A 144179-nucleotide genomic window follows, 5' to 3' on the forward strand; every position below is an offset into this window, starting at 1 on the left:
CCAAACAACCATAAATGAGGCCCTGAATGTTGTGCAACCGGAATTTGGTTGCAAACCATGAATCACTATTTGGAAGGAATGCCCCAAACACACTGGTTCTAAATACTACTTCAGTATGTAGTCGCGACCCCAAATTGCGATATGGTAATGTGTTACCGAATTGCAAATTGGGTTTCATACATACCAAAAGGCTTTCTTGCAGTCACAAACAGCCCTATTCTGCAAATTGGGACATTTGCGACCTAACAAATCAGCTGTACAAAAAGGCTTTGTACATCTTGCCGGTCGTGACAATAGAAGCAGAGTTTTTTTCTTCCTGAAATTGCTTTATCCAGAGTTCATAATTGATTTGGACGAATTGAAAATCCAAAAAACAGTACCACTCTTGTGCAGGGGAGGCTCCTCCATTTGAGTGGTGGAGCGTCGCCCCACAAGCCTCAGAGCTGACAATGAAAATGGCAATAACGTTTATTTATTACCATTTTCTTTTACAGCAACCCGTCCCGAACTAAGTGTCAGGCTGGGGCGGGATCAGTCCTGCCGACTGGGAGCAGCAGGGTGCTGTGCACTTTAAAATACGCATGTCTCTTTGGATGGCCATCTAGGGACATCCAGCCAGACATGTGTGTTCTAATGATTTGGTGTTGACATATCCTAGTAGCTGCTGCTTGGCAATGGCAAGCTTCCTCTACTGGAATTCAGCTTGTTGGAGTTGAGGAGACGGTGAGCGGACGTTGTTGGAGACACAGCTGCTGTGGGTTTACCCTTATCTACTTCAATAAACTACCTTCTTAAAAGTGTCCGAGTAATGCGTTACTCAAAAATGGCGACGGGGATGGGATACAGCTGAAGAAGAAGGAAAGGATTATCTACATCAACTTAAATTTAAGTTTTTGTGAAGTTTGAGCAATTTTGTGGCGATTTTATGAGTACTCAAATTACCCTGAAAACCGAAGACCTCCAGCAGTGCGTGAGGATTACCTCGTTTATAAGAACAGGCGGTTTCGGTGAATTCATGTAAGTAAAGATATATATATATATTACTTACATAGTAACCGTTCCGTTGGAGAGCGCGGCTTAAGAGTGCATGAGCTGTGTGGAACACAAGTTATGGAAGGCGCGAGCTGAGGAAGCGTCATTTGAAGAGTACGCAAATTCTGGAGTGTGTAATTGGAGTGGACCGCATCAGTCCTTTGTCTCTCTCTTTCAGCGTCCTGCTCGTCGCACGTTATCCGACGTGACCTTGTGTTTTGAGGTCACGCAGACGTGCCGCCATCTTGGTTGGCAATTCTAACTTATTATATTATGGTGCACTACCGGCAGCTGCATTTTGTCAACCATGTAATTGAAGAATGAGACGACGAGTTCTGTGAATTTAGCAACGGAGGAAAACGGTGACAAGCACACTGCCTGTCATTAGAAGCTCACTGTTCCTGTAAGGAGTGTTTAAAAATAACCTTATTTTAGCGTATCGAAGTCAGTGTCACATTAAGTGTTGATTTAAGTCGTTTATTAAAAACACTCTACCTGGCTACCCAGAAGTAATCGGTGATAGGCACACCACTATCAACTCAGGTAACATGACCTCCCAGGTTATTGCTCCACCCCCTACATTTCTTCAAGAGCCAGGTTCTCCTTGCATGGCCTGGGAGGACTGGCAGGAGTCTTTTACAACATATTTGGAGGCAATGGGAGGGGACGATTACGTTCACAAAAGGAAATTGGGAATTTTAGAAGTCTGGTGTGAATTATCCGTAGTGGATGGCATTTTGAGAAGGAATGATAAATTGGTAGTTCCTTTTTCCATGAGGTCAAGATTGTTGCAATTTTTGCATGAGGGACATGATGGCATGTCCGCCATGAAGAGGAAGGCCAGAGAAGACTTCTGGCCTGGCATGGATAAGCAGATTGAAAGATTTGTTAGAGATTGTGTAACATGTTGCCGTAGTGACAAAACACATGATATTCAGGAAACTGCTATCCACCATGTAAATTGGCCTAAGCAAGCGTGGGAAAGATTAGCAATTGACATTTTTGGCCCTTTTGAGATTCTGGGTGTTGGGTGTAAATTTGCCATTGAACTAATGGACTATTTTTCCAAATGGCCAGAAGTGACTTTCGTGCGTGAAGTAAAAACTAACAATGTAATTGATTTTTGCGAAGAAATCTTCCGAAGAGAAGGTTGTCCTGCAGATATGTTGACTGATAATGGTCCCCAATTTACGTCCAATGAGTTTGGTGAATTTCGTAAAAATGGGGCATAAAACATTTAAAAACTCCAGTTTATCATCCCTGTGGAAATGGTTTTATAGAACGCTTTAACCGTGTCTTGGGTGAATGTGTACAGATGGCCGTACAAAATGAACCTGAGTGGAAGTGTTTAGTAAAAAAAAATTCGTGGAATTACAGAACCACTCTGCATTCAGTTACGGGCCAAAATCCTTTTTGCTTACTCAAGGGCAGAGTTCCATGTTCCATTGCTGTGCCTGCGTGGATGGGTAGATGTGGTAAAATATCTATTGATGATAGTATCATCAGAACAAAGGTTGAAAATTATCAAAGTTCTTATGAGCGGAGACACAACGATAAGTTGTTCAAAAATCCCAAGAAATTTGTATTGGGTATGTTTGTAAGAGTAAAGTTGGGGACTATCCAATACAAAGGAAGTTCTGATTTTCTGATCCAAAGAAGGTTGTGTCTATTAATGGCGATTTCTTGAAGCTTTCAGAAGGAAAGTGGTGGAATGCTAATCGTGTGGCCATATGCAATGAAACAGAAGTGCGTGAATGGATAAAAGCTGATCATGTCATTTCCAACTCAGTTGTGAACAGTGAGTCTAAAGAGGTTCGTATCAGTGGAGTGAGTACATATCTCAATACTCTGTCTAAGAATAGAGAATCTAGCACTCATGTCAAGAAACTGCCTAAAAAATTACATGATTACATTTGTAATTAGTTTCATAAGAATGTTTTCAGTTGCGAATTTGATTTTGCTGGGGATTTGCTCTTATCTACTTCAATAAACTACCTTCTTAAAAGTATCCGAGTAATGCGTTACTCAAAAATGTGCATTTTAAAGTTCTCTAACCTAGCTGTCTTAGACAGCTGTATTAGAGAAAGCGCAGGCCTTCAGTGCTCTTAGGAGCTCTGAGAGAACCAGCGCTGTCCAATCCTGGCGCTGCCCTCCTGCTGTGCCAGGATTGGGTAGTGCAGTTTCCTGGTCCGGAGCTTCCAGGAGGAGAGAATACACCCGAATGAGGATGACATCACGTGGCAAGTTAGAAAGGTAAGCTGGCCAAGCATTCGTGCTTACTTGGAGTGGGCAAACCACTCCTCCCCAGCCCCGCTCAGAGAGCAGCCCAGCCCCGCCCGCAGAGCTGCCGCAGCAGGGAAGCATAAGATGATAATAGCAACAAGTTAATATCAATTTATGTTTCATTTATTTACACTGCTAAAAAGCAGTTGGGCGACGCACCTCCGCCTTAGCGGAGGAGCCACCACTGATTTTCTCTCTATTATTGTCTGTTTTAATGAACCTATCTTAATTTATTTAGTTATTTACTGTTCATATGTAATCAAATGTATTATTCATTATAATTATCCGCTGTTGCTTGTTTCTAGTCTGTGTTTTATTACGGCTTATATATTATTTTATAGTTGATGTATCTTTGTATAATCATTTGTTAACATTTTTGCATTATTTCAATAAAAACTATTAAATGTATTACCGATAGGCCATGTAGAGGGCAAGTGTGGAACACAAGCGTGGCAGAAGCAGGATCAATGAAGAGGCGATGAATCACATTTCCTCTGGCAGAAAATGATCTTACAGATGAAGAGGTAGAAGATGTGTTCCTCCACCACTGATGAGAGGCTGATGGTGTACTCTTTGTGGAAGAAGGAGGGTGCAAGACTTGTCTCTAGCAGATAAAAATGGAGGATAACTGGCACCATCAGACCAGCTCTCACCCCAACCCAATTTAAAGCTGCCTGCATCACTCATAAAGCTCTGCATTCCACTTTACCCTCATACCTCACAAAAAAAATCTCAGGCGCTGGTCGAGACTTACAAAAGGCTAAATTGCTCCTCCTCGAACTCTCCACCTTCAAGCGCGAGTGATACATGAATCAATCGTTCTCCGGAAGCGCCACAAGAGTCTGGAACTCTCTCCCGCCGAGCTTCCATCTGACCTCACGCCATGTCACCTTCAAAAATGACCTCAAAGCTCTTCTCTCTGAATGACACCTGGCCGAACCCGCTTCAACTCCTCACAATTCCACCAACTGCAGAGGAACATCAACCAGCACGAACGATGTGTGACCATCCGTGGTGCTGCACCACCTTCTTGTCATTGCTTTGTTTTACAATGAATAAGTGTGAAGCACCATACAGGGTGGTGCTCTCTCCACATCTAATGGACATGCATATTTTCTATTTGTTATTGATATGTTCATCTTTATTGGAAAGTGCTCTGATGCTACAGGCCATGTCTGTGCTACATAGAATGAAATGAATAAATAAATAAATAGAATACACTACCTTAAATTCTCTGCACAATCATACACTTCCGACCCGCAAACAAGTCTAACAGGAAAACACTATTTCCCTCCTATGGCCATAAACCTAGTGGCCCGAAGCTAACAGACCACGTGAGGACCCACTGTCAACAGGCATACAGGCACACGCTAACCTGCTGGAGGTATCACTAGTCCCAGAATGCAAACATGTAGAGGTGCGAGGGGTGTCAGTAGACTGAGGAATACAAATACCACCTTAGAGAAACCTACAACTTAAGACCAGGTCACCTACTGTCAAACACACCACGCACACGCACATACTCACATATCTACACACAGGTATGCACAGTAAGAACATGTGACCAATAGTTTCAATAATCCTCACACAGAAAGGGCTGCAAGAAGATGGCAAATCACCATTACTCAGTTGCTGTAAAGCTGGCCAGTGGTAAGTGTCCACCAGCACATTTGTGATAAGTGCTTTGGGTGTTTGTCAGCTGTCTGATGCCGGCAGCTCTAGTCTGCATTTCTGTGTAACCTCCGTATAATTGTTGGGAAACCGACCTTCTGAGCATTAAAATTGGCCGTTCGGGTGCAAAGTACATAACCTCTGAGCACCAGAAGAGCTTGTCATCAGATATGACCACAAGTGTCACAGGCTTGAGTGACCAGAGTATCCATTACAGGCCTCAGTCTTAGTAGCCACAGCTTCCTTCAGCATCTGTCAATCCAGGCCTGTTTGAATTAAGAACTTGTGAGGCCAATGTTCTGAGGCAAAAACTTGACCAATTGAAGGCAGGCTAGAGCTATAATGCCGCCCTTCAGGATTCAGCCAGGATACTGGGAGTTCCCAGAGAAAGCACAGTCAACCAACCAACACAACACTTTGGGAAAAGCCACAAATTCAGAGTGCATTATTCACAGACTGCACACACAGTGGTGTGAGGGCTCCTGTTAGGCCATACGACATCGTGTCTAAAAACACACACATGCACTTACTCCTATACGTAAAGTCTTTGGCACCACTTGAGAGAAACTCACAGCCACAGACAATATGAATGCCGATCTATATACAAATACACCCCAACACAAGCACTTGTGTGGAAATGTCTCTACGGGGCGAGGCAGGGAAGGGAGTCTAGAAAAAGAGATGCCAAGAGAAGGTATTGCCCGCAGTGTGCCCGGGATAAATGTTCTCACACACTCATTCATTCACTCACTAGGGGGCATATTTACAAGGGCATTACGCCACTGGAGTGTCGCTTTTTACGAAGCTCTGGTGGTGCGATGACCTCCATATTTACAATGCAGCACTAAACCACTTTGGGTTACTTAATGCTGCATTGTAAATATGGTCACTTTTGCGCAGTTTTCTGCGTTATAGGGGCGTGCACTGCGTATTGATGTGTGCATTCCACCGCAACACCCATTGCTTTATGACGCTGCCCCAGATTAACAAGTGTCTGTAAATCTGAGGCAGCGCCAAAAACTTACGCCATTGAAAAGCAGTCGTTAGAGTGCCACAATGAGGAGAAGTGCTTCTATTTCTCCTCATGTTTTGCTCTTTCTGTGTGTTCTTTATTCAGCAGCACCCATGGAAGGAGTTAATCGCCTTTAATGATTGTTTACGTGCAGGAAGGTGTCTGCCTGCACATAAGCAATCATACCTGTAACCGAGGCACCCTTGCACCATGTCGCAAGGGTGTTTGCATTGGCGCTAGGCAGCTTTTTTGAGTCAGCACACGGGCAAACACAAGGGTGCGCCGTAATCTTGTGAAAATGGCGCAGCGCAGCAAGATTGCTAGTGGCGCAGCACTATGTCACTTCTGAGTGAAGAGGCCCCTTGGTGGCCTAGCCCATGCATGTCTTTCACTCGCCACATCTGAACCAGGCCTGACTCAAAGCCGTCAGAGGGACATGGCGCTCTGCAGTGACCGAAACACCCAGGTCTGTAGAGAGCTTCATTACAGAAAACTGGAAATAAAGCGCTGGTTTGCTCCAAGCGCAGGCATCATGGCAGCTTTCCTCATCGCTGGCTGGGACGCAGGCTGCTGATTAGAGGCTGATCAACAACTGCCTCTTTACAGCAGAATGTGCGCCGGAGAGAGTGCGCCTTTCATGTCCCTTCTGGAGAGAGTGCACCTTTCTTGTCCGTTCTGTAGAGAGTGCGCCTTTCATGTCCCTTCTGGAGAGAGTGCGCCTTCTGGAGAGAGTGCGCCTTTCATGTACCTTCTGTAGAGAGTGCGCCTTTCATGTCCCTTCTGGAGAGAGTGCGCCTTTCATGTCCCTTCTGGAGAGAGTGCGCCTTTCACGTCCCTTCTGGAGAGATTGCGCCTTTCACGTCCCTTCTGGAGAGAGTGCGTCTTTCTTGTCCGTTCTGTAGAGAGTGCGCCTTTCATGTCCCTTCTGTAGAGAGTGCGCCTTTCATGTCCCTTCTGGAGAGAGTGCGCCTTTCATGTCCCTTCTGGAGAGAGTGCGCCTTTCACGTCCCTTCTGGAGAGATTGCGCCTTTCACGTCCCTTCTGGAGAGAGTGCGTCTTTCTTGTCCGTTCTGTAGAGAGTGCGCCTTTCATGTCCCTTCTGTAGAGAGTGCGCCATTCTTGTCCGTTCTGTAGAGAGTGCGCCTTTCATGTCCCTTCTGTAGAGAGTGCGCCTTTCTTGTCCGTTCTGTAGAGAGTGCGCCTTTCATGTCCCTTCTGTAGAGAGTGCGCCATTCTTGTCCGTTCTGTAGAGAGTGCGCCTTTCATGTCCCTTCTGTAGAGAGTGCGCCTTTCTTGTCCGTTCTGTAGAGAGTGCGCCTTTCAAGTCCCTTCTGGAGAGAGTGCGCCTTTCATGTCCCTTCTGGAGAGAGTGCGCCTTCTGGAGAGAGTACGCCTTTCTTGTCCATTCTGTAGAGAGTGCGCCTTTCATGTCCCTTCTGGAGAGAGTGCGCCTTTCTTGTCCGTTCTGTAGAGAGTGCGCCTTTCATGTCCCTTCTGGAGAGAGTGCGCCTTTCTTGTCCGTTCTGTAGAGAGTGCGCCTATCTTATCCCTTCTTGTCCGTTCTGTAGAGAGTGCGCCTTTCATGTCCCTTCTGTAGAGAGTGCGCCTTTCATGTCCCTTCTGGAGAGAGTGCGCCTTTCATGTCCCTTCTGGAGAGAGTGCGCCTTCTGGAGAGAGTGCGCCTTTCTTGTCCATTCTGTAGAGAGTGCGCCTTTCATGTCCCTTCTGTAGAGAGTGCGCCATTCTTGTCCGTTCTGTAGAGAGTGCGCCTTTCATGTCCCTTCTGTAGAGAGTGCGCCTTTCTTGTCCGTTCTGTAGAGAGTGCGCCTTTCAAGTCCCTTCTGGAGAGAGTGCGCCTTTCATGTCCCTTCTGGAGAGAGTGCGCCTTCTGGAGAGAGTGCGCCTTTCTTGTCCATTCTGTAGAGAGTGCGCCTTTCATGTCCCTTCTGGAGAGAGTGCGCCTTTCTTGTCCGTTCTGTAGAGAGTGCGCCTTTCATGTCCCTTCTGGAGAGAGTGCGCCTTTCTTGTCCGTTCTGTAGAGAGTGCGCCTTTCTTATCCCTTCTTGTCCGTTCTGTAGAGAGTGCGCCTTTCATGTCCCTTCTGTAGAGAGTGCGCCTTTCATGTCCCTTCTGGAGAGAGTGCGCCTTTCATGTCCCTTCTGGAGAGAGTGCGCCTTCTGGAGAGAGTGCGCCTTTCTTGTCCATTCTGTAGAGAGTGCGCCTTTCATGTCCCTTCTGGAGAGAGTGCGCCTTTCTTGTCCATTCTGTAGAGAGTGCGCCTTTCATGTCCCTTCTGGAGAGAGTGCGCCTTTCTTGTCCGTTCTGTAGAGAGTGCGCCTTTCATGTCCCTTCTGGAGAGAGTGCGCCTTTCTTGTCCGTTCTGTAGAGAGTGCGCCTTTCTTATCCCTTCTTGTCCGTTCTGTAGAGAGTGCGCCTTTCATGTCCCTTCTGTAGAGAGTGCGCCTTTCATGTCCCTTCTGGAGAGAGTGCTCCTTTCATGTCCCTTCTGGAGAGAGTGCGCCTTCTGGAGAGAGTACGCCTTTCTTGTCCATTCTGTAGAGAGTGCGCCTTTCATGTCCCTTCTGGAGAGAGTGCGCCTTTCTTGTCCGTTCTGTAGAGAGTGCGCCTTTCATGTCCCTTCTGTTTGCCTGTTGAAATTACATGGGACACAGGCTCCCCTGATTGCGAGGGCCGTAGAGTGCGGGCCGCCTCGCTCGGTTCAGTCGGGGTTTACAGATCCGGGCCTTGGGTTTCAGGGGCCCCCAGTCTTCCCTTTGCTCAGAGACGGCACACTGCAGCCAGATTTATAAATAAACAAATCTGAACGGAGCCGGTGCCCTGTACTTTTACTAAGTGTTTGGTAATGTGGGAAGTCAATTGTTAGGGATAAAACCGCTGGAAGACGTGCCCCACGCGGGGGTGTCTCCACGCCGCAGGGTAATTGGTCCCTGTCAAACTGTCTAAGAGGGGAACTCACCACCAATGCGCTCGGGCACAGACGCAGCGCAGCGCAGTGCAGCAAGGAAAAGTTGCTGCTCTGCACTGCGTGATCGGAAGAGAGCGGAACAGCGTTGTATCTACTCTAAGAGGTGGACAGTTCTGCTCTCCCCCTCTCTCTTTCTCTCAATCTCTCTCTGTGCTGATGCTCCTTATGCAGACATGCCCCAACATAGACACAGTTGAGCCAAAAAGCAAGGGGGTCTCATTTATGGCATCTTGGCATAGTACAGCGCAGCAAGTTCAGCGAGCTGCGCTGCCCTATGCCAAAGTGGCAGGCCAGCAACGCACCGCATTTTTGCAATACAGTGCATTCCTGTCCTTTCTCCCTGTGCTGGCGCCGCTTCGGCAGCCTAGCACCAACATAGGCCCCGTGCATCATGGTGCAAGGGTGCCTCTGTTTCAGGCAGGATTATTTTTGTGCCACAAGGGCCACCTTTCTGCCCAAAAAACAATCCTACGAGGCATTTTCCTGCATGCAGCATACTTGGAAAAGGAAAAATAAGGAGAAATTAACATATTTTTCTTCATTATGTACAGGTTTGATGCTTCCTCGGGTATACATAACTTTGTAAATCTGAGGCAGCTTCCAGTTCCATGGGTTTTGCGTGGGAAAACCCTCCACAACGCCCATAGAACGCCTCCCGGGCGCAGAGTAAGGTGATGCAGCGATTTGCACTGCATCGCCTTACTCATGAATTATGTGGCAAGGGTGGCTGTGCATGGCTTCATTAATATTTATGAGAACCCTGTGTCATGCATGTTCCACTTTACATGGTGCAAAATTGACACAGGGCTCTGAAAAAAAAACCAGGGCGTCTGCGATGTGATAAGCATAGTTTTTGTGCAGGTAAGGGTCTCCTCCTGTTCAAAAATTATACTTTAAATGCCAGCATTTCCCTTTTTCCGCGTGTGCTGTGTAATACAGCACATAGACCAGCAGGAAAAACGGGAGAAATGACAACATTTCTCTTTGCCTGCCTCACAGATGCACAGGGTTTTAGCGCAAATGTCTGTCTACAATTCTTTATAGACAGGGATTTGCTTTCAAACCCAAAGGTGGTTGTACAGGAACTTTTGGACACAATCTAACGCAAATTGCAATTTGGAATATACTGTAAATACAACACAACATTTTGCATCAGATTTGCGTTAAAAAAGTAACACAAACCTGACCCAATGTCTTTGTAAATCCTGTGAAATCTGGGGTGCCAGAAAGACCTTCTATTTCTTATGGGAAACAGCCATTACAACGCAGCCGTTTCCACGCATGACCATAACCACGCATGCACTACAACGCATGCGTGGTTACAACAGGGCAGAGGAAGGAATCACCCTGACTTCGGGGAGAAGAGAGTTCCAGATCCTTGGCACCATACCTGAAAATGATCGATTATAGGTCTTTTTTTCTTGAATTTTTGTGGTTTGAGTCATAGGGTGCTGGCACTTCTAGAGGTTCTTGAACCACACGAGAGCTCCAGTTTCTGAGCGAGGTACATCGGGGTCTTGAGGTAGATGGCTTTGTGTGTCATGCATGCAATTTTCAGCTGTATCCGAGCTTCATAGGGGAGACATTTTTATTGTTTTTTATTTATTTATTTATTTTATTTTGAAAGTTTTATATAGCACGAACATGACCACAGAGGGTATCAGAGCGCTTTACAGATTATGCAGTAGGATGAGTACATGGAAACACAAATAATCGGCATAACAACAGGTACATATATATAGAATGTCCAACATTCTCAAGAACCCAGCATCTCGGGCACAGAACAGCCTCAAATGGTCCAGGAGTCAAGATGGGAAGAAAGACTGAGGCAGATATTTCTTCATCAAGAGCTCTTTAACTTCTGATGTCTCTGTCTAATTGCCAAGCCTGACAAGATTTGTTGAGGGAGGGTATCTTTGTGATGAGAGCCGAGGAGTACAGTTTGGAAATCAGTTTACATGGGCTCTGGGCGCTCAAGAGTAGAGTCAGAGGGGGGATATATAAGGGTTCCTGTAGATCCTCACCCAAACAAAACTTCTCGCAAGGCATGACAAGTTCTAAAAAAATTAAATTTAGTCAGAGCCAAGTGTACGCCAGTAGTGCCCGCCGCTTCCTCCTAGGAGCACAACCGTCCCCCCCGAAAGAGATCCCCCATAGTCTAAATATGAAGCTTGTGAAGAGAGTCCAGGGTCTCCCTGTCTGAACTGGGCACGAACCATTGGCACCATTCAACACGTAGTCGGGGGGAATAGAGCTGTGCGCCATCATACATATCAAGGAGCGCGTTCCATGCATGAGTCACCGAATTGATTGAATCAAGGATGCTGCATTTACGCGAGGGGGATTGTGTGAGAAAACGTAGCAAGGTATGTGGGACAGCAGCAACTCTCTCCACTTGGAGATGGGGTAGATCCTGGGGGCCGTGTACCCAGCTATACGCATGTGAGGCCTGTGCATCCCTATAATAGAGTTCAAGGTTTGGGGCATTTAGCCCCCCAGAGGTGTATGGGAGCATGAGTGTGTCCAATGCCACCCTCGGGGTCTTGCCCGCCCACGCTAGTTTTGTTATGAGTGAGCGGAGGTTGCGAAACAGTTGCTGCGGGAGGACTATGGGTATGTTAACGAAGAGGAAAAGTAGGCGTGGGAGAACAATCATTTTCATCAAGACGACACGGCCGGCCAAAGAGAGGGGGAGACATATCCAGCGGTCGATGTCATCAGTGAGCTTTCCAATCATTGTCCCGTAGTTGGCCCTCAAGATCACGTCCGCGTCAGAGTGGATCTGGATGCCAAGATACCGTACGGGCTCTGTAGTCCACTGCAGCGGGTATTCTAATGGAAATTGCAGCGTAGCAGGCGTCAGGGGGAAGATGAGAGACTTATCCCAATTAATCGATAAGCCAGAGAGGCCTCCAGAGTGAAGGACCTCCCGGATTACCGGGGAAAGGCTCACCTCCGGGTCCCTGACATAGAGAAGAGTATCATCAGCATACGCCGCTGTAATGAGATTGTATCAGGGAAGCGGAGTCCTCTATGACTGTGATATTCACGTAAGGCCTGCAGCAACGGTTCAGCTGCAACCACATACAACAGCGGTGATAACGGACACCCCTGGCGGGTGCCCCGGTTAATTGAAAATCGTGTCGACACCACCTCACCCGCGCAAACCCTAGCCACTGGATCATGACACAGTCCTGAAATCAGCTGTAAGTACACGTCGCCAACACCCATTCGAGACAAAACAGCCTTCATGAATTTCCATTCAATCGAATCAAAGGCGTTTTCGGCATCAAGGAAGACTGCCACAGCCTTGACCTCAGGCCTCACGTGTTGCAGGACGCCAAAGACAGTACGAATATTCTGCGTAAGGGTGCGACCAGGAATAAACCCAGCTTGCTCAGGTCCAATCAGCTGAGGGAGAAGCAGGGATAAACGGTTCGCCAGGATTTTGGCGTATAGTTTGGCGTCAACGTTGAGGAGCAAGAGAGGATGGAAGGACAAGCATTTGTGCGGGTTTTTATTAGGCTTTAATAAGGTGATAATTAGCGCCTCGCGCAAGGAGCGCGGCATAAAGCCATCAGCGGCAATATCGTGAAATAAAGTAATAAGGTGGGGGATGAGGAGGTCGCTGAAGCTTTTATAAAATGCAACTGTTAGGCCATCCGTACCAGGGGCGCTCCCCTCACGCATGGAGCCCAGCGCAAGACGGACCTCCGCCACCTCAATAGGTCTCGTCAAAAATTCTTGGTGCCAGTTTTGCAACCACAGGAGTAAGTAGCCGGCTATATCCTCATCACTAGGGGAGAGTTTGGAACTGTACAGTCTTGGTAGTAAGAGCGGAATCGGGAAATTTTTGCGTTGTTATCTGTTAACAGTGAGCCGTCCTCATCCTCTATCTCGACAATGGCACCGGATCCCATCCGATGGCGTGCCAGAGCCACCAGTACTGAGCCCGGGCGATCAGACTCTCCATAGGCTCTGGCCGTCGCGTATTTGCCCATGTGTTTAACTTCCTCATGGAATTCGGCTAGAGTAGCCTTAATCTGGTCACAGAGGGAAGGGTCATCAATACCGGACCACCACGCCTCGAGGTTCAGCCAAACAGGTCTCCAATAAGGTTAATCGGCCCCGAATGGCTCGAAGGACTCCCGCATGTTTACTAATAGCCACCCCACAGATACACACCTTAAACGCCTCCCACACCATGGCGAAGGAGTCAACCGTGCCCACATTAGTGGTAAAAAACTCAGAGATCGCTTCTTTTAGCTCGGCGTGGAACACAGAGTCTAATAAGGAGAAGGGGAGAAATTGCCATAGAAATGGAGGAGGAGTACGGGGGAGAGCAGCAAGGGAAAACGTGACTGGCGAATGATCCGAGAAGGTGCGAGGAAGGACGGAACAATCCAACACTCTAGAGATCATGTCTCACTGGATTAACCAATAGTCAATGCAGGTATAAACGTCATGGGGTGCAGAGTAGGGTGTATACCCTCCCTGGCCGTGCGATCATCACACATCAGCTAAATTCAACTGCAAGGTGACATCTAGCACCATTTTAGCTGAAGCCGAGAGCGGACGGGAAGGGCCTCTCGAGGGGTCAAGGGCTGTGTTCATATTACAGTTAAAGTCCCCACCACAGAAAATCGGGAGGGAGCCACGACCTCGGAGTAGTTCGAACAAGGAACGATAGAAGTCAGGGTCATCATAGTTAGGGCCGTAGGAGTTAACCACTAGGAATTTCCAGTAAGGGCCATGACAACACGACACTGTGTATCTTCCTGTCGTGTCTGTAATTTAGGGCTCGAGTCGGAGGCCTGAGCTAGGATTAAGCTAAGTTAAGACACCCCTGGAGTGTGAGGTAAAGTAAGCCACATGAGAGGTGCTCGCTATTTTTTTACTTGCAGGGAGAGCACTGCCCAGCTGCAGATGCGTCTCCTGTAATAATGCAACATCTACCTCCTTGCGCCTCAGGTAAGCAAATATCTTACGCACTTTCTGACGATCGTTTAAGCCCCTCACATTCCACGTCTAAAAGGTCAGGCGCCGTGACGCTACCACCCTGGATTGCATGCCTGACATGAGAAGGACTTAGAAGGGGTGTGGTGCGTCCAAACAGAAGCAGGCCCAACCCACCGCCCCCCACAACCTGAAAAGGAAAAAATTTGATTCAAGCAGAAAATATTAGAGCAAAAAAACAAATTGTTCCATAAAAGCGCACCACCCCCCTCCCACGCCCTGCAAACCCCAACACAGCAGAGGCAAGTCCCAACCCACCCAACCCTCACAAAAAAGGAAACTAAGCGCGAGGGATTCCCACCCATCGGCCCCATAAAACACCCAACAACAAAAAGTGAAACAGTGGTTAACACAGTGGGAAAGATGTTACCCAGCTACACAAACTGAGCCAACCCCCTGTACTAACACCGCTTGCTAATACCTATCCTACTGCAGCTTCTCCGTGGGACATTGAGGAACAAGGAACATGCAGAGCAACTCTGCTCAGGGGAGTCAGGATAGCATCAAAAAGGCAAACTCTCCAGTAAATCAATCAATCAATCAAAGTACTTGTAAAGCTCACTACTTACCCATGAGGGTCTCAAGGTGCTGAGGGGAGGGGGGTGCCCCTACTGCTCGAAGAGCCAGGTCTTGAGGAGTCTTCTGAAGGTGAGTAGGTCTTGGGTCTGCCGTAGGTGGGTCGGGAGGGTGTTCCAGGTCTTGGCGGCAAGGTAGGAGAAAGATCTGCCATCGAAGGTCGTTCGTTGGATGCGGGGGACAGCGGCGAGGGCGAGGCTGGCGGAGCGGAGCTGGCGGGTGGATGTGTTGAACCTGAGTCTGCTGTTCAGGTAGGCTGGTCCAGCGTTGTGGAGTGCTTTGTGTGCGTGGGTGAGGAGCTTGAAGGGGATCCTCTTGTCGACTGGGAGCCAGTGTAGGTCTCTCAGGTGGGGGATGATGTGGCTGCGGCGGAGGACGTTGAGGGTCAGTCGGGCGGAGGCGTTTTGGATGCGTTGTAGTCGACGCAGGTGTTTGGCTGGGATTCCTGCGTAGAGTGCGTTGCCGTAGTCCAGCCTGCTGCTGACGAGGGCCTGTGTCACTGTTCTTCTTGTTTTGGTCGGGATCCACTTGTAGATCCTGCGGAGCATGCAGAGGGTGTTGTAGCAGGAGGAGGAGACAGCGCTGACCTGCTTCGACATGGAGAGGGAGGAGTCGAGGACGAATCCTAGGTTGCGTGCGTAGTCGGTGGGTGTCGGTGCTGTTCCCAGCGTGGTCGGCCACCAGGAGTCGTTCCAGGCAGAGGGGGTGGGTCCGAGGATGAGGACCTCCATCTTGTCCGTCTTGTCCGAGTTCAGCTTCAGACGGCTACTCCTCAGCCAGTCGGCGACGGCCTTCATTCCCTCGTGGAGGTTGGTTTTGGTGGTGTTTTGGTCCTTGGTGAGGGAGAGGATGAGCTGGGTGTTGTTGGTGTATCAAAGAGGACCTTGAGTCTTGCGGGATACAACATAGCGTATTCAATGTGCTGGTCCCGCAGTTTACGCTTGATTGGCGTTCCACGAACTGCTTCATGTTTCCTGTTGCAGTGGACTCTGCCAGGCCCGTTATACGCAGGTTACTGCGGTGCGACCGGGCCTCTAGGTCCTCTGCCCTGTCCCGCAAAGCAGAGAGGGCACGCTCCATCTGCTGCCGCGTGTCCCCTGCATCTGTCTGGGCCTCCTCCACCTCGGTGATGCGGCGCTCCGGCATGTCTAGGTGCTCAGAGTGTTTGTCGATGCGCTCAGTGATCCGGTCCATTCTACGAGGGTTCCAGCACTGGCTGAGTCTGCCCAGGGGACACTGAGACTCACAAAGAGCGAGGGCACCAACCGACAGGAGCACCTCAGGCGGGCACTGAATGTGGGCAGAAGTGAGAGAGACACCAATACTGAAGCGAGCCAAGGGGAGACCCCCGCCGCTGATCTCCAAAGTCAATTACTGCCCCAACTTCTCACCAGTCCGGCGCACAAAATGGCCGCTCCTCAGGCAGGGGAAACAGGTCCAGTCAGAAGAGCACCAGCGAGACCGGAGCAGGACACGGGGGCGCCACAGCAGGTATCTGCCTGCTAACTCAGTCCCCCCAAAGTGCGGACTCCGACTCTGCAGCTGCCTCCGCCTCCGATCAAGAAGCCGTCACAGGGGCGCTCGGCGCCGCCTCAGTAAGCGTGGCCCAGGTGGCAGGGGCCTCGGGCAGCGCCAAACTCCAGGCCGGGGATTCAAGGCCTCACCGCGCCTCGGCGCTTGAGCCCCTGCAGTGCTTGGGTATATGGAGGGCAGCTGTGAGAAGACCACGCTCACCGGGAGCTCCGTCGGCCAGGGGATCAGCGCAGGTCGCAGCTATGCTGCAGCAGCAGGATAATGAATGGATTCTGATGATAATAGTGGCGTGATGTGCGGAGCTCTAGCAGATCGCGGCCATCTTTCGGCCGGGAAAGCTCCGCCCCCTATACAATTTTTAATACATATAGCAAATATGATCTAGACATAAAACCACTAGGTATCAGTAAGAAAGTGAATTATTAACTGGATTGGATGGTAGTCCATCAGAGGTAATAAATTTGCTAACCTATGAAGACCTGGCAAAGCTTTCAGTAATTTAAACATGAGATCAATCACTGACAACTACGGCAGAGAGAAGAAAGGCATAAGTTAGAGAAAATGCGTAAAGCATTTAGAAGTTTCAAAATAATTAAAAAGTTAAAAACACAACATTATTAAAAGCTCACCCCTATTCCGAAAAATAAAGGAACCTTTATTAAACAAAATGACACCGAAATAAATAAAAAAACCAATAAGAGGAACTGGAGACTTGAATTTTTATAGATGTAAGAGAAAAAGCAAAGCTCAAATCAGTAATTACTATTCGTGGGTGACGGGGACCTAGGTGGAATTTCAGGCCAACCGACATAGAGCACATGTTGGATACGCCCAGCAGGTTTGACTGAGTCAAAGGGTTTATTTTAGATCTCAGTCTCTCAAATTGAAGTCAAAATCCATCAGCAATGTAGGGTTGCAGACTGTATCCAAAGAAGTCCTCTGGAAGCCGGATAGCCTTTGGATGAGGTCCCGCTGGAGCTACTGGTTTTGGCTGGAATGTACAGAGAGGGAAAGTTCGCACCCAGCTAAGTCCGCACTTCATCGGATACTTTTGGTCCCTTCGCTCAGTCAGTCCTACGTATAGACTTGTTCTCTTTTTGCAGCTCAGAATACTCCAGCAGGACAAGGCTGCAAGTTGTATCTGGAAAAGTCATGCCAACAGTGGGCAGGCTTGCTCTGTGGATCTGCTGAGCATGTTTTTAGAGTTTCCAAAAGCTGTGAGAGCCACACACTTGATTTTTTCCCCGAAGGAGCTCACTCCTTAGGTGGATAGGCTTAGGTGGTTGGTTCCAGTCCTCGCGAGTTTGAGAAATCCTCAGCCTTTCTAAGGCCAAATTTTCAGGCATTTCATAATAATTCTTTCTGGGCACTACTAAAGCTCCTAAGACCTCACGAATGGCACTTAGGGATTAGGACTCTATCAGAAGAGTACAGTCCTCTTCCAGTTGTAACTGATCACTGGTTACTCTAGGAAATAACACTGGCAAAGCTGATTCTATGCAAAAACTATTGGCTTTACTGATGTCATTTAGCCATTTTGTAGACCAGCGCAGCTGTCCTGAGTACTCCCTAACCAGTGGCAGAAAAGGTTCTCAGGGGCACAACTGCCCTCCTTTACAGCATATCCTCTTTGCTTTACTGTAAACTGACTGAGATGAACTATTTGAGTGGTAATCCAAGATGGAACAGTCCTTCTGCCCTCAGAAGCAACTTGTGTGCCAGTCAGAGGTGTATTGAGGAAAATGAGCAATTCTCTCCTCGTAAGATACACCAAACTGGCTCTGGGACCAGCTCCGCTCCCACTGGGATGGTGCACAACTTACTACCTTATGCATAACTAACAAAGGCTTCCTCTTCCTTAGGTCTCCCCTTACACTGAACTTTGAATGGGCAGGCTTCAACTCTCTCCCTTTCAAGTTAATCATGTTCCTACAATGTCCTCAGCTACCTTTCCTGAGCTGATCGGGATCACATGCACTACACCATTCTGGATGCGAGGGTGCATTTTTCACTAATAATGGTAAATAACGGGAGCAAGCTGGGGAAAAATCCTACCCCCAACAGCACATTTTGCAAGCGGGGTGGCTGCTCACTAATTGTATTCTGCTGCATTTAGTGCTTCTTCTTACTGCAGAAAGGCATAATTAAGTCCATTTTGGATGCATGGTGGTATTTTTGCACTAAATACAGAATTACTCTCCTTGCATATTTCTGCATCAACTCGCAGAACCTTTAAGCAATTCCACGTGATTCTACTACATGGAATTATACAAGTTATGCCCACACCTACCTTCGAGAGGTAAAAAGACAACTTTATAAACATTCGTTTTCCAAAATGTTTATTAAAAATCCTACTTCACCATTGAATTGGATTGTTAATAACTAGTAGTTGTACTATTTCTATAGCTTGTTCCAAACCCCAGGCAGCAGAATTAACATTATAATCCATACCATAGTTTTCTCATTGGAGAACCAGAGTCTACAAAAGTGAAAAAATCTTTTGGGGACTTGCCACTGTGTTACATTTCTACATGTCCTATTATTAAATACCATGCACCGCATCTTGTGGGGTACAGAGCCTTATTAATATTGAAAAATAAGCTTTTTTCCCTGTCAAACTGAAGCAGTCAGGCTACTTTGATTTTTACTGAAGCCATGTTTTTTATGTCACACTTGTGGATGCCTCAATAAGTGCTGCAAGCCACAGGTGACATGTAACGTCTTATGCGATGGGTGAAATTTCTATACCATATACTAAGGCCTTACGGAAGAGTTCAATATGCTAATCAGGGACTAGACAATGTTTTCCTGTTTTAGGTGCCAGAGCACAAACACTGGCAGTCCACTCACAAAAAGGCCTTTTATGGACATGGAAATTCCTCCAGCTGACAGTAAAAATAGTTATGTGTATAGTTTCCGACTGAAATTTCGTACAGTACTTTTATGTTTTAGGGTGCTATCGGATAAAATTCAGGTTATCCTGAGTATAATTGTCAAAGTCAGCCTTTGCAGCACCAATATTAATCAACTGGGTCCAAGTGACATCCTCACTGTTGACTTGAGCAGCAATTTAACTTGTATCATCATTGGGCCTGAACATAAGTAAGCATCGCCAAAAAATCCCCAAAGTAGCCTTTATTTGTCTGAGCCATGAAGTATTAGAAGCCACATATTGCATCAGCACATTGATTACTCTATGCCTGTATGGATTAGGGTCTTTTGAGTCCAGTGTTTGGAGCCAAAATTTGACAGAGCGACAGAGGGCTCGAGGTACCATAGCATCAAACCCTGGATGGATTAACAAATGAGTAAAGGGAAGGCGAGTCAAACAAATTAGGATTATGTTTTTAATCTTCTCCAGAACTGAAATGATAACATAACATCCTTAAACTTGTAACCGCGACTCCTGGGAGGTGACTGAAGAAACGTACACATATGCACACAGTGAAGGCCTCACTTCTGGAGAAAGTGTTTGCGGGTCATAGTGCCCACTACTCGAACACACGCTTACTGGCATCTCATTGCTGGTCCAGGCTACTGGCCTGCTCAGTGATTACTATGGCTGAAGGGCCTCTGTATGACTGCTATGACTGCACACTGGACCCACACCTGGTCTAACAGTAGCTGCTCCTTATTGCTGAAGAGACCCTGGAGAAAAAGGCCTCCCTGCCGGCTCTAGGGCATTGACTCCACCGGTACCCTACGCATTGTTCCTGCCGCAATAGCAGTTCTCTCACTGGACCTGGGTAAGCAGTGGTGAAGGAGGCCCCAAGGGGGAGGCACCTCTTTACTGACTGAGTAAGGGTTTTATTAATCATTTCTGCCCTCAAGAAAGACCCCATCAAGGGGCAAGGCCGAACAGGAAAGTAATGTGTTTTTCAACCTTCACAAAAGCCACTGTATTGGTCCTTTTCACTCCAATAGTAATTCAGCTTCTTCAGTTCTGCTTTACCATCCTACCAACGAGAACTGTTTTGTTGAACATTAGACCGTATCAGTATTGTAGCTATAAATGCTTGTTTGAGCTGCTTCAATTTCTATTTTAGGTAAACTTCTTTAAAAGAGGTTCCACATATCTCAGCATTGACTCCACCGAGAAGGTCTGTAGCTTGTGTCTGGAAGAGAGAACCTCTTAGACCCATTAGTGTTTGGAAGAGAGAGTCACCTCTTTTATTACCTTAGAAAGTCCTAAGTACAGGGAGCCACCCCCGGCATGGGAGGCATGGTCTCTAGGTTTAGTCTAAGGTTTAAAAAGTTTAAACCCCGAGTTGGGGCCGTAGTAGTGCACAAAATAACCCATTATAGTGTGGTCTGTTTAAGCAACTGGCCACGTTTCCATATGAGTCCATCACTGCGCTGCCGGATGCCGGCGTTGCGCTCTAGCGGCCCAGCTTTGATTACGCCTCATACTTTTCTTCCACCGCCCTAGACTTCACGTCTCTTTAACTCTCTTTTACTGGTTATGTGTCATCCTTATTTTCTTCCTTTTTACTGCTTTACCACTTTTCTCTTCCTCCTTCTCTTCCACTCTGTCTTTCTCTTTCTCAGAGTCTGAAGATGGAAGAAAATTGAGTTCAAGTCTCCAATAACGAGTGTCCGGGCCCCCCACCAGCTACCCCCAGCACAAGTTATGCACTGGTTTTCATCCTGATTTTGCCAAGTGGTCAAATACCTTGTGCCTCCGGGAAAATAACTTCACCCGCCTCTATCTGAAATTGCAAATCTGTAGTATTATGGAAAAACCCAGCAGTTTAGCATGCTTCCCAATCACCAGTTTCATTCAATCCTGACTTTTGTAATCTGGTCTGAACAGACACACACATACCGTCATCATTCATATGTGCAGCCCCTCATGTTCGAGCTGACAGTAATACAATAAAAGAGGTCTGTCTTAAGCGCTTTGTTGCTCCTTGAAGCTTGGCATGCGCTCCATCTAATACCTGAAATAAATTAATGTATAGATATAGTCAAAAACCATTTACCAAAATAAAAGGTGAATTAGATGAAAGGCTCCCAGATCTGCAGACTTACCGGCTGGGAACCTTGGACCGGTTTCCTAGATTTTGATAAGCGAGTTATGATTCAGGTTTTTCTTATGAATCGTTTTTTTGATACATGATTTATTTTTGTAACAAGCAGATTTTTTTTTAATCACAAATCAATCCTTGTTTTGCACACAAATGGATTTGTCGTTAATTTTTTTTCTGGAGTGGATTTTATGGGTGAAAAGGAGGAGATTCACAACTGAAGACAAAAGGGGCTCGTGTTTCAAATTCCAAACAGCACAAAGCACTAAAAGGCCGCGCTAGCCGTGAGCTACCCAACTACACTAACTACCCCGTGTTCGATCCCCGCAGGTGCCTCTGACCCCGATTGTTGCAGAACTCAGTCGGAGATGTCATCGTTGTAATATTTTGGCAGCAGCACTGCGGAGATGTTGTCGAGCGAGTATCTTCCAAGTCTGATCTTATCGAGCAGATCTGCAGAGGTCATGCGTGGGATTGGCAGACCTAATTGCGGCGGAGGTGATAGGAAAGACATTTTAAGTGCGTTTGTCGGGTTGGAGCAGTGGCGCAGAGGAATGGAGGTGACCTGGGCGCCACCCCTGACGAGAGTGTATTGACAGGAGCCCGGGTCTGTTGTCTCCTCCTGGGGCTAGCACTCGGTGACGTCACCTGCGGAGGTCACTTCCTCTCCTATTGTCTTGTCTTGATTGATGCTGCTGGGGTGTGTTTCGGGTGGTTCACCTCCTCACTTCAGGCTGTTGTTTTGTTTCTGCTTGATGTGTCCTGTGATATCAAGGAGGGCCGGTGGTGGTCGTCCTCTGTGATAGGCCATCATTCTTCGTTGGCACTGAGGTACGTGCTTAGAAGCACACGCCAAGCCCAGCTCACCAGCACTACAGGCTTGCAATACTAGATATATTTACATCTACATGGCGCAGCCCTGCAAGCAATTGACCAGCACCACGCTGAGTAATTTAAACAAGCATTGCCATAGCCAATAGGTCTCGCCTTTGGGACCTTATGAGTGTTTAGCCATGCAACTGTTGATGTTGCACCAAGGATATTGTGCTGGATAACTAAACACTTTTAAGGTCCCATAGGCGAGACCTATTGGCTATGCCTATGTTTGTTTTACTAGCATTGAAAGACAGAGAAAATGTTGTTTCATTTTAAACTTTATTCGTTTAAATACCCTGCACATAAACTCAGATTTGTGAATCACAGGAAATAATTTACAGTTCTCTTTTGATCCTTTGAATGGATTTGAACAAAACTTTGAAATGTACTGGCTTCATAAACTAAGCTTTGGCATGCCAAGTTTTGTGAGGACCCATCTTTGGAGAAAATAAGTGGAGGGGTGGTGGAAAAAAATGGAGGAGGCCTATTTGGGGGATCAGGGGAAAAAGGTAGAGGTTGGAAACAGGTAGAGAGGGGGGCAAGTAGAAGGGGTGGGGACGGGGCAAAAAAGCAGAGTTGGTGGGAAACAAATTAGAGTTGAAACAAGTAGAGGAGGTGGGGAAAAAGTAGATGGGGTGGGGTTCAAGGGGGAAAAGTCGAGGGGGGTGGGGCAAAGAATGTGGTGGGCGGGAAGAAAAGCAAAGGGGTGGGTGAAAACATGTAGAGGGGGCGGGGGGAAGGAGTTTTTCCCAATTTTAGCTCATATTTGTGCCTACAGCCTGAACTACTGAATGTATTTACACCAAACCTGCCATGGAAGTAGCAATGTAATCAAAAAGCATGCTTTCAATGGATTACTGTACATCGGTTAAGAAATTTTTGAGACATTAGCATTTTAAAAAGTTGACAATCAGGATTTAAAGGGTTAACACTTGGGATTTGCTGGTCCAGGATTTAAAAAACATAAAAGAATCTGACTGCACCAAGGAGCATTTTCTCCTGTCATTGCTTTTGGATCTGCGGGACTAGAGTTGGTACTACGGATCCTAGAGATATGATAATCTGTCGAAAGAGAAAAATAATTACAATTTGTGACTTGTAGTCAGTGTCACATATGCAATATACTCTCAGCTGAAACGTATGATCGAGGGACCCTGGTATTGACTTTCTCCTAATAAGCGCTACAGTCAGCCCCAGCAGCCTGCCAGCACGCACACGCCCTTCATGGGCAGGCCAGAGAATTGGTCACTCTACTCCCATTCAGAATATTGGCCTCTCTGCTAAGTTTTCACATGTACCACGGCTACCAAGCCCATCCCCCATGTAATTTTTCGTCCAATCTGGACTTTTTAGCCAGTTGAACATTGAATTCTGAGAAATGTGTGGGTGTGTTTTTTTTAAATAAATCAGTTATGAGCAACGCTGCTTGCAAAGTGCTGCTGGCTGTAGCAAAGACACAGTGAAAGTGCCTCTCAAGAGACGGGGCCTCTTGGCATCGACGCTGCTGCTCGTAGAGTGGGCTGTGACCGCCAAGGGACTTGTTCTCTGCCAAATCAAACCGCAGGCAGGGAGGAAGTTGGCCTACCCCGTGCGAGGCAGCTAGTCCTCCAGCCCCGGTGCCCTCGGGCCTGTTTCACCCTCGCTACAGGCTGCCCTGACTCTGGGATCGTATGTCACTGCACATATTTAACATATTCTGTACACGACAAATCCAATTGGCCGCACACTGCTCGTCTTACCAGCAAGTTGCCCCAAGGAACTATGGTCGATGTAGTGGCGACGGCGAGTGCGCCTGTGCCACAGTGTTGAAAGAAAGTAAGTGTCGCATTAGCCATCCCTGGACACGTGTTTCGAGGTAGTTGCCTCTCGTCAGCAGGGAGTAGGTGAGTGTAAGGGGGTGCCGCGTAGACTGCCAATAACGTATTAACAGGTAAAGTACCTCTCATGGCGCGCAGGTGCTGGTCCAGGGCTCGTCAGCCCATATGGCTCAAGGGAGCCTTTATACAACAAAACCAATTGGCCGCACACTGCTCGTCTTACCAGCAAGTTGCTCCAAGGAACTATGGTCGATGTAGTGGCGACGGCGAGTACGCCTGTGCCACAGTGTTGAAAGAAAGTAAATGTCGCATTAGCCATCCCTGGACACGTGTTTCGAGGTAGTTGCCTCTCGTCAGCAGGGAGTAGGTGAGTGTAAGGGGGTGCCGCGTAGACTGCCAATAACGTATTAACCGGTAAAGTACCTCTCATGGCGCGCAGGTGCTGGTCCAGGGCTCGTCAGCCCAAATGGCTCAAGGGAGCCTTTATACAACAAATCCAATTGGCCGCACACTGCTCGTCTTACCAGCAAGTTGCCCCAAGGAACTATGGTCGATGTAGTGGCGACGGCGAGTACGCTTGTGCCACAGTGTTGAAAGAAAGTAAGTGTTGTATTAGCCATCTCTGGACACGTGTTTCGAGGTAGTTGCCTCTCGTCAGCAGGGAGTAGGTGAGTGTAAAGGGGTGCCGCGTAGACTGCCAATAACGTATGACCAGGTAAAGTACCTCTCATGGCGCGCAGGTGCTGGTCCAGGGCTCGTCAGCCCAAATGGCTCAAGGGAGCCTTTATACAACAAATCCAATTGGCCGCACACTGCTCGTCTTACCAGTAAGTTGCCCCAAGGAACTATGGTCGATGTAGTGGCGACGGCGAGTACGCCTGTGCCACAGTGTTGAAAGAAAGTAAGTGTCGCATTAGCCATCCCTGGACACGTGTTTCGAGGTAGTTGCCTCTCGTCAGCAGGGAGTAGGTGAGTGTAAGGGGGTGCCGCGTAGACTGCCAATAACGTATTAACAGGTAAAGAACCTCTCATGGCGCGCAGGTGCTGGTCCAGGGCTTGTCAGCCCAAATGGCTCAAGGGAGACTTTATACAACAAATCCAATTGGCTGCACACTGCTCGTCTTACCAGCAAGTTGCCCCAAGGAACTATGGTCGATGTAGTGGCGACGGCGAGTACGCCTGTGCCACAGTGTAGAAAGAAAGTAAGTGTCGCATTAGCCATCCCTGGACACGTGTTTCGAGGTAGTTGCCTCTCGTCAGCAGGGAATAGGTGAGTGTAAGGGGGTGCCGCGTAGACTGCCAATAACGTATTAACAGGTAAAGTACCTCTCATGGCGCGCAGGTGCTGGTCGAGGGCTCGTCAGCCCAAATGGCTCAAGGGAGCCTTCATACAACAAATCCAATTGGCCGCACACTGCTCGTCTTACCAGCAAGTTGCCCCAAGGAACTATGGTCGATGTAGTGGCGACGGCGAGTACGCTTGTGCCACAGTGTTGAAAGAAAGTAAGTGTTGTATTAGTCATCTCTGGACACGTGTTTCGAGGTAGTTGCCTCTCGTCAGCAGGGAGTAGGTGAGTGTAAGGGGGTGCCGCGTAGACTGCCAATAACGTATGAACAGGTAAAGTACCTCTCATGGCGCGCAGGTGCTGGTCCAGGGCTCGTCAGCCCAAATGGCTCAAGGGAGCCTTTATACAACAAATCCAATTGGCCGCACACTGCTCGTCTTACCAGTAAGTTGCCCCAAGGAACTATGGTCGATGTAGTGGCGACGGCGAGTACGCCTGTGCCACAGTGTTGAAAGAAAGTAAGTGTCGCATTAGCCATCCCTGTACACGTGTTTCGAGGTAGTTGCCTCTCGTCAGCTGGGAGTAGGTGAGTGTAAGGGGGTGCCGCGTAGACTGCCAATAACGTATTAACAGGTAAAGAACCTCTCATGGCGCGCAGGTGCTGGTCCAGGGCTTGTCAGCCCAAATGGCTCAAGGGAGACTTTATACAACAAATCCAATTGGCTGCACACTGCTCGTCTTACCAGCAAGTTGCCCCAAGGAACTATGGTCGATGTAGTGGCGACGGCGAGTACGCCTGTGCCACAGTGTAGAAAGAAAGTAAGTGTCGCATTAGCCATCCCTGGACACGTGTTTCGAGGTAGTTGCCTCTCGTCAGCAGGGAGTAGGTGAGTGTAAGGGGGTGCCGAATAGACTGCCAATAACGTATTAACAGGTAAAGTACCTCTCATGGCGCGCAGGTGCTGGTCCAGGGCTCGTCAGCCCAAATGGCTCAAGGGAGCCTTTATACAACAAATCCAATTGGCCGCACACTGCTCGTCTTACCAGCAAGTTGCCCCAAGGAACTATGGTCGATGTAGTGGCGACGGCGAGTATGCCTGTGCCACAGTGTTAAAAGAAAGTAAGTGTCGCATTAGCCATCCCTGGACACGTGTTTCGAGGTAGTTGCATCTCGTCAGCAGGGAGTAGGTGAGTGTAAGGGGGTGCCGCGTAGACTGCCAATAACGTATTAACCGGTAAAGTACCTCTCATGGCGCGCAGGTGCTGGTCCAGGGCTCGTCAGCCCAAATGGCTCAAGGAAGCCTTTATACAACAAATCCAATTGGCCGCACACTGCTCGTCTTACCAGCAAGTTGCCCCAAGGAACTATGGTCGATGTAGTGGCGACGGCGAGTACGCCTGTGCCACAGTGTTGAAAGAAAGTAAGTGTCGCATTAGCCATCCCTGGACACGTGTTTCGAGGTAGTTGCCTCTCGTCCGCAGGGAGTAGGTGAGTGTAAGGGGGTGCCGCGTAGACTGCCAATAACGTATTAACAGGTAAAGTACCTCTCATGGCGCACAGGTGCTGGTCCAGGGCTCGTCAGCCCAAATGGCTCAAGGGAGCCTTTATACAACAAATCCAATTGGCCGCACACTGCTCGTCTTACCAGCAAGTTGCCCCAAGGAACTATGGTCGATGTAGTGGCGACGGCGAGTACGCCTGTGCCACAGTGTTGAAAGAAAGTAAGTGTCGCATTAGCCCTCCCTGGACACGTGTTTCGAGGTAGTTGCCTCTCGTCAGCAGGGAGTAGGTGAGTGTAAGGGGGTGCCGCGTAGACTGCCAATAACGTATTAACAGGTAAAGTACCTCTCATGGCGCGCAGGTGCTGGTCCAGGGCTCTTCAGCCCAAATGGCTCAAGGGAGCCTTTATACAACAAAACCAATTGGCCGCACACTGCTCGTCTTACCAGCAAGTTGCTCCAAGGAACTATGGTCGATGTAGTGGCGACGGCGAGTACGCCTGTGCCACAGTGTTGAAAGAAAGTAAATGTCGCATTAGCCATCCCTGGACACGTGTTTCGAGGTAGTTGCCTCTCGTCAGCAGGGAGTAGGTGAGTGTAAGGGGGTGCCGCGTAGACTGCCAATAACGTATTAACAGGTAAAGTACCTCTCATGGCGCGCAGGTGCTGGTCCAGGGCTCGTCAGCCCAAATGGCTCAAGGGAGCCTTTATACAACAAATCCAATTGGCCGCACACTGCTCGTCTTACCAGCAAGTTGCCCCAAGGAACTATGGTCGATGTAGTGGCGACGGCGAGTACGCTTGTGCCACAGTGTTGAAAGAAAGTAAGTGTTGTATTAGCCATCTCTGGACACGTGTTTCGAGGTAGTTGCCTCTCGTCAGCAGGGAGTAGGTGAGTGTAAGGGGGTGCCGCGTAGACTGCCAATAACGTATGAACAGGTAAAGTACCTCTCATGGCGCGCAGGTGCTGGTCCAGGGATCGTCAGCCCAAATGGCTCAAGGGAGCCTTTATACAACAAATCCAATTGGCCGCACACTGCTCGTCTTACCAGTAAGTTGCCCCAAGGAACTATGGTCGATGTAGTGGCGACGGCGAGTACGCCTGTGCCACAGTGTTGAAAGAAAGTAAGTGTCGCATTAGCTATCCCTAGACACGTGTTTCGAGGTAGTTGCCTCTCGTCAGCAGGGAGTAGGTGAGTGTAAGGGGGTGCCGCTTAGACTGCCAATAACGTATTAACAGGTAAAGAACCTCTCATGGCGCGCAGGTGCTGGTCCAGGGCTCGTCAGCCCAAATGGCTCAAGGGAGACTTTATACAACAAATCCAATTGGCTGCACACTGCTCGTCTTACCAGCAAGTTGCCCCAAGGAACTATGGTTGATGTAGTGGCGACGGCGAGTACGCCTGTGCCACAGTGTTGAAAGAAAGTAAGTGTCGCATTAGCCATCCCTGGACACGTGTTTCGAGGTAGTTGCCTCTCGTCAGCAGGGAGTAGGTGAGTGTAAGGGGGTGCCGCGTAGACTGCCAATAACGTATTAACAGGTAAAGTACCTCTCATGGCGCGCAGGTGCTGGTCGAGGGCTCGTCAGCCCAAATGGCTCAAGGGAGCCTTCATACAACAAATCCAATTGGCCGCACACTGCTCGTCTTACCAGCAAGTTGCCCCAAGGAACTATGGTCGATGTAGTGGCGACGGCGAGTACGCTTGTGCCACAGTGTTGAAAGAAAGTAAGTGTTGTATTAGTCATCTCTGGACACGTGTTTCGAGGTAGTTGCCTCTCGTCAGCAGGGAGTAGGTGAGTGTAAGGGGGTGCCGCGTAGACTGCCAATAACGTATGAACAGGTAAAGTACCTCTCATGGCGCGCAGGTGCTGGTCCAGGGCTCGTCAGCCCAAATGGCTCAAGGGAGCCTTTATACAACAAATCCAATTGGCCGCACACTGCTCGTCTTACCAGTAAGTTGCCCCAAGGAACTATGGTCGATGTAGTGGCGACGGCGAGTACGCCTGTGCCACAGTGTTGAAAGAAAGTAAGTGTCGCATTAGCCATCCCTGTACACGTGTTTCGAGGTAGTTGCCTCTCGTCAGCTGGGAGTAGGTGAGTGTAAGGGGGTGCCGCGTAGACTGCCAATAACGTATTAACAGGTAAAGAACCTCTCATGGCGCGCAGGTGCTGGTCCAGGGCTTGTCAGCCCAAATGGCTCAAGGGAGACTTTATACAACAAATCCAATTGGCTGCACACTGCTCGTCTTACCAGCAAGTTGCCCCAAGGAACTATGGTCGATGTAGTGGCGACGGCGAGTACGCCTGTGCCACAGTGTAGAAAGAAAGTAAGTGTCGCATTAGCCATCCCTGGACACGTGTTTCGAGGTAGTTGCCTCTCGTCAGCAGGGAGTAGGTGAGTGTAAGGGGGTGCCGAGTAGACTGCCAATAACGTATTAACAGGTAAAGTACCTCTCATGGCGCGCAGGTGCTGGTCCAGGGCTCGTCAGCCCAAATGGCTCAAGGGAGCCTTTATACAACAAATCCAATTGGCCGCACACTGCTCGTCTTACCAGCAAGTTGCCCCAAGGAACTATGGTCGATGTAGTGGCGACGGCGAGTATGCCTGTGCCACAGTGTTAAAAGAAAGTAAGTGTCGCATTAGCCATCCCTGGACACGTGTTTCGAGGTAGTTGCATCTCGTCAGCAGGGAGTAGGTGAGTGTAAGGGGGTGCCGCGTAGACTGCCAATAACGTATTAACCGGTAAAGTACCTCTCATGGCGCGCAGGTGCTGGTCCAGGGCTCGTCAGCCCAAATGGCTCAAGGAAGCCTTTATACAACAAATCCAATTGGCCGCACACTGCTCGTCTTACCAGCAAGTTGCCCCAAGGAACTATGGTCGATGTAGTGGCGACGGCGAGTACGCCTGTGCCACAGTGTTGAAAGAAAGTAAGTGTCGCATTAGCCATCCCTGGACACGTGTTTCGAGGTAGTTGCCTCTCGTCCGCAGGGAGTAGGTGAGTGTAAGGGGGTGCCGCGTAGACTGCCAATAACGTATTAACAGGTAAAGTACCTCTCATGGCGCACAGGTGCTGGTCCAGGGCTCGTCAGCCCAAATGGCTCAAGGGAGCCTTTATACAACAAATCCAATTGGCCGCACACTGCTCGTCTTACCAGCAAGTTGCCCCAAGGAACTATGGTCGATGTAGTGGCGACGGCGAGTACGCCTGTGCCACAGTGTTGAAAGAAAGTAAGTGTCGCATTAGCCCTCCCTGGACACGTGTTTCGAGGTAGTTGCCTCTCGTCAGCAGGGAGTAGGTGAGTGTAAGGGGGTGCCGCGTAGACTGCCAATAACGTATTAACAGGTAAAGTACCTCTCATGGCGCGCAGGTGCTGGTCCAGGGCTCGTCAGCCCAAATGGCTCAAGGGAGCCTTTATACAACAAAACCAATTGGCCGCACACTGCTCGTCTTACCAGCAAGTTGCTCCAAGGAACTATGGTCGATGTAGTGGCGACGGCGAGTACGCCTGTGCCACAGTGTTGAAAGAAAGTAAATGTCGCATTAGCCATCCCTGGACACGTGTTTCGAGGTAGTTGCCTCTCGTCAGCAGGGAGTAGGTGAGTGTAAGGGGGTGCCGCGTAGACTGCCAATAACGTATTAACAGGTAAAGTACCTCTCATGGCGCGCAGGTGCTGGTCCAGGGCTCGTCAGCCCAAATGGCTCAAGGGAGCCTTTATACAACAAATCCAATTGGCCGCACACTGCTCGTCTTACCAGCAAGTTGCCCCAAGGAACTATGGTCGATGTAGTGGCGACGGCGAGTACGCTTGTGCCACAGTGTTGAAAGAAAGTAAGTGTTGTATTAGCCATCTCTGGACACGTGTTTCGAGGTAGTTGCCTCTCGTCAGCAGGGAGTAGGTGAGTGTAAGGGGATGCCGCGTAGACTGCCAATAACGTATGAACAGGTAAAGTACCTCTCATGGCACGCAGGTGCTGGTCCAGGGCTCGTCAGCCCAAATGGCTCAAGGGAGCCTTTATACAACAAATCCAATTGGCCGCACACTGCTCGTCTTACCAGTAAGTTGCCCCAAGGAACTATGGTCGATGTAGTGGCGACGGCGAGTACGCCTGTGCCACAGTGTTGAAAGAAAGTAAGTGTCGCATTAGCCATCCCTAGACAAGTGTTTCGAGGTAGTTGCCTCTCGTCAGCAGGGAGTAGGTGAGTGTAAGGGGGTGCCGCTTAGACTGCCAATAACGTATTAACAGGTAAAGAACCTCTCATGGCGCGCAGGTGCTGGTCCAGGGCTCGTCAGCCCAAATGGCTCAAGGGAGACTTTATACAACAAATCCAATTGGCTGCACACTGCTCGTCTTACCAGCAAGTTGCCCCAAGGAACTATGGTTGATGTAGTGGCGACGGCGAGTACGCCTGTGCCACAGTGTTGAAAGAAAGTAAGTGTCGCATTAGCCATCCCTGGACACGTGTTTCGAGGTAGTTGCCTCTCGTCAGCAGGGAGTAGGTGAGTGTAGGGGGTGCCGAGTAGACTGCCAATAACGTATTAACAGGTAAAGTACCTCTCATGGCGCGCAGGTGCTGGTCCAGGGCTCGTCAGCCCAAATGGCTCAAGGGAGCCTTTATACAACAAATCCAATTGGCCGCACACTGCTCGTCTTACCAGCAAGTTGCCCCAAGGAACTATGGTCGATGTAGTGGCGACGGCGAGTACGCCTGTGCCACAGTGTTGAAAGAAAGTAAGTGTCGCATTAGCCATCCCTGGACACGTGTTTCGAGGTAGTTGCCTCTCGTCAGCAGGGAGTAGGTGAGTGTAAGGGGGTGCCGCGTAGACTGCCAATAACGTATTAACCGGTAAAGTACCTCTCATGGCGCGCAGGTGCTGGTCCAGGGCTCGTCAGCCCAAATGGCTCAAGGGAGCCTTTATACAACAAATCCAATTGGCCGCACACTGCTCGTCTTACCAGCAAGTTGCCCCAAGGAACTATGGTCGATGTAGTGGCGACGGCGAGTACGCCTGTGCCACAGTGTTGAAAAAAAGTAAGTGTCGCATTAGCCATCCCTGGACACGTGTTTCGAGGTAGTTGCCTCTCGTCCGCAGGGAGTAGGTGAGTGTAAGGGGGTGCCGCGTAGATTGCCAATAACGTATTAACAGGTAAAGTACCTCTCATGGCGCACAGGTGCTGGTCCAGGGCTCGTCAGCCCAAATGGCTCAAGGGAGCCTTTATACAACAAATCCAATTGGCCGCACACTGCTCGTCTTACCAGCAAGTTGCCCCAAAGAACTATGGTCGATGTAGTGGCGACGGCGAGTACGCCTGTGCCACAGTGTTGAAAGAAAGTAAGTGTCGCATTAGCCATCCCTGGACACGTGTTTCGAGGTAGTTGCCTCTCGTCAGCAGGGAGTAGGTGAGTGTAAGGAGGTGCCGCGTAGACTGCCAATAACGTATTAACAGGCAAAGTACCTCTCATGGCGCGCTGGGGCTGGTCCAGGGCTCGTCAGCCCAAATGGCTCAAGGGAGCCTTTATACAACAAATCCAATTGGCCGCACACTGCTCGTGTTACCAGCAAGTTGCCCCAAGGAACTATGGTCGATGTAGTGGCGACGGCGAGTACGCCTGTGCCACAGTGTTGAAAGAAAGTAGGTGTCGCATTAGCCATCCCTGGACACGTGTTTCGAGGTAGTTGCCTCTCGTCAGCAGGGAGTAGGTGAGTGTAAGGGGGTGCCGCGTAGACTGCCAATAACGTATTAACAGGTAAAGTACCTCTCATGGCGCGCAGGTGCTGGTCCAGTGCTCGTCAGCCCAAATGGCTCAAGGGAGCCTTTATACAACAAATCCAATTGGCCGCACACTGCTCGTCTTACCAGCAAGTTGCCACAAGAAACTATGGTCGATGTAGTGGCGACAGCGAGTACGCCTGTGCCACAGTGTTGAAAGAAAGTAAGTGTCGCATTAGCCATCCCTGGACACGTGTTTCGAGGTAGTTGCCTCTCGTCAGCAGGGAGTAGGTGAGTGTAAGGGGGTGCCGCGTAGACTGCCAATAACGTATTAACAGGTAAAGTACCTCTCATGGCGCGCTGGTGCTGGTCCAGGGCTCGTCAGCCCAAATGGCTCAAGGGAGCCTTTATACAACAAATCCAATTGGCCGCACACTGCTCGTGTTACCAGCAAGTTGCCCCAAGGAACTATGATCGATGTAGTGGCGTCGGCAAGTACGCCTGTGCCACAGTGTTGAAAGAAAGTAAATGTCGCATTAGCCATCCCTGGACACGTGTTTCGAGGTAGTTGCCTCTCGTCAGCAGGGAGTAGGTGAGTGTAAGGGGGTGCCGCGTAGACTGCCAATAACGTATTAACAGGTAAAGTACCTCTCATGGCGCGCAGGTGCTGGTCCAGGGCTCGTCAGCCCAAATGGCTCAAGGGAGCCTTTATACAACAAATCCAATTGGCCGCACACTGCTCGTCTTACCAGCAAGTTGCCCCAAGGAACTATGGTCGATGTAGTGGCGACGGTGAGTACGCCTGTGCCACAGTGTTGAAAGAAAGTAAGTGTCGCATTAGCCATCCCTGGACACGTGTTTCGAGGTAGTTGCCTCTCGTCAGCAGGGAGTAGGTGAGTGTAAGGGGATGCCGCATAGACTGCCAATAACGTATTAACAGGTAAAGTACCTCACATGGCGCGCAGGTGCTGGTCCAGGGCTCATCAGCCCAAATGGCTCAAGGGAGCCTTTATACAACAAATCCAATTGGCCGCACACTGCTCGTCTTACCAGTAAGTTGCCCCAAGGAACTATGGTCGATGTAGTGGCGACGGCGAGTACGCCTGTGCCACAGTGTTGAAAGAAAGTAAGTATCGCATTAGCCATCCCTGGACACGTGTTTCGAGGTACTTGCCTCTCGTCAGCAGGGAGTAGGTGAGTGTAAGGGGGTGCCGCGTAGACTGCCAATAATGTATTAACAGGTAAAGTACCTCTCATGGCGCGCAGGTGCTGGTCCAGGACTCGTCAGCCCAAATGGCTCAAGGGAGCCTTTATACAACAAATCCAATTGGCCGCACGTGTCCAGGGATGGCTAATGCGACACTTACTTTCTTTCAACACTGTGGCACAGGCGTACTCGTCGTCGCCACTACATCGACCATAGTTCCTTGGGGCAACTTGCTGGTAAGACGAGCAGTGTGCGGCCAATTGGATTTGTTTTATAAAGGCTCCCTTGAGCCATTTGGGCTGACGAGCCCTGGACCAGCACCTGCGCGCCATGAGAGGTACTTTACCTGTTAATACGTTATTGGCAGTCTACTCGGCACCCCCTTACACTCACCTACTCCCTGCTGACGAGAGGCAACTACCTCGAAACACGTGTCCAGGGATGGCTAATGCGACACATACTTTCTTTCAACACTGTGGCACAGGCGTACTCGCCGTCGCCACTACATCGACCATAGTTCCTTGGGGCAACTTGCTGGTAAGATGAGCAGTGTGCGGCCAATTGGATTTGTTGTATAAAGGCTCCCTTGAGCCATTTTGGCTGACGAACCCTGGACCAGCACCTGCGCGCCATGAGAGGTACTTTACCTGTTAATATGTTATTGGCAGTCTACGCACCACCCCCTTACACTCACCTACTCCCTGCTGACGAGAGGCAACTACCTCGAAACACGTGTCCCGGGATGGCTAATGCGACACTTACTTTCTTTCAACACTGTGGCACAGGCGTACTCGCTGTCGCCACTACATCAACCATAGTTCATTGGGGCAACTTGCTGGTAAGACGAGCAGTGTGCGGCCAATTGGATTTGTTGTATTAAGGCTACCTTGAGCCATTTGGGCTGACGAGCCCTGGACCAGCACCTGCGTGCCATGAGAGGTACTTTACCTGTTAATACGTTATTGGCAGTCTACGCGGCACCCCCTTACACTCACCTACTCCCTGCTGACGAGAGGCAACTACCTCGAAACACGTGTCCAGGGATGGCTAATGCGACACTTACTTTCTTTCAACACTGTGGCACAGGCGTACTCGCCGTCGCCACTACATCAACCATAGTTCCTTGGGGCAACTTGCTGGTAAGCCGAGCAGTGTGCGGCCAATTGGATTTGTTGTATTAAGGCTCCCTTGAGCCATTTGGGCTGACGAGCCCTGGACCAGCACCTGCGCGCCATGAGAGGTACTTTACCTGTTAATACGTTATTGGCAGTCTACGCGGCACCCCCTTACACTCACCTACTCCCTGCTGACGAGAGGCAACTACCTCGAAACACGTGTCCAGGGATGGCCAATGCGACACTTACTTTCTTTCAACACTGTGGCACAGGCGTACTCGCCGTCGCCACTACATCGACCATAGTTCCTTGGGGCAACTTGCTGGTAAGACGAGCAGTGTGCGGCCAATTGGATTTGTTGTATAAAGACTCCCTTGAGCTATTTGGGCTGACTTGCCCTGGACCAGCACCTGCGAGCCATGAGAGGTACTTTACCTGTTAATACGTTATTGGCAGTCTACGCGGCACCCCCTTACACTCACCTACTCCCTGCTGACGAGAGGCAACTACCTCGAACCACGTGTCCAGGGATGGCTAATGCAACACTTACTTTCTTTCAACACTGTGGCACAGGCGTACTCGTCGTCGCCACTACATCGACCCTAGTTCCTTGGGGCAACTTGCTGGTAAGACGAGCAGTGTGCGGCCAATTGGATTTGTTGTATAAAGGCTCCCTTGAGCCATTTGGGCTGACGAGCCCTGGACCAGCACCTGCGCGCCATGAGAGATACTTTACCTGTTAATACGTTATTGGCAGTCTACACGGCACCCCCTTACACTCATCTACTCCCTGCTGACGAGAGGCAACTACCTCGAAACACGTGTCCAGGGATGGCTAATGCGACACTTACTTTCTTTCAACACTGTGGCACAGGCGTACTCGCCGTCGCCACTACATCGACCATAGTTCCTTGGGGCAACTTGCTGGTAAGACGAGCAGTGTGCGGCCAATTGGATTTGTTGTATAAAGGCTCCCTTGAGCCATTTGGGGTGACGAGCCCTGGACCAGCACCTGCGCGCCATGAGAGGTACTTTACCTGTTAATACGTTATTGGCAGTCTACGCGGCACCCCCTGACACTCACCTACTCCCTGCTGACGAGAGGCAACTACCTTAAAACACGTGTCCAGGGATGGCTAATGCGACACTTACTTTCTTTCAACACTGTGGCACAGGCGTACTCGCCGTCGCCACTACATCGACCATAGTTCCTTGGGGCAACTTGCTGGTAAGACGAGCAGTGTGCGGCCAATTGGATTTGTTGTATAAAGGCTCCCTTGAGCCATTTGGCCTGACGAGCCCTGGACCAGCACCTGCACGCCATGAGAGGTACTTTACCTTTTAATACGTTATTGGCAGTCTAAGCGGCACCCCCTTACACTCACCTACTCCCTGCTGACGAGAGGCAACTACCTCAAAACACGTGTCCAGGGATGGCTAATGCGACACTTACTTTCTTTCAACACTGTGGCACAGGCGCACTCGCCGTCGCCACTACATCGACCATAGTTCCTTGGGGCAACTTGCTGGTAAGACGAGCAGCGTGCGGCCAATTGGATTTGTTGTATAAAGGCTCCCTTGAGCCAATTGGGCTGACGAGCCCTGGACCAGCACCTGCGCACCATGAGAGGTACTTTACCTGTTAATATGTTATTGGCAGTCTACGCGGCACCCCCTTACACTCACCTACTCCCTGCTGACGAGAGGCAACTACCTCAAAATACGTGTCCAGGGATGGCTAATGCGACACTTACTTTCTTTCAACACTGTGGCACAGGCGTACTCGCCGTCGCCACTACATCGACCATAGTTCCTTGGGGCAACTTGCTGGTACGACGAGCAGTGTGCGGCAAATTGGATTTGTTGTATAAAGGCTCCCTTGAGCCATTTGGGCTGACGAGCCCTGGACCAGCACCTGCGCGCCATGAGAGGTACTTTACCTGTTAATACGTTATTGGCAGTCTACGCGGCACCCCCTTACACTCACCTACTCCCTGCTGACGAGAGGCAACTACCTCGAAACACGTGTCCAGGGATGGCTAATGCGACACTTACTTTCTTTCAACACTGTGGCACAGACGTACTCGCCGTCGCCACTACATCGACCATAGTTCCTTGGGGCAACTTGCTGGTAAGACGAGCAGTGTGCGGCCAATTGGATTTGTTGTATAAAGGCTCCCTTGAGCCATTTGGGCTGACGAGCCCTGGACCAGCACCAGCGCGCCATGGGAGGCACTTTACCTGTTAATACGTTATTGGCAGTCTACGCGGCACCCCCTTACACTCACCTACTCCCTGCTGACGAGAGGCAACTACCTCGAAACAAGTGTCCAGGGATGGCTAATGCGACACTTACTTTCTTTCAACACTGGGGCACAGGTGTACTCGCCGTCGCCACTACATCGACCATAGTTCCTTGGGGCAACTTGCTGGTAAGACGAGCAGTGTGCGGCCAATTGGATTTGTTGTATAAAGGCTCCCTTGAGCCAATTGGGCTGACGAGCCCTGGACCAGCACCTGTGCACCATGAGAGGCACTTTACCTGTTAATACGTTATTGGCAGTCTACGCGGCACCCCCTTACACTCACCTACTCCCTGCTGACGAGAGGCAACTACCTCGAAACACGTGTCCAGGGATGGCTAATGCGACACTTACTTTCTTTCAACACTGTGGCACAGGCGTACTCGCCGTCGCCACTACATCGACCATAGTTCCTTGGGGCAACTTGCTGGTAAGACGAGCAGTGTGCGGCCAATTGGATTTGTTGTATAAAGGCTCCCTTGAGCCATTTGGGCTGACGAGCCCTGGACCAGCACCTGCGCGCCATGAGAGGTACTTTACCTGTTAATACGTTATTGGCAGTCTACGTGGCACCCCCTTACACTCACCTACTCCCTGCTGACGAGAGGTAACTACCTCGAAATACGTGTCCAGGGATGGCTAATGCGACACATACTTTCTTTCAACACTGTGGCACAGGCGTACTCGTCGTCGCCACTACATCGACCATAGTTCCTTGGGGCAACTTGCTGGTAAGACGAGCAGTGTGCGGCCAATTGGATTTGTTTTATAAAGGCTCCCTTGAGCCATTTGGGCTGACGAGCCCTGGACCAGCACCTGCGCGCCATGAGAGGTACTTTACCTGTTAATACGTTATTGGCAGTCTACGCGGCACCCCCTTACACTTACCTTCTTCCTGCTGACGAGAGGCAACTACCTCGAAACACGTGTCCAGGGATGGCTAATGCGACACTTACTTTCTTTCAACACTGTGGCACAGGCGTACTCGCCGTCGCCACTACATCGACCATAGTTCCTTGGGGCAACTTGCTGGTAAGACGAGCAGTGTGCGGTCAATTGGATTTGTTGTATAAAGGCTCCCTTGAGCCATTTGGGCTGACGAGCCCTGGACCAGCACCTGCGCGCCATGAGAGGTACTTTACCTGTTAATACGTTATTGGCAGTCTACGCGGCACCCCCTTACACTCACCTACTCCCTGCTGACGAGAGGCAACTACCTCGAAACACGTGTCCAGGGATGGCTAATGCGACACTTACTTTCTTTCAACACTGGGGCACAGGTGTACTCGCCGTCGCCACTACATCGACCATAGTTCCTTGGAGCAACTTGCTGGTAAGACGAGCAGTGTGCGGCCAATTGGATTTGTTGTATAAAGGCTCCCTTGAGCCATTTTGGCTGACGAACCCTGGACCAGCACCTGCGCGCCATGAGAGGTACTTTACCTGTTAATATGTTATTGGCAGTCTACGCACCACCCCCTTACACTCACCTACTCCCTGCTGACGAGAGGCAACTACCTCGAAACACGTGTCCAGGGATGGCTAATGCGACACTTACTTTCTTTCAACACTGTGGCACAGGCGTACTCGCCGTCGCCACAACATCGACCATAGTTCTTTGGGGCAACTTGCTGGTAAGACGAGCAGTGTGCGGCCAATTGGATTTGTTGTATAAGGGCTCCCTTGAGCCATTTTGGCTGACGAGCCCTGGACCAGCACCTGCGCGCCATGAGAGGTACTTTACCTGTTAATACGTTATTGGCAGTCTATGCGGCACCCCCTTACACTCACCTACTCCCTGCTGACGAGAGGCAACTACCTCGAAACACGTGTCCAGTGATGGCTAATGCGACACTTACTTTCTTTCAACACTGTGGCACAGGCGTACTCGCCGTCGCCACTACATCGACCATAGTTCATTGGGGTAACTTGCTGGTAAGACGAGCAGTGTGCGGCCAATTGGATTTGTTGTATAAAGGCTCCCTTGAGCCATTTGGGCTGACGAGCCCTGGACCAGCACCTGCGTGCCATGAGAGGTACTTTACCTGTTAATACGTTATTGGCAGTCTACGCGGCACCCCCTTACACTCACCTACTCCCTGCTGACGAGAGGCAACTACCTCGAAACACGTGTCCAGGGATGGCTAATGCGACACTTACTTTCTTTCAACACTGTGGCACAGGCGTACTCGCCGGCGCCACTACATCAACCATAGTTCCTTGGGGCAACTTGCTGGTAAGACGAGCAGTGTGCGGCCAATTGGATTTGTTGTATTAAGGCTACCTTGAGCCATTTGGGCTGACGAGCCCTGGACCAGCACCTGCGCGCCATGAGAGGTACTTTACCTGTTAATACGTTATTGTCAGTCTACGTGGCACCCCCTTACACTCACCTACTCCCTGCTGACGAGAGGCAACTACCTCGAAACACGTGTCTAGGGATGGCTAATGCGACACTTACTGTCTTTCAACACTGTGGCACCGGCGTACTCGCCGTCGCCACTACATCGACCATAGTTCCTTGGGGCAACTTGCTGATAAGACGAGCAGTGTGCGGCCAATTGGATTTGTTGTATAAAGGCTCCCTTGAGCCATTTGGGCTGACGAGCCCTGGACCAGCACCTGCGCGCCATGAGAGGTACTTTACCTGTTAATATGTTATTGGCAGTCTATGCGGCACCCTCTTACACTCACCTACTCCCTGCTGACGAGAGGCAACTACCTCGAAACACGTGTCCAGGGATGGCTAATGCGACACTTACTTTCTTTCAACACTGTGGCACAGGCGTTCTCACTGTCGCCAATACATCGACCATAGTTCCTTGGGGCAACTTGCTGGTAAGACGAGCAGTGTGCGGCCAATTGGATTTGTTGTATAAATGCTCCCTTGAGCCATTTGGGCTGACTTGCCCTGGACCAGCACCTGCGTGCCATGAGAGGTACTTTACCTGTTAATACGTTATTGGCAGTCTACGCAGCACCCCCTTACACTCACCTACTCCCTGCTGACGAGAGGCAACTACCTCGAAACACATGTCCAGGGATGGCTAATGCAACACTTACTTTCTTTCAACACTGTGGCACAGGCGTACTCGCCGTCGCCACTACATCGACCATAGTTCCTTGGGGCAACTTGCTGGTAAGACGAGCAGTGTGCGGCCAATTGGATTTGTTGTATAAAGGCTCCCTTGAGCCATTTGGGGTGACGAGCCCTGGACCAGCACCTGCGCGCCATGAGAGGTACTTTACCTGTTAATACGTTATTGGCAGTCTACGCTGCACCCCCTGACACTCACCTACTCCCTGCTGTTGAGAGACAACTACCTCGAAACACGTGTCCAGGGATCGCTAATGCGACACTTACTTTCTTTCAACACTGTGGCACAGGCGTACTCGCCGTCGCCACTACATCGACCATAGTTCCTTGGGGCAACTTGCTAGTAAGACGAGCAGTGTGCGGCCAATTGGATTTGTTGTATAAAGGCTCCCTTGAGCCATTTGGGCTGACGAGCCCTGGACCAGCACCTGCGCGCCATGAGAGGTACTTTACCTGTTAATACGTTATTGGCAGTCTACGCGGCACCCCCTTACACTCACCTACTCCCTGCTGACGAGAGGCAACTACCTCAAAACACGTGTCCAGGGATGGCTAATGCGACACTTACTTTCTTTCAACACTGTGGCACAGGCGTACTCGCCGTCGCCACTACATCGACCATAGTTCCTTGGGGCAACTTGCTGGTAAGACGAGCAGTGTGCGGCCAATTGGATTTGTTGTATAAAGGCTCCCTTGAGCCATTTGGGCTGACGAGCCCTGGACCAGCACCTGCGCGCCATGAGAGATACTTTACCTGTTAATACGTTATTGGCAGTCTACACGGCACCCCCTTACACTCACCTACTCCCTGCTGACGAGAGGCAACTACCTCAAAACACGTGTCCAGGGATGGCTAATGCGACACTTACTTTCTTTCAACACTGTGGCACAGGCGTACTCGCCGTCGCCACTACATCGACCATAGTTCCTTGGGGCAACTGGCTGGTAAGACGAGCAGTGTGCGGCCAATTGGATTTGTTGTATAAAGGCTCGCTTGAGCCATTTGGGCTGACGAGCCCTGGACCAGCACCTGCGCGCCATGAGAGGTACTTTACCTGTTAATACGTTATTGGCAGTCTACACGGCACCCCCTTACACTCACCTACTCCCTGCTGACGAGAGGCAACTACCTCAAAACACGTGTCCAGGGATGGCTAATGCGACACTTACTTTCTTTCAACACTGTGGCACAGGCGTACTCGCCGTCGCCACTACATCGACCATAGTTCCTTGGGGCAACTTGCTGGTAAGACGAGCAGTGTGCGGCCAATTGGATTTGTTGTATAAAGGCTCCCTTGAGCCATTTGGGCTGACGAGCCCTGGACCAGCACCTGCGCGCCATGAGAGATACTTTACCTGTTAATACGTTATTGGCAGTCTACACGGCACCCCCTTACACTCACCTACTCCCTGCTGACGAGAGGCAACTACCTCAAAACACGTGTCCAGGGATGGCTAATGCGACACTTACTTTCTTTCAACACTGTGGCACAGGCGTACTCGCCGTCGCCACTACATCGACCATAGTTCCTTGGGGCAACTTGCTGGTAAGACGAGCAGTGTGCGGCCAATTGGATTTGTTGTATAAAGGCTCCCTTGAGCCATTTGGGCTGACGAGCCCTGGACCAGCACCTGCGCGCCATGAGAGGTACTTTACCTGTTAATACGTTATTGGCAGTCTACGCGGCACCCCCTTACACTCACCTACTCCCTGCTGACGAGAGGCAACTACCTCAAAACACGTGTCCAGGGATGGCTAATGCGACACTTACTTTCTTTCAACACTGTGGTACAGGCGTACTCGCCGTCGCCACTACATCGACCATAGTTCCTTGGGGCAACTTGCTGGTAAGACGAGCATTGTGCGGCCAATTGGATTTGTTGTATAAAGGCTCCCTTGAGCCATTTGGCCTGACGAGCCCTGGACCAGCACCTGCACGCCATGAGAGGTACTTTACCTGTTAATACGTTATTGGCAGTCTACGCGGCACCCCTTACACTCACCTACTCCCTGCTGACGAGAGGCAACTACCTCGAAACATGTGTCCAGGGATGGCTAATGCGACACTTACTTTCTTTCAACACTGTGGCACAGGCGTACTCGCCGTCGCCACTACATCGACCATAGTTCCTTGGGGCAACTTGCTGGTAAGACGAGCAGTGTGCGGCCAATTGGATTTGTTGTATAAAGGCTCCCTTGAGCCATTTGGGCTGACGAGCCCTGGACCAGCACCTGCGCGCCATGAGAGGTACTTTACCTGTTAATACGTTATTGGCAGTCTACGCGGCACCCTCTTACACTCACCTACTCCCTGCTGACGAGAGGCAACTACCTCGAAACACGTGTCCAGGGATGGCTAATGCGACACTTACTTTCTTTCAACACTGGGGCACAGGTGTACTCGCCGTCGCCACTACATCGACCATAGTTCCTTGGGGCAACTTGCTGGTAAGACGAGCAGTGTGCGGCCAATTGGATTTGTTGTATAAAGGCTCCCTTGAGCCATTTGGGCTGACGAGCCCTGGACCAGCACCTGCGCACCATGAGAGGTACTTTACCTGTTAATATGTTATTGGCAGTCTACGCGGCACCCCCTTACACTCACCTACTCCCTGCTGACGAGAGGCAACTACCTCGAAATACGTGTCCAGGGATGGCTAATGCGACACTTACTTTCTTTCAACACTGTGGCACAGGCGTACTCGCCGTCGCCACTACATCGACCATAGTTCCTTGGGGCAACTTGCTGGTAAGACGAGCAGTGTGCGGCCAATTGGATATGTTGTATAAAGGCTCCCTTGAGCCATTTGGGCTGACGAGCCCTGGACCAGCACCTGCGCGCCATGAGAGGTACTTTACCTGTTAATACGTTATTGGCAGTCTACGCGGCACCCCCTTACACTCACCTACTCCCTGCTGACGAGAGGTAACTACCTCGAAATACGTGTCCAGGGATGGCTAATGCAACACTTACTTTCTTTCAACACTGTGGCACAGGCGTACTCGCCGTCGCCACTACATCGACCATAGTTCCTTGGGGCAACTTGCTGGTAAGACGAGCAGTGTGCGGCCAATTGGGTTTGTTATATTCTGTACACGACTGACTATTCCATGTTCTCCGTGGGCCATTAAAAGGCAGGAATGCGCAGGAATCTGTAAAAACACCTCTCACGGCAGGGGGAGACACAGCGAACGGAAAAGGTGTGAGGGTGAAAGTGCGGAGTTATATACAGCACCAGAAAAATAGGAAAAAGGAGCGATGATGTTAAATGGAAGAAAAGAGGTTGGAAAGAGAGACGCAAAAAGGAGAACGGAGCGAGAAAGATGAGAAAAGTAAAGCGTGACGGAGCATGAACGTGTCAGGGAGAAGAGGAAATGGATAGCACGGTGGTGAAAACAGAAACGCTGAAGGAAGATAGCTAGTGGGGGGAAACCCGGAAGAGTGAATGAGAAAGTGATGGGTAAAACACAGACATGGAAGCAGGATAATGAGTCCCAGCCTTCTTTAAAGGTTAACAATTTTTATGAACGTGTGTATGGGCTGTTGGGGAGGCAAGACGCCTCACTTCTTAGGATTGAGATGAGGAGGACTCCATGCAGCGGTGATGACAATATGAATGGATAACAAGCGCGGCCCTGCAGCCGCGAAATTTAAAGAGTTCTTGTGCGCGGCCGCAAAAGAGCAGGCAAATGCACTCGTGCTTGTGCTGGCATCCGCCTTGAGGGAGCCAGCAGCGGCTGCGCGAGACCCATATGTTTTCAATTACTACATGCACCGCTGCTCGCTCCCGCAAGGTAGATACCAGCACAAGCACGAGTGTGCTTGAAAAGGAGCAGACCAATGGCTAAAGGCCCTCCTAGACAGCTCATGCGCGCTGCCTAGTCGAGACCTAAAAGCGCAGGGACGCATCGTATTGACAAGAATACGGTGCACCCCTTTGTTGCCCTTGTGCCGGTGCAAAAAAAGCTGCCCAGCGCCAGCGCAGGTAAGGTTGTTCTGTGTTGCAGGGATGATTGTGTTTGTGCAGGAAGGGACACTTCCCTGCACAAAAACAATCATTAAAAGTGTTTTGTTCCTTCTATGTGTGCTGCAGAATAGGTAGTGTCATGAAAAAATCCAGAAGTTAAGTATGCTCCCATTTCCCAGTTTTATTCAATCTTGACTGGTGATTTCAGCACACATAGAAGGAGCAAAAAAACAAGGAGAAATAAAAGTATTTCTCATTGTTGAGCCACTCTAACGCCTCCTTTTCAAAGGCGTCAGTTTTTGGAGCTGCCTCAGATTAACACATCCTTGTAAATCAGGGGCAGTGTCAAAAAGCAATGGGTGTTGCCTGGGTACCATCACAGCAACACCGATTGCACGCCCCTTTGCTGCAGACAAGAAGGCCATTATTTACAAGGTGATGTTAAGCCACGCGAAATGGCTAAGCACTGCCTTGTAAATATGGAGCAGTGCATTGCGCCACCAAAGCATTGGAAAAAATTACACTCCAGTGGCGCAATGCCTTTGTAAATATGCCCCTTGGTCTGCGACTATGATTAGAGAAGAGCCGGCTGCCACTTCTGCAGATGTCACCGAAATGAAGATACCATAAAGCAGATAAAAAGTTGATTTATTGATACTTGCAGGAACACCGCCAGGAGGGAGCTGCCGGCCAGTCAACTCGCTCCAACCACACCCTGTCTCTCGAGCCTCGTCTACGTCCGACTTTCCATAGAATCCTGTACCATATCTCCACTAGGCCATTTCTTTGTGGATAATAGATAGATGACCTGATGTGCTCCAACCTATGGTACAGCAAAAACGCCTTCATAATCTGAGACATGACCTGTACACCATTGTCAGTTATGATTGCCTCAGGAACACCTTCCCTTTCCCACAGTCTCTCCAAACTCTTGATCACATCCCGTGTCGTCACATGAGGCATACACAGGCCAAGTACCCAACACATTGTAAGGTCCTAAAATGTCCATCCCTATCTTCTTCCATGGGGCATCTGTCTTTCCATGTCCAAGGGAGGATAAGTGATGGTTTTCTGTGACTTATCACTCCAAGCACATGCCAAACACTTTCTGACCTCCCTCTCCACAACTTTATCCAAACCTGGCCACTAATATATAACTCTTATTCTTTGCTTAGACGCATTCATGCCCACATGCTCCTCATGCGCTAGCCCCAAAATGCGAGACCTTAACACCTCAGGAACCACCAACAACTCTCCCCTTTACAAGATCCCGCTCATACATTACACCTCTGTACTTATGTTGTGGAATGACTCCACTTTTCCCTTGGCAGGCCACCCACAGGGCATGTACTTCATAACCTGCTCCAACACTTTTTCCTCCCTCACCACCTGCTGCCATACCTCATGCCCAATGTGGCCACCTGAAATAGCACATACAGCCGTCAACATTTCACCATCGTCCTCTTCCACACCACCATCTGAACCCTCTACTGGCAACCTAGATAAGCAATCTGCCACAAATTTTTTTAGCCGGCATGTACTTTACTGAATTTGAAAATTCCATCATTCACAAAACCCAACGCCTTATCCTGGGTGAGGTTGAAGTGGTCCCTTTGTTTGTTAACACTTTCACCGGGGGATGATGATCTGTGCGAACCATAAATTACATTCCCCACACAATTTTTTAAAGTGGTTCACTCCCCACCAACATGCTAGGGACTCCCTCTCAATAGTAGAATGCAATCGCTCAGCACCCTTTAATGGTCTGGACACATAAGCACTCGTCACTTCTCTCTTGTTTTTGCTGTATGAACACAGCACCCAATCCCAGTGCATACTATGCTTTTGTCCCGGATGATGAACGGTTTGACAGCAGGCGCGGAGGCAATCTCCCCCTTAACCTGCTTGAATTCTTGTTCACTCTCAGGACTCTACACAAACTTGCCATTCTTGAGCATCAAACCTCCCATGGACACAGTATTGTCCTCAAACTTAGGAATGACCTATGAATAGTATTCAGCCGACCGTAGGAAAGACCTTAACTGATCTTTATCCAAAGGTGATGAAGCATCTTAAATTGCTCTCACCAGCTGTAATTTGGGAGATAGACCATTCTCATCCAGCCAATGACCGAGATATTCCACACTGTTGACACCGAATTTACATATTTCTCGCTTGATAGCCAACCCAGTCTGTTGCAAAATACTTAATACTTTCGACAATACCTCATCATGTTTTGACATGTTTTCAGCAAAGATGAGTCTGTCTTCCTGGAAGTACGTCACATTATTTCGTCCCTTAAATAATTGGTGCATTGCCCTCTGAAACAGGGCAGAGGCATATGTCAAGCCGAAAGGCATGCGCTTGAACCTGTAAGCACCTTCTGGAGTGACAAAGGATGTCAGATGTCTATAATCAGAATGTAACACAATCTGATGATAAGCTGACAACAGATCCAGGGTAGAGAATACTTTTGCACCCTTGATTGTCGCCAGCATTTCTCCAATATTCGGTAGAGGATGTCTGTCAACCCATATTGCCTAGCAAAGAGCTCTCAAGTCGACACACATCCTTAACTCTCCGCCAGGTTTCTTTGCTAAAACTACAGGGGCTAACCATTTTGACGCTTCAAGCTCTGCAATAATACCAGAGCAACACTACTTTTCGAACTCCTTTCAAAGGCTCCCTCATCACTATAGGTACTGTCTGAACCTTGTGTACTTTGGGAACCACACCATTCTTCCATACAATCTTATGGGAGAATCCTTTAAGTAAACCCAGCTCATCCTTGAAGACATCAGGGAACTTCTCCTTCCTAACTCGTACCTCACACACACTAGATCTGGCACCTAACACTTGGTCAGGATGATTGGGGTCCAATATAATCTTCAGATCCCTTTGCTGAGGCCACCCCAACAAACATGACCCAACCCTGGCAATACATATCTTCGAATCAGTTTTCACCCCTTGAAACTCCAACACCCCTTCAAAATACCCCAGTAACTATATGGGTGTTTTCCATATGCCACCAGCTTTATGTCTGGCTCAGACAGTTTGTGATGAGGTAATTTAATCAATTGTTCCTCTCCAATAAGTGTATACCTCGCCCCCGAATGAGTCATGGTGCGTACCTTCACACCATCTACTTTAATGGTGCAACAAGGATGTACTTTCTCAGATACAACTCCCCAACATGCAAAATGAACCCCTCCATATCCTGGTCCACGTGGTCATCACTGCAAGCCATACGTACATCCACTTTAGAACTATGGAAACTCACACCAGCTCTTTCTTTACACATCCTAGCAAAGTGTCCTTTGGCTTTATACCGCCTACACACTTGTCCTACAGCAGGGCAATTACTCCATAAGTCCTTCTTCTGTGTTTTCTGCCCTTTTTCCTCTATCTATAGCCTTTGACAGAGTCAAGTTTTCAGTTCTCAACTATTTTTCCTGAGATCGCATGTCAGAAATCGTTTGTACTAGTTGATCACGTAGTATTTCTTTTACAAATCCTTTGTAGGCGCAGGTGGATGCCAATCTCCGTAAATCAGCCAAAAAATTGTCATTCAGCACAAACAGGACAGGTAGTAGTGTTCCCTATAAGGGAAATGTCCACACCTTCACTAAATAAACAGTCGTTTCATACTCATGAAACGTACAATTTATTTAAAAAAATGTTGTTGTTTTAAAAAAAATCTATATACGGGTGCTTGAGTCGCCCCAAACACCTACTACCAAAATGTGTTATCGGCACACCTGAATGTGCAACCAAATTAAACAAAAAAAAACTAAGGTATATACAGCACACCGTTTGTCATTATTAAGATCCTCTAGGTGCATGTAACCCTTTCTCACAGAGAGAGATAATTCAACAAAATCATTCAGGATGGTAATCCAGACGAAGCAGTCAGTCCTCTTGCTATTCAGCAGTCTTTATTAGTGTCATAGATGTGTAAAAAGACTCCCAGCACACGATTTGCCTGCCAACACATGTTTCGTCTTATTCTAAGACTTTTTCAAGGCTGGAACATCAAAACATAACATAATAAAACTACTATATACACTATATACAATACCATAAACAACACATATTCTATACACATTATAATTTGCACAGCACTGTATTACCAACTGATATAGTATACAAGTGCCAATAATCCATAATCACAAAAAACAAGCCACATAGTCCAAGCATGACATATATATCGCCATATTTATGCCTTTCGTTCATAGGAAAAATGTACATGTAAAGCACATAACACAAAAAAGAATAAAGTTTGACAACAGAAATGTACCTAGAGGATCTTAATAATGACAAACAGTGTGCTGTATATGCCTTAGTTTTTTTGTTTAAGAAATTGTCATTCGACTCCCCTGGCACTTGACTTTTTTGCAAAAATTTCAATCTGTCTTCCACAACATTAACATTCTTACAATAATTTATGTCCAGTTTTTTTAGGGCTATTTCATAGTCATTAGTATCTGAATCTTCTTCTTCCTCCCCTGGCAAAAGAGGTAAATGTTTTAAAATCCTACGACGTTCAGCCCCCAAGCAATGTTTTAGCATGGCCAACTTGTGCAATGTTGTATAAATATCACCACTGATAGCCTCCACGTATGCTTGAAAGCTTTCTTTCCAATCCTCCCATAATATTACATGTTCGCCAGGAGTTCTCAGAAATTGAATAGACAACACAATCCCTCCATAGTTCACTTGGAGAAGAGCAAAACCAAACAAAACAAAAATACAAGCAAAAATAAAGAAGGTAGTCACCAATGTCACCCTCTGGTCCCAACTGAACAAATTAAAATAAAGAAAGTAGTCACAGCTGTTGCTAGATAATAATTATGCACTCAGGATTCCGATGTCGGATGGACCGGAGTCCGTATGACATCGGTTGGGAACTGGAACCGAACGATCTCCTGTAGATGCATCTGTAGGATGCGACTGCAATCCTATTCATTACAATGAGAGCATGCATTCTGAAAGGAATGCATACTCTCATTGCAAAGAGCAGGAGTGCAGTTCATCCCTGCACCCGTGGCATTCCCAGGTTTACAAAACCTTGTAATAATGGGAATGAATTTGGTTCCATGAATGGTACGTGGGAACACCCAGAACACCACCTATGGAATGCCCCTTTCACGCAGAGTAATGTGTGAACAGGAGCTATATTTACAAGGCCATGTAAAATCACGCAGGAGGGGTTAACGTGGCCTTGTAAATATAGCTAGACACTGCGCCGCAGGTGCTTCAAAAAAAGTGATGCACCCGCGGCACAAAGGAATAGGTCCCACAGTAAATCTGGGCCCAGTCTGTGTTTTTGCACTTCAAGTTCTGTCGCCTGATTATTAGCAGGTTGGTGAGTAAATCACAATAAAAGGGAGAAAACAAATAATACTGAGTGATCTAGCCACTATTACTCCTCTCAACAATCATCCCGGAACTGCAAAGGGCACAGGCTTTCTGCAAGCCCTACAAGGCAATACATTGGTTATAAGCACTGTATAAATGCACATAATCTAACATAACATATTGTAACATGACTAAGGCATATAATCCCTGGCATTTTACTACATGAATAGAAACATAACACAAAAAAATAAAACATTAATCGTACCTCGATTTAGCTCTTTGTGGACTTTCAACTATTTGAGTCGTATTTCTTGGTTAGTTTGAGAACTGCAGTCCACAAACATGCTAGTCAAATGGCAGGAAATTGTGTTAGTGAAGTGGTGGGTTTTTTGATATTATGATTGTGTTTTATATTTTATGACAGGTTTACAAAAACAAATATTTTAAATAAAAAAAGCATCATTTATTTGGTGAGTGGGATGGGGCTGCAGGTTATTTCCACATGAATTACCCCTGACCGTGGAATTAGGAGGCACGCCTTCGATGGAGTGTGGTCCTCGCGAACACAATGCAGGATTTCTGAACTGCTAATTAAAAATGTGCGAGGGGCAGAGATGGGATGTGTGAGAAAAGCAGGGAGCCTGGGAAGGAAAGCCACCATAATGCAGGCCCAAAACCCACATGTGCCCTCCTGGCTTCTTTTAATTGATAAGGAAAGGTGAGCCTTCCCTGGAGGGGTTTCAGAGGTGCCGGGTAGAGTGAAGGGGAGGAGGGGAGACATGATCTTCACTGAGTAATTACTGTACTGAAAGAGAATGGGAACAACTACAGATATACAGCGGCCTGGCTCTCCACCCAGCTTTCCAAAAGAGTCTATTCACTACCTGCAAAATATTACACGTCTTCGGGTAAACATCTAACACCACATCGGTAATTATTTCTTTTTCTAGACAAGTCGTAATTATTCGCCATTTTTCTATTTCTTTGCTACAAGGGGCAATTTCAGTGACTGTGATGCAGACAACAAAAATGGTATTTCTAGTAAAAGCGCCTGTGACTGTAAGTTTGCTTTTTTGTCCTCTGGGCCTCGAATTGATCCTCCCTTCCCTGTTGCCAACAGGGCACCATTGCCAATGCCGTCATGGCCTAATGCTTTTCAAGATGATTTACTTGGGACTTCCAAAGAAATGTATGTGCGAGGTGCACTCTATCAGAATGCACTGGTGCCACTGATAAAAATCGGATTGTGCTGTGGCCTTTTTTGCAGAAGCTCCACGGGGTGCGAAATTCAAATAGATTAAGTTTAAAGCTGCGTGTATGACATGAGGTTCACTACAAGGTTGGCCCCTCCGCACTTAACAATAAATTAGTAGGGCAAGCCCCCTTTTCTTTGCGGTCTCAACACAAAGCACCATTTGTGGTCCCTAGGTAGAGGTGGGAGGTACAACTTATATATTTCTTTCAGCTTCAGAGACATTACTTTGGACTCACTCTGTGCAAATTTCGGAAGAGGCTCAAATCCCGTATCTTCATTTAGTAAGTATGTCAGGGTGCCATTTGGCATAAATGAGGTTTTTGTGGGCTAAACTAAGGGGCATATCAACAACAACCAGCGATAATTATCGCTGAGCGCACTTAGCGCTCAGATAATTATCGCCGGCTAGCGCTGATTTTTATCGCTGAGATAGCGTGCTATTAGCAACGCTTATCTCATCAGCGATAAAAATCCTAGCACTAACTGGCTAACGTGAGATTATCGCTGGAAACCCAGCGATAATCTCACGTAGCTAGCTGATAGGGACTCACAAACTTAGCCATGATATCCACCTTCCATAGGATATCATGGCTAAGTCAGTCCTGAAGCAGGCGTAAGGAAAGTAGCGATAACAGGGGTTATCGCTACTTTTCCTGACGCTATGCTTCATTGCGTTAGGCTTGCTGATAGGAGAAATGTCGCTTAGCGACATTTCTCCTGTCATGCCAGGTCAGGAACGCCCACTTTGCATCTCATTAGAGATGCAAAGCTGGGCGTTAGGAATCCTGACGCTAAAGCAAGGTTTCACGCGTTAGCGTGACCTTGCTGATTAGGCGATAAAATTATCGCCGCTTTTCGGCCGTAAAAGCGGCGATAATTTTTTATCGCCTGCTTGTTGATATGCCCCCAAGTTTTTAAGTGCATAAGGAGTGCCAAGAAACTCTTAGATGGTGAATGGCTGCTCACAACAAACATAACCATAAACAAACATACATCTAATGCCAATTATAATGAAGACCCTTCTTGCAGTGGTTCATTTGTTAAAACAAAACAACAAGCTGTGGGGCTTACAATGCCCTTGCCCGGGTTGCTGAATGCCAAGGCTGCCTAGTTTTGATTCCTCCTTTCACCTTATCTCACTAGTGCGCGTTAATTTTTAAACCTGCTTTCTTCCTTTACCACTGTTTTCCTAATTTTCTCTTTCTTTCTCTTCTGCATTTCTCATTCTTGTGCTGTCTCAAAGTCTAGAGATGAAAATGAGGGCAGGTCTCTTCACATCAGTGCTGGCGCCCACCACCTGCTGTCACTGCCGCAAACTGACCAGTGCCTCCAAACTCTACACCTATACTCATGGGGGCAGATTTATGAGCCCCTTGCGCCACTTTTGCGTCACTTTTCCCATGTTAAAAGTGACGCAAAAGTGGCGCAAGGGGCTCATAAATCTGCCCCATGGTGTTTACTGAGACAGTCATTCTCTTCTTCAGAGAACACCCAGAGCTCTCCTTCACTAGGGCCTTCCAGGACAGCTCTCCCCCATAGGAGCAGGAGGGAATGACTTTCTAGGGTCACCACGTGCAGCAGCTCTGCCTGCCTCTCTCTCTTTCTTGCAGCATCATCCATCCCACGGTGCATGTGGTGAGGGGGTAGAGGGTTGGGTTGGGGTGTTGGCTTAGCCTTGCAGACTCTGCAGACACCGAGGTCAATGCACAAAGCTTTTCCCAGACGTTACTCACGCTTACATTTGGTGAAAGTGGAGATGTGTGCATTATTTTATTTGTGCAGTTTCATATAGCGTGGACATGGCCCAAGGGCGGTAAAGCACTTTACATTAGAAATGACAAAGTTTCATGAGAACCGGAGTCTTCTCAGCAATAACACTGAGAACTGCAAATAAAAGCTATAAAGTAAATAAAGAGGAGGATTCAAAATGAGGAAAAATAAATAACAATATGCATTTGCAACACATTATTCATAAAAAAATAGCTGTAAAAATCCAATAAAAGTTATAAACAATGCAGAAAATACATGGGGGCAGATTTACGACTTCTTGCGCATCTCTGCTAATCAGAAGAGATGCACCAGAAGAGTTGCGACGCATCTGCCCACCCGTGCGCCACCACTGATGCGCCGCATTTACAATGCGGCGCACCGTGGCGCTTGGATGGGCAGATGCGTGACGCATCCCCCGTCGGAAAGGCGGCGCATTGCTGGTGTTGCGTCGCAAGCGCGACGCAGCTCCAGCAAGGCTTGGGGGTGCCCTATCCCTAACATGCTGCGTCAATCCTTACGCCTGCTTCAAGGCGCAGGGTTTTGACGCAGCATGGCCTTAAGAGTGACTGAGTGAAATCTTGTAGATTACACTCAGCCACTTTTAGGAGGCGTTCCTGCGCCGGAACACCCCCCCCCCGCGCCAGAACGTCTACATGTGGCGCAGGGCTTTACAACGTGACGCATCTCCCAGATGCATCACGTTGTAAATACCCCGCAGCATGGCGCTGGCTTTACGCCGCCGCTGCGTCACAAAAGTGACACAACGGCGGCGTAAAAGAGGCGCAAGGGGCTTGCAAATCTGCCCCTTGGTAATTAGAGCTAATAGGAAGTTGATGGTTTTGAGAAATTGACATTGTCAAGGCATCACAGGGGTGAGAAGGCGGGATAAGAAAGTAGTGTAAAAGGAGGCAGGGAACTATTTACCTACAGTACATGAGAGGGGGAGAGAGAGAGAGAGAGAGAGAGAGAGAGAGAGAGAGGGGCAAAACCAGAGAACAGAGACGTGTTAAAGCATGGGCAAATAGGTCAATTGCCCAGGACCCCACCTTCAAAGGGGGCCCCTGGGAAAGCAAACCTCTTTTTTTGCCCTCTGTCTATCGATCTATCTATCTATCTATCTATCTATCTATCTATCTATCTATCTATCTATCTATCTATCTATCTATCTATCTATCTATCTATCTATCTATCTATCTATCTATCTATCTATCTATCTATCTATCTATCTATCTATCCCTCTCTGTCTACCTCTTCATCTCACCCTATCTGTTTATGCAGTGCCATCTTAAGGTATTTTGGGGTGAGGTGCAACACTAGCTCGAATGTTTTTTGAGACCTTGTTAAAGATTGATATATGACTTAGTTTTGCTTGGCCTCATGTGGCCTTGAATTAATAGGAAATGGGTAATACAAATCAAAGTTGATCCCTCTCTGTCTACCTCTTCCTCTCACCCTATCTGTTTATGCAGTGCCATCTTAAGGTATTTTGGGGTGAGGTGCAACACTAGCTCGAATGTTTTTTGAGACCTTGTTAAAGATTGATATATGACTTAGTTTTGCTTGGCCTCATGTGGCCTTGAATTAATAGGAAATGGGTAATACAAATCAAAGTTGATCGGTACAGGGTCCCCCAAAAGATTCTTTGCCCAGGTACCTCAAAATCATTAGAATGACTTGACTCTACCAGAGAAGGTATGGGAGTGAGTAAGAACAAGAGTCAAGGTAGGGGTCAGACATCCAGGAGAAGGTTAACCAGAGCAGGGCTAAAGTGTCTTCGGAAGAGAGGTTTCAATTCAGTCATGAAGGCACCCATCGATGCGGTCCATACACCTGGGCCAGCCCCAATCAAATGAAGTGTTCCCTCTTGACATTTGGTGCAGCTTGAAGGTGACATGTTCAAATCTCAGCAAAGGCAACTCAGTATTTTATTTGTACAAAGCCAATAAGATCAGTACCATAACACCAAATAATAGTAAACCCTGTTTATAAAGATAGATAGACAGACAGACAGACAGACAGACAGATAGATAGGTAGATAGATAGATAGATCTCCCACTGAAGAGTGTGCAATGCGAGATGTGAATTTATTCCGGTCCTTCTCACCGTATAGGCCTATACAGCTGACAGGATGTGAGGTCACCCGTCCCTAATGCTGTGTCTGTGTGACATCCCACTCCTCATTTCATCAGTCTGGCAGACCGAGTCTGTTTTATTGTGCAGCTGATATGTGTCACAAGCTTCTTGTCAAGTTGCTCCCCAACAAAGTGCTAAATTCTGTTGGTTAATAGGGGTAGAATGTAAAGTGATACTCCTTTTAACTGGGTGGCTGCTGTGCCCATATCCAGGTCATGACACTAACAAAGATTATTGGTAAGTAAATACAACTGGGTGGAATAGGTCTTATAACCTGCAGTCCATCGGGAAGAGTACCTCTCAGGTCTCTCTAATAAATCTATATAGTATGTCATAGTTGGACCCCCTTATCTCCCTTGATGGTAGGTGGTGTACATGTTAGTACTTGAAAACATGAGGCACTCAAGTTTTGTCTAGCTGCTTATGTACTACAGTGCTACTTAAGGTTTAGTGGAAGTCAGTGTTTCTGGCTCCCTAGCACCAAGAAACTGCTCAGTGTATGTGCGCTCTATAAATACTTTTAACATAACATAACATTTCTCCATGCATGCCTCCCCCTGGTTTTGCTCTAATGATACATCCTTCCCTCCCAAAATAATTATTTGCAAAGCCAAGAGCAACTGCCTTTCTTTAATTCAACTGCAAGAAAGAGAAGCAGAAAGGATTGTGTGTTGGTCGCTCATCCTGGAGTAAGCCAGTGTTAGTCAGTGAGCCTGTGCCCTGATAGAAGGAAACCTTAAACCAAGAATGCAGCCAAAGGCATGGCCACAACAGCACACCTTATACAAGGCGATAAGCTACCTGTGTGTGCCCCACTTATGCTGTTCTGTTAGTAACAAAAGACCCAAGAAGCAGATTGTCTAGATGCCAATGACATCTGATTTTGACATCTCACATTTGGTTGGTTGCTATGAACATGTGTCACCCATAAAGGAGAATGAATGTACTTTGTCAGTATTGGTTCCAGTCTAGGTTTGGGGCGAACTTTGAGTGGATAGTTTGAACCAGCACAACTTTTGAGCTTCTAGGCCTGAATATACCAAGGTCCACTCGGCCTCGATATCAGAAGGTTGCGTGCCTGTATTTGTATGTTTTGTAGGTCTGTAAAGTGTAGCAATCGCCCACAGGCTGTAAGGGGTAGTTAAGGAAAACATGTCAAATTAGTATTTGTAACTGCAATGATCTAAGTAGAGAAAAACATTAAGGGAAGAGCTGGTTTTTCAAGTCTCATGATGTTATGCTCCACCAATAGTGATGGGAGACAGTTGTCTAGAGTAAATTAATGGATGCTGAATAAACACTGCTTTCTAATCTTACCCACTGTGCAGTGCTGAAGATTTTAATGATTGCACAGGTACATACTATGTGAATTAACTAGTGATCGGGGCATCAATCTAAGAGTGCAAGGCTTTATGAACCAGACATTGTGGCTTGAACTTGATAAACTCATATATCAGAAAGAGGCAATTCAAAGATTTCAAAGACAGTCTCATGTGATTATGGCGGAAAATGTAAAGTAAAACTCTGACTGAAGAATTCTGCACTCGCAGGTTTTTAGACCCATTGAGATAACGATGCAGTAATCCATTCTGGAGGAAATAAAATAAATAAAAGGATTAGTAATCATGACTGAGAAATTGGGTTGTTGGTTGACTGGGTGGGAGCCCTAGTCAAGCAGCACCCTTGGGGGCATATCAACAAGGGCTTTATCTCTGCTTTTTTGGCTTTAAAAGCCAAAAAAGCAGAGATAAAACTAGCGCCCTATCAACAACAGGGTGCTAACACGCAAATTTGCATGTTAGCACCCTTTTACTCTACGCTTCCCCTTGCATCTCTAATGAGATGCAAAGGGGGCGTTCCAGAGTAAAATAATAGGAGAAATGTCGCTAAGTGACATTTCTCCTATTATCAGGAATGTCGCTAACCCTGTTAGAGACAAAAAAAGCAGCGCTAACCGTGGTTAACGCTGCTTTTTTACGTCTGCTAATTTTCAGACTTAGCCATGATTTCCTATGGAAGGAGGATATCATGGCTAAGTTTGCCTGTCCCTATCAACAAGGTAACGTGAGATTATCGCTGGGTTTCCAGCGATAATCTCACGTTAGCCTGTTAGCGTGTAGATTTTTATCGCTATTGAGATAAGCGTTGCTAATAGCACGCTATCTCAGCGATAAAAATTCACGCTAGCCGGCGATAATTATCCTCACGCTAAGAGCGCTGAGCGATAATTATCGCCGGTTGTTGTTGATATGCCCCATAATTCTTATCAGGGTGCAGCACAAGCCAATTCTAAATTTAGCTGTGCTCAACAATCTGGTAGCTTAGTACAGAGCAGTGAGGCTTTACTTAGAGGCAATGTGTTAAGTATTTGTGCAACACTTCAAAAAGTAATAAAGAGAAAAACACCTCAAAAAAGGATCCCAAAGCGAGCTAGAAAAATAGTTAATTTAATAAACAAGACAAAAATCAAACCAGTAGAATCAAAGGCATGCAAGTTTAAAGAGTTCAGTTAAATTTGCTCCAAAAAACACAGAGCGGCAACTGTACATATATGGTCGAGGAACAAAGTCACAAATTCAGGCTGACTGTGATGGAGTACGGGCCAGCTACTTGAAACCGAGTTAGGCACAGCACAAGGCAAAGCACCTCAAATCCTGTTTTTTGAAGCGTTGCGAGGATCCGCTTTTATGATGTGTTAGACAGCCATAGCGATGCGTCGGTACCAAGATGTGTAGAGGCTGCGACACAAGGCCCTCTATCATTATCAAGGATTCAGTTGAGAAGGGCTTGCAATGAAAAGTTCAACTTTGAGGATGCGTAGCACAGTCGGGGCATTGTGTCGATTCTGAGGAGCAACGAGGCTGAATGTGGAGTCTGATATCATCATCGAGGCTGCCATCGACAATGGATGTGAGGGCCTGGGCAGAGGATTCATCACGCAGAGGTGGGTCTATAGTGACTGCGGGCTGAGAAGCTGATACAGGTCTTTGTGAAGGCTTCGATCCACGCAGCAGCAGCGATGCGTCGGTTCTGCTCTGGGTTATTTGCACAGCAGAGGAGATGTGCTGGGCTCTCAGATGCTGGCAGAGCACTGTAGTCCCACTTCCAAAGGTCCAGAATCTGGGTAGCACCACTTGAAAGAGTGGACACACAGATAGTATAGCCCAGGTGCCTGGTTCACAGGTCTTGGAGCCTTCTGTCCTTGAGGCTCAAGTTAGGAGGCCAGCCAACTAGCGCTTGGAGTCACTCTAGTGCTCCTTGGTTCAAAAGATGCAGGTCCAGTCCTTCTTCCCCAGACAAGCGAGCAGCAGGTCAATATTGCAAGGCAACAGTTTTTCAGAGCACCAGTCCATCAGAGTGGCAGTCCTTTCAGCAGCGCAGCAGTCCCTCTTTTTGGTATAGTATACACAGGTCCAGAAGTGTACTGAAGAGTTGGTGTCTGAAGTCCACTATTTATACTAAGTTGTGCTTTGAAATTGGGGAGAAGCTTTAGGAGGCATGCTTTTGAAGTGCACAGGTGCCTGCCTTCCTTGCCCTGGCTCCAGACTAACTACAGGGGGCATGCAGCCCTTTCTGTGGAGGGATGGCACAGCCTATTCTAGTGTAAGCGATGCTGTCTAGGAAGCATTCACAAAGCCCAACTGTCAACTACAAGCAGCCATGTGACCCAGAGACAGTCTGCAGGCACCAAACGGCTAAGGCAGGAAAATACCAATTTTCTAAAAGTAGCATTTTTTTTTTTTTTTTTGAAACCGTTTATTGCAATCTCAAATATATACAAGTATGGGCCTACAACCTTCCGGCCGGCCGCTAAAGTGACAAAAGCACATGACATACATACGATAAGGCACTTGGCTTTGCATAGACGATAAAGGAGGAGGTATCAACAACGTGGGCCACATAACTCTGAACCCACAATACGGTTTCGTTTTCTACAACACAACAACATAAAACCACACCCGCAAGGCAACCCACGATCAAAAATGACGACATGTGCCCTCAAGTGGGGAACCCCAACCATCTAAAGAAATCCAGAGGGGGGGAGGGAAACTGATCCAGGACTGGGAGAACAATGTGCCCAGGGCTGAGGGAGGGGGTCAACTATGGGGATGGAGCTGGTGAAGCGGGAGGCAACAACGGCGGCTCGCAAATACCCCCGCGGTAAGCGTTCCAGGGGCCCCATATCTTCACCCATGCCCCAGGCTTACCCCGCGCCACGTATACCACCTTTTCTCGGAACATGCACCAATCCATATGTTCTTTCCAAGCCGACACCGCCGGGGGTCTCTGAGATCCCCACAGCTGAGCAATGTCACGTTTAGCTATCATATATCCCAGAGTCACCCATCGCGTCTGCGGAACCGAGTAATCAGTCGGTTCCCACACATTCAGCAGGCATCTCCTCGCTTCAGGCAACAGCGCGACATGTGTAACCGCTCGCAGGACCTCATGCACACCACGCCAGAATCGCTCCACCCTCGGACATTCCCACAGAATGTGTAAAAAAGTCGCCAAAGCACCACACCCACGCTTACACAATCCATCCTCAGCATAGCCCATACGTTGAAGCCTTGGCCCCGTCATATACACCCGGTGGAGTATCTTAAGCTGGACGAAGCGAAGGCGAGCCGGGATGGCCACCTCCTTCGGAGAGGCCACCGCGGAAATCCAGTCCTCGTCGTCCAACTCCAGCCCATCGGCAACCCAAGCCTCGCGGAGGCCAGTCAGTAAGCCCGAGCGGTCATTTATCAATTTCTTATAAATGAGGGAGATCGTGCTGTCCGGAACGTGACCATCTAGCACTCTATCCTCCAGGGGGGAGGACTCCGGGATGGAGGCCACGTCTGGGAAGACGGAACCCAGTGCGTGACGGACCTGCAGGTAGCGAAAGTATTCACTGCCCTGCAGCTGAAACTCCGCCTGCAGCGTCGCGAATGTCTTGAATCCTCCCCTCGTCCAGAGATCTCCCACTGTACTGATGCCTATCATGTCCCACCTCTCGAAGCCCTTCGAGGTCCACAAAGAGCCAAGCCTCTCCGACGCATACAACGGTGACGCACGGGTCAAACGGTCCTTCCATCCCATAGCTGCATTAGCCGCGTGCCATACTCGCACCATGACACGCGTGGGTCCCGTCAAGCGGGAATCGGGCACGCTAGTGTAGAGCGCTCGATTGTAGTCGCCACCGGGCAGGAGCATTTTGTCCATTTCAAATGCCGGGTTTAGGGCGGGCCCATAGAGGCCGTGATTAATTGCAGCTAACTGGGAGGCCCAGTAATACCGCTTAATATCCGGGAGGGCAATCCCTCCGTCATACCACGGAAGCGTCAATTTTGCCAGGGCTATACGCGGCCTCCCGTCCCAAAACAGACGGCGCTGTAAGCTTTCCACCTCACGGAAGTAACGCGCCGGGACCAAGTCCATAGTGTTCTGGAGAGCGTACAAAAAGCGCGGCAATGACATCATCTTGAACAATGCCGCCCGGCCGAGCGGCGAAAGCGGCAAGCGCCGCCAGCGCGCGACGTCCTCCTTCAAGCGCTGGAGGGGGGGAAGCAAGTTTCGCTCGTAGCGGGCCACCGGGTCCAGCGTGATATAGACCCCCAGGTATCGAAATCCCTGCGAGGCAATCTGGATCGGACAGCCCCGAGGGAGGACAGGAGCCTCCCCGGAAAGCACATAGACACAGGATTTAGCCCAGTTGATGACAAGGCCAGAATTACGGCCAAAGGAGCGCAGAACATCGACCAGGACAATCAGTGATTTGCGCGGGGAGGCTAGGTACAAAAGGATATCGTCAGCGTAGAGGGACACGCGGTCCTCATACTCGGGGGTCCAACGGAGACCTCGGATAGAAGGGTGCCACCGCAGCCACTCCGCCAGGGGTTCCAGGGCCAATGCAAAAAGGAGCGGCGACAGGGGACAACCCTGTCGCGTGCCCCGTCCCAGCACGAATGGGGCCGAGACTCGACCATTCACCACCACCTGTGCCAATGGGTCCGAGTACAACAATTTGACCCAACTGATGAATCCCGGGCCAAATCCGAATTTTGCCAACATCGCCCAGATGTAGGGCCACTCGAGCGTGTCGAACGCCATGGTGGCGTCCAGGGACGCCAAGATGGCCGGCTCCCGCACGAACGGAACACGCGCGAGCACCCCGTGCAAGCGCCGCAGATTAAGGGCCGTATTGCGATGGGGAATGAAGCCGGACTGGTCTTGGTGGACCAAGTCGCCCACCACGCCGACCAGCCGGTTAGCGAGCACCTTGGCGAGGATTTTAGGCTCCGCGTTTAAGAGCGAGATAGGCCGGTAGGATGTAACCCGGTCCCGCGGTCTGCCCTCCTTGTGGATAACCACGATGGTAGCCAGACGCTGGTCCGGCGGGAGGGAGCCCCGCGAGTGAGCCGCAAGGAACATAGCGCGGAGGTGGGGTGCCAGTACGTCCGGTCGCAATTTATACAGCTCGATAGGAATGCCGTTCGGGCCCATGGCCTTGCCAGAAGCGACCGAGCGGATGGCAAGGGCAATTTCGTCCGAGGTGGGGGCGGCATCCATCAATTCCCTGTCCTCCATTGAGAGGGAGGGCAGCGCGATGTCACGCAGCAGGGCATGGGAGTCCTCCTCCGGGCAGGGAGAAACCGGGGAATATACCTCGCGGAAATAATCCGCGAAGCAGGAGACAATGCCTTCCGGCTCAGTGACACGTACACCATCCATTCTTTCAATCAGCGGGACCACACGACTAGCTCTCTCTTTCTTATCCAACCACGCAATCAACTTACCAGCCTTATCACCCACATCATACAATCGCCCCTGTTGCTCTCTGCTGAGGCCCCTGGCCGCCTCTGTGACGAGGGACCTATAGGCCGCCTGCTTAAGGTGTAGAACGTGCAGCGCAGCGTCAGTCACCCCACTCCCCAGACCACCCTCCAGTTCAGTGATTTCGGCCTCCACTTGGGTCACCTCCTCCTGTGCGCGCCTCCGGGCATGGGAAATAAGGGAGAGGGCCTCCCCTCTAAGCACAGTCTTGAAAGCCTCCCACAGGGAAATGGCAGACGGGACAGACCCCACATTCTCCTCAAAGTACCGTTGCAAGGATTTAATCAAGTCAGCACGAATAGTGGGGTCGCGCAGATACCAGGCATTGATTGGAGCTACCCTGCCCTCCCCCCTCGGGAAGACATCAAAGTGCAACAGGAGTGGGGAATGATCTGAAATACCCCGCGCCAGGTGGCGCACCTCCCCCACTCTCCCGGCATAGGCCGCTGGGACAAGGACATAATCAAGCCGCGAAAGGCTACCATGGGCCCCCGAATGGAAGGTGTACTGCAGCTGAGTGGGATGCTTTAGACGCCAGCAGTCCACCAATCCCAGCGTGTCCAAAAGGCCCGACAGCCACGCTTGTGCCCGGGGGAGGTCCCTAGGGGGATAGCGATCCAGAGTCCCTGAAGCCACCGCGTTGAAGTCCCCCCCAACCACCAGAAGCCCCCCCGGAAGGTCAAGCAGGAGGCGTCCCAGGTCCGCAAAGGTGGTGGACTGTAACCCCGGTGGGACGTACACTGAGACAAAGACGACTACCTTGCCCTCCATTCTCCCCACCAAGACAGTGTAGCGTCCCCTCTCATCATGGCGCACCTCGTCTATTTCTAGCGGGAGCGAGGTCTTGACCATAATGCCCACCCCTCGCGAGCCCGATGTGAAGCCCGAGTGGGCCACCAAACGATAACCACGTCTATTCATGGCACAATAGGAGTTACCAATGAGGTGTGTCTCCTGCAAAAAGACCACATCAGGCGAAATCCGTTTCAGATATTGCAGGACCACACCCCGCTTAATCCTATCACCCAGTCCGTTAACATTCCAGGACAACAAAGTCAGGTCCCTACCCCCCATCACATACAGAAGCCATCATTTGTCCCCCCGAGAGCATCTCAAAAAATCCAATACAATAAAGGGTTTGCCTTGCGGTAGAAACGAACCACACCCCACCCCAACCCACCCATCCCAACAGAACTCCCCCCACCCTGCACCCCTGCATGAGCCCAAATAGCCCCCCCCAAAGTGCAGTGTGCCTGTCGCCCCATGGAAAGAAAACTAACTAGTCCCCCAGAGGAGGAGGGAGATCCCCCAAGAGACCCCACACGACCTCCGCAGGAGGGGAACTTACCCTAGCAGTCAATGGTGACAATAACACAGTCCAGAGCAAGGCCTACCATTAGTCCCTCAGTCCTGATCCGGCGGGCCCTCCCCACCAACCGCTCCCCCCCCACCTCCCCGGCCCCGATCTCCGGGCAGAGTGTCCAGCCAGTCCCCGGCCGCCTCGGGACGATCAAAAAAGTGCGTGCGGCCATCCACCTCCACCCTCAGCTTAGCCGGAAAAAGCATCGCATATTTGATATTCAGGTCCCGTAGGCGACGTTTGACACCGAGAAAATTCAGGCGCTGCTTTTGGACCGCCGGAGTAAAGTCAGGATAGAAATTGATATCCATATTGTCAAGTCTGACCGGCCCTTGTAGCCTGGAGGTCTGCAGGATAGCGTCCCTGTCCCGAAAATTGAAAATCCGGGCGATGAGAGGCCTCGGAGGGGCTCCGACCTTAGGCCTACCCCCGGGGACCCTGTGGGCACGTTCCACTGCAAAAAATTTACTCAGCCCCCGAGGCTGGAGATGGGTGAGGACCAATTCCTCCACGAACAGATCCGCTGCCTCTGCCTCGCGTCCCTCCGGCACCCCGATAATGCGGACATTATTCCTCCGGGCCCGACCCTCGGAATCCTCCAGTCGACGATGCATCAGGGCGCTCGCCTGGCCAAGCCTGCGCACCTCCTGTTGGAGGGCCGCCACGTCGGATGTGAGGCCCGAAGTAGAGTGGGCCAAAGAATCGACCCGGTCATTTGTTTTTGAGAGATCGGCTCTCACGAGGCCCACGTCCACGAGGACCGAGTCGATCTTCTGCGCCAGAGTGTCAAAGCGCTGGTCCACCGAGGCCTTCATCTCGGCGATGGCGCCCATGACATCTCGGAGGGTCAGGTCCGTGGGCAGAGCAGGAGCGTCAGTCGGGCCCGTAGGGGATCTACGCAGCACCTCTGGAGATCCCTTCTGGAGGGTGTAGCGGTCCATATTGTTGGATTGATGGGCCGCGCCACGACGGGTCGACTTCACCTTAGCCCGGTCGCCATCTTGTTTTGTGGCCATGGTCGCGGTCCCAAATCGAGCCAATCTCCTCAAAAAGGGGGTAGACAATCCCGTTCAAGGGCTCCGGGGGGGGGGGCGACAACCGCTCCGCAGGACGGACCGCAGCCGGCGGGCCGGCAGGGCACCCCAACGAGGCCACACCACCGCACACCGCTTCGCAACCCTACCTCGCCTGGCAGCAAGGAGGGCGCAAAAGCGAAAGTGAAAGTGCGGGGTGCGCGAGTCGCCCAGCCTTGCCCGCCGCTGTTATTCACTTTGTCGCCGGATCGCCCCACAACTCCAGTACGGGGGGCCGGCGTGGAGAAGGCCGCAAACCTTAATCGGTGCTCCCGCCGGTGTCCGAGGTCCGAATTGAAAACGGAAAACGGGCGTCACCTCAGCTCGGGTTCAGAAACACAGTCCCCTCATCTAGGACAGGATTCGGTCAGGATTTATGCAGGAGGTCGCGGAGGTCCTCGGGAGCCTCGCACCTACGCGGCCATCTTGGGTGCGCGCTAGGCTCTTCCTCTAGCATTTTTAAAGTGGTAATTTAAAATCTGACTTCAACCAACATAAGATAGGATTTTTTATTTCAATTCCAAGGACACAAAAAATGAACTGGTTACCTGCTCCTATTTGGAAATGTATGTAATGTAATAAGGTAACTCCAATGTTATCTTATGGGAGAGGTAGACCTTGCAGTAGTAAAAAAAAACAATGTCTATTAGGTTTTCGCTACTAGGCAAAGTAAAACTAAAAGTACATGTCCTATTTTGTAAATACATTTCACCATGTCCTCTGGCTGTCCAGGGCCTACCCTGGGGGTGACTTGCATGCTATAAAAATGAAGGTTTGGGCTTGGTAAAAGATTTATTTGGCATGGTTGAAATGCAGTGCAGGGCTGAGACATGTTTGAAGTGCTACTTAAGTGGGAGGCCCAGTCAGTGCTACAAACCCACTAGTAGCATTTCATTTATAGGCCCTGAGCCAGGTAGTACCACCTTACTAGGAACTTTAACTCAAAGTTAATATGCCAATCGGGTATAAGTCAATCTTATCATGTTTCACAGAGAGAGCACAAGCACTTTAGCACTGGTTAGCAGTGCTAAAGTTTGTAAAGTCCTAAAGCCAGCAAAAACGAAATCAGCAAACAGGATGGTTGAAGGCAAAAAGATATGGGGTAAACCACGCCAAGAATGCCAGGTCTAACAATGACACTCAGGGAGAACTAAAATATCACATTACTCCTTTTACACAGTACTGATGGAGAAAGCAAGCTCTTACTACTGAGCTGATTTGTTGGTGGAATTCAGTTTATGATCAATTTTCACTCCCAATTTCTTTTAGTAGGTTACCAAGCTGATGAGGACAATAGGTAATGCAGCAGAAAGATGTTTTGTTGGGCCAAAGCAGGCTTTCCATTTTGTTCCTCTTTAACTTGAGATACTTATTGTACGTCCAAGAACTGCCGTCCATCAAGCTGTTGCCGAAATGAGCGACTGCAGTCTCTATATCTTTATTGATTGTAACAGTATCCATACTGGGAAGCATATGGATACTAGTTACTGAATTCCAGTTTATTGTTTTTTAGCAAAAAACATGGTTTCACAGAATGTAAATAAGAGAAACTAAGAACCCAGGAGCCTCATTATGAGGGTGGTCGGATAAGCATCCGACCGACATCGAAGCAGGATTGAGACAGGCCAACAAGAGGCTGGCGGTCCCTCCTGCCATATTTTGATCAGCCTGCCATCTAGGTGGTCGTAAAATGCCGTTTTCCACTGCGGCTTGTGCTGCAGCCCAGAAAAGAGCCATAGCACCAGCCACAGTAGAGAAAGGTATTTTTCAAACATCCATGACTGTGTGCCAGCCACATGGAGCATGAATGTTTGGGGGGGCACCACATGTGCCCCAAAGGCCCATTCAGGGCCCAGTTGGGATAGGGGCTCTACTTGGGGCCCTCAAAAGTCCCTTTTGGACAGCCTTTTCATGGCTGTCGTACCTCCATGAAAAGGCTGTGGGAAATGAACATTGTGATCATGACAGCAGTGCCTGAGCGGGCACCACCTCCATTCAGGATAGCGATTCTGACTGCCACCCCATTTGAATCAGTAGATCCTGGCGGAGGCGGTGGTCCGACAAGAGTCTGACCGACTGCAGTCTAATGTGGCAGTGAGCCCAAAGGGCTGTCTGTTGGTGGGACCGCCACTGACGGCCTGTCGGTGCTGGTCTCACCGGTATCGTGATTGGCCCCAGTGTAAAAAGATAAAGATGAACTTTGTACGATGGTCTCAAGACAGAGGTCATACATAATCATATCACCTACCATTGATGAAGGCCACAGGGAGGCAGATTTAGCCTTCAGTCGGTGGGTTTATTAGCCTGCCTGCCGAGATAGATGAGAATAACAGACATTGCTGCCTTACTGAACATTGGTTCAGTAGTTCAGATGAGGTATATGGGTGTGAGTTATCTTTGAGACTTGAAGTTAGGGTTTTTCTTTGATGCTGTGTCTAGTTCAGTTAGCCAAAGATTAGAGGATTGGTGTGGAGATTTAAATAAAAAAGAATCTTAGGATTTAACCAATCTGTTACAATATTATCTGTTACTCATTCTATTGGTAAATCTTGTTGTCACTATTCTGTTGATCTGTATAATAGTAACTATTCATACTTTATGAACTAGAATAGGATTTTGATTTTTAAACAGATATTTGAAATATAACCCATTGTTTTCTAGTGTTCTTGAGTGTGCCTTTCCTTTACGAAAGAGGAGTTGAGTGCTACTAATTGTCTCTGGGATGTCTCATAGGATTAATTGTTACTTAAAATGCATCCTATTTACATAGTACTCAGTAGGTTGTGGGAGTGTTGCTGTCCAACCAGCTTTCTGTTTGTAGGTGGCATACTGAAAAACTCATTAGTGCCCGAGAATTCAGAAAAAGTATCTGATACATATCTTTTAATTGTGACTGATTAAATCCATCTTTTGCGCCCCACATGTGAAGCCCCTCGTGATTAGGAGCCTCGTGGCCCCCAAACTGTTGGACAAATCCCAAGTGACCGTAATCTATGTGCGGCTGTCCTGCCGCAGGGCGAGTACCACCCCAAAAGCAATGGGGGCCACGAGGCTACTAATCATGAGGGGTTTCACATGTGGGGCGCAAAAGATGGATTTAATCAGTCACGATTGCCGGGGCTCATTTAGAACAAGAAATTCAGCAGAAAATTGTCAGCGCAACCATCGGAGGATACAATTGTGAACTTCACCTCCTAGCAGCCAACGTGAATTTACTCATTAGAGGCGTCCAATTAGGACTCACTATACTACGTAAATGCAAGACAAGGTGTCGCGCAACTGCGCTTTGTCCTGCCATCACCCTTTGAAAAAGAGGAACTCGAAATGCGCCAGGGTCGCGGACCGCTGCTTTTAATTACAGGCTAAACGTGACTGGTGTACCAAATAAAGCATATGGGGTCAAGCTCTTTGTGCCCGAGTGCTGCCTAAACTGTTGGACAAATCCCCACTGAGCGTAATATAAATATATATATATATACTCAGTCCTCTGCTTTTTAATCTCTATGTAAGGCCTTTAGCGGACATTGCTGACCAAGCCGGCCTAACTCTTTTTTCTTACGCAGATGACTCTCAAATCATCTTTTCTCTCTCTTCTGCTGATCCTAACTCTACATCTGATTTACAACTTGGCCTGAGGAACATCGCCTCATGGATGACCCAACACCATATTAAACTAAATGATGATAAAACCGAGGTCTTAATCCTGGGTAAGGATAAGGACCTCTGGGGTAGGGGTGGGCGGAATTTGCGGAATTAACCTTCGTAAATTATCGCGAAAATGTTTAAAATTATCGCAAACAAGCAGAAATATCGCGAAGATGCGGAAGTTTTTTTCCGGCATGTTCGCGAGATTTTCTGCATGGTTGCGGGTCGCCAACTTACCCATGTGGTTGCTTGCGGGCGCGGCCATCTTGTTTTGAGTTGTTCTCGCGGTGCATGATCGCGAGAAGAAAGACGTGATCGCGTGACGCATGACGTCACTGCGGGCGCGAACTGTCGCGAGACAGCGCAAATGGCTAAAAACAATACAACATCTCATGGAGAACGCGACCGGATCAAGAAAACTTGTCGGCGAACGCAGGGATTCAGGTAAGGCGATCGCGCGCGCGCGAGAATGTATTATTTTACAGCGCGAGCAAGAAACAAATTATCGCCAAGCTGCTGAAACCGGAATTTTTGACATTTTCGCGCTCTCCGCGGAACGCGAAAATGTCAAATTATCGCAATTTCCGCGAACGGAACGAAATTTTCGCCCAGGCCTACTCTGGGGTCCATCTCACTGGCCTACCGAGATGGGTGCCCCCCGGTACCCTCAAACCATGTACGAAATCTGGGTGTCTACATTGATGACTCTGTGTCTTGGCACCAACAAGCCGTCAGGGTCGCAGCCACATGCTTTACCATCTTGAGATGGCTGCGGAAAATTATTTGGATGTTACCCACTGCCACTCAAAAAACAGCAGTCCATGCCCTCATAACCTCAAGATTGGACTACGGCAACATCCTACTGCTAGGTGCCAACAAGACTGTAATCCGTAAACTGCAGTTGGTTCAAAACTCTGCAGTCAGACTTCTTTGCAAAATTCCTAGAAGCTCGCACATCTCTGGCTACCTCCACGACCTTCATTGGCTTAGAGTGGAAAATTACATAAAATTCAAAACCTTGAGCTTTATGTTCAAGATAAGGCAGGGATCAGCACCACCTTACCTGCATACTCTTGTTAGCCCTTACATTCCCATACGTCATCTCCGTTCTGCAACGCTTGAGAAATTCACGATCCCTTGTTTCAAACTTGCCAGGATGGGTGGCAAGTCCTTCTCCTACCTTGGCCCCACCCTCTGGAACACCCTGCCTCTTGCCATCCAAAAAGAAACTAACTATATCTGCTTTCGTAGATCCATAAAGACCTGGCTATTCAGCCAGTAATTTCTTCCTCTGCTCCTTACCAGTCTGTTTCACAGCCGTCTTGGCGCCGGGAAACCCTTTTTGGGTAGCTGTCGCACCTTATAAATTAAACTATAAAATAAAATAAATATATATATATATATATTCACTGAAAAAACCATAGGTTTCACACATGTTATAGTTAGCGGAAATTTTACTGATAAAAAGCCAATGAAATTCCCCCGTTATAGTTAGTGCAGGCAACTATAACTCACGCGACCGCAATCCTCTGCTGATGCTAATACTGTATTTAGACACTTATTTGCCCATGTCTTCTTCCATAAATTTTTAGCTATACATATATTACAAATATTTTTTTTTCATAAAGACACATATGTCATCAGCAGAAGATTGCGGTCGCGTGAGTTATAGTTGCCTGCACTAACTATAACGGGGGAATTTCATTGGTTTTTTATCAGTAAAATTTCCGCTAACTATAACATGTGTGAAACCTATGGTTTTTTCAGTGAATTTGCAAGGTTTTTTAAATGCTAATTCCTAACTATAACGTGTGTGAAACCTATGGTTTTTTCAGTGAATTAGTACGGTTTTTTAAATGCTAAGTTACTTCACGCCATTCGTGGCGTGCGTGCCCACTTAACGCAGTTCGTTCCGTGCGCGCACGGTGCGCTTCGTGCCCTGTGCGCGCACAGTGAGCACGCGATGCGCTTTGCGCACCGCTCGCCCACTTTACGCAGTTAGTGCCGTGCACGCACGGTGGGCATGCGGTGCGCTACGCGCACCGTGTGCCCACGTTATGCTAGATGGGCCATGTACGCACGATGCGCTTCGCGCACCGTGCGCACATGGAGGACATATGATGCACTTCGTTTTGAAAGGTAACATTTTAATTTTTCACACCTTTTATCTCAGCCCCCGCTTGACGAATCCCCCCGAGACTTTCAGGGTAGGAGCGGAGCGTAGCGCCCCACCTATTTTGAAAAATTCCTGAGGATTCGTCGACCGGCGCAAAAGTTATTCAAAATAGAATGTTGCGGATTTCCTATGGAAACGTGGTCCTAACTATAACTACCTACTGGCGACCGCCAGTAGGTAATATATATATATATTACCTACTGGCGGTCGCCAGTTGTTAGTTATAGTTAGGACCTATTTTCCATAGGAAATCCGCAACATTCTATTCCGATTAAGTCTGGCGACGGTTGACGAATCCTCGCGAAATTTTCCAAACTTTTGGCCAGCTCCGCTCCTCTCCTACCCTGAAAGTTTTGCGGTGATCCGCCAAGCGGTGGCCGAGAAAAAATGGGGGTCCCAAAACGCAGTTTCCCCATGCAATTTCCCATAGGATCTGTTGTCGCAGCTACAGCCCGAACCGCTGAACGGAATGACACCAAATTTGGCAAAGAGGTAGTCCCCAGTTTGGACTCGTGCCTTTTGCATATATGGTGTGAATCCGTTCAGTAGTTCCTGAGAAAATTAGAGTTAAAAGTACATATATATCTATGGCCTCGGAGGATCCGCGCACACTACCCGCACCGTAAGCGCACCCTCCCCGAACCAAGCGCGCACCCTCCCGATCGCGCGCTGAATTCTAATTGACTGTCGAGTGTCTCTCTACATTCGAAATCAGGAACTGTTGGCAGCCATTTTCTGCCTCGGTAGAAGCGAGACTCAAGAAGCAAGGGGAAAAAGTGTGTAAAACATACAAAGGGGGCAGAGTGGAAATACTCTAACCCTCTAGAGGTCCTTAGGGGGTCCCAGAAGGACCCTCTGGGGCCCCTTTTTAAAACAAAAAATACGGCAAAATGCGCGCACCGTGCGCGCATCCTATCGCGTTGGATGCACGGATCCTCTCGCGGTGGGTTCGCGGATCCAAGGGAAAAAAAATGAAATTGTTGGGAGATAAAGATTAACCTTAAGTGTTTTGTTCTTGAGTGGCTCTAAAAAGAGCCGTTGTGTTCATTCACAGTTTTTGGTACTTATAAGTAAGTACCTATACAGAGTCTAAAGTTGTTGAGGAAGACTCTGTTTCCTTCATCAGTAAAGTGTACTCCATCTCTCCTATACATCTCTTGCATATGAAAGCGCAGATTGTTATTGTAAATGGACCCCATTCTGTAGTCTCGGAGAAAAGCAGAAACAGAGGTGTATCTTTCTTGGCGTGGAGGTTCCACAACAAATTCCTCATCGGACGAAAGGTCTGATTCAGATGTTGGTTGTTGTTAGGCCTGGGCGAAGCACTACGCTACGCTCGCGTAGTTTGCGAAGTTCGCGCTACTTCGCGCTACGCGAACTGCACGTAGCACAGTGCGAACACGCGTAGCGTAGTGTTGCGTAGTGCTGCGGTCATTTTTTGCTTGCTCACGGTCCTCAACGTCAAGTTGGCGACCGCGAGCAAGCAAAATGACATCCTGGCGAGACTTTTTCCTTGTTCGCGATCGCGAGCATGGAAAATAAACCTCCCGGCGAGATTCCCAACGCAAGAAGGTCAGGTTTCTCATTGCGAGGGGTCGCGTATGCTCGCGACCGCTCGCGATGAGAAACTACCAGTTCGCGTTGAGAAAGCTGCAGCTCGAGTAAAAATCTACTCGAGCAGCAGAAAACTACAGCTCGCACTGTGCAAGATGCCATTTTCAATGATTGCACAGTGCCGGTTGCTTGTCCGCACTGTGCAATCATTGAAAACAACATCTTGCACAGTGCGAACATGTTACTTCGCAGTTCGCGAAGTGCTACGCGTAGCTCGCGTAGTGCGAACTTCACTTTGCGTAGCTTCGCGAAGTGCTACTTCGCGAACTACGCCCACCCTTAGTTGTTGTGCAGAAGCCATTGTTTTGAGAAAAATTGCAGCTGTGGAAATCTTCCCCAAAAAGTTTCTTCTAGATGAGCTCTTCCTCTAAAGAAGCTCTAAGAAGAATGATTGAAATGGGTGGGGTCTTTCAGTAGTTAGAAGTGGAAGTGTAATGAACCAATCAAATCTCTTTTTTTGGAGGTCACATGGGATCCGTGCACCGTGCGCTTACTCAGCACGCACCCAGCGCGCATCCGCGAAATTGAATTAAAAAAAATTATAGGATTAGATGTAAAAAAATATATTAGTTTTAAGACTAGTTTAGAGTTTGTCTTCAATTAATATTCACATGAAATACATATATGTTTTTTCAAATGTTAAATACTTCGCGGGATCCGCGCACCTACCGCGTCATAGACACAGATGACGCATCGCGGAAGCGCGTAAATGTCGCGTTACGTACATCGAACGTGTCGCGTATAGGCTGGGAGTCGCGTACCGGTCGCATAGCGATCGCGCACTAACCACGTACCCGACGCAACCATGAGCGAACGCTATCGCGTAGGAATCGTGAACGGTGCGCTTAGGGTGCGCGGATCCAAAAACATTTTAAAAAATATATATAAAATAAAGTTTTGAGCATATAGTTCAAATTATATTTAGAAAAATATAAAAAAATATGTTTGAAAAAGCAATTAACTTCAAATAATATTTTTTAATTTTTAAAATAATTAATTGAAAAAATAAGTTTAAACAATGGTGATAAAAAAGTCTATAAAAAAAACAAAATTAATGAATTTGACACACTGAATTTGAAAAATATACAAATCCAATCAAAATCATTAAAAATGACATCTTCAGAGATAAGTTAAAGATAGGAATTGGCATTTAAAAAAACTTTGAAATTCACTGAAAAAACCAAAGGTTTCAGGCACGTTACAGTTAGGAATTGGCATTTAAAAAACCTTAGAAATTCACTGAAAATACCATAGGTTTCAGGGGCGTTATAGTTAGCTGGTTATTTCACTCGTACAAAACTCTAGAAATTCCCCTGTTATAGTTAGTTCAACTAACTATAACTCGCGCCCCCGCAATGCACTGCTGATGACGTCACATATTACATCACTCATGACATGGTCAGTGACATCACTGATGACATCTCAAATGACATCACTGATGACGTCATCCATGTGATAAATTAGTGCATCTTCTCACACCCTAATATAACCTTTGATACACCGACTCAAAATTTCAGACGGCCATTTTGACAACCATAGATACTCCAATACCAATAACTACTCACCCACTCATTGACTTTTAGGTCTACATACATGTCCACTCACTCACCTCTACAGTCACTCATACTTACAGTCATTTATACACCTATATAGACACTCACACACCGCCAATCATCCATTGAGGTACTGACACATCTAGTCAGTCATGCAAATAATTAATCACAGTAAAATTTACTCACCTATAAAGTTAAAAACACTCAAGTTCACTTACTCATAAAAATACTAACAAATTCTGTGTCTTCCTGCAGAAAAAACAAACAGCACATGACACAGATATCCTTGCACTATGGCGCATACAGCCACTCCCAAAATCACACACTCTCACATATAGATAGCTATATACTCTTACACACATATACACTGCGTTTCACATATGTAGTTACTGACACATGGACAACTGAGATATACATTCAATCACTAACACACCCATACATACACTCACCCAACCATACAGTGCATCACAGATGCACTCTTAAAACCATGCACCCACTGAATCACCCACTCACACATCTAGTCACAGAGTCACACACACCCTACCCACACAAACACTCAGGCACCCATACAGATACTCAGACAACCAATCAATAACCCATATAGACACTCATATAGCTATTCACAAAACCATGCAGCCACTTATACACCAACACACAGACACATACAGACATTCACACAGTTTAGTCACTAGTCTGCAGTAAGATACATTTAAGGACTCACTTATAGAGTCAGTTACGCACCTAGAAAATCATCCATTCACACACTTGTACACCCACTTATTTTTCAACAGGCCTTTCCCTATATATATTAAACATATTAAAACTGTTCAGGAACACATACTCAATGGATGATGTCATCAGTGACGTCATCAGTGATGTCATTTGAGATGTCATCAGTGATGTCACTGACCATGTCATGAGTGATGTAATATGTGACGTCATCAGCAGTGCATTGCGGGGGCGCGAGTTATAGTTAGCTGAACTAACTATAACAGGGGAATTTCTAGGGTTTTGTATGAGGGAAATGTCCAGCTAACTATAACGCCCCTGAAACCTATGGTTTTTTCAGTGAATTTCTAAGGTTTTTAAATGCCAATTCCTAACTATAACGTGCCTGAAACCTTTTGTTTGTTCAGTGAATATATATATATATATATATATCCAGGACCACACCGTAACTCCTTCCGAAGTACTGGGACCCAGGGAGGGTGGCGTACACGCCGGCGGAGCGTACCGGTAAACGTATTCCAAAAGCAGCAAAATTGAGTATCGTACGCTCTCAGGATAAGAAGTAGGACAACAGTCTGGTTAGTCCAAGTTTAATTCTCAACGTGTTTCGACTGCGGACAGTCTTGATCACGATATATATATATATTTCTAATTTGTATATTTATTTTAGGAATTACTTTTTGGGGATTTTATATTTTTGTGTATTCAATTCATTTGATCATTTATTTAATGTTTTACAGTCGATTTGTTGATATTTTGTAGGTTTAATTTATTTTCATGTATATATTATCTACTGGCGGTCACCAGCAGATAGTTATAGTTAGGACCCTGTTTCCATAGGAAATCCGCAACATTCTATTTTGAATAACTTTGGCGCCGGTCGACGAATCCTCGCGAAATTTTCAAAATAGGTGGGGCGTTGAGCTCCGCTCCTACCCTGAAAGTCTCGGGGGGATTCGTCAAGCGGGGGCTGAGATAAAAGGGGGGTCCCAAAACGCGTTTTTCCCATGCATTTTTCCATAGGACCTTTAGACAGAGCTACAGCCCGAACGGCTGAACAGAATTTAATGAAATTTGGCAGAGAGGTAGTCCTCAGGTCAAGGAAGTGCCTTTTGTAGGTTTGGTGTAAATCTGTTCAGTAGATTCTGAGAAAATAGCCTTTAAATCAATATATATATCTGAGCCAGCTTACGGTGCGCTTACGGTGCGCTTACCGTACGCGTACGGTGACGTGCGCGAGCGCGATTCTGATTGGCCGTTAGATCTTAGTAAACATTCGAATCGGTCGAAACCAGGAAGCGGCGGCCGCCATTTTCTCTCTCGCACTCTGACAGGGGGTTGAAAAACAAAGTGCAAAAACATATAACTGGGCTGTTTAGACAGCTCCCAAGCACCTAGACATGTCGAGGGAGTCCCCAACGATCCCCCAAGTGAAAAAAAGCAATTTTAATTTTTTCGAAAATGTCGCCGATTACGCTTACCGTACGCGTACGGTAATAAATAATAAAAAAAATAAAAAAAATATCCACATTCTCCCCACCCCGTGTGCAAATGGTGCCGGAAGGGTTAATATCTATGAACAAAACATATATTTTACCTGTCACAACGATGCTCATCATATGTCCTCCATGTGCGCACGGTGCGAACTGCGTTAAGTGGGCGCGCACGCCACAAATGGCGTAAAGTAACTTAGCATTTAAAAAAACGTACAAATTCACTGAAAAAACCATAGGTTTCACACACGTTATAGTTAGGAATTAGCATTTAAAAAACCTTGCAAATTCACTGAAAAAACCATAGGTTTCACACATGTTATAGTTAGCTGGACATTTTACTGATAAAAAACCAATGAAATTCCCCCGTTATAGTTACTGTAGGCAACTATAACTCACGCGACCGTAATCCTCTGCTGATGACATATGTGTCTTTATGAAAAAAAAATATTTGTAATATATGTATAGCTAAAATTTAATGGAAGAAGACATGGGCAAATAAGTGTCTAAATACAGTATTAGCATCAGCAGAGGATTACGGTCGCGTGAGTTATAGTTGCCTACAGTAACTATAACGGGGGAATTTCATTGGTTTTTTATCAGTAAAATGTCCAGCTAACTATAACATGTGTGAAACCTATGGTTTTTTCAGTGAATATATATATATATACATATATATATATATATTCACTAACAAAAACATAGGTTTCAGGGATGTTATAGTTAGTTGAACATTTGACTCATATAAAACCAGAGAAATTCGCCTGTTATAGTTAGTTGAGCTAATTATAACTCACGCGCTCGCAATGCACTGCTGATGATGTCACATATTACATCACTCATGACATGGTCAGAGACATCACTCATGACATCACTGATGACATCTCAAATGACATCACTGATGACATCAATCGTGACATCATCCAGTGAATGTGTGTTTCTATAAAATGTAAATATGTTTCATATATAAATGCCAAGGTGTATTGAAGAATGAATGCATTTACAAGTGCCTAAAGGAATTATGTCGTATTTATGTGACTGACTGTATAAGTGAGTGATTGAACGTGTCTTACTGAATGCATGGGTTAGTGACTAAACTGTGTAAAAGTCTGTATTAGTCTCTCCATTGGTGTGTAGGCAACTGCATGTGTTGCTGAATACCTACATGAGTGTCTATATAGGTTATTGATTTGTTGTCTGAGTCCCTGAGTGTCTGGGTGGGTGAGTAAATGAGTCTGTGCATAGATGTCTGAGTGGGTGATTCAGTGGTTTTATGGATTAAAAAGTGCATCTGGAAAGGGCTGTATGGGTGAGTTAGTGTGTCTATGGGTGTGTTGGTGAGTGAATAAATGTCTCAGTGGTATATTTGTGACTAACTACGTGTGTTTTAAGCCACTATATGTGAGTGTTGGAGTATATAAATGAGTGTACGTGAGACTAAGTTACTTCAAGAGTGGGTGTATAATTAAGTGTCTGCTTCTATCAGTGATTGTATAATACAGTAAATATGTGTTAGCATCTGTATAAATAAGTGACGTGGTATGTCTAAAAATAACGAAGTTGGTGTGTATAACTGTATACATGATTAAATAGGTATGTGATTCATTCTTTGCATTACTGACTAGGCGTGTGAGTAACTCTATGGATGAGTGGCAGCGTGTGACATCATGTATAGATGTATAAGTGCATATTATAGTCCTCTATTGATGAGTAACTACATGTATAAGTGACTGGATGTGTGTGTAGACCTAGGAAATAGTGAGTGCTATGTAGTATATGGCATTGTTCTGTGTATGGTTTCAAAAATAGTAGTCAGCATTTTAGAATGGGTGTATCAAAGTTTATATTAGAGTATCAGTATGTGCATCAGATTATCACGTGGATGATGTCATTTGAGATGTCATCAGTGATGTCATCAGTGATGTCACTGACCATGTCATGAGTGATGTAATATGTGACATCATCAGTAGTGCATTGCTGGTGCGCGAGTTATAGTTAGCTCAACTAACTATAACAGGCAAATTTCTCTAGTTTTATATGAGTCAAGTGTTCAACTAACTATAACGTACCTTTAACCTATGTTTTTTTTTGTGGTGAATTTCTAAGGTTTTTTAAATGCTAATTCCTAACTATAACGTCTGTAAAACCTCTGGTTTTTTCAGTGAATATATATATATATATATATATATATATATATATATATTATATATACATGTATATGCTTTTTATAGTAGTAAATTAAAAATACGCAGCCCAAAATATATCATTTATTGTGAAATATATATTTTTCATAATGGTATTACATTATATGTATATGTATATATAAACATACACTCATCCACATATATATATGTTTAAATAGGTATATATTGATATATAGTAATCATTATTATTTAAATGTATTTAAATTCCATCATATTGATGTTAAATATTTTAATGATATTAGTGTGAAACAATATTTTTTTCTAATAATTTTGTACATACAATTATGAGTGTATATATTCTTAAATCGATATTTTCGACCCAATATTTTTGTATCACGATATTGTGTAAGTGATCCCCTCCTACATGTGTCAATTTAGGAGGGAAAACTTAGATACCCCCATCAGTGTTTCAGGAAATGGCAGGTACACTGATGCATCAGGAGGTACTCTGGGAACAGAAGTTCTAATATTTACTCCTAAACCAGGGGTTACAAGCCTAGTTATTGAGAATGTGATCCATGCCAGATTTTCAGAATAGACAAAGGAGAAAGATTACTAGTAATTAATTTATATAAAAATTGTTTACATGGTCAGTGGTTTTACAAAATCTGTGGCACGGAACTGGCCCTCTTGAACTTATGTTGGACAACCTTGCCCTAGTCCAATGCAGGGATGCCCAAATAGGTATCCCAAGAACAAATCATGTAGAAAGACACAAACACAATAATTTTGAGCAAATGAAAAAATTGGTTATATTGTTTTTTATGGATGGACCATGCAAGGGCTGCACATGTCACAATGGACAGGACAATAGATGAGCTGTAAGTGGATGAGATACACTGGGACCGCGTAGTCTGTGTTCAGATATTGAGCATGAGATGAAGTAAGGGAGGTATTGACATTGTTTCGGGTATCTACGGAACAAAGATCAGCGTCTCACTCCTCCTAAGGTGAAGTCATTGGCCAAGATGCATGTTATGTAGCGCATGTTTCTATTGGACAAGAACTGTGTTTTCCCAGAATAAGGGCATCTTTACGATGTGGGTTGGACGGTCGTCCAACTGGCATCGTTTCGGAATCGGAATACCCGACAAGGAGTCAGAGGTCCGGCTTCCCTAAAAATAATGCAACCGCCTTCATGGTGGGTGGAAGTGTATCTTTCCTATTTTGGCTTGTGCCTCAATAGTAAATATGCACTTTTTAATCATCCCTGCACCATGTGGTGCCTGTCATATGATGTCGTGATGTTTAGGGGGGCACCATAGGTGTCCCCCAAGCTCTATAGCCAAGGCCCAAGGGGACGGGGGCCCTGCTTGGTGCCCCGAAAGTCCCTTTCTGTCTGCTTTTCCATGGCGGTCGGACCTCCATAGACAGGCATTCGGAAAGGGACATTGTAATCTCTACGGCGGTGCCGGAGCAAGCACTGCCCTTATTGTAGGGAATATATTCCGACCACTGGGACACAGCAGTGATAGATCCCTCCGACCACTGCATCATAATGCAGCAGTCGGACCGCAGGGGCAGATATCGTTCGGACCGGCATTGTAATGACCCCCTAAGTGTGAGTTATCAATCCCTCTAGTGTAAGGGGAGCTATTGAACCTACACTACATGAAGGCTCTGAGAGGTGACTTTTTCTTTGCGGTATCTGAAAGTTCCAAAAGAAGCTTAGCAGGCTTGCGTTGCTTCTTTAGCTGCAAACTATGGAGAAATCTCCATGCCATCTGAGTAATGTGGTAGAGTACTGGCAGGCACTCCGAAGGGGCTGATGGTGATGAAACCTAGCTGTGGTATATGTTTTCATGGCATACTTGCTTATTGTGCATGTAATTTTGCCTTTGCAGTGTAAAGAGCATAAAGTAGATTGCCGACAACATAGTTGCCCCATGGCCTTGTGAGTTTCTAAGACAATGTGAGAAATAAACTGGAGCTGTTTCTCAATAATATCCAACAATCCAGCACAATCTGGTCCTTCTTAAAGAGCAGCAACCAGAGGCTGAACTTCTTTCAGCAAGGACTGTGTAGCATAGGGGGCAAAGGTTTAGGCAGGAACCGCCAAAGTGATGTCAGCATAATCCACTGTCTCCATTGAGAGAGAACTCAACCTTCTTTTCTATATGGTCAGATTGTAATGCATCTTTAAATGCAAATATAGAGTGCCCACTCAGGTACAGAAAGAGGGATTGATCGTAAGGACATCTGAGGAAAATCTACTAACACTACTGGACATACCTTTGCTCAGTAGTATGATATCAAATGATCTTTCCATTCATGAAAAAGCACTTGCAAAATACCCTGGTAGAGTGGGAGTCCTTGTTTTTCTGTGGGAAGATAGCAAGCAAGCACATTATCCAGCTATTTTCTCCAGATGTAGACGGTAGGGGGGAATTGGGAGTACTATGTTTAAAAGCAAATAGGAAGCATCTTCTTATAGCTTGTCCCATGTCTTATATTTGTACCAGCCTCAAAGTCTGCATTCAAATCTTCCTCATTAACATAACCACAATCCTCTACATCCACAGCCCTAGAACCCTTGCCATGAGATGAAGGGGCAAAAGAACATACAGGCACAAAAGGACTAAAAGGCATAAGGGGGAGAGGGCACCAGATCTAGGGTCAGAACCTTTAAGGTGATCGCTCATGGTAGGGACAAAAAAAATATTTCCTATGGAAATGCTTTCCTAACTATAAGTACCCAGAGATATATATATATATTTGTATTTATATATATATTCACTGAAGAAACCATAGGTTTCAGGGGCGTTATAGTTAGCTGGACTTTTCACTCGTACAAAACCATTGAAATTCCCCCGTTATAGTTAGTTCAGCTAACTATAACTCGCGCGCCCGCAATGCACTGCTGATGACGTCACATATTACATCACTCATGACATGGTCAGTGACATCACTGATGACATCACTGATGGCATCTCAAATGACATCACTGATGATATCACTGATGACATCATCCAGTGAATGTGTGTTTTTCTGAAAATTACATATGTTATATATATGTATATCTCAAGGTCGATGGAAGAATAAATGGGTATATAAGTGTCTAAATGGATGATTTGTTTTTGAAAAATTGATTGTATAACTGACTGATTAAGTGTATCTTAGTGAATACATGGCGTAGTGAGTAATGTTTAAATATGTAAATATCTGTATCAGTCTCTCACTTTGTGTATAAGTGGCTGCATGGGATGGTGAGTAGCTACATGAGTGTCTATATAGGTTATTAGTTGGTTTTTTGAGTATCAGTATGAGTGCCTGAGTGTCTGTATGGTTCGGTGGGGGTATTACGTAGTGCATAGGTGCATGAATGAGTGACTCACTGTTTGTATGTGTTGAAGACAGCATGTATGCAGGACTGTATGGGTGGATGAGTGTGTGCATGGGTGTGTTAGTGAGTGAATGACTGTCTCAATAGTGACTTTATGAGTAACTACATATGTTTTAAACTAGTATATGTGACTATTGGTGTATATAAGTGAGTATATGTGAGAGTGAGAGATTGGAAGAGTTCCTGTATGAATAAGTATGTGTTTCTATAAGTGATTGTTTAAAAGACTAAGTATGTGTAAGTTTCTGTAGAAGTAAGTGTGGTGGTGTGTGTATAACTGTATATGCAAGTAAATGGATGTTTGATTCTTTATTAGCATGAGTGACTATGTGTGTGAGTAACTCTATGGATGGGTGGCGTTGTGTAACAGGATGTATAGGTGTATGAGTACATATGATGAGTGAGTACATTTATGAGTGACTGTATAGGACTGTTGGTGAATGAGTGGATGTGTATGTGGATCTGAGAATTACTGAATAGGTTGTTGTAACTGGTATTGGTATGTCCATTGTTTTGAAAATTTTAGTTTCTATTTTTGAATGTGTGTATATTAGGGGAAGAGAAGGTCTGCCACTCTATCACAAGGATGATGTCATCAGTGATGTCATTTGAGATGTCATCAGTGATGTCATGAGTGATGTCACTGACCATGTCATGAGTGATGTAATATGTGACGTCATCAGCAGTGCATTGCGGGCGCGCGAGTTATAGTTAGCTGAACTAACTATAACGGGGGAATTTCAATGGTTTTGTACGAGTGAAAAGTCCAGCTAACTATAACGCCCCTGAAACCTATAGTTTCTTCAGTGAATTTCTAAGAATTTTTAAATGCTAATTCCTAACTATAACGTGCCTGAAACCTATGGTTTTTTCAGTGAATTTCAAAGGTTTTTTAAATGCCAATTTCCTAACTATGCCTACAGAGATAGGACATGTGAAGAAAGAAGAAATAACACACAGAAAGAAAAAAAGAAATGCAGAAAGAAGCAACAGAAGTCCTCAAAGACGAAGAAAAGTGCAGGAAGAAGGATAACGTGCAGAAAGAACAAACAGAAGAGCAGAAAGAAGCCTTGTTGCAAAATCATCCTGCATCCTCAACTTTTTCAGACGGATACTGGTGATAACTGAGTCTGACTAACCAGTCCTAGAGCCAGTGCTATGTTAAAAGACACTCAGAATACAGTGAAAACACCTACATACACTAGGGAACACTATGCATTGGGGTCCCCCTGTGATTAGCATTACCTCCTCTGTAAGCCCCTAGTATATAATAGGGCAGGGGATTAAAACTACCTCTTAAAATGTGCACACGTCACCTCAGACCCCATCCCCTCCCTTCCCCACTGTGTAAACACGCCCTGTGGCCGTTTTAAGTTGAGAGATTAAGTCCCCTTGAATACTGAGGGTCCCTAGGGTCCAACTAGACCACTAGGTACCTCCAGTAAGCGCCACAGAGCTGCGTTGCAGAGAGATGTAAAAAGGGGCACGGCCTAGACCACCTCTCTGCAACGCAGCGCAGTGATGCTTACTGGAAGCACCTGGTGGGCTAGTTGGCCCCGAGGGTCCCTCAGGATAGAAGGGGAATTATTTGCCCAACTTAAAACGCGCCACAGGGCGCGTTTGCACACGTTAACTTAGGCCCCGTCCCCTCCCTTCACCACTGTGTAAACATGCCCTGTGGCCGTTTTTAGTTGGGAGATTAAGTTCATTTGAATCCTGATGGTCCCTAGGGTCCAACTAGCCCACTAGGTACCTCCAGTAAGCGCCACAGAGCTGCGTTGCAGAGAGGTGTAAAAAGTGGCACGGCCTGGACCACCTTTCTGCAACGCAGCTCAGTGGCGCTTACTGGAAGCACCTGGTGGGCTAGTTAGCCCCCAGGGGCCCTCAGGATTGAAGGGGAATTATTTCCCCAACTTAAAACACGCCATAGGAATTGTTTGCACACGTCACCTCAGGCCCCGTCCCCTCCCTTCCTCACTGTGTAAACACGCACTGTGGCCGTTTTAAGTTGGGAGATTAAGTCCCATTGAATCCTGAGGGTCCCTAGGGGCAAAATAGCCCACTAGGTACGTCCAGTAAGCGCCATTGCAGAGAGATGTAAAAAGGGGCACGGCCTGCACCACCTCTCTGCAACGCAGAGCAGTGGTGCTTACTGGAAGCACCTGGTGGGCTAGGTTGGCCCCCAGGGTCCCTCAGGATTGAAAGGGAATTATTTACCCAATTTAAAACGCGCCACAGGGCGTGTTTGCACACGTCACCTTAGGCCCCATCCCCTCCCTTCACCACTGTGTAAATGCGCCCTGTGGCCGTTCTAAGTTGAGAGATTAAGTTCCCTTGAATCCTAAGGGTCCCTAGGGTCAAACTAGCCAACTAGGTACCTCCAGTAAGCGCCACAGAGCTGCGTTGCATAGAGGTGTAAAAAGGGGCGTGGCCTCAGAACACCTGTCTGCAACGCAGCTCCCTGGCGCATACTGGAGATACCTGTTGGGCTAAATGGCCCTCAGGGACCCTCAGTATTGAAGGGGAATTAATTCCCCAACTTACAACTGGCCAGGGGGTGCGTTTGCAGAGTGCTGCAAGGAGGGGGTGTGGCCTCCGGCGCGATGACGGTCTTTTATTTATTTTATTTTTTTAAGAAGGAGGGCTGTGTGGCCCCCTTCTTTTTCTAATGTATTGGCCCTGGGGACCCCATCCCCCAGGGCCTGCACCCTAATTTTTTTTTGTTGAAAAAATAAATTTGGAAGGGGGCCGCGTGGCCCCCCTCCCAAGGCCTTAATCGGCCCCAGGGACCCCAACCCCCGGGTCATGGACTTTTTTCTTTTTATTCTTTAGGAGGGGGGCTACGTTGCCCCCCTCCTCAGGCCACTTCTGGCCCCGGGGAACCCATTCCCCGGGGCCGGCCTTTGTTTTTTATTATTTAAAAAAAATATATATTTATAGAAACACCAAGTACATGCTGGACAAACCGTATGTACCTATCACCATGACGATTTGCGTGATATTCATTAAAAGGCGACTATGCATACAATGAATCCACGTGGAATGTATTTACACCGCTGGTGAAGCTCTGACGTGTCTGACGGCCTACCGTGCCTAATCCCGGCACCCCCGCCGGTGGGTACTCTCCAAGTAGACACCCTTGTCATTTATTTATACAAACATGGGTAGCTATTGATGGGCACATTTAATACACACGCACACCAAGCCATTCAAAGGGGATTAGACAAAAATTCGACCAAACTATGCAAGAAACCCCCCTCACGGTTAATAAAACACACATCCACCGCCGGATGTGTAATACCTTTTATTTTACTCTCTGGAAAGGAGACGAACCTCACTTGAGACTCACAGCGTGCTCCTGGCTGAGCCCAATGCTGTGTTACACCCACCAGTGCCCGCCCAGTGCCACACACCTCTGTGTTGTATTCCACCAGCTAGTGCGTATGCTATGACACTCTCTAGCCCATGTGCACTGTAACACCACCCCGTGAATATGTCATGCCACACTTGCCTTCGCACGGGTTATATTGCCCCATCTAACGTGCCTTCCTCGATGCCTATGTTATAACGCACAGCACTATGCCATACATATTACAATCTGGGAAACATATCTTTGTCACAGTGCATATGCAACGTTACACTCCCCAGCACATATTTTATATTGCAACTTTAGAGACTAGTTAGGTTACACAACACTGCCCTGTGCATATTACACTCCAATGCGCATATCGCATAGCATGCGCTAGTGCCTGTGCTATCTCGTGCTCTCCAATGAATCTGTCATTGCGCACAATGTATTGCATAATATATTTCACGCCCCAGTTCATCTTATATCACACTTTTTGGTGCATAGTTTATACCATATACTATATCTAGTTTTCATTTTCAATCGTGCTCTCACTCAGGACTATGTTCTATATAACACTGCATCCACCTATCCTTTTCATGGGCATTACATTTTGTGATGGGGGTGGAGGGTCAGGGGGCGTTTCTGCCAAGTGAGCCCGGAGTCACAGTCACAAACGTCCTCTTCTTCCTGAATAAAAGTGATATTATGCTGCATACTTGTTCATATTTTAAGTAGTTCGCACAGACACACATTTTAAAAACAATAAAGTTCCTACTACCCACCTTCTTTGAACAGTTAGCTTGCTGCCCCGTCCACCTCCTCCCTATCCTCTTTTGTCTGAATCCATAGACTAGCCTCCTCCCTCCTGCCATGCATGGTCTGATGTGCTGCCACTGCCCTCCATTTAGCATGATGTACCAGTCCACTCCTCCTGCCCTCCATTGCCCAATTCTATGGCCCATCATTGACCTCCTGCTTAGCCTCTGTGCTTAGCTTGCTGCCCCTATTCTCCTTCCCCCTGATCACCGATGTCTTTGTGCATGCCCCTGCTCCATCCTTTTTGACCACCATGTTCCATGGACCTGCCACTCCTATCAACTCTGAGTGCTCTGTTGAGCTGCCACTCCCCTCCCACCTGCCTAGCATTGTCAGATGACTGTAACCTGTCCCTGCCACCTCCACCCTGCCTGTCCTCATGCCATGCCCCTATCCCCTTCCTCCTTTCCTCCATGGTCCATTTTACTGCCACACCCTTCTGCCCTCCCTGGTCTGTTGTGCTGCAACTGCTCCTCCTGCCTGCCCCACGTGGTCTGTTGTGAGGCCCCTTCCCCTGAACTCTCTTTTCTGTGCCCAGGTCCTGACCCGCCCTTCTATCCTCCATGGTCCTTTGTGCATGCCCCTGCACCCTCCTTCTTGCCCATCAAAGCCATTGTACTGCCACCTACCCTCCCGCTTGCCATGCATGGTCTTCTGTGCTGCCATGGCCCCTCCCACCTTCCCTGTGTGGTCAGCTAGCTGCCCCTGACCCCTCCCACCTTCCCTCCATGGTCTGTGTGTATACCATCATAGTCTCACTGTTGCTCTCCATGGTGTGTCTTGTTTCTAGTGCCCATCCTGCCTGACCTCCATGGTCATCTTGCTGCACCTGCCCTACCCCCTTACCCCCAGCCCTCTGTTTCGATGTGCAGACCCCTATTCCCTCCCTCCTGGCTTGTCTGTTCCATTGTAATGCCCCTGATCCGTCCCTCCTGCCCTTTATGGTCTGTTATGCTGCAGCTTTCTCTCCTGTCTTTCCATTATGGTCAGCTAGCTACCATTGCCTCTTTCCCCCCTGTTCTCTGTTGTCCATGTGCATGGTCCTGTCCCCTCCCTATTGCTTTCTATGGATTGTTGTGCTGCACTCCCGTCCCACATGCCCTATGTGGTGTATTGTGCTGCTGCAAACCCTGATGCCTGCCCTGTAGGGTCAGTTTGGTGCACCTCTCCATGTCCCTCCTGTCCTCTGTTATCCGAGTCCATTACCCTACCCCAATTCCTCCTGCCTACCATGATCCAATGTACCATACTTGCAAACATTTTGAACTTGGTAAGAGGGAGATTTTGCAAAAAAACTGGGGTATTGATTTTCCCCTTTGAGTTATATTGAAAAAGAGGAGATTGTAGACAGGAGACAGATCAAATAAAGCCCATTTGAGCTTAAAAACATTGGACGTTTCCTGGCTGAAACGGGTCTGTTGGCATGTATGGTTGTAATACCACTGCCTCTTCCTTCTGCCCACAATGGTCTATTATATTGCCATAGCCTCTCTTGCCAGTACTGTATTGTTGGTTTGTTGCCCCTGCCCCCCTTTCCACTGCCCTCCATAGTCTGTTGTGCTGCCACTGCCCTTCCTGCCTGCCCAGTGTGGTCAAATTGTTGCCTCTGCACTCTCCTACTTGCCTTGAATTTTCAGAGTCCGTGCCCCTGGCCTCTGCCTCTCAACAGTATCCCAATGAACAACTAGATTGCTAACATTCTATATTTATTACAAAAGTGTGGAACGCCTGACGTCATCTTGATGTAATCAAAACTGTAATACCTAGAGCATTTCCTTTAGAAATTACATATATGAGAGGGTCTTATTTGCATCAAAATTATGGTTAGTGCTCTAAAAATCTAAAATGAGGACATATTTTCTGAGATTTCAAATAGCGACAAAGAACTTTTAAATTATTTGTAATCTTTATGTTTTTTTATCCAGTTGATCACTTGATTAAATGTTGCACTTAGGGGAGAGAATGTGGTGTTACTCCCAGAGCTGCAGACGTAGCAACTGGGGAACCAGGTTGGAGTTTCTGCTTCAGCTCAACATTCTGTGATTCTGGTCAAATCACATAATCTCCCCATGTCTACAACCAAAATGAATTTGATCTTGTGTGAGGTAACCAATGCTCATGTAAAGCACTCCAATATCTGACAAGTCTGCACTATATAAAACTGCAAATACACAAAAAACAAGTGTTTTGCACACTTCTGTCATTGGGCTACATGTGGGCTACATCTGGGTGATATTTGTGCTGCATTTGGGCTCTTTTGTCTTTGGTGGCCATCTTGGGAGATTTGTTTGTTATGAAGTTTCCTAATTCCCTCATTTACTGCAGTCTTCTCAGTAGGAAATGCTTTCAGTTTTTTACTTTGATTCCATCAAGAAGGTATTCAGATATGTCACACAGTTGCCATAAATTCTGAATGTTAGCACTCTAGTTGCTCATTAGGTCACTGTAGTAAAGCTACTGCTCACCACGGAAGTCTGCTGCTGGAATTAAAAGTGCATGTTTCAGTCTGCATATCAGAATTTTTTTATGAAATAGAAGAGGATTTGAGATGTCACTCAAAATGTGCCCTAATTTTTCTTTCTTCAGCACTAATCATAATTTCTATGGCTAAATGAACCCCCTCATTGTGTTCCTTTTTAAATTAAATGTTTTAAGTGTTACCAGTTTATTCCAATCAAGATGGCTTCAGGTGTGCCATACTTTTGTCATAATTAAGACTGTAAGCGCTCTAGTTGTTCTTAAGAACACTCTGGGACATTCTGTCATTAGGCTATACTTGGGCTACATCTGGGTGATATTTGGGCTACATTTGGGCTCTTTTGTCTCTGGTGGCCATCTTGGGAGATTTATTTGTTACGAAGTTTCCTAATTTCCTCATTTACTGCAGTCTCCTCAGTAGGAAATACTTTCAGTTTTTTACTTTGGTTCCATCAAGAAGGCATTCGGATGTGTCACACATTTGCCATAAATTCAGAATGTTAGCACTCTAGTTGCTCATTAGATCACTGTATTAAAGCTACTGCTCACCAGGGAAGTCTGCTGCTGGTATTGAAAGTGCATGTTTCCGTCTGCATGTCAGAATTTTTTAATGAAATAGAAGAGGATTTGAGAGGTCACTCAAAATTTGCCCTAGTTTTTCTTTCTGCAGCACTAATCATACTTATCTATGGCAAAATGAACCCCCTCGTTTTGTTCCTTTTTAAATTAAATGTTTTAAGAGTTATCTCTTTATTCCAATGAAGATGGCTTCAGGTGTGCAATACGTTTGTCATAAGTAGGATTGTTAGCGCTCTAGTTGTTTTTTAGAACACTCTGGGAAGCTGCAGTAGAACACAAAGGAATCAACTGACAGTCTCTGCCCTTGTTGGATGTACATGTTTTACTGAGAATGTCAGACTTCATTCTCACATGACTCAGAAAGATAATGTGAATTTACAGAAAATATGCTCTCAGTTTAGCTTATAGATCCCCTTCCAAACCTCTGTGGGAAAAGCATGAGAAAATAGTTTTCTCTCAAACATGATTCATGATATCACAGCAGAAGGCCTTTTAACATGGTAAAATCACCTTAGAACACACTACAATTCCTAAAATGAGTATGGTACCATCAACAAATGATTTATAATGTAACTAAAGTCTTAAAACCTTCTATTAACTGCAATGCTTTTTAATGAGGTGCTATCATGTATATTCATCCCAAGATGGCTGCCAACACTTCTTGGATGAAGTACTGACAGCCAATCAGATCTCACGATGAGATGTTTGGTTAGGCTCCGCCCAGATATATCTATCTTTTTAACTCAAATTTTCTTAGGAACTACTGAACGGATTTACACCATTTAAGCAAAAGGCACGAGTCTGAACTGAGGACTACCTCTTTGCCAAATTTGGTGTAATTCCGTTCAGCAGTTTGGGCTGTAGCTGCGTCAACAGGTCCTATGGGAAAATGCATGGGGAAAACGTGTTTTGGGACCCCCCTTTTTTCTCGGCCCCCGCTTGACGAATCACTGTGAAATTTTCAGGACAGGAGCGGACCGGAGCTGGGCAAAAGTTTGGAAAATTTCGCGAAGACTCGTCAATCGGCGCCATCGTTATTCCAAATATAATTTTGGGGATTTCCTATGGAAAGTAGGTCCTAACTATAACTACCTACTGGAGACTGCCAGTAGGTAATATATTTGGGATTTTATATATATATATATATATATATATATATATATATATTCACTGAAAAAACCATAGGTTTCACACATGTTATAGTTAGCGGAAATTTTACTGATAAAAAACCAATGAAATTCCCCCGTTATAGTTAGTGCAGGAAACTATAACTCACGCGACCGCAATCCTCTGCTGATGCTAATACTGTATTTAGACACTTATTTGCCCATGTCTTCTTCCATAAATTTTTAGCTATACATATATTACAAATATTTTTTTTTCATAAAGACACAAATGTCATCAGCAGAAGATTGCGGTCGCGTGAGTTATAGTTTCCTGCACTAACTATAACGGGGAAATTTCATTGGTTTTTTATCAGTAAAATTTCCGCTAACTATAACATGTGTGAAACCTATGGTTTTTTCAGTGAATTTGCAAGGTTTTTTAAATGCTAATTCCTAACTATAACGTGTGTGAAACCTATGGTTTTTTCAGTGAATTTGTACGTTTCTTTAAATGCTAAGTTACTTTACGCCATTCGTGGCATGCGCGCCCACTTAACGCAGTTCGTTCCGTGCGCGCACGGTGCGCACAGTGAGCACGCGGTGCGCTTCGCACACCGCGCACCCACTTTACGCAGTTACTGCCGTGCACGCACGGTGGGCATGCGGTGCGCTACGCGCACCGCGTGCCCACGTTACGCTAGATGGGCCATGTACGCACGATGCGCTTCGCGCACCGTGCGCACATGGAGGACATATGATGCGCTTCGTTGTGAAAGGTTATATTTTATTTTTTTAAAAATTTTGATAAGCCATGCACAAATGGTGCTCTACGGGCACCATTTGCACACGGGGTGGGGAGGGTGTGGATAATTTTTTTTTTTCAATAATTTTTTACCGTACGCGTACGGTAAGCGTAATCGGCGAAATTAGCGAAAAAATTAAAATTCCGTTTTTGGCCTTGGAGGATCGTTGGGGACTCCTTCAACATGGCTAGGTGCTTTGGAGCTGGCTAAACAGCTCCTTTACATGTTTTTGTCCTTTGTTTTTTAATCCACACTCTGAGTGCGAGAGAGAAAATGGCGGCCGCCACTTCCTGGTTTCGACCGATTCGAATGTTTACTAAGATCTAACAGCCAATCAGAATCGCGCTCGCGCACGTCACCGTACGCATACGGTAAGCGCACCGTAAGCGCACCGTAAGCTGGCTCAGATATATATATTGATTTAAAGGCTATTTTCTCAGAATCTACTGAACAGATTTACACCAAACCTACAAAAGGCACTTCCTTGACCTGAGGACTACCTCTCTGCCAAATTTCAAGTAATTCTGTTCAGCCGTTCGGGCTGTAGCTGTGTCTAAAGGTCCTATGGAAAAATGCATGGGAAAAACGCGTTTTGGGACCCCCCTTTTATCTCAGCCCCCGCTTGACGAATCCCCCCGAGACTTTCAGGGTAGGAGCGGAGCGTAGCGCCCCACCTATTTTGAAAAATTCGCAAGGATTCGTCGACCGGCGCAAAAGTTATTCAAAATAGAATGTTGCGGATTTCCTATGGAAACGTGGTCCTAACTATAACTACCTACTGGCGACCGCCAGTAGGTAATATATATATATATATATATATATGACCAATTTTTTTATTATTTCTTTACGGGTGGGAAGATTGAGTGATATATATGTATATATATATATATATTCACTTAAAAAACCATAGGTTTCACACAGGTTATAGTTAGGTGGACATTTCACTCGTAAAAAACCAATAAAATTCCCCCGTTATAGTTAGTTCAGATAACTATAACTCGCACGCCCGCAATCCACTGCTCATGACGTCACATATTACATCACTCATGACATGGTCAGTGGCATCACTCATGACATCACTGATGACATCATCCTTGTGATAGAGTGGCGGTCGCGCGAGTTATAGTTATCTGAACTAACTATAACGGGGGAATTTCATTGGTTTTTTACGAGTGAAATGTCCACCTAACTATAACCTGTGTGAAACCTATGGTTTTTTAAGTGAATTTGCAAGGTTTTTTAAATGCTAATTCCTAACTATAACGTGTGTGAAACCTATGGTTTTTTAAGTGAATTTGTACGGTTTTTTAAATGCTAAGTTGTGTATTTATATATTTTTTTAAGGTTTTTCACCGAGCGCACTGTGCGCGCACTGTGCACTTCGCGCACTGTGCGCGCGCTTTGGGCGCACGGTATGCTTCGCGCACCGTACGCGCGTGTTGGGCGTACGGTGCGCTGCGCGCACCATGCACCATGCGCACACCGTGCGTGCACCCCGCGTTTTGTATAGAAAAAAATAAAATGTTTATTTCACCCATGTGGGTCCTTCTGGGACCCCGTGACAAAGGCTAGGGGGTCAGGCACTCTCTACCCTGCCCCATTTTCACGTTTTCCACCTTTTTTCCCCCTTTCCTTTGCAGTGCGAGAGACAAAATGGCGGCCGATTCGAATGTTGACTGACATCTAACAACCAATCATAATTTCGCTCGTGCACGGTACCGTGCGCGCTCGTGCGCGCACGGTGCGCACACGGTGCGCACGTATAGATATTTATATGCTTTTAAATGCTATTTTCTCAGGAAATACTGAACAGATTGACCCCAGACCTGCAAAAGGCACTTCCCTGACCTAAGGACTACCTCTCTGCCAAATTTCAAGTCATTCTGTTTAGCCGTTCGGGCTGTACCTTCGACTAAAGGTCCTATGGAAAATTGCATGGGGAAAATGTGTTTTGGGACCCCCCTTTTTTCTCGGCCCCCGCTTGACGAATCACCCCGAGACTTTCAGGGCAGGAGCTGAGCGGAGCGCCCCATTAGTTTTGAAAATTTCGCGAAGATTCGTCAACCGGCGCCAAAGTTATTCAAAATAGAATTTTGAGATTCCCTATGGAAACACGGTCCTAACTATAACTATCTACTGGCGACCGCCAGTAGATAATATATATATATATGTATATATATATATATATATATATATATATATTATCTACTGGCGGTCGCCAGTAGATAGTTATAGTTAGGACCGTGTTTCCATAGGAAATCCGCAACATTCTATTTGGAATAACTTTGGCGCCGGTTGACGAATCCTCGCGAATTTTTCAAAACTAATGGGGCGCTATGCTCCGCTCCTACCCTGAAAGTCTCGGGGGAATTCGTCAAGCGGGGGCTGAGAAAAAAGGGGGGTCTGAAAACGCGTTTTCCCCATGCATTTTCCCATAGGACCTTTAGTCCGAGCTACAGCCCGAACGGCTGAACAGAATTACTTGAAATTGGGCAGAGAGGTAGTCCTCAGGCCAGGGATGTGCCTTTTGCAGGTCTGGTGTAAATCTGTTCAGTAGGTCCTGAGAAAATAGCATTTAAATCAATATATATATCGGTAAGCGCGCTCCGTGCGCTTACGGTAAGCTTACCGTACGCGTACGGTGCCGTGCGCGAGCTCAATTCTGATTGGTGGTTACATGACTGTAAACATTCGAATCGGTCGAAATCAGAAAGTATCGGCAGCCATTTTCTGTCTCTCGCACTGAAAAACAAAGGTTGATAACATGAAAAGGGGGCAACGAAGAGAGTTGCAGACCCCCTAGCGTTTGTCAGGGGGTTCACGAAGGACCAAAAAGTATGAAAAATAAATTTAAAAAAAAATCGCAGAGTGCGCGTACGGTAAGCTTACCGTACGCGTACGGTAAAAAAAAAAAAAAATTGAATTAACAATCACATTTAATATATAAATCTAAGGACCCCCAAGAGATAAAAAAACAATTGATATTTTGTAAAAAATGGCGAGGCGTGCACGGTACGAAATGCGCAACGTGGGCGCTCGGTGCGCGAAGCGCACCGAGTGCCCACAGCACGCGTATGGTGCGCGAAGCGCACCGTGCGCGCAAAAATTAAAAATAAATACATAACTTAGCATTTAAAAAAACCGTACAAATTCACTGAAAAAACCATAGGTTTCACACACGTTATAGTTAGGAATTAGCATTTAAAAAACCTTGCAAATTCACTTTAAAAACCATAGGTTTCACACAAGTTATAGTTAGCTGTACATTTCACTCGTAAAAAACCAATGAAATTCCACGTTATAGTTAGATCAGGTAACTATAACTTGCGCGACCGCAATGCACAATGTGTCATTTCAGATGTCATCATTGATGTCATGAGTGAAGTCTCTGACCATGTCATAAGTGATGTAATATGTGACGTCATCAGCAGTTTATTGTGGGCGCGCAAGTTATAGTTACCTGATCTAACTATAACGTGGAATTTCATTGGTTTTTTACGAGTGAAATGTACAGCTAACTATAACTTGTGTGAAACCTATGGTTTTTTAAGTGAATATATATATATATATATATATACACACACATACACATGGTAGTTACTTAGTCGTTAGTTGTTGAGTTAGTGGGTTATTTAGTGGGTAGTTATTAAATTAGGTCATTGTTTCCATAGGAAATGCCTTTCGTTTTGCAAATAAATATGGTGCCGTTTGATGATTCTTCATAAAACCTTTTTTTAAGTGCTCTTTTTTGGCTAGTTAACGCATGCAAAGTTTTGAGGTGATATGTCAAGCAAGATCCAAGACAAAAGATGGTTCCCAAAACACAAAATCCCCACTTAATTTCCACTGATACCATAAAAATGGCTGAACCGTATGACACCAAATTTGGCAGAAAATTAGATATTACTCCAGAAAGCGTGCCTATGTGATTTGAAGTAAATCAGTCCAGTAGTTTTTGAGAAATTAAATTTACAAATGTACAAATATCTGCACAGTTGATCCTTGATTATGAGTTTAAAGGTCCACGGACTGCCAGACTCGCTGGGGTGCGGTGTTGGCGGTCTCCCAACTGCCCTATTACAACAAAGGCAGTCGGGACTGCTATTGCCACGCGGCGCCGTGCCACCAGGGAACCCCCATTCCCTTGCAGTGTTGCAGCGGACAGGAGGCAGTAATTTGCTTGGCGGGACCGTCGTGGTCCCGCCAAGCATATTACAAGTTTACCCTCGTGGCAGGGAGGAAACAAAGGGGGCGCAACAGGGCCCCCTGATGCCTCACGCCCTGTGGATGCTGTCAGGGGGGAACAAAATGTGCCCCCTGTGTGCATGCACACTAGTTTCTGCACGGCGTAGACTCTATAGTCCATGCCATGCAGGAACTGTTTTGGTGTTCCCATTGCAGTACCCATTTACAGGGCACTACGGTGTGACCGTCAAAAACAAAGCCCACCAGACAGGTGGAAATTCCTAATCTGGCGGGCAGTCTGACCATAGATTTGGTGGTGGGGTGGCAGGGCAGACCCGCTGCTGCGTCGCCAACGTTGTAATCAGGCTTTGAATGTCAGACATCCTCTGATCAGCCAATTTAAATGGGACTAGTCAATCCTAATTGGTTGATGACAATATAAACAATATCATTTGGCAACCATTACAGGATTCAAGGAATTGGTCCCTGTGTCCTGAAAATGAATTAAAGAAAAAAATTAAAAGGGCAGGTTGAGAACAGCCAGACCCCAAAGGGTATGTGAGAGTTCTCAAAGGGACCACCCCTATATTGCTTGCCACAACATGGACAACATGTCACGGCAGCGGTTACAGGACTCTGGGACATATTCCCCATTGAAATGCATTGTGGTGAATGTCTGGTTTTGAGGGTCCCAAAAAGGACCACATATAACAGGTGTTAACAGATTTTAGTTACATTATAAATAATTATTTGGTGGTACCAAAATAATTTTAGGAACTCTGGTGTTTTCTAAGGTGATTTTACCATGTGAAAAATGGTAGCTCTCTGCTGGAATTTCATTAATCATGTCTAATAGAAAACTGTTTTCTCTCATTATTTTCTCATAGGGTTTATAGAAGGTGCTCCAGAAGATAAAATGAGAGCATATTTTCTATAAATTCACACTATCTTCCTCAGCCATGTGAGAATAAAGTCTGACATTCTGAGTGAAACGTGTACTTCCGGCACACTCTCTGTAGACTCCCCAGTGCTTCTACTGCAGCCTCCCAGAACAACTAGAGCACTAACAGTCTCATCTATGACAAAAGTGTCATAGACCTCAAGCCATCTTTATTGAATCAAACTGGTAAAACTTAAAACATTTCTTTTAAAAAGGTAGAAAACGAGTGGATTCATTTTCTCATAGAAATTATGCTTAGTGCTGTAGAAAGAAAAATTAGTGCACATTTTAAACGAGTTCTCAAATGTTTTCCTCATCTAATTTATTAAAACCTTCTGACATGGAGACCATGCATATCAACATTTTAAAAGAGGCAAGTGGTACATTAAAAAAATATATCGGGAGAATGTATTTTTCTCATTGACTCCTATTGCAGGAGAGACAATTTGAAAAATCAGAGCCTCCTGCCTGAATCGGGTCTATTGGCATGTATGATACAGACTGAAACAGGCAATTTTGACACCAGCAGCAAACTGCCAGTTAACTCTGGCGATCAGGAGCTTTACTACAGCATTCTAATGAGCAACAGGAGTGATGATGTGAACGCTTTTCTCTCTTTTATGCTTCTAAAAGTGCTTAAAATAACCGAAGATGTACTGTCTTCCATTTTGAAATGGTGCAGCACCATATCACGTGATCCTTGTTGTTGTCATTTCAGTGCTCCTACTGAAGAATTTCAAGCTTCACACTAGAAGACGCTGAGCGTCCCCTGGAGCTTCTCACTGTGCTGCACCTAACCAACGCCGTTCAAAGTGTCCCAGACTATTATTCATACAATGCGTTGATTATAATGTTTGAATAAGCTGTGAGAGCTAAGTTCAATAGTATTATGAGAGAATCCATGAACTATGCACTCTGTAGTAAAATGTTTCTGCTTGCTTGTTCCCCATTGGTGTATATCCTGAGAACCATGTACAGGCTTAGAAATGAATGAAATACAATGTCTGAAGTCGTATAAAAGGACGTACTTTTCTCTGTAACCAGGAAACCCCTATTTCACCTTTTGTGAGGCGAATCCATGCTGGATTTTGCATTGAACTTTACAGAGTTCTCTGTACTTATGATCTGTATTCTCTATTGTTAACAATGCTTATGCAAGATTGTAAGGATGTTATATAAAGTATTATTAAATGACTATAATATGTGCTCTCACCATGCACTGCTATTGTTATCGCATATTGAAACGCTCATGACATATTCCTTGACTACATTTATAACATCCCTAATCACAGCTGAAATGCCATCACTGTCGACAATACTGTGCATGGCGAGGGTGCGTGTTCTACTGTGCTTAATTTGGGCGGATGGTTCACGGTGCTCAGCACTGGCACTTTCTTGTCAACACCGGGGCTCGTACCAGTCTGTCATATGGTGGAGCTGCTAACAATGACTATTGGCTGCCGCCAAAGCCATTCTCATAGCTTTGGGGGGCTAGCGTAGGCTAAATTGTTACACTTGTGAGAGTGTGATGATTAGTTATTGTGTTGGTACGGCCATTGACAGCGCTGGCCGGGCAATGGGTTGTACAAGCTGCAGTGGCCTCCTGGGGACAGCCAAGGCACTTATGTCTTTTACAAGTTAAACACAAGGGGGCAGATTTATGTTTCCTGGCGCATCCCTGCAAATCAGCAGGGATGTGCCAGGAAAGATGCGTCACACAAGTTTACCCTTGCGCCACCACAGATGCGCCGCATTTACAATGCAGCACATCGTGGCGCAAGGATAAACAGATGCGTGACGCATCTGATGGCGGAAGGGCGGCGCATTGCTGGAGTCGTGTCGCAAGCACGATGCAACTCCAGCAATGTTTAGGGGCTGCCCATACCTAACATGCTGTGTCATGCCTTACGCCTGCTTCAAGCAGGCGCAAGGTTTTGACGCAGCAGCGTCGGAAAAGTGACTGAGTGAAATCTTGTAGATTTCACTGCGTCACTTTTCCGAGGCTTTTTCCGATGGAACGCCCACTCTGCATACATTAAACCTGACGCAGGTTTATTGTGGCGCAGGGCTTTACACCGTGACGAATCTCCCTAGATGCGTCACGATGTAAATAGGGCGTAACGAGGCGCAGGGTTCACGCCGCCGCTGCATCACAAAAGTGACGCAACGGCGGTGTAAAAGTGGCGCAAGTATAACATAAATCTGCCCCTGGATTTATAGTTACTTGAGTGAACTAGTTATCCTTACTTGAGATGGCTATAGTGAACTTCAGTGGATATGTTACGTTTCAAATTATATACTTTAAGTGACATTTTCACCTAATTATTATACTTTAAAATTGGATTTTTACAGGAAGTATATGTAAAATATGTATATAAGATTAGTAAATCTATACTTATCAATACGCCCTTGCCTTCACAATAGTTTGAAATGTATGTAGTGGTGTTAACCAGTTCAATGAGTCTTACATTTAGATTCCTTGCGGCCAATCAATTCAACATTATTTTTGGTCCTGGCGTGTAAACAGGGCCATCCTTAGTTATAAGAGGCGTTATACTGACTACAGATTGCATTATAGAAACCGGCACCCCTAAGATTTCTGGGGTGCTGCTGAATAACCAAAGACTTATTGTGTCTCTTGTTTGAATCACATCAACACCAACTCAGCATCCCAGCCTCACAGGTTATCAAAAGGATATCACTACCTTAGGTTCAGTGTCAATTACAGGGTTTACAGCCTGCAGAAGAGCAGAATTAAAGCGCATTCTCAAAACACATTTTATTGTTACGACTTCATCCCAATTTAGGATATTTTTCTATAATAAGTTAACATTTGTAAAAATTTACAGCACATTGCATTAAAAAAATATGATTTATGGATCTGATGTCATCGCCTCCGGATAGCAAATCGAAGTGTGTGGTGTAGAGAAGAGGGGCCCTCTGCTGTCGTCAGAGGCGCGGTTCTGTACTGGAGGCTTTCCAGTGAGACACCAGACATATCGCAGCCATTGTTCAGAGGACAGTGCAGGGGAGCCAGGGTGCACCCACATTGAGGCCATACTTCTCATTCCACCACACACCCACAGATAAAGCAGCCTAAACCAACAACAACATTCAGTGAGAGCATGGGTTTATTTCCCGAGGAATTCAGCCTTGGCTGGGGCTCCTGAAAAACTTGGCCGCCGCACAAGGGCCCCATTCTCCGAAGTTTACGCACCCTTTGAGAGCTTGAAAAATGAGGCCCGCGTTCAGATGGTCTGTAACCCAAGGGCAGCGCGAGCCCAGGCTTTTATTTAAATCAGAGTCTGTGAAGGTCAGTGCGCGCAACACTTACTAACACGGGGAAGGTCAATGCGCACAACACTTACTAACACGAGGAAAGTCAGTGCGCACAACACTTACTAACACAAGGAAGGTCAGTGCGCACAACACTTTCTAACAAGAGGAAGGTCAGTGCGCACAACACTTACTAAGTGTGCACAACACTTACTAACACGAGGGGGTCAGTGTGCACAACAATTGCAAACACGAGGAATGTCAGTGCGCACAACACTTATAAACATGAGGCAGGTCACTGCTCACAGCACTTACAAACACGAGGAAGGTCAGTGTGCACAACATTTACAAACAGGAGGAAGGTCAGTGCCCACAACACTTACAAACACGAGGAAGGTCAGTGCGCACAACATTTACAAACACGAGGAAGGGCAGTGCGCACAACACTTACTAAGTGTGCACAACACTTACTAACACGAGGGGGGTCAGTGTGCACAACACTTACTAACACGTGGAAGGTCAGTGCTCACAACACTTACAAACACGGGGAAGGTCAGTGCGCACAACACTTACTAAGTGCGCACAACACTTACAAATACGAGGAAGGTCAGTGCGCACACACTTACTAACACGAGGAAGGTCAGTGCGCACAACACTTACTAACACTAGGAAGGATAGTGCGCAAAACACTTACAAATACGAGGAAGGTCAGTGCGCACAACACTTACTAAGTGTGCACAATACTTACTAACATGAGGAAGGTCAGTGTGCACAACACTTACAAACACGAAGAGGATCAGTGTGCACAACATTTACAAACACTAGTAGGGTCAGTGCGCACAACACTTACAAACACGAGGAGGGTCAGTGCGCACAACATTTCCAAACACGAGAAAGGTCAGTGCGCACAACAATTGCAAACACGAGAAAGGTCAGTGCGCACAACACTTACAAACAGGAGGACGGTCAGTGCGCACAACACTTACAAACACGAGGAAGGTCAGTGCGCACAACATTTACAAACACGAGGAAGGTCAGTGTGCACAACATTTACAAACAGGAGGAAGGTCAGTGCGCACAAGACTTACAAACACGAGGAGGGTCAGTTCGCACAACATTTACAAACACTAGGAGGGTCAGTGCGCACAACACTTGCAAACCCGAGGAGGGTCAGTGCGCACAACTTTTCCAAACACGAGAAAGGTCAGTGCGCACAACAATTGCAAACACGAGGAAGGTCAGTGCGCACAACACTTACAAACATGGGGCAGGTCACTGCTCCCAGCATTTACAAACACGAGGAAGGTCAGTGTGCACAACATTTACAAACAGGAGGAAGGTCAGTGCCCACAACACTTACAAACACGAGGCAGGTCAGTGTGCACAACATTTACAAACACGAGGAAGGTCAGTGTGCACAACACTTACTAAGTGTGCACAACACTTACTAACACGAGGAAGGTCAGTGCGCACAACACTTACTAAGTGTGCACAACACATACTAACACGAGGGGGGTCAGTGTGCACAACACTTACTAACACGCGGAAGGACAGTGCGCACTACTTTTCCAAACACGAGAAAGGTCAGTGCGCACCACAATTGCAAACACGAGGAAGGTCAGTGCGCACAACACTTACAAACAGGAGGAAGGTCAGTGCCCAGAACACTTACAAACACGAGGAGGGTCAGTGCGCACAACATTTCCAAACACGAGAAAGGTCAGTGTGCACAACATTTACAAACAGGAGGAAGGTTAGTGCGCACTACACTTAAAAACACGAGAAAGGTCAGTGCGCACAACATTTACAAACACGAGGAAGGCCAGTGTGCACAACATTTACAAACAGGAGGAAGGTCAGTGTGCACAACACTTACAAACATGAGCAAGGTCAGTGCGCACAACATTTACAAACACAAGGAAGGTCAGTGTACACAACACTTACAAACACGAGGAGGGTCAGTGCACACAACATTTACAAACACTAGGAGGGTCAGTGCGCACAACACTTACAAACACGAGGAGGGTCAGTGCGCACAACATTTCCAAACACGAGAAAGGTCAGTGCGCACAACAATTGCAAACACGAGGAAGGTCAGTGCGCACAACACTTGCAAATACGAGGAAGGTCAGTGCACACAACAGTTACTAACACGAGGAAGGTCAGTGCGCACAACACTTACTAAGACTAGGAAGGATAGTGCGCACAACACTTACTAAGTGTGCACAATACTTACTAACACGAGGAAGGTCAGTGTGCACAACACTAACAAACACGAGGAGGATCAGTGCGTACAACATTTACAAACACTAGGAGGGTCAGTGCGCACAACACTTACAAACACGAGGAGGGTCAGTGCGCACAACATTTCCAAACACGAGAAAGGTCAGTGCGCACAACAATTGCAAACACGAGAAAGATCTGTGCGCACAACACTTACAAACAGGAGGACGGTCAGTGCGCACAACACTTACAAACACGAGGAAGGTCAGTGCGCACAACATTTACAAACACAAGGGAGGTCAGTGTGCACAACATTTACAAACAGGAGGAAGGTCAGTGCGCACAACACTTACAAACACGAGGAAGGTCAGTGCGACAACATTTACAAACACGAGGAAGGTCAGTGCGCACAACACTTACAAACACGAGGAGGGTCAGTTCGCACAACATTTACAAACACTAGGAGGGTAAGTGCGCACAACACTTACAAACCCGAGGAGGGTCAGTGCGCACAACTTTTCCAAACACGAGAAAGGTCAGTGCGCACAACAATTTCAAACACGAGGAAGGTCAGTGCGCACAACACTTACAAACATGGAGCAGGTCACTGCTCCCAGCACTTACAAACACGAGGAAGGTCAGTGTGCACAACATTTCCAAACACGAGGAAGGTCAGTGCGCACAACACTTACTAAGTGTGCACAACACTTACTAACACGAGGAAGGTCAGTGCACACAACACTTACTAAGTGAGCACAACACATACTAACACGAGGGGGGTCAGTGTGCACAACACTTACTAACACGCGGAAGGTCAGTGCGCACAACTATTCCAAACACGAGAAAGGTCAGTGCGCACAACAATTGCAAACACGAGGAAGGTCAGTGCGCACAACACTTACAAACATGGGGCAGGTCACTGCTCCCAGCATTTACAAACACGAGGAAGGTCAGTGTGCACAACATTTACAAACAGGAGGAAGGTCAGTGCCCACAACACTTACAAACATGAGGAGGGTCAGTGCGCACAACATTTCCAAACACGAGAAAGGTCAGTGTGCACAACATTTACAAACAGGAGGAAGGTCAGTGCGCACAACACTTACAAACACGAGGAAGGTCAGTGCGCACAACATTTACAAACACGAGGAAGGTCAGTGTGCACAACATTTACAAACAGGAGGAAGGTCAGTACGCACAACACTTACAAACACGAGGAAGGTCAGTGCGCACAACATTTACAAACACAAGGAAGGTCAGTGCGCACAACACTTACAAACACGAGGAGGGTCAGTGCACACAACATTTACAAACACTAGGAGGGTCAGTGCACACAACACTTACAAACACGAGGAGGGTCAGTGCGCACAACATTTCCAAACACGAGAAAGGTCAGTGCGCACAACAATTGTAAACACGAGGAAGGTCAGTGCGCACAACACTTACAAACATGGGGCAGGTCACTGCTCCCAGCACTTACAAACACGAGGAAGGTCAGTGTGCACAACAATTACAAACAGGAGGAAGGTCAGTGCCCACAACACTTACAAACATGAGGAAGTCAGTGCTCAAACACGAGGAGGGTCAGTGCGCACAACACTTACCAACACGAGGAAGGTCAGTGCGCACAACACTTAAAAACACGGGGAAGGTCAGTGCTCACAACACTTACAAATACGAGCAAGGTCAGTGAGCACAACACTTACAACCATGAGGAGGGTCAAAGCACACAACATTTACAAACATGGTGCAGGTCAGTGCTCACAACACTTACAAACACGAGGAAGGTCAGTGCGCACATCACTTACAAGTATGAGGCAGGTCAGTGCGCACAACACTTACAAACACGAGGAGGGTCAGTGCGCACAATATTTACTAACAGGGGGAAGGTCAGTGCTCACAACACTTACAAACACGAGGAAGGTCAGTGAGCACAACACTTACAAGTATGAGGCAGGTCAGTGCGCACAACACTTAAAAACACAAGGAAGGTCAGTGCTCACAACACTTACAAACACGAGGAAGGTCAGTGCGCACAACACTTACAAACACGAGGCAGGTCAGTGCACACAACACTTACAAATACGAGGAAGGTCAGTGAGCACAACACTTACAAACATGGTGCAGGTCAGTGCGCACAACACTTACAAATACTAGGAAGGTCAGTGCACACAACACTAATAAACATGGGGCAGTCCAGCGCTCACAACACTTACACACCTGGGGCAGGTCAGTGCTCACAACACTTATAAACATTGGGACGGTCAGTGCTCACAGCACCTACAAACAGGAGGAAGGTCAGTGCACACAGCACATACAGACAGGAGGAAGGTCAGTGCTCTCAACACTTGCAAACACGAGGAAGGTCAGTGCGCACAACACTTACAAATGCGACGAAGGTCAGCGCACAAAACACTTACAAACATGGGGCAGGTCAGTTCTCACAACACTTACAAACACGAGGAGGGTCAGTGCGCACAACATTTCCAAACACGAGAAAGGTCAGTGCGCACAACAATTGCAAACACGAGAAAGATCTGTGCTCACAGCATCTACAAACAGGAGGAAGGTCAGTGCACACAGCACATACAGACAGGAGGAAGGTCAGTGCTCTCAACACTTGCAAACACGAGGAAGGTCAGTGCGCACAACACTTACAAATGCGATGAAGGTCAGCGCACAAAACACTTACAAACATGGGGCAGGTCAGTTCTCACAACACTTACAAACACGAGGAGGGTCAGTGCGCACAACATTTCCAAACACGAGAAAGGTCAGTTCGCACAACAATTGCAAACACAAGAAAGATCTGTGCGCACAACACTTACAAACAGGAGGACGGTCAGTGCGTACAACACTTACAAACACGAGGAAGGTCAGTGCGCACAACATTTACAAACACGAGGAAGGTCAGTGTGCACAACATTTACAAACAGGAGGAAGGTCAGTGCGCACAACACTTACAAACACGAGGAAGGTCAGTGCGACAACATTTACAAACAAGGAAGGTCAGTGCGCACAACACTTACAAACACGAGGAGGGTCAGTTCGCACAACATTTACAAACACTAGGAGGGTCAGTGCGCACAACACTTACAAACCCGAGGAGGGTCAGTGCGCACAACTTTTCCAAACACGAGAAAGGTCAGTGCGCACAACAATTTCAAACACGAGGAAGGTCAGTGCGCACAACACTTACAAACATGGGGCAGGTCACTGCTCCCAGCACTTACAAACACGAGGAAGGTCAGTGTGCACAACATTTACAAACACGAGGAAGGTCAGTGCGCACAACAATTACTAAGTGTGCACAACACTTACTAACACGAGGAAGGTCAGTGCGCACAACACTTACTAAGTGTGCACAACACATACTAACACGAGGGGGGTCAGTATGCACAACACTTACTAACACGCGGAAGGTCAGTGCGCACAACTTTTCCAAACACGAGAAAGGTCAGTGCGCACAACAATTGCAAACACGAGGAAGGTCAGTGCGCACAACACTTACAAACATGGGGCAGGTCACTGCTCCCAGCACTTACAAACACGAGGAAGGTCAGTGTGCACAACATTTACAAACAGGAGGAAGGTCAGTGCCCACAACACTTACAAACATAAGGAGGGTCAGTGCGCACAACATTTCCAAACACGAGAAAGGTCAGTGTGCACAACATTTACAAACAGGAGGAAGGTCAGTGCGCACAACACTTACAAACACGAGGAAGGTCAGTGCGCACAACATTTACAAACACGAGGAAGGTCAGTGTGCACAACATTTACAAACAGGAGGAAGGTCAGGAGGCACAACACTTACAAACATGAGGAAGGTCAGTGCGCACAACATTTACAAACACAAGGAAGGTCAGTGCGCACAACACTTACAAACACGAGGAGGGTCAGTGCACACAACATTTACAAACACTAGGAGGGTCAGTGCACACAACACTTACAAACACGAGGAGGGTCAGTGCGCACAACATTTCCAAACACGAGAAAGGTCAGTGCACATAACAATTGTAAACACGAGGAAGGTCAGTGCGCACAACACTTACAAACATGGGGCAGGTCACTGCTCCCAGCACTTACAAACACGAGGAAGGTCAGTGTGCACAACATTTACAAACAGGAGGAAGGTCAGTGCCCACAACACTTACAAACACGAGGAAGGTCAGTGCGCACAACATTTACAAACATGAGGAAGGTCAGTGCGCACAACATTTACAAACATGGGGCAAGTCAGTTCTCACAACACTTACAAACATGAGGAAGTCAGTGCTCAAACACGAGGAAGGTCAGTGCGCACAACACTTAAAAACACAGGGAAGGTCAGTGCTCACAACACTTACAAATACGAGCAAGGTCAGTGAGCACAACACTTACAACCATGAGGAGGGTCAAAGCACACAACATTTACAAACATGGTGCAGGTCAGTGCTCACAACACTTACAAACACGAGGAAGGTCAATGCGCACATCACTTACAAGTATGAGGCAGGTCAGTGCGCACAACACTTACAAACACGAGGAGGGTCAGTGCGCACAATATTTACTAACAGGGGGAAGGTCAGTGCTCACAACACTTACAAACACGAGGAAGGTCAGTGAGCACAACACTTACAAGTATGAGGCAGGTCAGTGCGCACAACACTTAAAAACACAAGGAAGGTCAGTGCTCACAACACTTACAAACACGAGGAAGGTCAGTGCGCACAACACTTACAAACACGAGGCAGGTCAGTGCACACAACACTTACAAATACGAGGAAGGTCAGTGAGCACAACACTTACAAACATGGTGCAGGTCAGTGCGCACAACACTTACAAATACTAGGAAGGTCAGTGCACACAACACTAATAAACATGGGGCAGGTCAGCGCTCACAACACTTACAAACCTGGGGCAGGTCAGTGCTCACAACACTTATAAACATTGGGACGGTCAGTGCTCACAGCACCTACAAACAGGAGGAAGGTCAGTGCACACAGCACATACAGACAGGAGGAAGGTCAGTGCTCTCAACACTTGCAAACACGAGGAAGGTCAGTGCGCACAACACTTACAAATGCGACGAAGGTCAGCGCACAAAACACTTACAAACATGGGGCAGGTCAGTTCTCACAACACTTACAAACACGAGGAAGGTCAGTGCACACAACACTGACAAATACGAGGAAGGTCAGTGCTCCCAACACATACAAACATGGGGCAGGTCACTGCTCCCAACACTTACAAACAAGAGGAAGGTCAGTGCTCACAACACTTACAAACACGAAAAAGGTCAGTGCTCACAACACTTCCAAGACAAGGAAGGTCAGTGCTCACAACACTTCCAACACAAGGAAGGTCAGTGCTCACAACACTTCCAACATGAGGAAGGTCAGTGAGCACAACACTTACAAGTATGAGGCAGGTCAGTGCGCACAACACTTAAAAACACAAGAAAGGTCAGTGCTCACAACACTTACAAACACGAGGAAGGTCAGTGCGCACAACACTTACAAACACGAGGCAGGTCAGTGCACACAACACTTACAAATACGAGGAAGGTCAGTGAGCACAACACTTACAAACATGGTGCAGGTCAGTGCGCACAACACTTACAAATACTAGGAAGGTCAGTGCACACAACACTAATAAACATGGGGCAGGTCAGCGCTCACAACACTTACAAACCTGGGGCAGGTCAGTGCTCACAACACTTATAAACATTGGGACGGTCAGTGCTCACAGCACCTACAAACAGGAGGAAGGTCAGTGCACACAGCACATACAGACAGGAGGAAGGTCAGTGCTCTCAACACTTGCAAACACGAGGAAGGTCAGTGCGCACAACACTTACAAATGCGACGAAGGTCAGCGCACAAAACACTTACAAACATGGGGCAGGTCAGTTCTCACAACACTTACAAACACGAGGAAGGTCAGTGCACACAACACTGACAAATACGAGGAAGGTCAGTGCTCCCAACACATACAAACATGGGGCAGGTCACTGCTCCCAACACTTACAAACAAGAGGAAGGTCAGTGCTCACAACACTTACAAACACGAAAAAGGTCAGTGCTCACAACACTTCCAAGACAAGGAAGGTCAGTGCTCACAACACTTCCAACACAAGGAAGGTCAGTGCTCACAACACTTCCAACATGAGGAAGGTCAGTGCTGACAACACTTCCAAACATGGAGCAGGTCAGTGCGTACAACACTTACAAACACAAGGTAGGTCAGTGCATACAACACTTACAAACATGAGGAAGGTCAGTGCGCACAACACTTACAAACACAAGGATGGTCAGTGCACACAACACTTACAAATACGAGGAAGGACAGTGTCAGAACACATACAAACATGAGGAAGGTGAGTGCTCACAACACTAACAAACATGGTGCAGGTCAGTGCGCACAGCTCTTACAAGCACCAGGAAGGTTTATGTCACAACACATACAAACATAAGGAGAGTCCATTGGCACAACACTTAGCATGGGGCCGGTCAGTGCACACAATACTTACAAATACGAGGAAGGATACTGTTACCAACACTTATAAACACGAGGAAGGACTCTCTTTCAAACTTGGGGAAGGACACTGTTCCTAACACTTACAAACACGTGGAAGGACACTATTTCTAACACTTGAAAACACGAGGAAGTACACTGTTCCTAAAACTTACAAACACAAGGAAGCACACTGTTCCTAACACTAACAAACACGAGGAAGGACTCTGTTTCTCACACTTACAAACATGAGGAAGGACACGGTTCCTAACATTTACAAACATGAGGAAGGACACTGTTCCTAACACTTACAAACATGAGGAAGGACACTGTTCCTAACACATGCAAACACGAAGAAGGATACTGTTCCTAACACTAACAAACATGAGGAAGGACTCTGTTCCTAACACTCACAAACACAAGGAAGGACACTGTTCCTAACACATGCAAACACGAAGAAGGATACTGTTCCTAACACTTTCAAACATGAGGAAGGGCACTGCTCCTAAAACTTACAAACACAAGGAAGGACGCTGTTCCTAACCCTTACAAACACGAGGAAGGACACTGTTCCTAACACTTACAAACACGAGGAAGGACACTGCTCCCAAAACTTACAAACACAAGGAAGGACACTGTTCCTAACACTTACAAACATGTGGAAGGACACTGTCCCTAACACATGCAAACACGAAGAAGGATACTGTTCCTAACACTTACAAACATGAGGAAGGGCACTGCTCCTAAAACTTACAAACACTAGGAAGGACACTGTTCCTAACACTTACAAACATGAGGAAGGACACTGTTCCTAACACTTACAAATACGAGGAAGGACACTGTTCCTAACACTTATAAACACGAGGAAGGACACTGTTCCTAACACTTACAACCACGAGGAAGGACTCTGTTCCTAACACTTACAAACATGTGGAAGGTCAGTAGGTACAAGACTTCCTACTCCACTCTGATTCTCTACACCATTAAACTCTGCTCCACAGACACTCTACTCCACTCTACATCACTCCACTCTGAAGTACTCTACTCCACTCTGTGCCATTCTACAGCACTACTCCACTCTAAGACACTCTATGCAACTTACTCTTTGCCACTCCATGACACCTTATTCCACTCTGTTTAATGACACATTACTCCGCTCCACTCTATGCTACTCCACTCTATGACAATCTTCTCTGTTGCACGCCACTCTACTCTACAACATTCTACTGCACTCTACGCAACACCCTGTACGCTACTCCACTCTGCTCTACACCTCTCCATTATACTCTGTGCCACTCCACTCTATGACATTCTACTCAACTCTGACACTATGCTCCACTCTACACCACTCAACTCTACGTCCTTCCACTCCACGACACTCTACTCCCTCCATGGCACTCCACAACACTGTTCGCTACTCCATGACACTTCACTCCTCTCCACGTTCGGTACGCCACTCTGCACTACTCTATGCCTCTCCATAACTCTCTGCACTACTCCACTTTACGACACTGACCATGAAATGTCAGATCAATCCAGTCTTCTACGCATGCTTCCACATCCTCTGCATATTCTAAAAGATCTTCAGCTGGCTCCCCATTGGCACCAGGAAAACCGTCACTCAAGCCCTAGTCACCAGCCGACTGGACTACAGAAACACGCTCTACGTAGGAATCATCAAGACGATACAGAACTCAACTGCAAGAATCTTCCTTGACCTCCCCAAATGGACCCACATCATGCCCCACATCAGAAACCTCCACTGGTCCCTAATTACAACGACCTCAAAAGCCAAAGACCAGCATACTTCAACCATCCTCTGAACTTCCACCAACCCTCCAGACATCTGCGCTTCACCTTCCCCACCCTAACAAACAATCCCGCATATGCTGAAGCTACAGTACAGGATGCTCCTTCTCCTACCACACCAGCAAGTACTGGAGCAACCTACCCTTTCACCTCAGTACATCATCCTCCCTACCAATATTCAAAAAGGGACTCAAGACCTGGCTCTTCGACCGATCCCTTCAAGAACCTAGCGCCTGGCTACTCTCGGGCGTGATTAGCCATGGTCCACAAATTTGAGTTGATTGATTGATTGATTGACACTCCACTACATGCCACTCTCCTTTACCCTATTAACATTTAACCATGCTGGCCAGCTGCTACTCCAGTGTACAGCATTGCTAAAACATATTGGGAAAACCAATAGCTCTTGCATAGGCGAGACCTTTGGCGTTGCCGATGCTTGTTCTAAATTGGTGTGGGATTTTTCTTGTGTTGTGTTTTCACTTTATTACTGTTTGAAGTGGTGCATACATACTTTACCCATTGCCTTTAAGTTAATCCTGACTGCTCTGTACCAAGCTACAGAGGATTGAGCACAGGTCAATTTGAGGTTTGCTTGTGACTTCACCCTGACAAGGATTGTGGTTACTATTGAGTACTGAATCATCCCCCTCAACCAGCAACCCAATTTCTTACAATGCTCATTTTTGTATTGGTTACTCTATTTTAAATGACATGAGTGTTTTCCCCCTTTTGATTCTCTAGTCGCCAAACCCTCTGTGGTCTCTGCTCCATTTTAGACAGTCGGGCACTTGATTCCTCAAGGATTCATTGCCGAAATAATGTGTAACTTGAATGCTTTCCTTCCCCTCATTGTCTGGTAAGCAGTTGTAGCACACCACTCTGTGCTAATAATTTGTATGGTTGTTGATCTTTGTTTATTAATTATAATGACTACCTTAATTTAATGTTATTTATTTATTTTCTGTTTTGGAGTGCAATTGCACTAATTATATTTTGTTAAGATTTTGGAGTTGGCCATTTTGCCTTTTCGAAAGCATTCTGTCCTGACGATCGTCTTTCTTATTCAATATATCTGAAACTGAAACATCAACACATTCTACTTTATCATACTCAACAGGCCAAGGTTTGCCAATTCATCAACTAGCTATTCTGAGTATCTATAGACTCTGGGGCAGATTTACAAGCCCCCTTCGCCACCAGTACATCTCTTTTCGGGATGTACTGGTGGCGCAGGGGGCTCCTCCTTATTTACAAGGAGAGGAAAAGCCACCCTGCATGACTTTTCCTCTCCTTGTAAATACGGCCCCTTCACACGCAGTACTTTGCGTTGAAGGGGCGTTCCATGGGTGCTACTGTGGGTGTTCCCACGCAACACCCATGGAACAAGACACATCTCCCGATTTACTAGAAATCGTAAATCTGGACATGCGTCTGAATGCTACGCCATCCTAGAGGTAGCATAGCGAGGCGCAATGAGGAGAAATGTTTTAATTTCTCCTCGTTTTTTTCTCTCTCAATTCGTGCTGCATTCTACAGCATGCATTGAAAGAGGAAAATGCCTGAAGTGATTGTTTTTGTGCAGGAAGGTGCCGCTTCCTGCACAAAAACAACCTCGCCACAATGCAGGCATCCTTGCACTATGGTGCACGGGTGCCTGCCCCAGCGCATGGCTGCAGTTTGTACTCCAGCGCAGGGGGAAGCACAGAGATGCAACATATTCTTCTAAATATGTGCTTTCGAAGTGTCAAAGCGTGGCGCAGCCAAAGTGCTTGCGGTGCCACGCTGCGGCACTTCCTTATAGATCTGCCCCAAAATGTGAAATAAATGCAGAGTAGCATATTTATCTACCTATGCATGTATCCAAAAGGATATTATTTTTGTTTGCTGTACATGCCTGGTGAAAATATTATTTATACCAATCACAAAGGAGGGACTCTGGGCTTTTTGGACTGGTCCAGCATACATGCCCAAACTTGTAAAGATACAAAAAGTATGCTGTTCCTAATTACAAGACAAGGGAAAACTAGGGGAATCTGATTTGCGTGGTCATAAGAAGTAGGAGGACGGGGATTCCTCCTCTTGAAATTTGAGGCACTCACACACCCGGCTGGGTGTCATGTTTCATCATGGGTCTGCTCCTCGTCAGGCCAGCGCTGCAATACCTGATGGGCTCCCTAGGAGGGGTTCTTTGGCGGAGATCTTTTATTCCAAATTGCAGTTTGGTGCCGTGTGGGTGAGGGGCCTAATCAGTGTAGATGAGTGAGTGGAGGTGTGTAACCTGAAGGAAGTTTAAAACAGGTTTGGAAGTACCAACAAAAACAATTTTAATCAACAGGTCTCCCAACCTGATTAAAAGTAACAAAGGCGTATGTCTGAGGTTATGTCTCAGGTAGGGCGCTCTATTGGGTGGTCAACATGTTTCTCGCCTTGCAGTCAATCAATCTTGTGGCGATACGTCAGGACCTTCTAAAATCAAATCTATCTACACACTGGTGGTTATATGGTGTAATGTACCTCTTTAAACCAGCCTAACACATACTATGTGTAGTACCTGATAGAACATGACCAACCCCAGTCAGGTTTATCATTTTACTTCATCAATACCCGGCAGGTATCACACAAGGAATTTCCCTATATCGTTTGCTGAATCAGCAACAGGCTCTCTGACCTACCCACTTCTGCCAGGATCGGGCGCTGTTATATGTACGCCATGTTTGTATATTTTAAAGAACATATTATATTCTCTTTTTGTGCGTAACAACTATTGCACACCAGTCTCCATATTTTCTGATTCAGTGAGCATCCACTCTTCATATGCATACCATTTGGTTGTTTAAATCTTCATTTATTGTCTACGGTTGGATGTTTATCACCTTCCTTCTTATTGTGTTTAGTGTTTAAAAAAACATTCTAAGCATTTCAAAAGAAAAACAAGAGTGCGCGCACCTCGCGCGGCAGCAGGGAGAGAGGAGGGGGCCTGCGGGATTCCCTTGCGGGAGCGAGCAGCAAGGTGCGATCATTGATAACATATGGTGCCAGCTGCTCGCTCCCGCAAGTGAATTGCCAGACGTGCACGCGTTGCCATTGGACGCAATGCAACGCGTGCACGTTTTTGCCGGGAAAGCTGTGCCGATTGTTAAAGGTCTCTTTCCTATGCAACGCATGCGCACTGCGTAGGCGAGACCTGAAAAAACCTTTAAGAGCACTTTATATTAATGCACTGGATACATGTAGTAATGGAATAGGTCTATGTAGTCCTATGGGAACAAGAGGGTAGCAACCCACAGTCCTGGGCTGTACAAGGCCAACTGTGGTGGATACGCTCAAGCTCAATTCTATGACAACTAGGCGTACCCACAATGATGACACAGGAGAGATACAGCCATAGTAAGTGCTCTTTAGAGACTACTCATGAACGTTATTGAAGTCACGTACAGGCCTGCAATTGTTTACAGGCAGACCGATTACATTTGGGCCTCCACCAGAACAAAGGAGGCAGGCTCTTTAGAGACCATTGAAGCAGAAGTCAAGATAGATCACCTATAGATAATGCCAAGGAATAAATGAATGAGTTAATTATTTAATTGCTTTCAGGAGCGTCCCATGCAGGTAAGAGCAGTGGGGTGGTGAGGTGGGGTCGGAAGGAACACAACAGACGATGACAAAGGAAAATTATTAATTTATTTAATATTCCCTCATCATTGTCCATCGAGTTTACAGCCACCCAGCCTCACCGCTATTACCTGCATGGGCCGCTCCTGATTGCTTTTGAAGTACAACAGCTACTCCGAAGGAACGTCCAGGTGCTCATGGAAAAGACTGACGACTTCTTTCACTAAACCAAAAAGATTAACACAAAGAGAACACCAGAGTCTTCATGAATTTTCTAGAAAGCATCTTGTTGCGTGTGCCACGTAGGCCCACCGGAAGAAGGTTCCAAGCTTAGTTAGCCAAAACAGAGAAAGAATGTCCTCCCTTCCTGGAACATCTAAACCTGGGAACTCGTGCCAGGACAGCATCAAAAGATCGTGAATTCCTAATAGTAATGTGATGATGGAAATGATCCAATAGATACTTGGGTTCTAAGTTACGGAAAGCTAGAGGAGCCAACAGAGGAGCTTTAAGCAGATTTCTTTTTTATCAGCAGCTACTGTCGCGATTTAAAATATAGATGAACAGGGCCAGCGCTAGGCATGGTCAGTGTGGGCAGCTGCTCAGGCCCCCACACCTGTAAACATGCAAGAGAGCCTTGCACCAGTGCCTTGTAAGACAGTCTGTTATGATGGTGGTGCAGTGCCCCCTCCCCTGGGCCTTGCAGCCATTGGCCGAAAGGACTCCAGTAGTCTAATCGCTGCATCTTCATGAGAGCAGCAATTTAGATGGGTATTTAAAGTGCCCTTAGGTGTGAAGTGTGCCCTGCCCCTGCATGAATGAAAAGCAGGGTGACCTGCTAAAACACTGAAATGCATTGCATCACAATGAACTGTGCTCTCCTTAGCGTTGCCACCTTTCCAAGAGAAAAATGCCGTCCATTGGTTGTTTTTTAAGAGTCTGCAAAGGCCCAGACTTTATGCCAAATAGGGCTTAAATAATAGTATTTATTCATTTGTAACATGACTTTTCTACTTTTCTTTACTTTAACTGTTAGTCAGGTATTGTTAAAGCATCTCTAGCTCACATTTCTACTTATACCTGCTGTTTCAAGAATGTACAGCTAACGGTTAAAAATACCAGCTTTAGGAAATTTCGCTTCTTTTTTCTTCCGACCAGGACATGATCTACCAGCCAGGTGGCAACTCTGTCAACCTAGGTTAAAGGAAGAGGGGCAATGAAGCACAGAGTATGGCGGTGCAGTGCATATAAAGGGGGTGCTACAAAGGAAATGACTAAGATAAGAGATTGGGAGAGATGATAGAGTAAAAGTACAGCAGAGAGGTGAACGCAATGGGGCAGAACAGCAACAAAGAGCAAGAGGCTTGAGGAAACAGAAAAAGAAAGTGGAGCCGTGTATGGGATGGGCTGAATCAGTGAGAGAAGGGAAGAGTTTGGGCAGAGACAACACTAAGAATAGGCAATGTGGGCAGCTGCCCAGGGCACCGAGCTCAGGATGAAAACATGGGGCCCTTCTTCTGTGTGAAATGCCACACTATCAGTCAGCCCACCTGCCCCTTCAGTACCCTCAACCCTCTCCCCAATCCGATCATTTCAAGGGAGGTATTTTAACCTGCCTCCTCCAAGGGCATGGTGGCATCCCTGGGGTGGGGAAAGGAGAACAGTGGGTGGGGAAGTGGGCAGCAGTAAAGCTAACAATTGTGTTGGCTCACAACGTCAAGAGCGGTGCAGCACCTCACCTAAAAACCTTCCCCGAAGCCTTGTCTGCCTCATCTGTTTTACATTGCCAGTCAACAAAAGGTCCCCTTTATTCCAAGGACCATCCGGACATTATCAGGTGAGGAGAGGTGGGTTGGTGGAAGAGGGAGCAGCCAGAAACGACTGGCATGGCATAGCAGGGTTTAGCAAAGCTATGTCACCTGGGCCTTGAAGCACTGCATCCGGCTGTAGGGACCATGTATGTAGATGCTTTCCTTAGGCCTTGCTGCAATTATCCAGTGCTATCTGGCCCATGGCAGGGAGTCCCATATCTCTGTGCCCGGAAGCCCAGAGGATAAAACTCCCTGACCTGGGCCTCGCAGCACATGGAGTAGTTAATGGAAGTGGGGCATGAAGTACAGGTCCTGGAGTGGGCTCTAAATTCTGTGATTCAGGGCAAATCATTATACCTCCCCATGCCTAAAAAACAGACTTTTCTTTTGGGATTGGGATTTTTGTAAAGCGCTCCAAAGACTTTGGGCTGAGTTTATGCCATATTAAAGGGAAACAAGCATTAAAAATGCAACAGGTCTCATCTTTGTCCAAGTTAGAGCATTTTTTTTAGCAAATGGTGTTTCTTTTTAGAAGTGTTTTTATTATTGTGTTAGCAGTTTTCAATGTACATAATATGCATATTTATGCATGCATTTAGAGGTTTTGTTACTTAGATGTGCAGATGTATTGTATGTGTATATATGCGCATATACATTTTGATCTATATATGTATATGAGTATATAATAGCATAGTGTGCATACATATCACTCTCGCCGCTTTTATTCAACCTCTACTTGCAACCACTGATAGAGTCACTGGCAAATATGAAGTGTAAAGTGTTTAACTATGCCGACGACACTCAGCTATTGCTGAGTATCGATAATACACCATCGGCACAATCAGTGGCCCAAGACATCCTACGTTTTACAGTGAACTGGATGTCATCTAACTTGCTGAAGATCAATCCGGATAAAACGGAAGTCCTTGTCATTTCGACTTCTGTCTCCCCCTGGAGCGATTTGTTCTGGCCACAAGAACTAGGCCCTACTCCAAAACCATGCCCCAACGTCAAGAGTCTTGGGATGAAAATCGATCAGGAACTCTCAATGGCCAATCAAGTCTCCGCTGTAGTTAGCTGCTGTACTAACCTGATCAGGCAATTACGTAAACTCGCCCCCCTGCTCTCGAGGAATATGCTGCAAACTATTGTCTCAGCCACAATAGTGTCTCGAATAGACTATGGAAACGCGCTGTATCTCGGCCTTCCAAAGAATTCCATCAACCGTCTTCAGATCATTCTAAACGATGCAGCACGCCTGATCTTTGGAGTGCCGAGGAGGACCCATGCTTCCCCCCTGCTCCACCGATTACATTGGCTGCCCGTGGTGCAGAGAGTGGAGTTCAAAAGCATGTGTATCTGCCACAAAGCAATCCACGGACAGGCGCCAGCTTACATAAAAGAAAGGCTTGAACTCTACGAACCTAAACGTATCTTGCGATCGTCTGGATCTTTCTTACTGTCTCAACCACGCTTCAAGCTAACAACTAAAGGAGGCAGATCCTTCTCAGTGCAGGCCCCCATCAGCTGGAATAAGTTACCGGAGGTGCTTCGGAGAGAGCCCAACCTTCTCCGTTTTTGGAAGTCTTTGAAGACCTTATTCTTCAAAGACGCATTCCCGCTTCTATAGGCGATTGTTAGACCTGAGACCCATACATCCTCTTTCCATCTTTGTTCTGTACTTGGTCAGTAGCGCTTTGAGACCTGTTGGTGAGTTGGCGCGATATAAAACCCAGTTACAATTACAATTACAATATACAGATCTATACATGTATTAAAGCATATTTTAGTAATATTGGGATGGATATATGGATATATAGTGATATCGTTAATAAAATTGCTTCAACTTTCACAAATGCGAGACCTGTTTCATTTGTAATGTTTGTTATTTAGTGTATACATATATGTATATATGTGCATATATATGTGGAAAGATATATGCATATATATAAATTCACTGAAAAAACCATAGGTTTCACACAAGTTATAGTTAGCTGTACATTTCACTCGTAAAAAACCAATGAAATTCCCCCGTTATAGTTAGTGCAGGCAACTATAACTCACGCGACCGCAATCCTCTGCTGATGCCAATACTGTATTTAGACACTTATTTGCCCATGTCTTCTTCCATTAAATTTTAGCTATACATATATTACAAATATTTTTTTTTCATAAAGACACATATGTCATCAGCAGAGGATTGCGGTCGCGTGAGTTATAGTTGCCTGCACTAACTATAACGGGGGAATTTCATTGGGTTTTTACGAGTGAAATGTACAGCTAACTATAACTTGTGTGAAACCTATGGTTTTTTCAGTGAATTTGCAAGGTTTTTTAAATGCTAATTCCTAACTATAACGTGTGTGAAACCTATAGTTTTTTCTGTGAATTTGTACGGTTTTTTAAATGCTAAGTTACTTTACGCCATTCGTGGCGTGCGCGCCCAGTTAACGCAGTTCGTTCCGTGCGCGCACGGTGCGCTTCGCGCACCGCGCGCCCACTTTACGCAGTTAGTGCCGTGCACGCGCGGTGGTCACGCGGTGCGCTGCGCGCACCGCGTGCCCACGTTACGCGGGATGGGCCATGTACGCACGATGCGCTTCGCGCACCGTGCGCACATGGGGGACATATTATGCGCTTTGTTGTGAAAGGTATTCATTTGTACTTTCCGTTTACTTATATGCCATGCAAAAAAAATGGTGCTCTTCGGGCACCATTTGCACACGGGGTGGGGATAGTGTGGATAATTTTTTTTTTTTTAATAATTTTAACCGTACGCGTACGGTAAGCGTAATCGGCGATTTTTCGAAAATAAATAAAATTGTTTTTTTGGGCTTGGGGGTTGTTTGGGGACACCTATATCGATGCTGGCTGGTTAAGAACTGAATATACTGCCCCTTTAGATGTTTTTTGTCTTTGTTTTTGCTGCCCCCCTCAGAGTGCGAGAGAGAAAATGGCGGCCACCGCTTCCTGGTTTCGACCGATTCGAATGTTTACTTAGATCGAACAGCCAATCAGAATCGCGCTCGCGCACGTCACCGTACGCGTACGGTAAGCACACCGTAAGCGCACCGTAAGCTGGCTCAGATATATATATTGATTTAAAGGCTATTTTCTCAGAATCTACTGAACAGATTTACACCAAACCTACAAAAGGCACTTCCTTGACCTGTAGACTACCTCTCTGCCAAATTTCAAGGAACTCTGTTCAGCCGTTCGGGCTGTAGCTGTGTCTAAAGGTCCTATGGAAAAATGCATGGGAAAAACGCGTTTTGGGACCCCCCTTTTATCTCAGCCCCCGCTTGACGAATCACCCCGAGACTTTCAGGGTAGGAGCGGAGCGTAGCGCCCCACCTATTTTGAAAATTTCGCGAGGATTCGTCGACCGGCGCCAAAGTTATTCAAAATAGAATGTTGCGGTTTTCCTATGGAAACAGGGTCCTAACTATAACTACCTACTGGCGACCGCCAGTAGGTAATTGACATCTGTATAAATATATATCTTTATATGTATGCATATATATGTGTGCATGTATATAGGTAAGTTTGTAGGCCTCCTTTTGTTCGAGTCTCTTGGTTGGGAGCAGTCAGGAGCCTCACACCTGATGCAAATGCAGCAGGGAAAACAAAGGCTCACACTTTGTTAGCACTTCACACATACTTAAGAGAGGCAGCTTTTCACTTTGTTCAGTCTCCGTTAGGAGATAGGCATGCTCTGTTAGAATGTCAGATGTGTTGGTCTTTCCCAGTATTTACACATAAAAAAACAAATTGCATTTATTTAGTGCTTACTTCCCCTGAGGAGGCGTTGAAATAATTTAAGTACCACTTTTTTTTCTTGTATAGCCCTACTCATCCCAATGCAGGACGTCATAGTGCTTTACATTACACATGCATATTACATATACAATAAATTATATACGTTTGCAAATTAATGTACAGGATGTGTTACATAAAACTGTGGGATTACAAGGTGTCAGAGTCACATATCATCTTCCATAGCAAGCTCACTGTGCTATTATTCCTGCAATGCGCTCAAAAGTGCACATGCTAGACCTGCTGAACATATATGTGAGGGCTTAAGATCTGATGCCACATCTTATGATGCCACTTCCTGTAAAGCCGTGGTTTGTGAGGCCACTTCATGTAATTTCAATTCCTGTGATGCTATGTGTGATGTCATGCGATGTGATGTCATGTGCCATGATGTCACCTGCTGTGATGACACGCTCTGCGATGTCACGTGCCGCTATGTCACGCGCCATGATGTCATGCACAGCGATGCCACTTGCAAACTGCCTAACTAGGTTAGTCCCTCCACTTTTTGGGGGGGGGACTTGTGCCCTGATTATGTAGGTATTATACATTGGTATCACCTTGATTGTATGGACTCTTGGCGAGGCTTAGGGGAACAATGTACAACACGTGTGCCCCTGTCGTGGTGCGTATGTACCACCCAACTAAGACTCCCAGTCGCCTGGGTTGTTTACCACATGCCCTGGCATATGTTACTAAATTAACATATACCCTGGTATTCAGACACGATCCACTGAACACAGGGGGGGCAAATTTGTATGCATTGCTGTTCAGTATTAGTTAACAGCCTGTAACAGAAAGCAAATTAGTTAACCCAGAGGGTGGTTATTTTTAAAATTCGCCTTTAATTCCGTTTAGTGTCACGCTGTCTTTGTTGGTGAGCGCTATCAGTTTAGAAATGCTACTGCCCTCAGCCATTGCAAAGTTGTAGTCCTACTTCTATGTTTGTGGAATGTGCCGGTTTTTGGGTTTCAAGATTAGTACACCCTATTGACTAAACCCAAACTGAGCGACGGCGCAAGCCTGAGGCAGAGGATCACAGTGGCAGATGCGCTGCGCCTCTGCCTGTTTAAAGGCCATTAGAGGACCCTCGTGACATGATTGTCAATTAAGCCACCACCCTGACCCAGTACTGCCTGACAGACGCATATCATATGAATATGTGAGCCTTACACGGCCGTCCTGGTGGCATCGGACAGGCAGCCAGGCACATTTTACAGAGAGGTTTGAGACTGACACCCCACGAATTAGTGATGGCGTCAACAACAGCAAGCACCAAAACAGATTAAGTACTGCCCCACCCTTATTTTGCCAACATGGCTTTGTGTATTTGTATTTTTCAGCTAATACTTTGAGTTTTTAGAAGCAGACCACAAGCCCTTGAATACAGATGCTGTTGGCTGTCTTAGGATAAGTGAATCACTGTGAAACTTTAAAAAAACAAAAATATACTTTCTCCCTTTTTTGCATTTATTCAGCTTCTACCAGGCGTCAGACCTGCCAAGTTCACCACGTCCATCGGTGATGTCTGCTCTGGTCCACGTTTATTTTCCCTTGAATTGTGGGACTTGTAGTCTTGTGTATGCCATTATAAAACAGGACTACAAGTTCCTGAATGCAAAGAAGAAGAAAAAAATCGACTACAGCAAGACATCACCCAAGGGCCTGGGAAACTTGGCAGCTGTGACGCCTCACATGGGTAGTAAGCATTATATAAGTGCAATTACAATACATCTTAATTTGTGAACTCTGACTTTTGTTTGGAAGCACTGGGGGCATCAGTCAGGTTAGGAAGAGGGTAGAGGCCGCATTCCGAGTGCAGAACCTCTGATCTCTGTGCAATGCACAACCATTGTCTCTCCTTTAATACAAGGATGGTTGTTAGAATGCATTGTCTCAATGAGAGCCCCTGTCATAGGGTTTGTGGACCTGCATATTGTGGATTTCCAGTGACTCCCACTCCCTAGTGAAGAAAGGAATCAGTAACTTGGTGCAGCATGTGCTTACATGGGACAGATGAGCCGGGCCGGCCACCGTTAGCCTGCAACTCCCAAAATGCACCATGTTATTGGTTTAAAGGTCGGGAGTGGCTGGGTGTGTCACATTTGACTGTTAAGCCCTCAGTGGCTTCCATGGATATTGCTGCAATGGTTTTCATTCTGAAAGTCTTGGATGTAGCACCTCAGCTCGCCTCTAGGAGCTGTATTCACAGCTCGACTGAAGCTGCTTTGACCCCCACGTCCTCAAGCCGCTTGGAGCCCCCCGAGCTCAGTTGAGGTCTATTTTTAGCCAGCATTGGGAGGGACGTCGATGCAGCTGCAGTCCCATCGCCTGTCATGGGGAGCGCAGAAATTACAGCTCCGCTACGGGGAACCTTTCTTGGGAGAAGCGGAGGTGCGGGGAAATCGAACCGGAGGAAGCAGAAATTGGTGGGTGCCCCCCTGGGTGAATGCGGCGCGCGGGTACAGGATTCGGAGGCACAGGGGCCAGTAATTGGTGAGGGGCTTGGGGGAAGATGGGCTTGCCTTTCAGCACAGTGGGACATGACTTAAGACTCATTAGTGGACTGGCCCAGCGGTACAGTTCTGAGCTTCTCCTTCTTCAGTAAGTGTCTCAGCTACAGAGGAGCTGCCATGAAATGAATGGTCATTCAAATGACTGCAGTTAACAAGCGCGGTGCTGGTGCAATCTTCAAAATGTTCCTGTGACACCTAAAGTTGGCCGAGCCACTTAACACTCGAGCCAGAGGCATGTCTCGGGCTCAGCTTGAGGTCCCCATTCATTCTCCATGTTTGATTTCTGTGTAACATACCTGTGTAACCAGTGAGTACGCACCATGACGTGCCCACACTGAGATAGTATTTATGTTGCTGTAAACAAATGATGCACTCATATGTAACCTCGAAGTGGAATCATGCTGTATGTGACATCAACGTTGCTTTATGCATGACGCCTTGACATGCAATCTCATGAAGCATCAGCTTTTTGAAACTGTGTTTACTGCCCACATGGGATATGTTTTAACTAGGCTGCTAGTCTTTGAACACAATTACAGTACCAGCAGTTTATCAAAATTCTCCAGTAAGACCTGTCCATGTTATCCATCGTAAATCTACCCTCCTGAGTGACATTCATCAAGTGTTCAATGGGTCTACATTCATACCCTGCAGAGGGCGCCCACGCGCAGGACAAAACATCCAGATTGGATGTTTTCACAACGGAGTTGTATCATTTTTTAGACACTCACTCTCATGAAACATTATGACCATGGCATTTTTACACACTCCCCTGTTTTTTTCTCTGAGCATGACATGACATTTTCAACCTATGACACACAATAGGCCATTTACAGACGGGCCCCCTGACGAATTTGACGGTGAGCGTGTGCACTTCCTCGCACGCCACGTTAATCACCCTTTTTAATACTGAACCATCCGGGCAGCCAGCCTTCATTCAGAGCTTCCGCCACGAATGAGAGGTAAGTGTGCCCCTCAAGTAACTCCTTAACCTTCTCTGTAACTTTCCAGATGACCTAGGTACCCCCAACTGGTTTCTACTCTAGCAATATTTTTCCTGCCGGTTCGTGGATATTCACAGAGGCTGCCAGATTGCATGACAGGCGCATGGGCACTATTGTAGCTACATATTCATGGTTTATTTGGGATAACACCATGTGTAATGAGCTTGTGTACCCCTGCCAGGATACGGGATCTATACCGTAACTACATAGACAACACCCCGGGAGCACATTGCGCCTGTTTAGAATTAACGCCAGCACCCGGGCTTTCTCCTAACCAGCACTGCTAGGGCATGTGACTTGTGCCCTTAGACGTGAGATCCGTATTGTTATAGCCGCAATGCTCACGTTGTATTGCTTGTTCATCCAAGTACACACTACGGCGTTCGGTACTTAGACGTAACATCCGTATTGTTAGAGCCGCAATGCTCAAGTTCTCATGCATGTTCACCTAAGTACACACTATGGCGTTTGGTACACAAGGACAGCGATTTTAGCATGCTGCGCTCCCGCAAGTATAAACCAGAACGTAAAGGGAAACAAGCGCGTCCAAAAACGAAAAAAAAAAAAGAAGAGGATCGCGCCAGAGCTTGTCGTTATGGGGCCATGTGTTTAAACACATGGCTCCATGAAGATAAGAAAGCTTTCGCGCCAGAAGGAAACCAGATGAGCCCGTCCAAGTGGGCAGTCTCTAAAAGCCAAAAGTAAACATCAGAAGGAGCTCTTTCCCAATGGCTGGCCACCGTTTAGCATAAACGGTGACGCCGGCCAATGGAAAAGAGGGGCGGGGCTTAAAGCCCTTTACTGAAACTACCCTAAAAACGTAAAATCTTGTCAGCGAGACTGCGCATGTGTGCAGCCCACGCAGCAGAAACCTAAAAAGGAACCACAATGCCATTTCATAGCCACCCCAAATCCTGGCATAGTGCATCATGAATGAGTTGTGAGCCTCCTGCTGAATGGATGGATGGAGGGGTGGGTGGATGGATGGAAAAGTGAAAGGGATGATGGATGGATGGAGTGAAAGGGAAGGGTGGATGGAGTGAAAGAGTGGATGGATAGATGAGTGAACAGTTAGATGGATGTGTAAAAAGGTGGATGTAAGGATGGATGAGTGAAAGGATGGATAATGGAGTGAAAGGGTGGATAGATGGAGTGAAACGTGGATGGACGGATGAGCAAAAGGAAAGGTAAATGTGTGAAAAGATGGATGGATGAGTGAGTGAAAGGATGGATGTTAGGGTGAATGAGTAAATGGATAGATGAGTGAAAGTGGAGGGATGAAAGAAAGGATGGATGGATGAGTGAAAATGTTGATGGATGGACGAATGAGTGAGTGGATGAATGGATGAGTAAAGGATGGATGGATGGGTGAAAGGGTAAATGGACGAGGGAAAGGATGTATTGAAAGTGTGGCTGAATGGATGAGTGATAGAATGGATGGATAATAAAACGGATGTTTGGATGGATTAGTGAATTGATGGATAGATAGGTTCGGATATGGATGGAAACACGGATGGACGGACATACAGAATGGTGAAAGACTATAATAATAAAAATCCGGTACTTGTTAAGTGCAAACTAATAAACATGAAGGCTCTCAAGCAACTGGGGGCCATCAGGAGATTAAGTGAGCAATTGCCCAGAGTTGCATGATGCTGAGCTGTGCTGCCGCCAGCGATCGAACCGTGAGCCATGCGCTCCGGAGTCAGCCTCTCTGCCTGCTGCGCCACACCTCTCCTCCTTGAATGATGGATGAAAGAATGGATAGATAGCTGAATGTAATGGGGAAAAGGTGTATATCAGCTGGTAGATGGGTGGATGAAAGGATGATTGGATATATCCTTAGATGGAAGAGACAAGAGAGCTCTTTTGGGGAGGGTCACATTGACTTGCTTGGTGTCATAAAAGCTTTGGCTGAGAGTGGGGGGGGGTATTTTAATTTTCTGACTATCCCTTGCCTATGTGTGACATTTCTGTATATGCCCTGTGTTACCTTATGATATATCCACATCATATGTATGAAATTTTGAGTGCCACCCAATTGCTTCTTGAATGATATACTAGTAATTGTAAATTGTAGCATGATTTATTTTACTTGTAAGATTCTAACGAGAGCCTTATAGTTCCACGAGATGTGCTCTGAGGTGTATACTGTGCTTGTAGTACTAGGCAAGGTGTCCAAAATAAAATGTGTAATAGTGTTTTCTCTATGCCTTCTTCAAGAGTGCTGCAGAGAAAAGCACCTTTGTGACCCCTGCCAGCCAGTGCTAGCCTTCCGGTATGGCAGGGTTATTGTAGCTCTCTATTTTAGTCCCACTTGCTGATACACTTATAAAGCGCCCCTTATAGTGGCTATTTGTTCACCAGCACACCAAGAGCTCTTTAGTAACATCCCCTCGGCATTGCAATGCAAGAACTTCTTAATGACTCTGTGAGAAGTTGGCCTGGCATATGCTGTCTCCTCGTTATAGGGACACCTTGCACCAGTCCAATTCGACCCTTATTGATGATAGGTTTAAGACAACCTTTAAAGAAAGCTATCCTAGTGGTTGCTGTGGAGAGCAGCCTTCAGGCTAAGTCTTGAAGGAGTGTTAAGCTTATTGTTTTACCATAATAACCCCTTGAATAACCAAATGAAAGAGTAGCCCACACAGGTATATATATATAATATATGTATTTATTCTAGACAGAATCCCACAGTCTCTTTATGAAGCTAGTGGCAAAGTTACAATTCAAACAAGCATTTATAAACACAATAAATAGCACAGGAATCACAGGGCCCCAGGGGGGGACCAAACCATATATTAAAAAAGTGGTATAAGAACCACGACCATTCTACAGACAATGCCTAGGGCATTTAGGATCGCTGGCCCCTTAAGAATCCACCCCAGGTTATGAGGAAGGGGACCCACGGGAGGCACGTGCAGTGGAAATAGCTGCTATCGGGATCTCTATTAAAGCAAATGGAGAATGTTGCGGTTTGATTTACACAGATTAAAGTCACTTCTAGCAGGAGTACAAAGTTAGAACTTTAGACTTAAGCTTTTGAGGAGCCCACTACCACGAGAGTACCGAGGTACCACTGTTACCTGCCCCAGGGAAGCCGGGTGCATAGGTCGTTTTTGATGTCGGGTCGCGGGCTGATTTTCAATGGGAAAATGTTGAAAAGTGCTGCTAGCCAAAAGCGTTGATGATGCCCTGAAGATTGAAGTTGTAGAAGTTGAAGAGAAGAACCTGAAAGCAGTGGGGACAGAGTCTGGGTCACGGCACAGTGACCAGGGAGCTCAAAGCAAGCAGCCCTTCAATGTCGGGTGCTTCAAGTGGAAAGAGGTGTAGCTTGGATCTGCAGCCACGGGCTCCGAGAGGCTTCAAGGAAGACCAGCTTCAAGAGGGTGACTGTCCCACATTGGATGAGGGTCGCTACAGTGTTAGTGTCCGGATTGGATCCACTAAGCCTTGGCAACCGCAACCCACGCAAGATAACCAAATCAGCTACTGGTGCAGACCCACGAGGTCTGTGAGAGGTCTCCTTTGGAGAGACTGTAGAGCAGGCCTGGAGCAACTGGGGGAACTCTTAGTTGTTGAGATTGTCTTCTGCTCGGGCCCACAAGTCGAGAGACAAGGGACCGCAGAAGGCAGCAAAATGGAGTGCGTAAAAGGGAGCCCATGGGCCACCGGAGGGGGCTAGGGTGCTGATCTTTGACACGGATGCTGCTTGGTGGTTGGCTCAATAATGGGCCAAAGCACAACTTCCCCACTGGTCAGGGTCGTGTGCTACGCAAGAGGTGGCTGGTGTCCTGGGGTATTGGGAATCTCGGCACCCACGCGGTCCACGGTACACAGGTTTGCTGTGCACACTCACTGGCCTCTGGGATGCTTAGGAAACCCACCTCAAGGGTGCTGGAAGTCGTGGAAGTCCATAGGAGCAGCGAGGTTCAAACCGGGTCACTTGCAGTGTTTCGGGTGCCTGCCAAGCAGGGGGATAACTCCTTTATCCCAAGGGAGATTTCTTCCGTTAGCTGGGCAGCAGCAAGTCGAAGGTCAAGACTGTAAAGTTCAAGATTAATCTGAGGCTCTGGGGCCACGTTATTCTCCTTTATCCCCAAGATTAGGGGAGTGTCCAGAGTAGTGTCCACCAATGAGTGGTGAGGCGGGAAAGGGTGGCTACACCCTATCCCCTTTGTGTTTTTCCCGCCTGGGCGAGGGGCAGGATGCCCCTGAACCGGTACCAAGCGGTGTATGCAGAATGAGGGCTCTGCAGCTGCCTACGTGCAACTCCGAAAGGACATTTGGTGCACCCACCCTGTTCCAATCCACATTATCCTGTCTGGGGAGATGCTAGCACCTCCCTGCCACAGGAACCCTATTGTCCAGCTGGTGAGGCTGGGGTTTTCCCCAGCAACAGCCAGCCAGAGTCGTGTGGGTGGCGGGTAGTAGCCATTTTGTACTACATGTGCACTTTTAAATTGGTGTCTAAATTCTGCCGCTTTTCCCATATCGCCCCTCTAGCAGGGGGGAATCGTACCCTCATGCCCATGGCTGGACTGGGGGTATAATTCCTACATGTTTGACACCAAACACGATATGGTTCTGTGTAGCCATTCTCAAGTTATCGCGTTATCGCGATAGACTTATAATGCGGTTAAGAGTATATGGTATGGCTACACTACAAACAACCCAGCAATGATTTTACGAAGGTTGCAGGGAGGCCCTACTCATGTAGGGGTCCCCCCTCACACATACCCCAGCACCCTGCCTTGTAGGATTAGCAAGGCCTGCCATAGGGGTGACCCATGAGAGTACATGTGTTGTATTGGGGTGGGATATAGGGTACCTATATCCCTGTAAGGGGTGCTAGCACCACCTTACCCAGACTACAGTAGTGGTCTGGTGGTGTCAGTTTGTATGGCTGTCCCAGGGTGGCACAATAAGTGCTGCAGCCCTGGTAGGCCTACTGAGGGACCTATGCCCTGTGTACCTAGGGTACCATCTACAAGGGACTGTCAGGGCATCCTCAGCATCCAATTGGTTTGTATCTAGGGTACTTCACATTAGTTTTAGGGAGAAAGCAGATAGGCTGGGGTCCTGGATAGCAGGATCCCAGCCAGACTAGTCAAAAACCACTCAAATACCAGGCAAAAAGTTGGGGGCAACCATTAGTCAGATTCCACCTTCCTACATACTCCAAGAGTATATCAGACCAATGCTCTGGGGAAGAGTAAAGTGTCAGCATCCAGTTTCTAGCTAAGAAATGGAGCTGTTCCGCAGTGGCCGTTAAGCAAAACCTAATTGATGATATTGTTTCTCTGTCCAGATGATACAAAGGCCTAAACTCTCATCTCATAAAAGCAGCAGGGATAAACAGTACTGTTTTACTGGTGCAACACACACTTGGTGACCATGGTCATGCCTAAACTGTTCACTGATGTATCCTCACAATGGCTCCACTAATGGTCACAAAATAAGTGCATCATCAAACTTTTTCCAGTCACAGTGCAAGTGATTTATATGAAAACTGTGGCTCTCACTAGCACAGACTCCACCAGAGGGGATCTCAAGTTGCTTCTTCAAACCAAATGTAGTTCTGCTGTTATTTTCTTGCATTCTGAAACTTGACTTTTCATTTTTCCATCATAAATGAAGCAGTATAAGATCCAAATGAAAGGAATGAACCAAATGACATATACATTTAGGAACTGTAAAACCTCACATTTTAAACAACCATTTCAGTACAGGGGTCATTTTAAACCTTCTTTGATGCAGTCTTACGTGGAGGCATGGCACATGTCTACAATACATGCTTTGCTTCTATGGAACTCTGCTGCCTTTTTAGTTCTGACCTATGGTTTATAAAGCTTTCAAATAAAATTACAAAAGTACATGTATTTGAACTCAACTTTATTTCACTTTATCGGGTTACATTATTTTGACCAGTGATGTCATTCAAATAATATTGTACAGTGCTCTGGACCTTTTACCAAGCACTAATCTGGAAACAATCAGTTAATATTGAGTAAGGAAGTCCATCTTTGTGAGACCTCTGCCTTGCTTTACCAATCATAGCGGCAAATTTAATTCGCTCAATGCAGCTCTAAAATAGACTGACATTTCATTTGGGTATTTTTCATTTTATCAATGTGACTGATATGCACACATGCGGTCCCATGAAGATACCAAAGAAGCTTAGATGTCCCGGGATGTCACTTTCTGTGATGACTCTTCTTGTGATGTCACATGCAAAGCAGAGGGGCCTCACATCTTCCCTTTCACCCAGGATCCCAAACATCCTAGGACCAGCCCTGTAGATGAGCATCATAACATGACATAAGATTGGTTCATGGACAAAGTCAGAAGGTATGCACACACAATTAGCAGCTGCTATGCATGTTTACAATTAATAGATGTGTACTCTCATAGGTTAAAAAACATAACATAAAAAAGTGGCTTAACACTGCCTTTTAAACAAGGCCCGCTTTCACGCTATACTTAGTGTGAAAGTGGTGAGCAATGGGTGTTGCAGTGGGCGTTTTGACCATTTCCACCCATTTTGACGCTGCCCCATATTTACAAGGCTGGTGTATATATGGGACAGGGTCAAAATTAAGACCAGAAAAATCCTGGTTTTAACAGGGCGTAATGAGGAGAAATGGAGAAATGTATTTTTCTCCTGTTTTTACTGTTTTTATGTGTGCTGCATTGTTTTGCTCGTATACAAATATTTGTTTACAGTACACTTTAGAATGACAAACAAATTCGGTTCATTTGTGCTTTCCTACTTCTGATTTATTCTGAAATATGTGCACAGTTCATTTACAGATATTTAAATTTTGTTGAGTGGTAGAAAAAAAACTTTCCTCTCACACTCCCAGAATATCACATAAATTCCCTCACTTTGAAGTCAGAGAAAGAAAAGAATACCCAAAGCTCCTTCAGAAGACAGAGCTTGACATGTGACATCTGTCTTTAAATGCACAGCAAATCTGACAAGATAAGAACAAAAGTTAAAGTCCTGTATACAGAAAGCGAGCACTCATGTAAGAATACAGTAAACAGGCTATGCTCCATGGGAGGGACAGACATGCTGGACAGCCTAAAATAAATAAAGCCAGACAAATAGAACTAAGCAAACAAATGTGAGTGACAAAATACAATCCCAATGGTAAGTAATGAGCAGAATGCATTCATAGGTCAGCTATCAGGATGTCTCCAGGAAGACTTTAGCAGCCAGACACCTGCCTTCTCTTGTAGACTTCAACCTAGAAATCAGCCCTGCTTCCTTCATATTATTGCACAATCTCTCTCTTTCAATCAAGTCATTCTTGCTTATTCCCTCCTCTCTCTCTCTTCTACCTCTCTCGCTTTTGGTTACTACTGAGGCAGGGTATGCTCCCTTTAAATACTTTACTGGCGAAATGGTATGGTTCATCACTGATCTGTAATCTGTGCGATAACGGCCTCCAAGATGTTAATCATGTATTATCATGTATTATTTATTTGCCCAGCTTTGTTACTGTGCCGACGAAAATGGTTTAGACCAATATGTCTGAAGCTATCTATTTTTTCGGCCTCAGCAGTAGTGGAAACTCTTTTGACCCTCTAACAAAATGTTCTATCACTAACTTTTTTACGTGTTTTTTACATTTATATTAAGGTACATTAGATAAGTAAGGAGTAACAACTAACATTTGTCTTGTGTGAGTGATTTTACTTTTTATCTTGTGATGGTATTTCATGGTGTATATATACTATCTTATGTTTTTATCATCTAAACGTATGCACTAATGGCATGAAGGACACTTTAATACTTCACAATATGCTGCTATGTTTTTAATTTGAAGACCCTTTTATTGCAGGATTCTGTTTAGGAGTCTCTGATCTCTTGTTGGGGAGAAATATTTTTCTGTGTCAATTTTATCTTCAAAACAAAATCTTTTTTATTGTGTTGGTGATTTCATGATTTATGTGAACCTCTTCTGAATTCTGTAATCATAAATAAATAAACTTGAAACTTCTCCCTCTTTGGTCAATTTGTCTCTACCTTTCCTCTCCCTCCCACTCATTCTGCCTCCCTGTGGCTGCTATAAGTAAAGGGTCCAAGAGCAGCCCTGGGCTATCCAAACCGGCCTCCAAGGGTTCCAGCCCAGCGGGGAAATGCTCAATGGAATGAAAGGCTTGTCTAGCCATGGCACCGGCTAGTACTTGGCAGATTGGTAGGTTTGAGCTGGTGGAAGTGCAGAGGGGAGAGGTCTACAAGCCATGAAAAGGTCAAATAAAAGCCTTATCTATAAAGGGGCATACAGGCGATAAACGATTTGTTCTTTTGGCCAATTTGCCTGGTGCATGTCATAAGACCAAGTCCACTATAATAGGTTGGGTTACAGCCTAAGGAGCTGGATAAGGCAATAGAGGAAGGGTGGATTTGACTTGGTAGAGTGCACTGAAGTTTCAGTGGCAGTAGTTCTGGGACATATTAGAGCGATGAAAGGTTTATCTATTGACCATGGCTCCGGTGCTCTAGTTGAAGTGTCAGAGACAGAAGGGGACCACCTAGAGCGGAGAGCCACAATATACAGATTGATTAAGCAATGGTAGCAGGCTGGTATTACCCAAGCAAGATAGGGCTGCATGGACTCTTCTCAGGAACAAAGTGTTAAGAGAGGAGAAAAGTAGTAGTAAGAGCTCAGAGTGTAGAGTCTGTTATGTTAGAGCGCGGAGAGGAGGTGAAAAGGTTTGGGCGCCAGAATAGTCTGGAAGTACTTGGAAGAGCCCCTTTGAAGATTCAAGGGGATTCACCAAAGCCAACAGACATGGCAAGAGCCACTTGTCGTATACTAAAGGGAGAAGAATAAAGAAGAGGCTGTTGCCCATCCGTTTAACAGACATTGGGATCCATACATTGTTGGAGAAAAAGCATCAGTAGTGGAGTGTATGGAGCCCCTGGTAGGGACTGTTTAGAGGTGAATTAGAAAAGATGAAGGGTCCAGAGTGAAGATGATAACATAGCTGGTCCTTACCACAACTAAGAATGCAAGCAAGGGTGGTGGAATGGTGGAAGACTCACAAAGGTGGTGGCAGCTGTGTTCCCCCTACCTGGCAGAAATTAGAGGACCAGGAGCAAGTTTGCCTACACAAGAGCGTGGAGTGATGTAGAGTGGTGTAGAGAGGAGGGCCACAGATTAGCATAGAGTGGAGTAGAGTGGTGCAGAGTGGAATATGCATGTTGTGGTCGTGCACTGCAATTACAGACAACACATTTTCAATTGAAATGATCATTAAATTTGCACAGACATACAGTTTTACTGATAAAAACTATATAGCGCACAAGGATAATGTGTGTAAATAGCTTAAACTAGTGTATTGATTTGTTTTGCTCGTATTCAAATATTTGTTTACAGTACACTTTAGATTACAAAAAAAAGAGCGTGCCAAGTTCTACTCAGGACGGGGTAACGATGGGCCTGCTAAGTGATGATGAAGAAGGTGGCAGCATCAGCTCAAGTGACTATAATTGGGCATTCTGTAAAATACTTGGAGGAGGGATCTGTGTCATAAAAAAGTTAAAGTACAATACTGAAAGAATCTACCACTAATAGGGTCTCATGACTTAGGTAAATCTCAAGAGAAGGTAGGATGCTGGCTGACAGTGGGTTATGTTTACACAGGGAGTAGAGGCTGCTCATACTATGTGGAAGAGAAACATCCAGCGTGAAATCAGTGAGACTGATTGAGGCTTCAAAGGAGAATGAGACCCAGATGGGTGTAAGGGACATGATTGAGACTTTGGGAGTGTATAATAGGAAAAAATCACCTCTTTGGATGTTGCTATTTACATTAATAATGAGAATTCAGGGGCTTCAATTGAAGATGGCCGTGAAAGAAAATATATGGCTGGTGCATCTGTGGAGCTATTTAAAGCATTCCTCAAAGAGCTGCTAAGAAAGGTCAAAGAAAAAGAGAGAAAGCTTGTCGGTGGGCCCAATGTGCATATAAATATTGCTAACTGGACATCAGCAGCTCTCATTTTTGCAAAAGCAGAAGGCTACAACCCTCTATTTTTCTTGGTAGAAGGTTTTATGGAGGAAATTATATTTATAGAGGAATAAAACACTACTCCTTTTTTTCACATGATCATGTGATACCCCCATCCTTAAATCAAGCCACTGTTGTTTTTGATGATAGATTGGGACTGGACACTGAGGGGCATATTTGTTAAAGAGTCGCTTCACCGGTGCACCACACAACGAGGCGCAAGAGCAACACAACCTTTAAGTTAAATTTAAGAAGCCATGCAGGGCCATCTTTCAGAGTCCGGTGTGGCTTGCTAAATCTAGAGTAACGCATCACCGCCCAAATCGCTGAGTTGCACGGCTCTGGCCCAGGGAGACGATCCATGGATGGAGCATTGGTGTTGAGTATTCCAGCCCTTTCCCAATCATGCAGCGCAGCAAGGTGGCTCGCTGCGCTGTGTGATTTTTTAATAAATATGCGCATGAGGTTGAGTGTGATCCCTTCTGACACACAGTATGGGGCATATTTAACAATCAATCATGCAGCGCAGCAAGTCGCCATGCTGCGATGCACAAAACAATCTCCTGAGGCATTTTCATTTTCTTATGTGTGCTGAAGAATTTAGCACACGTGGAAAGAGGAAATAACGAGGAGAAATAAAGATATTTCTCCTCATTATGCCTCACCTGGGGAGGCGTAGCATTTTGACGCATTCCCAGGTCTCCCGTAATGGGAAATCTGGAAATGCACCAAAATCCATTGGTGGATGGATGGGAATAACCACGCTCCACCCTTGAATTGCCTCCCTTGGGCAGAGTAACGCAACACAGCAATTCGCACTGAGATGCGTTACTCTGGATTTATCAAGCAAACCAAGGCCAGGCGTTGTCTCTCCAGCCTCTTGTTTTCAAACACGTTTACTATACATAGCCCTATTCATCAATTGGTGTGTTCAAGTGTCATTCACTTGTTGCTACCGCCCACCTTTGCATAAAGCAGGTGCAATGGATCAGGTCACTTCTTCCAATGGCTGCCTTGGACATAAGTGTCAGCCTTTTGTCTGATCACATGTACACAGCCACCTGAAAAGGAGTGCATTTCAGGGCCAGGGCTGGCTGGGCTGAGCTGCAGGTCGGCTCCTTAATATTTTTCCTTTTATTCGCATATTGCATAGGATTGCAAAAATATTAAAGAATAAAAACACTCCATGCTTTCCAAGGCCGGGCCTATTAGCTTTCCCAAAATTATATTCTGGATTTGGGAAAAAAGAAAAAGTCGTCTTTAACAGAGGAAATAAGGGGCATATTGACAAGGGCTTTATCTCCGATTTTTTGGTTTTAAAAGCCAAAGAAGCGGAGATAAAAAATATTGTCCTATCAACAACAGGGTGCTAACATGCAAAATCGCATGTTAGCACCCTTTTTCACTACGCTTCCCTTTGCATCTCTAATGAGATGCAAAGTGGGCGTTCCAGAGCAAAATAATAGGAGAAATGTCGCTAAGCGACATTTCTCCTATTATCAAGCTTCACGCTAACCCTGTTAGAGACAAAAAAGCAGCGCTAACCATGATTAACGCAGCTTTTTTACGTCTGCTAATTTTCAGATTTAGCCATGTAATCCAATGGGAGGTGGATTACATGGCTAAATCCACCATGGGCCATCAACAAGGATATCCCTATCCTTGTAGTTTTATTGCTGCATTACCAGCGATAACCTCCCAAAATGCCGCTATCGCTGGATTTTTTATCACCTAGGCGGTTAGCGTTGTTAATAACGCGATAACCAGGCGATATTATCCAGCGATAGTAGGCGTTAAAAAAATTAACGCTAAGCGCCCTTAGCGTTAATTTTCCCTGTTCCTTGTTAATATGCCCCAACGAGCTTAGGGGCATATTATCAAGGACGGCGTCAAAAATTATCGCCGGTTTAGCGGCAGAAAACTGCCGCTAAAGCGGCGATAATGGGCTTGATAATATGCCCGTGAGAATTCCAATAGAAGCTCAGGTTCACACCAGAACATGGGCTTCTATTGGAATTTGATTTTTATATGTTTTTAGTATTCCGATACACTCAGATTGTAACCAATTTTGGGAGAAAGATTACCATTGATTTATGATTGATTATGGAATATTTCTATTTTTGGAATAAAATTGTCTTTTGCAATATACTCATAATCAAAATGAATGAGTCTCTTTGTGCAAACGTATGCTATACTGTGTTACTGTAAATAGTAGGTTTTTCCCAAGTTGTATTAGGTTTTGTTGATTGTGGCACATAGTGAATAAGGATAACTGCTAGGTTTTTTAGCATCTAACTTTTTGGTTTAGATAGAGGTATATCCGCCTTTACCTATAACTATATAGGGACTTCTTGTTTTTTGGCTCACTTCTATTGTAATTCTCCAGGGCATATTATTAAGCCCATTATCGCCGCTTTAGCTGCAGTTTCCTGCCGCTAAACCGGTGATAATTTTTAACGCCGTCCTTGATAATATGCCCCATAATGCTTGCCAGTGGTTGCAGGTGGTGGGCACCACCACACTTTTCTAAAAACTCAGAGCAAAGTGGAGAGAAAAGCAAAAAAAGGATGAAGGAGTTAAAAAAGGAGGAAAACTGTGTGAAAGAGAAAGCAGAGATGGAAAAGAACTTACAAGAGTGTGATAATAGGAAGGAAGTGTATGGCGGTGGAAGAAAGAGGCATGGGGTGGACTCAGGACTAGACTGCCTTGGTGTTCGGCATCGCCAGCCTTCAGGTGGTCTCCCAAGGGCGTCCAGAATGTTCCAAGTTGGTGCTTTCTATCCCATGACAAGCTGCTCTCCTCCTAGACGACTTCACAAGCAGCGCAAGCGCATTGAAGAGAGTCACTGAGGGCAGAAAGGCGGCTCGATTGTCTGCACGTCTGGAGCTGCGGCAGAGGCTGGAATGCCAAAGTTCAAGTGTAGGGTGGCAGCGCGGAGCGCTCTTTCATTCTGCCTCCCCCTGACATGCCCGCTGCCCATGACAAATGTATGTTTTTGTGCCGCTCGGCCTCTGAATGGCGCTGTTAGAAGTGTACAAATGGCGGCCGTTCAGCTGCCGCCTCCTTCGCTGTTTTCACAAGCTTGGCCAACCACTGTGCGCACACAAATGGCGTGTAGGCTTCTAAGCAGCGGTTACGTATTTATCGAGCGGAACCAGAAAGATGCAAAAAAGCAACTTTTTCTAAAGACGGGGAAGTTTAAGCGAACGTGTAGACTTCTGCCTTTCTAGTCACTGGCCAAGCCCTCTCCGCCCAGTATATGGCTGCTGGTGTCTACAGACAACATGACGACAGACCCTTCTCTCCCCGGTTTGTGCCCGCACACCATAGAAGTTTAGGAAAAAGACCATCGAAAAAACGTCTCAATCACACGGGGAGAAAACTCCCGTCAGATCGAAGCCATTAGCTGTTTTATTTTCAGAAGAGAGACCTCTGCAGTGGGAGTCTTTGTCGTGGGAAAAATATATAAATAAATAAAGGTCGACACTTTATGGTTTTCACCACGGAGGCTGGCTGTCCATGGCTGGGCCACCGTGCACTAAGCGACCCTATTTAAATAGGTGGATGTTGTATGCTCTATGCAAATGACAAAACTGATTGATTGAGATATTGATTGATTGACAACAATATCAAGAACACTATTGATATGCTTCATATCAGTAGTAAAACAATATGAAAAAAAGTGTTTTTTGTGTTGCTAGGTAACTTTGGCACCTTTTGATAAATCTCCACTAAATTTCCAAAAAGGTACTACTTTTTGTCTAGTTTGCGCATGGAAAGTTTACGGGTGATCCATCAAGTGGGGGAAAAGATAACAAGCATTGAAAATGCAATAGGTCTCGCCTTTGATTAAGTTAAAGCCATTTGCTTTGCTAATGGTATTGTATAGCAAATCATATGGTTTTAACTTAATTAAGGCGAGACCTATTGCATTTTTAATGCTTGTTCCTATTGGTCACAGTTACAGTGTCCAGGTCTTGAATGCAGATTCTACACAATATACGGAACTCACAACTTAGTTTTCAAATATAAGTCAGGAATGTGAGACACGAACAACAAGGCCGAAAAGAGAAACAATGAATAAAAAAAGTTTAAGCGCATCAACTTGGGGAGGCTAAGCTGCGCGCTGATGATCTAAAGCTGTGGCCTGAAGGTCCCAAATTGAGGCAAGTCCCATGCTGTTTACGTCTGAGAATTGGAGGGGATTCCACTGTCACGAAGAAGGTCTGGAGATGAGGTCTCCAAAGGAGTTAGGGGCGGCACCATACATTAAAAAAAAACACCGTGCCAGCCTGCCTCAAGCGCACCCCCCGCGCAGCCCTGCCTGCCGATCACATAATCTCCCAGTGCCTGAATGTGCCCTTGTGTACTATAACCGGAGCTCATGTAAAGCGCTCCAATACCTTCAAGTAGAGTTCGCGCTATAGAAATCTGCATAAAAAACAAGCGCTCTCCATCTGTTTTCACTCAGCCCCATGTTTACGTGGCTGAGTGAAAACATATGGTTCCCACAAAAGATAAGAAATACCTTCACGACAGAAGGAAAGCAGACGAGCCTGTCTGGGTGGGCCGGACAAAAAAGCCAAAGGGAGGCAACCCAGAAAGGTCATTTCCAATGGCAGGCCACCGTTTAGCATAAACTGTGACGCCAGCTAATGGAAATGAGGGGCGGGGCTTCAAGCCCTTTTCTAAAAGTCCTCATTAACAATAAATCTCCCCAATGCTAGGCGAGACCTAAAAAGGGGATCCCAAAATGCAAAATCCGATGCAATTCTTTAGACAAGGCTACAGCAAAAACTGCAGAACAGAATAGCACCAAATGTGGCTGGGAGCTAGAGCTTGCTCCACAGATTGTATTTTTTGTGATTTAGTGGTAACCCATTCAGCAGTTTTTGAGAGATTATAGCTAAAAAATAATCGTATATTTGGAAGGTTGGGTCTGCAAGAGTCTCGACAGACTCTAGAGGGACCAGCATTTTAAAACTAGAGCATTTTTATTGGCCAAGGGAGCTCTATTTCCCTTGGACCGTCTAGCATCTGCTGCACCAGACCCTGTGGCCAATACCCCCAAAGGCAGCCTACTCCACGCTGCACAGGGTGTTTGTTCGTGTGCGGCAGGGGTTGGCCACAGGACCCGTGGCCAGTCCCCTGCATGTAGCAAACCACCTGCTGTTCACGGCCTCTGGCTGTGCATGGCGGGGGGGGGTGGCCAAAGGGCCTGGCCATGGCCAACTCCCCTAAGGCAGCCAACCCCACGCTGCGCATGGCCTTCGGCCGTGTGTGGAGTGAGATTGGCCACAGTACTTGACTTGTGGTCAGGCCCCGCGGCCAATCCCTCTCAGTCAGCCAACCCCATGGAGGGATTGAACCTTTGCCATGTGGGATAGGATTGGCTTTTTAGCCCCAGGGACAGGGGCTAAATATAATAAAAAATGGGAGGGGCCATGGGGCTCACCTTTCAGAGCCTTATTAGGCCCCGGGGTTCCTGGGCCCTATGTTTATGAAAGGAGAGAAGGGCCACATGGCCTCCTCCCTAAGCCTTATTAGGTTCTGCAGACCCAATCCCCAAGGCTGTTTTAGTTTTAAAGGGGTGGGGTTCGTGCCCCCCTTCTCCAAACATCATCAGGCTCTGGGGACACCATCCTCCATGGCTATATCTCTTTTAAAGGGGAGGGACTGCGTGGTTCCCCCTCCCTGAGCATATTATCACCTCAGGGACATGGCCGACATCAGTGCGGGCAGGTAAACAAATCTCAAGTCTGCTCCCGGCTGGAAGGAGCATTTTTAATGCTTCTGCCCCCTGGGAGCAGCCTTTATGTTTGCTCATGTTTAGCAGGAGTTTTAAAAATGGTCCTGTCAGACGGGATTAAACACAAGTTTCTAGTTTGCATGCAGGGAAACCATTGTTTCCTGGGGTTGGGCTCCCTGGGACACATCACGTGAGCTAGCCCAGGGGGATGGGGTCCCCATGGCCATATAAAGGTTCGGGGAGGGGACTGCATGCCACCTCTCATTAAAAATAACTTCGGGCCACAAGGGATGGAGTGACCAGGACCGAAGGGAGGTGGTCTGCATGCTACCCTCCCTTTAGAAAATACATCATGCCCAGGTGATGAGGTCCCTAGACCCAAAAACGGACTGCGGAGGCGGGCCACCCGTGCCCCTCCTCAAAAGAATAAAAATGTATCCTCCCCCAAGGCTATGGCCCACCCCAGGGAGTGTAAAAAAAGAAGTTTGGGAGCCTGTGCTTCTTTTTTAATTTTTTAAAAATTTCTGTAGATTGCATCTTCCATGAATTTGCTGCAAAATTTAAAACAAATTTGCCCCAGGCGGTTTACCTCTGGAACCCCACCACCAGGTATAGGAGGTTAGTGTATCCGTACCCTGCCTCTTGTATGTCGTTTCTTTTAAAAAAAATGTTAGGATTCAGGACTGAGTCCTGAGTCCTAAGATGGCTCTCACCACTTCCAGGTTGATGTGATGGCAGCCAATCAGTTTGAGATCTGTCAGCTCGGTGGATCCTCCACGGCGTGACGTGATATATACAATTGTTTCACCCTTGATTTCTCCAAAACTACTGCACGGATTTACACCAAAATAGAAAAAGCACCTTCTCTAGAGCAAGGTCTAGCTTTCTGCCAAAATTGGTATAAATCCATTCAGCGGTTTCAGCTGTAGCAGTATCTAAAGGTCCTGAGGAAAAATGAATGGGGAAACGCATTTCAAGACCCTCCTTTTTCCTGGCCCCAGCTTGACAGATCACTCCACAACTTTCCATGCACAAACTAGACAAAAAAGTAGCACTTCTTTTGATAGTTTTGTGGAGATTCTTTAAATGGGACCAAACTTATTAGCAACACAAAAAACGCATTTCCTATGGAAATACAATCCAACTATAACTACCCAGTGGCTGCCGATAATGGGAGATATATATATATATATATATATATATATATATATATATATATATATATATATATATATATATATATATATATATATATATATATATATATATATATATATATATATATATATATATATATATATATATATATATATATATATATATATATATATGCTTTCCAAAGTCCTTCACGATGCACAGGAATGCAGGTAACAGGAACAGACCACTATATATATATATATATATATTTTTATTTTTTTTTCACTGAAAAAAACATAGGTTTCAGGGACGCTATAGTTAGAAATTAGCATTTAAAAAACCTTAGAAATTCAGTGAAGAAACCACAGGTTTCAGGGATGTTATAGTAAGCTGGACATTTCACTCATACAAAACCAGAGAAATTCTGCCGTTATAGTTAGTAGAGCTAACTATTACTCACGGCCCCGCAATGCAATGCTGATGATGTCACATATTACATTACTCATGACATGGTCAGTGACATCACTGATGACATCACTGATGAATCTCAAATGACATCACTGATGACATCATCCAGTGAATGTGTGTTTCTGTAAAGTTTAAATATGTTCTATAGATATATAGGCCAAAGTGTATTGAAGAATGAGTGGGTGTATGACTGCCTGGATGGATGATTTAGTAGGTGCGTGACTGACTGTATAAGTGACTGATTAAGCGTGTCTCACTGAATGCATGTGTAAAATGTCTGTATCAGTCTTTCAGTTGGTGTATAAGCGGCTGCATGGGTTGGTGAGTTGCAAGTGAGTGACTGATTTCATAAGTTCTTCTGAACCATCTGGCTGATTACCGAACTAGTAAGATACTAGTGTGGAAAGGTAGTGACTGGATGAATTTAAAACTACATCACTAGTGGCTGAGTGATTACATAACTACAAGAAAAGTGCGTATGTGATTGAAACAGTTCCAGGTGAATTAAAGGACTACATAGGTAACACATCAGTGATTGCATGACTGCAGGGATACCGGTTGGGAATTTACATGACTACATAGCAAGTGACTGAGTGATTTTATAAGTGCATGGGTACTTTTTGGGTGATTGCAGGACTACTGAGGTGGAGCCTGAGTAAATAAAAGACTGGAAAAGTCGTGCCAGGGTGATTTCATAACAGCATGACTACTGGCTGAGTGATTAGAAGAGTACAAAACTCGTGCCTCTATGATTAAAGGACTGCAACAGTAGTGCCTGTGTGATTGAATATCTACATGAGTTATACCTTAGTGACTGCATAAGTGCATAGACAGTGCCTAAATGATTGCATCAGTGCTGAAGTAATTCCTGAGTGATTACAGCACTGCATATGTAGCGCCTGCATCATTGTAAGAGTGCATGGTGAGTATTTGGGTGTTTTTATAAGTTCATGATAGTTCGGCCTACTCAAAAAGAAAGCAGCACACTATTACATAAGTCAACTATAAGCCACTGGGTAAGTACAGAATAACTTGAAAAGTGACTGGCTAATTTCATGAGTGCAAACATATGCATTCAGTGCACGGATAACTGTATAAATAGCAGTTGAAGGGATTCATCAGTCATTGAGTACTGCCTAGGTGAATACATGAAAAAGAAACTTACAATTTCAACCAAACATCTAAAAATATGCGGCAACTTTCAACTATACCTTTCTACAGACTAGTAAAAAGAAGCCTAATTAATAACACCTTATATGATCATCTTTGAAAGCACACATTTGTACTCTATCTTCACAAATCTATCTAAAATTATGCGGTATTATTCAACTATACCTTTCTACAGACTAGAAAAAAACGCCTAATTAATAACATCTTATTTATGCATCTTTCAAAGCACACATTTGTGCAGCATCTTCACCATTCTATCTAAAACTATGCGGCATCATTCAACTATACCTTTGTACAAACTACAAAAAAGAAGCCTAATTAATAACACCTTATGTGTACATCTTGCAAAGCACAGTTCTGTGCTGCATCTACACCATTCTACTAGTACTCACACTCTTGACCCTACCACATAAAAAGCAACAACAGCTCTTTCTTATACATCATGCACCATATAATGTATAAGACATAAAAATACATAGACAAGTAGTAACATACATGACACCGAACTCCATGCACACCTTAATTTTTGTCAGAATCCACCTCCAAACTTAAAGGACCAGCTAAAATTATGCGGTATAGTACAAATATACATATCCATACATTAAAACAATCTACCATAATCAGTAATCCATATTCCAATATACACATAATACTATACAAAATGTATTTCAAACAACAGTTAACTACATTACAACAAACTATGAGAAACATCTCTACATGTAATAATACATTTCAAACATTAAAGTTCATGAATTTTTTTTCATTTAAAAATAAAGGTAACACATAATACACTTTACAAATTTATAACTCACCTTCCAAATTGATTTGTAGAATATGAAATATCAGAAACTCTGAATGGATTTTCTTATGCACACAATCAATGTAATGCACTGCTCTTAGCAAGGCAAAACCAGTAATGGCAAAGTTTCTCTCTCTTTCTCCATACATATACACGTAGGAAACAAATCACATTCCTTCCCAGATTATTTCAAATTCTAAAACACATTTCTATTGGTTAGACATATCAACCCTTACCAACTGACTTCTAAAAGTAACCAAACTGCCTCTGGTTTTTTGGGGAGTCGCAAACCCACCGCACAGCAAAGTGAAGGAACCGCGAATCTATACAGGAGATCAAAAATATATCACACATAAATTTACCACTATTTTTTAATAATACACCACTTTTAAAGAGAGCAATGTCTTGGGAAATGTCACTGTAATTACATATTACTTTGCTATAAATAACAAAATCGCATTTTAATGCCACAGATAACTTTTAACCCTACCCCCATTATGCTTAATCCCAGTTTCCATAGTAACAGTTCATGGAACACTCAACTGAACTGACAAGTCACAAGTTCACCATATTTGCAAGCATACCACACAATGTTGCAAATGCAAACAGCAGGTGTGGTTGACATTTCCAAAATATGAGTTTATCCTTTCTACTGTACCTTTCCAACATGTTTTATTAACCAATAAGAAATATGCTTTAAAAAAAGTTAAATGCACCCTACTTTGAATGTACAATGTTCTTAAACACCCAATCAATTCTCTACTTTTTTTTTAAACAACATCTTGTCCACCATTTTAGATACCTCTCATTCTACCAACTGACTACCTTAGCTACAGACATCTTTTCATTACTTCCAGACAGCCCTTCAAGATGCTGACAGTGTGGATTGTTGGGCACAGCTATGTTTTCTGCTGCAAAAAGTATGCTGAACAGAGAGGTATTGACAAAGACCTAGCTTTGCAAAATGTGGACATTAAATGGATTGCACAGAGAGGATTAAAGTGGCACCAATTGATGCCTTTGTTAAAAACCTTTTTGCATCTCCAACCCTCTGACCTCATGATTGTGCACTGTGGTATTAATGACCTAGACATATTGACTGGGGTAGGTCTGGAAATGCTAATAAAGGACACCTTTGCACAATTGATGTTGCTTTTTCCTCAAACTGTCTTTGTATACTCTAACATATGCCAAAGACAGAAATGTAAGTGGTCAAATCAATTCTGTCCACGGATTAAGAAAGCTAGAAAAAATGTCAATAAAGCTGTTTCTGCTTATCTTAAAGACCATAGAATAGGCTCCATATATAACAACAATCTACGTTTACATATGGATGGTATCTAAAGGAGTGACGGAGTACACTTTACAGATGACGGAAACGGAGTCTTTCTCAACAACCTAAAGCTCTGCATCCGCACTTACATGTAGCTACAACAATCTCCCAATCAAAACAAGGGCTCTTTTTAGAGCCACCCAATAATCCAACATATAACCAAGCTTTAAAAAAAAGAAATCTTAATTATTTCTGCTTGAAGTCACGCACCCATCTCGACTTTAGAAACTGCGCACCCATCGTGATCACACTAGGGGGCCGAGCTGAGAGCCACGCACCCATTGCGTTCAGACTAGGGGGCTGCGCTGAGCGCTGCACCAGGGTCTCGACTCCAAACTTTGGCAGAAAAAAACCCATCCACTTTCATTATTTTATATTCACCCCGGGGACCCCATCCAAATCTTATTTTTTTTTTTTTTTAAAGGAGGGGTAATGTATGGACCCCCTCCTGGGCCATTTTTGCCCCAGGGACCCCACCCTCTGGGGCATGCCCAAATGTTGTTGTTTTTTTCAAAAAATATGGCAGGAGCACGGCTCCCGCCCTACCATGGCAAACAGCAGTGTCCTGGGGTTGGGCACCCCGGGACACTGCAGGAGCCGGCCCTGGAGGCCTTCCAGGAGGGGGCCGCGCGGCCCCCCTCCCTCCATTTTCAATGCCCTGGGGAGGTAGTGGTCCCCAGGGCAGGGGGTCCGCAAAGGACCTCCACATTTAAATATTTAATTCCCCGGGGAGGTAGGGGTCCCTGGGGCAGTGTGGGGAGGGGCAGGAGCCTCCCACACACTTTAAAAAATAATTGAGCCCCCGGGAGGTTGCAATCCCTGGGGTTTGGGGGGGCCTGCGAGGCCCCCTCACACATTTACATGAATTCCCCGAGGAGGTGGTGGTTCCCGGGGCAGCATGGGGGGGGTTGTGACCCCCTACGCATTTATAAAAGAAGCCCTGGGAAGGTGGTGGACCCCGGGTCTGCGGGGTGGCCGCGTGCTCCCCCATATTCAATTTGGTAAGCCCTGGGGAGGTGGCGGTCTCCCCAAATAAATAACTGATTGCTCCCGGGTGTTTCTACCCTGCCCCCTTTTCTTGTTTTTCTAACTTTTTTCCCCTTTTTCTTGTGACTCGGTTACTGAGTCACAAGATGGCTGCCAACACTTCCTGGTTTGGAATGTTGACAGCCAATCAGAATTGACCTCGTGCTCGGGAGGGTCCGCGAACCCTCCTCGGTGCTCAGATATCGATATTTTTTCTTTTTTAAATTTCTCAAGAACTACTGAACGGATTTACACCATTTAACAAAACCAAGGGCTTTGCTAAATTTGGTGTAATTCCGTTCAGTAGTTCGGGCTGTAGCCTGTTCCAATTTTTCCTATGGAAATTAACATGTGGAAAACGCGTTTTGGGAACCCCCTTTTTTCTCGGCTCCCGCTTGATGTATCACCCCGAAATTTTCAAGACAGGAGCTGACCGGAGCGCCCCACTAGGTGTGAAAATTTTGCGAAGATTCATCAAAACGGCGCCAAAGATATAAGCTAAAGAAAAAACACTATTTGAAGAGAAATGAGGTCCTAACTATAACTCTATAACTACCTTAGGTAATATATATATATATATATATATATATATATATATATATATATATATATATATATATATATATCCTTCTGAACTCAGCCCGCTCTCTGATACATTTAGGCGCTCTCAGGCGGTGCAGACAGCGGTACGGCAGGGTCACGCCGTTTCTACCTGCAACAATGTATCCTAAAAGGAAATTCCGCTCTCACTCGCGAATGCGTATAATAATTCAAGTCAATTACAGTCGGTTTAAACTGCTCCAGCAATCTTTATTTTCAAGCATGTCAGCAACCCAACACGTTTCAATCTCAGCTGAGATCTTGCTCACGGGTAAATTGATAAACTAACAGCAGCACTTTTTTCTTTTGAACATAGGAATTCCTAATGTCAGTACATCACTTCCTGCAATGTGCTGCTGAGTATTCTGGACATTGTAGTTTATCTCATCATTATATATAAAAAATGATTAACATTTAGATACATTTTTCTAAAACCCATTACTTTTTTTGAGTCATTTTTTCTTTTTTTACATTTTTTTTAGCTTTTTTACTTTTT

Source organism: Triturus cristatus, chromosome 3_1 (assembly GCF_964204655.1).
Source record: "Triturus cristatus chromosome 3_1, aTriCri1.1, whole genome shotgun sequence".
In the NCBI taxonomy this organism is placed as follows: Eukaryota; Metazoa; Chordata; class Amphibia; order Caudata; family Salamandridae; genus Triturus; species Triturus cristatus.